The 144,179-nt window shown below is 41.2% G+C and overlaps 3 protein-coding genes and 1 long non-coding RNA gene across 7 annotated transcripts in view; 2 read left to right on the top strand and 2 right to left on the bottom strand.

Annotated features, from left to right (window-relative positions):
* The first annotated feature begins 6,700 nt into the window (after window positions 1-6,700).
* On the top strand, window positions 6,701-9,280 carry LOC117501408 (relaxin-3 receptor 1-like). The gene is made up of 2 exons (XM_034160289.1): window positions 6,701-6,984; window positions 7,940-9,280. Exon 2 carries the CDS (start codon window positions 8,040-8,042, stop codon window positions 9,237-9,239), a length of 1,200 nt encoding a protein of 399 aa, XP_034016180.1. The 5' UTR covers window positions 6,701-6,984; window positions 7,940-8,039; the 3' UTR covers window positions 9,240-9,280.
* A 9,085-nt stretch (window positions 9,281-18,365) lies between these two features.
* Window positions 18,366-42,674, top strand: LOC117501427. The gene is made up of 3 exons (XR_004558032.1): window positions 18,366-18,607; window positions 31,065-31,071; window positions 42,665-42,674. It is a non-coding gene; the product is annotated as an uncharacterized LOC117501427 (long non-coding RNA).
* On the bottom strand, window positions 20,292-117,818 carry LOC117501398 (ras/Rap GTPase-activating protein SynGAP-like). 4 transcript variants are annotated; one of them, XM_034160271.1, is made up of 20 exons: window positions 116,766-117,817; window positions 102,401-102,504; window positions 76,643-76,731; window positions 74,895-75,016; window positions 68,721-68,874; window positions 68,495-68,593; window positions 61,873-62,112; window positions 61,447-61,782; window positions 61,147-61,291; window positions 58,032-58,176; window positions 53,233-53,469; window positions 50,391-50,592; window positions 50,077-50,267; window positions 43,066-43,270; window positions 40,011-40,583; window positions 35,711-36,235; window positions 33,025-33,186; window positions 24,806-25,017; window positions 21,891-21,963; window positions 20,292-21,005 (listed from the first exon to the last, which is right to left on the bottom strand). In XM_034160271.1, the coding sequence occupies exons 2-20, from the start codon at window positions 102,498-102,500 to the stop codon at window positions 20,967-20,969; spliced, it is 3,849 nt and encodes a 1,282-aa protein (XP_034016162.1). In that variant the 5' UTR covers window positions 102,501-102,504; window positions 116,766-117,817; the 3' UTR covers window positions 20,292-20,966. The 4 variants fall into 4 exon arrangements, with proteins under 4 accessions (XP_034016162.1, XP_034016165.1, XP_034016166.1 ...); XM_034160274.1 differs by lacking the exon at window positions 102,401-102,504; XM_034160272.1 differs by lacking the exon at window positions 21,891-21,963 and having other exon boundaries at window positions 20,356-21,005; window positions 116,766-117,818.
* Window positions 117,819-137,490: 19,672 nt separating this feature from the next.
* The window catches only part of vps72a (vacuolar protein sorting 72 homolog a), a 16,655-nt gene continuing 9,966 nt past the window's right edge, over window positions 137,491-144,179 (bottom strand). Inside the window, exons 3-6 of the mRNA XM_034160292.1 lie at window positions 143,155-143,275; window positions 142,742-142,918; window positions 141,162-141,306; window positions 137,491-137,960 (exon numbers count right to left, since the gene is read on the bottom strand). Coding sequence (XP_034016183.1) covers window positions 137,570-137,960; window positions 141,162-141,306; window positions 142,742-142,918; window positions 143,155-143,275 — 834 coding nt within the window. The 3' untranslated portion in view covers window positions 137,491-137,569. The remainder of the gene's footprint in view (window positions 137,961-141,161; window positions 141,307-142,741; window positions 142,919-143,154; window positions 143,276-144,179) is intronic.

Consider the following 144,179-nt stretch of genomic DNA (forward strand, 5'->3'; position numbering starts at 1 on the left):
CGTCCGGTGCCCCAACCCGACCATACCACCAGCCTATCGGGAGGGGTGGAACTACCGAAATGGCGAACGGCAACAGATCGGCCCACCACTCCGACTGAGGTATGTTCCCGCTGCACCACACCCCGGTAACACCAATGATGAACGGTCAAAGGCTCACCGGGGCTGGAGAGGAACCGGGCCCTAACCAAACCCAAAAAAACGCCCCTGACAACCCCCCCCCTAGGTGCAGAGGTCTTCTGAGAAACGCTCAGCATGACCAACCTGCACCACCCCACAACCCAAAAGACAAACGGTCTCAGAGCAATGTGAGGTTGGGGTTAGGGAAGCAGGGAAATAAAAAACAACAAAACAACCCAATCCTCAAACAGAAAATGCCTAAGTCCAAATAATGAAAACAAACGATTACCTGAGTCCAGCCGAGCTCCGAACTGCCAGTCGTTCACTCCACCAGAACCACCTCTAAATCCCCAAACAATTTATAACCCCTTACAAAAAAAAACAAAAATAGCCCAATTTTTTTTTTTTTTTTGTGTCTATTATTATGCCTGTCCAAGAACACCTGGAGATATCCTTAAAGGATCCTAACAATGGAGAGTTATTACTCCACCACGCAGTGACGCAAGCTAAGACGTCACCTCGGAGCAGAAGCTTCGACGTTTCCCGCATAAGGCTCCGAATGACCAATAATTGGTTCGGAAGCTGACTCTCTGGGAGACGGAATTATCTGCACCGGTATCGATGGTGCCGCAGCTGGAGCAGCAGGAAGCGGAACGGCTTGCGCTGCAAGCTCCGTAATGCGGGCACCTGTTTGTTTACTTAGGTTTGCGAGATACTGTAATTGCTCCCATATTTTCTCCAAGTATTCTTGAACTCTTTCGGCAAATGGAACCGCTTCTGCCGCTGGATCCATTTTGGAATGGCCGGGAACTACTGTTATGTGCAGACGCGGGTTGAGGAGCGGACCTGCGTCTGACTGAACCCAGCGCTAAATAACCAGAAAGCGGTTCCAAAAACAAAACAATTTTATTTTTCTCCCGTGCAATAATTGGTGTACAACATAAACGTGCGTTTTCTGGCCGAGTGAAGGACGGCGCGCTCTCCAGCGCCCAAAAGGATCGAAGCCTCGGCGCTTCTGGACTCAGATTCACCGCCAAACACCCCCCAGGTGGACACGACAAACTGACTCTGTGAAGGATGGAAAAGGTTAGGTAAGTCAACAGAGCTACAGCAAATATCTTTCAGAGGCACACACTATCAGCAACACATTCAGGTCTGAATTTAAGCTTTATGTAAATGAGCAGCTTCTCACAACAGGTGGAGGATCATCAGTCCGTACGCCACGTCAGTGAGAAGCAAACTGCACAATTCTCATCAATGTTCAAATATACTGCGTAACAAAATGCCAAATTACTATTAATGATCATTCAGACAATAATCACCTCTGATGTGTGCTGACAGCATGTGTCCCTCACCCGTCCTCCTTCACAGGCACGATGTGTCAAACCCTGGCGCGGTCCTCAGCGTCTCACAAACGAACGTCACAAGGTCGAGTTCCCGGCAATTCTGCTTGAACCACTCATGGCTTAAATGCAGAACGCCATCTCATTATCTGCTTCAGCTGAAAGTCTTTAAGTTTACACGTGAGCATCATCCACAGGTGCAGCTAATAAGGCTGATGAGGGTGAAGGACTCTTCTGCCAGCACCTTCTCCACAGACAAAAAAAACAGTTTGCATACCACCTGGAGAGCAAAGAAAAGAAAACACCAAAATGTCCAGCCAAACCCCCCAACACACAACACTTGCAGCAGAAAAACAGCAAATAATAAAGCTTAAAGTTGTATAAGGTTTTGATTTTATTTAGGTAACAAGAGCAATCAAAGATTTCTGACGTCCGCCAATCCGGATCCGGATCACCTTCAAAATTTAGTAGAGTCTTCCATCCCCTAATATCTATCTGCAGTGCAAATTTGGTGAGAATCCATGAAGCAGTTTTGAAGTAATCTTTCAAAGCCTATATAAACTGAAACCTTGATCCAGAATCTGGATTCGGATCCGAATCAATTCCAAAATTTAATGGAGTCTTCCATGGCCTAATATGTATCCGTGGCAAGAATTTGGTGAGAATCTGTGAAGTAGTTTTGACGTAATCCCCCAAAGCCTATATAAAGTGAAACTGGATCCAGAATCCGGAGCCACATCCACCACCATCACCATCCATTACCTCCAAAATTTAATGGATTGTTCCATGGTCTAATATGTATCTGTGTTGAAAATTTTGTCAAAATCCTTGGAGTATTTTTGACATAATCCTGCTAACAGTAATACTTCAAAGCCCATATAAAGTGAAACTTGATCCAGAATCTGGATCCAGATCTAGACCACCTCCACAATGTAATGGGCTCTTCCACGGTTTAATATGTATCCGTGGTGCAAATTTCGTCAAAATCTGTGCAGTACTTTTGATGTAATCCTGCTAACAGACAGACAAATAAACACTGATGATTTTATTACGTCCTTGGTGGACGTAATAACAGGTGCATTCATCAAAGGCATATCACCATAATTTAATAAAAGTATTTTAAAAAATTGCTAAAGTCAAGTGTTTCCTTGACTGAGGAGGAAAACAAGATTTATTCAACCAAACTTAATTTATGTTTCATTTTGGAAGGTTTAAACAACATATTCTAATAGATAATTATAATTTGATCAGAATACTTTGAATTGTATTCTGTTACTGAATACAAATTAGATTGACAATTTTGTTCTCAGATCTCAGTACTTTCCGATTACTTCAAAATCAATTAATAAAATAATATGCATTGTACTTAACATGCACATAACCACAAATATTCTCTTTTTCCCTCTTAGTTTCATAGTAAATTATAATTTAAAATCCAAAAAACAATACCTCAGCACATCTCTTTCAGTAGCACTGATCACAGTTATGGTTGAAGCACATTGTGCGCGTGCATCAACATGGCGGTACCGCACAGTTTCATCATTAGCAAAATAACCCTCTGAGCAGTGATATTAATGTTACTTACAATATATATATATATGTGTGTGTGTGTTTAAATATCTCACACCTCTTACCCTGGTGAACTGTCAACCTGCCAGCTGCATGTTGCTATGATCAGAAATGATGGTCCACACCTCCTAGGGTCACTGGAAGGTCCCGTCTTCTAATGGTGGCAGTAGACAAACATTCCGCAATGGTCACATCTGGTCAATATTTCGTGGCATTTTTGATGCGGAAATTCATGGCAGCAAAATCGTCTTCCCATCACATAAAACTGATCACTGTTTGGATTTGTCATCAGCTTCTAATTCATTCTGTGATGGCTGCACAAAATTGAAACTGGGGGGGGGGGGGTTATGGTTAGGGTGGGGTTAGGAAAGAGTAAGATTAGGTTATGGTTAAGGTTAGGGTCGGGGTAGGAGTAGGGTTAGGAATAGTGAGTTTAAAAAAAAAAAGTCACGAAAATTTGACTCATTTCGTCACGGGAGCACGAAAAAAAACGTGATTGGGCTGTATTATCATAAAATTGTCTGTTTTTGTCAAAGCAATTTATACAGATTGCACTGAGTGTTTCCGATCTTGTTGTGCAGGGTTCTGTAACTCAAAATGATGGTGATATTGTCCGGAATCAAAAGCTGATTTTTCAAGTGTAATCAAGTAATACTTGTCAATGTAATTGTAATCTGATTCAATGTAATCTCGTGCGATTTCTAGTTACTAATATAATCTATCATGCATTGTAATCTTATTATTTAATACCAATTACATGTAATCCTTATTCCAAAATAGATGAGATTCATTTTTCCCCTCAAAATTCAACACACAACACCCCATAATGACAATGTGAAAAAAGGTTTTTGCAAATTTATTAAAAAAAAAAAAAACTGAGGTAATGCATTTATGTAAGTATTCACAGCTTTTGCCATAAAGCTTACAATTTAACTCAGGTGCATCCTGTTTCCACTGATCATCCTTGCAATGTTTCTACAGTTTAATTGGAGTTCACCTGGGGCTAATTCAGTTGATTGGACATGATTTGGGAAAAACACACACCTGTCTACATATAAGGTCTCACAGTTGACAGTGCATGTCAGAGCACAAACCAACCATGAAGTCAAAGGAATTGTCTGTAGACCTCTGAGACAGGATTGTCTCAAGGCACAAATCTGGGGAAGGGTACAGAAACATTTCTGCTGCTTTGAATGTTCCATTGAGCACAGTGGCCTCCATCATTCACAAATGGAAGATGTTCAGCTCCACCAGGACTCTTCCTAGAGGTGGCCATCTGTCTAAACTGAGTATTCATGGAGGAAGGGCCTTAGTCAGGGAGATGACCAAGAACCCAGTGGCCACTCTGTCAGAGCTCCAGCATTCCTTTGTGGAGAAAGGAGAACCTTCCAGAAGGACAACCATCTCTGCAGTAACCCACCAACCTGGTCTGATGAGACCAAAGATTTAAGTCTTTGGCATGAATGCCAAGTGTCATCTTTGGAGGAAACTAGGCACCATCCCTACAGTGAAGCATGGTGGTGGCAGAATCATGCTGTGGGGATGTTTTTCAGCAGCAGGAACTGGGAGACTAGTCAGGATGGAGGGGAAAGATGAATGCAGCAATGTACGAGGTCTGTCCAAAAAGTATTGTACCTTTTTATTTTTTTCAAAAACCATATGGTTTTGAATCACGTGTGATTGCATCAGCCAAGCTTGAACCTTCGTGCGCATGCGTGAGTTTTTCACGCCTGTCGGTTGCATCATTCGCCTGTGAGCAGGCTTTGAGTGAGCAGTGGTCCACCCCTCTCGTCGGATTTTTATTGCGAATAAATGTCTGAACGATTTGGAGCTTTGCTGCATCAAATTGTTCCAGAAACTGTGAGAGACCTCCAGGTGGACATCATTCGGAAAATTTAGATGGCTTTCAGCGATGATTTTATGGGGATTACACAGATTAAGGAGTGCTCCAGACGGTTTAAAGACCGCCCACAGCGTCTGAGAGCGCGGCGCACTCCAAGCGCCGATCGACAAGCTCAGACCCCGCTCAAACAACCAGATCATTTCCAACGTGAAGGCTTTGTTGATCCGGGATGTCGTCTAACTTTCACAAAAAAGGCAGAAGGCGTGGACATCAGCACTTTTTCGGCACATTCTACTGTTACAGGAGTTTTTTTCATGGAAAGAGAAGTGGAGGATTGCGCCACCATGCCGCTCATGGCACGGGACAAAACCACCTCCGTGTTGGTCTCACAGGACGGCTTTCAGATGGTTCAGACTGCTTCCGGTTGCTTTTCAGTCGTGTGAGTATCCGAGAAATTGTGCATGAGCTGGACATGCCCCAACATGTCCTGTGAGGCTTCATCACAGCGTTGCTTTGCGCCATTCGGCTCTGCCACGATGCGCGGAGTTCCTCCGCTCCTCTTTCCATGACAAAAACTCCTGTAACAGTGGAATGTGCCGTTCATTTCTAAACGGGATGCTGTCTTGATCCGGTATGTCGTCTGACTAGCACAGGAATTGCGGAAGACGTGGACATCAGTACTTTTTCGGCACATTGAGACAGCCAGAACCCAGACCTGAATCCGATTGAACATCTCTGGAGACATCTGAAAATGACTGTGCACCAACGCTCCCCATCCAACCTGATGGAGGTTGAGAGGTGCTGCAAAGAGGAATGGGCAAAACTAGCCAAAGATAGGTGCACCAAGCTTATGGCATCATATTCAAGAGGACTTGAGGCTGTAATTGCTGCCAAAGGTGCATCAACAGAGTATTGCGCAAAGGGTGTGAATACTTATGTACAAGTGATTTCTCAGTTTTTATTTTGAAAAAAAAAACATTAAATGTTATAATTATGCGGTGTTGTGAGTAGAATTCTGTGGAATAAGGCTGTAACATAACAAAATGTGGAAAAAGTGAATACTTTCTTGATGCACTTTATATGTTGTGACAATTTCACTTTTAATTTTTAATCCATTGGACAGTTGAGATCTTACAATGATTAGATATTAACATTATCATTTGAAAGTCACTTGAACATGGATTTGTCAGAATTCAGCACCAATTTGAGTCAAGTGAAATGGAACTGAAGAACAACAAAAGCAAGAATGGTAGATAAGTGTCATCTGCACAAAAATAGAATGCAGAATTTCTTAAATTACCACAAAGATTATTTACACGTACAGAAAACAGCAGGGTCCAGATTTTCCAATTTAGAAAGTAGTCTTTTGAATAGTGAATAATACCAAGCTCAGATGTGGCTTTAAAATCACAAAAGGTATTCAAACAATTATTCTTGGCCAGGCTAGGCTGAAATTTTGCCAAATCCTCTAAAAGCAAGAGAACAGTTAATTTTTTAAGTTTTGTGCTGACACAGATTAATTATTCGAAATCCTTTATGTTCTGTAGTTGGAAAATAGAGGAGAAGGAGGAAAATGGAGTAAATAATAAAATAGGCTAAATTCATGAGAACTTGGGTAAAACACTTTTGGAGACCTCAAAGAGGATTTGCAATCCCATTTTGTCTTTTGAAAGGATAAGAAGATCAGGCACCTTTTGGTCTCCACATTCATACAAACAGCAAAATATTGATGACATCCAAGTTGTAGTTGTAGTTATAATCCACTCCAAGATTTCACTCCTCCTGGGATAGATGGCAATGTTACAATGGTATAAAAATCCTGTTTACACCACACTTAAACAGGAAGTCAGACCCAAACTGTGTCAGCATTCCAGCTTCAAGAGTTTAACAAGGTCCATAGTCCAAATAGTCCTCCAGAATCAACAAAAATGTAAGACGTCTTCACATCATCCAACTACACACAATGAATGGATTCTTTTTCTTTAATTTTTTTGTCTTCAACTGCAAAACCAATGTTGAATGGGGTTATACAAACATCTCGTAAAATCTGACTAGTATTTTCAGAAACAACGAAGCCTAGTTGGACAACGCTCGAAGGGGACATATAAACAGGTAAAGACATGCTGCTGCCATCTTAGAGTTCTATACCTGGAACCATTTATCAGCCAAACTTGGTTTGAAGATCAATTATACAACTTATTCTACTGCACATTTTCCAATTTATAAAATACCAAAATAACTTTAAAAAACATATTTCCAAAAACCTCTAAAACTTGACAGTACTTTAGAATAAAGTATTAATAAACAGATCTTACCTGCAAAAATGAACAACAGAATAAGTGAATTATGACAAAAAAAATCTTTTCATGTGTATTAGACACATTTGATCAGTCTGTGATTATCATTTAAATCAATTAGATACTTTAAGGAAATAATTATGTAAGCTGAAAATCTCATTTGTTTGATAATGTGTATCAAAAATTCCAAACATTCAAATTAAAATGAGTGGCATAATAAAAATTAAGACAATTACAGTACAGCAGCTTCGTTACCATCACCACTGTCTGAAAGTGTAATTTTATAACAACATCCAGATAAAATTTTGTGTGTTGATCATCTGTCGATCATATGTGTGATTACCGGCTCTGACAACATTGATTATTCCACTCCGTTTCTTGGAAATTACGTGAAAACATGTCAAGTATTTCTGTTGACAATCAAAGATACAAATCAACAGATGGGGGTGGAAATATAACATCCTCAGCAGACGTAACAAACAATTGGTCATTGTAGTTGCGGGAAAGTAAATTCTTCAAAATTCTTTAAATGATCTTTTTTCTGCTTCACAATGGACAATTTTCTCTACCATTTCATATTGAGATACATTTCCTGCCAGAGAAATTTCAAATTTAGTTTGATTCCCTGACATCTGAATTGGATTATTTTACTTGGTGGGTAACACTTAAGCATAATTTGTTTATCTGACAAGGCTCAAAGGTCTAATCTAATTATTTCCTCATAAAGTGCAGCGCCTATTATGTAATAATAATTTCCTCCTCCCTTACAGATGTCTGTCATCTACTAAAACAGACAAACAGATCTTCAGAATCTGCATAAAGAGGAGCATCAGAAGCTAGTTGGACACCAGAGTCTTCAGTGGAGTCTAAATGTCAAAAATGGACTTCAAGAGACTTGAGTTGTTCAACAATATCTTGCAAAGCTGCATTGAAGACCCATCCTGTAATAACTCACAGTTAATTTACAATACAAGCCTCAACGGGCTGCATCTCCCTGGTGACGGCTCAGCCTGGCTGCGAACAGTCATCTCTGTGGTTTACTTCATTGTTGCCATTGCTGGAATGTTGGGAAACCTGCTGGTGATGTTCCTGCTGTATTCCACTCACACCATCACTACCGGCACCATCAATTTCTTTGTATTCAACTTAGCTTTGGCTCACCTGCTTTTCTCCCTGGCCTTGCCATTTTGGGCTGTAGAAATCGCACTGGACTACAGCTGGCCCTTCAGTTTGGCCACATGTAAGGCAGTGTCATTACTCACTGGCCTAAATGTTTATGCTAGCTGTTTTTTCCTCACAGCGATGAGTCTGACCAGGTACTACTACGTGGCAAATGCCCTCAAACCGAACAGTACCGCGTGCAGTAGATCTTGTGTTTCTCCAGTGGCCACAGCATTTATCTGGACCGGAGCACTTATAGTTACAGTGCCTCGAGCTGTATTTGCAGATCTTAGCCAAGTGGGCAGCGGTAACGACACAGCATGTCTGCTCCGTTTCCCAGATGGTACAGCCTGGCTTGGAATAAACCAACTCGTGCGAGTGTTGCTGGGGTTCCTGCTTCCCTACAGCATTATCGTCCTGTCTTACTTGCTCCTGGTCCGCTTTCTTTGTCGACATAACCTGAAGGGCAGTAACTCTCGGCGAAAGGCCAATATTTCCAAGTCTGTTGCGGTGGTTGTGCTTTCATTCTGTGCCTGTTGGTTCCCATACAATGTTCTCACCCTTTGGAGCGTCCTGATCCAACTTGACATCGTTGAAATTAGTCCTTCTTTCTATTTGGCTCAAACATATTTTTTCCCTTTGGCCAATTGTTTGGCATTCACGAGCAGTTGCCTCAACCCTGTCATCTACTGCCTTGTTCGAAAAGAATACCGTGCGGCGCTCCATAATGTGGTCTTCAAATCAAGTCTGGCTATCATGTCCAAAATCTCCCTCTATGGAAGATATTCTGATGAGGTACCGAGACAAGATGGACAAATAACTATTCCACTCAACACCATTAACAGCCAGACGGTTGAAACTGAAATGAGGGGATATGCAATACTGTCTACCCTCCCAGGACGAGTTTAAAACCTATAAAAAGCAGTGGTGGGCACAGTTCAGCTAATTAGCGAAGCTAACTTTTTAGCGTGAAAAACTGTTAGTAGACCATTTATCTTGCACTAAATTTAGTTCTGCTTACTTTAAGTTAGCTAGCATTTTTGTCACTAAAGTTAAAACAGCCAAAAACATTTGTAAACCCTAAAATCACATTTTTGTCTTGTTGGAGCTTATAACTGACACATCAAGTGAAGGCAAAAAGCATCACCTCCTGAAGGAGCAGGAGACAAGCTAATAACAGTACAGTAAATGCATTAAAGTACTGTATCTTCTACGTGTATTTTCATTTCTTAACATTTCTTACTCGTTTAATGAACTGTACACTGAATGAAAACTACTCATTTAATTTATTAATTTAATTATTGATGTACATCTTGATAATCATGTGATCTTGGCATGCTAAACATTTGTACATATTGGCGTTACCACATATTAAATTTTTCAGCACTTTTTTGAGGTTTGAGGCAAAAAAAAAAAAAAAAAGCCAAAGCTAAATTCATGTAATAAAAGCAGTTAACAATAACATGAGCTAAATGTTTTAGCAGTTTCAGTTAAGTATTACCACATAACTGTTAGATAATATTTGTGCTAATTCCTTATTTTATGTTAGAAGATCAAGTATTTGCCTTTGTTGTTTGATTGTAAGTCTCTGAGATCTGGTTTAAAGTTTAAACATTTCACTTCCATAATGCATGTGCAAGTTTCAGATACAGGGAGGGCTCCCCCCATTTATGAGAGTCAATAACATTAGAATTGTGAGACTAAACCACACCCACTGTAACGCCCACGGTGTATAAAAGTGTTGCGCAAGCTATGTTCATGGTCCCTGCACAAGATGGACGTTGTCTGTGGGAGCCCTGGTCGGGTTTCAATGTGACTTTCAATAAATTCAAAATGAGAAATATAACGTTTTGGTTCTTGGAAAGGGGCAGAATTTTAAATAAATAGCCAGGAGAAATTACATAACCTTTAAGTGAGCAGATTACTGCTATGAGAGCTAACGTTTAGGTTAGCTGTGACCACCACTGCTAAATGTTACATGTCGATTTTAGCTTTACGCAAGAAAAGCTGGGTTTTGTTGGAATTGTATAATATACAGATGTGGAGTGAAGGTGTATGTCACAACTTTTTGGAGTTTTTTTGGTTTGGAGCCTTTTTGTCTTTGCAAACATAGCTTACTAATCCACTATAAATCAAGTTCAGTATTTTCACTTTGCACAAGGCCTTCGTCCTGTCCTCCTTTTATATAACGGGAAATACCATACCGTTAGTGTGACTTGTATAAAACTGTTACAAACATTTATAATTGTGATCTGGAAGAGCGAATCTTATTGTTGTCAGTCAGGATAATAGTTGTCTGTCAGGTGTGTGTTTTGCCTTTTTATGTGACTACACAACAATAAATTGCTCTTAACCTGCATTTCCTCATTGTGGTTCTATTTCTGGGCTTCCCTTAGTCTTATTACAAACTTTGCCCCACTTTGTTCTGCTGATGTAGTTTCACTTTTTTGCAAAAAATATTTTTATTTTGTACCATGTCATAAAAACAATACAAAAATGCACAAAAATGTTTGCATTCTGGAACTTATATCTTGGCATCCTGCTTCACTTTGATGCATTAAATGAAAGATTTGAGCTACAAGTTGGAGGAAGGAACATTCTATTGACCTGAGCAATGTAACTGTATTTGCACAAATATTAAAGGATTAATTCACTTTTTTTTTTGTTTCCTCAGACAGACTCAAAAGTGTCTGTTTTAAAGATGCATAAAATACTCATCTGCTGCTCAGTCAGTGGTTGTTGTTGACCACTAGGTGGAACAGTTGTTCAGCTCTGACAGCAGACCAAAGTGACATAAATTCTCCCCACTTCATCATTTTCCCTTCTCCAGCACACTCAAATAAAATTTTTGGATTGGATCTAATCTGCTTCAGTTGGAATTCAATACTAAGTTTACTTATGTACTCTCACTTATAGGATCCTATAAAAAAATATATGTGGTGGTGAGGAAAAGTTAGCACAACTAAATACATAGAGAATGTTGGCTTAGTGCAAGTGTGTATAGCTTTTGGGGAGGGTGACTGGTGAAACTGAAGGTGTGATGTGTACTGTGTGCCCATGTGATTCACATTAATTTTCTTCCTGCGGGCAGCGTGTCAAGCAGGTGGCTGCCTGCATCCTTCTGGCATCGTGTAGATCTCTGATGGAGAGCAGCTGATATGCCACTAACCGCTCAGCACTCCAATAACAGGCAGTGCTCTGATCCTGAAATAAGAGCATGTGGACATAGTGGTGAGTGATGTGAATGAATTTCAATTTTTCAATTTTATTTTCATTTATATAACACCAAATCACAACAGAGTTGCATCAAGGTGCTTCACACAAGTAAGGTCTAACCTTACTTGTGTGAAGTGCAGCAGTGGTAAGGAAAAACTCCCTCTGAGGAAGAAACTTCAAGCAGACCAGACTCAAAGGGGTGACCCTCTGCTTGGGTCATGCTACAGACATAAATTACAGAACAATTCACAAAATGAATATACAGGAAATGATGTTGATGAACAGAACAGGAGGGTCCTGAAGAAAATGAAGAATGAAAAGATAAAGCTTTGAAATGGCCCAGGAGGAGCACAGTGAGACCAAAACTGTCCACACTGCTGAGGCCAACATATCTTCAAGTCAACAAACTAGAGACATTAACGATGTGTAGCATTTACCGTAAAGGGCCTCCTGTACAGTCATGTGACTGTGTTAACAGGGCAAACCATATACTAAAGATGACAGACTTCTTAAACAATCTGTTAGTACATTTAACTGCACAGCAAACCATATTGTCTCAGATATTTGCATTAAAAACTCTACAAGGCACTAGTGGCTTGCTTGGGACTCATCCTGCTTTAAAGAAGCACCTCATCTGCATTCAACTTGTAGTGACTTGGTGCCGATCCATGTCACCACATTAAAATAGGCTAAGGTAAGACACTAACTTTCTCATCAGATATTTTTTTTAAGTCTTACTGTATCTTTACTGTATCTTTACTGTTGTGATCTTCATGGACATGATGTGATATGTAATATTTCACCAACAAGCATGACAAATATTCTTTGTTTTTTATTTGGATGTAACAGTACCATCACTATAATTTGTCAAAATGTTGCAAAATGATATGTAATGTTAACCATACTCTGGATCTTTACTTGTCAAATTTCAAAAGTATTGGTCCACATTGCAGAAATTAACAGGTCTAATCTTTGGTACAAAAACATTAAATCTTAAGCGCTGCCAATGCATATCGAAATAATCATTATCCAAATTCAAAATATAGTGGTAATAAATATTTACAACCATGGGATTTTACACATTTTAATGTCTTCATACCATTTGTTGTAAAAAGTAATTCAAACTTTTCTATATTAAAATTATCCTCTTTAAACTCAAACTGAAAACAAATCTTGACAGTTTGATATAAATAAAGCAAAAATATCAAAGTCAAAATGATGGGTTGCACAAGTAATGACACCCTTTAATATAGTAACACCAGTAAATCATCACTTTTACAGCCAGTTTTCTTCAGACAAGTCAGGAGATGGATACATGAACATTTCCAAGTCACTGAATATGTCTTGGTCTTCATTTGCATCAGTCATTAAGAAGTACAAACAGTATGATACTCTATGGTATATCTGTCTGGGGTAGGCTGTTCTCAAAAACTGGGTGACTGTGCAAGAAAACACGAGGGAAGCCACCATTTGTTGTACTGCATCACCCGTCATATCATTATGGTGGAGTGACACAAAGAAGGCCTTTCCTACAAGAAAACAGATCAGATCTAGAATCAAGTCTTGCATGTGCCTTCTAGTTGAACTTCCTTGTCTATTGTATGCCATAATGTTGTGTAACTGGTGGTGTAAAATACATAACTTGCAGTGCTCCTAGTTTCTCCAGTTGCAGCCAGTGAAGAATTTAACTCTTGTTTTTGACACTTTTATTGAATTTATATCAAGTTATAGAGATTTGTTTTCAGTTTGAGTCTCAAGAGCATCATTTTAGAAATTTTAATCCAGAGAAGAATTGATTGCTTACATACACCCTGTTCCTTGAAATGGTATAACAACGTCAAAATGTGTAAAAGCCCATGGGTGTGAATTCCATTTATGCAGACACTGTATCATGTCTTCACAAATTTATTGGCATATTTTTATTAGACTGTTGGCACTTTTCTCTGTACAGATTGTAATTGTAATAATTGTAAAAATGTAATAATTGTAAAAATGTTTGAAGTCAAGATGGATGACCTTTACCTTCACCCTTTTTAAAATATTATTTACAACATATGTATTTATTTAACTTCATGTAAAATTTGTGAATATTATTTTTAAATTGCTTAAAATAAAAGCTCTTAAGTTAGGATTTAATAATTTATTGAAATTACTGAAAGAAAAAAAAAGTCACCTGGAAAAAAATGAATACATTCCCCGTGTTCAAACATAACAAATCATATCAAGTATACTTACACCAATATTAATAAATACAAGCGCAGTCATACCTACAATAATTACCAATATAAATAAAACGATGTACATTAAACATCCACTACCAAATATCAGGGGACCTGTAGGTATGGCTTATCCAAGGGGCATGGCTTATTTAAAAAAAAAAAGGTCAAGTAAAATACGGTTTTACATCCATTAGGCCTAATTCAAGTCAGAAATCCCACCGAGCTAAAATGTGACACAGTAGATCAATTGTGCAGAAGTATAGCTGCCAAGAAAAAAAACTCATTCTGAAATTCTATACATCCATTTTAGAAACATAAATATGATTGATGTTACATACCCTTATTCAAAATATACATTATTCTTGGGTTCAGAGTTTATTACACCATTTAAAATTCCAAGGTTTAGTAAATATAAAGCACTTTTGCAATAGTAACTTTGATTATATTCTGTATTGTTCTTCTTTCATTGCAGTTACTATTCATCCTGTCTTCCACTGTTGGTAAAAATAAGAATACCAGATGAGGTATGAATGCAGCAAATCCTGCAGATGAGATGAGGGCCAGAAACCAACACAAAATATAGCAGAGCAGCTGCCTCAGCTCAGACCCTTACTGTATTTCATTTAACAATACATAAATAGTTTCCATATGTTAGGGCATTAAAAATATCAAAAGTATGCAATAGCAACATCTCTGGTAAGACCTGAGAGTCTAATAGCTGGAATGTGACCCCTGTTATCCCATATTTAAAAGAACACTTTTAAACCAAACAAACTAACAAATAGGATGAATCTTAAAAAGGCCTTCATGGGGGTAAAGGATATATTAAATAAACCAACTTTGCATATGTTGTAAACAAAATTATACCCTTTTATTGATATTGTCTGTTTTCCTTAAATGAATGGAGGTTTTTACATGGAAATGCAAAAAAGAATTCTCCCCAAATTAGGGATCCTTTTTTTTTTAAAGCTACAGTGTGTAGGATTTAGTGTCATCTAGTGGTGAGGCTGCACACTGTATTGTGCTGTCACTGGCCATGATATTATTTCCCTTCACGTTGTCGCTTCTTTAGTCACAGGGATTCATGGTCCCTTGCCTTTTCACGTAATAAGCAATATGTATGAGCCTCCATTTTACAAAAACGAGGGTTCTCAACCCGCACAGGGAACCAACAACTGATTAAAGAAGGAGATACTAGTCTATCAACATGGCAGCCTCCATGTAGATACACTCAACAAAAATATAAACGCAACACTGTTGGTTTTGCTCCCGTTTTCTATGAGATGAACTCAAAGATCTAAAACTTTTTCCATATACACAATATCACCATTTCCCTCAAATATTGTTCACAAACCAGTCTAAATCTGTGATAGTGAGCACTTCTCCTTTGCTGAGATAATCCATCCCACCTCACAGGTGTGCCATACCAAGATGCTGATTAGACACCATGATTAGTGCACAGGTGTGCCTTAGACTGCCCACAATAAAAGGCCACTCTGAAAGGTGCAGTTTTGTTTTATTGGGGGGGATACCAGTCAGTATCTGGTGTGACCACCATTTGCCTCATGCAGTGCAACACATCTCCTTCGCATAGAGTTGATCAGGTTGTCAATTGTGGCCTGTGGAATGTTGGTCCACTCCTCTTCAATGGCTGTGCTAAGTTGCTGGATATTGGCAGGAACTGGTACACGCTGTCATATACGTCGGTCCAGAGCATCCCAAACATGCTCAATGGGTGACATGTCCGGTGAGTGTGCCGGCCATGCACGAACTGGGACATTTTCAGCTTCCAAGAATTGTGTACAGATCCTTGCAACATGGGGCCGTGCATTATCCTGCTGCAACATGAGATGATGTTCTTGGATGTATGGCACAACAATGGGCCTCAGGATCTCGTCACGGTATCTCTGTGCATTCAAAATGCCATCAATAAAATGCACCTGTGTTCTTCGTCCATAACAGACACCTGCCCATACTATAACCCCACCGCCACCATGGGCCACTCGATCCACAACATTGACATCAGAAAACCGCTCACCCACACGACGCCACACACGCTGTCTGCCATCTGCCCTGGACAGCGTGAACCGGGATTCATCAGTGAAGAGAACACCTCTCCAACGTGCCAAACGCCAGCGAATGTGAGCATTTGCCCACTCAAGTCGGTTACGACGACGAACTGGAGTCAGGTCGAGACCCCGATGAGGACGATGAGCATGCAGATGAACTTCCCTGAGACGGTTTCTGACAGTTTGTGCAGAAATTCTTTGGTTATGCAAACCGATTGTTTCAGCAGCTGTCCGAGTGGCTGGTCTCAGATGATCTTGGAGGTGAACATGCTGGATGTGGAGGTCCTGGGCTGGTGTGGTTACACGTGGTCTGCAGTTGTGAGGCTGGTTGGATGTACTGCCAAATTCTCTGAAACGCCTTTGGAGACGGCTTATGGTAGAGAAATGAACATTCAATACACAAGCAACAGCTCTGGTTGACATTCCTGCTGTCAGCATGCCAATTGCACACTCCCTCAAATCTTGCGACATCTGTGGCATTGTGCTGTGTGATAAAACTGCACTTTTCAGAGTGGCCTTTTATTGTGGGCAGTCTAAGGCACACCTGTGCACTAATCATGGTGTCTAATCAGCATCTTGATATGGTACACCTGTGAGGTGGGATGGATTATCTCAGCAAAGGAGAAGTGCTCACTATCACAGATTTAGACTGGTTTGTGAAAAATATTTGAGGGAAATGGTGATATTGTGTATGTGGAAAAAGTTTTAGATCTTTGAGTTCATCTCATACAAAATGGGAGCAAAACCAAAAGTGCCGCATTTATATTTTTGTTGAGTGTATGAAGGGCTCATTCTAAGGTCATGAAAACACATTGATTTATTGTTGTAGGTAATTAAACTCTAATGAACATATGGTTATGAATGTTATATCCAATTTATGCTAATAAACACTGCTAAATCCTACACACTGTAGCTTTATATGACATAACAAAAAGGGGCGGAACACATTATCTGAGAGGTAGCACACTGTACTGCAGAATATGGTGATGTTAAAAGTAAATGTTTTCCATTTTGTGTGGGTATATTTACACTGAAAAAAGAGAGTAGTTGAACCAACTTAAAGTGTTACGATTGGTAAAACCTGAATTAATTAAGTTGTATGAACTTAAGTTTGTAGATAAAAATCTAAGTTGTATGAACTTAGGTTTGTAAGTTAAATAGCCATTGAACTTACAACCTTAAGTTCAAACAACTTAATTCATTAAGGTTTTACTAATTGTAAAGCTTGTTTAAGTTGGTTCTTTTATCAGTGTATTTGGGATCTCTTCAAATCAACAACCAAAAAAAAACACCAACAAAAAAACTGTCAGATTCTGGATTGTTGCTTCTGATGCACTGAAAAAAGTACAGTATGATAGCTAAAAAAAACTGCTTTCTAATCAAACAAATGAATATGTAATTCAAAAAGACAACTTAAAACTGCAACCCAGTACTGTTGAGAGCACCACAGCTATTTTGGTTCCACAGCATGGGTGAGAGATTTGAACAGATTCGCTTTGTAGTTTCTCCTTGGAACAACATTGTGCCATCTTCCTAAACATGTTCAGTTCTGATCCACTCACACCAGAGCACTACACCTTCTGGATTGCAGCATTAAGAATTTATCATATAAGAATGAGTTTATCACAAATTCAACATGCCTGAAGGCCTATCATTGAAGTGATTACAGTTTACATAAAAGAATAGATATACATGAAGCTATTTTATACTTTTCTGGTAACATAAACATATAACTTTGTATAATTATCTGGAAATAAAATGTCTTTTTAAAGGCAAAAGGTTAAGATAAATTATATCAACCATGAAATCTGTACTATAAATGATTTTGAATAACATACAGTTAACCAACACACTGCTTATTAGTTCATCACTTGACTACAAAAAAAGGAAAAAAAAAAACATTTAATATACAAAGTTTACAAGTTTTTCATATTGGCATTGATATTTTGGGCTTTGTGGCACAGACTGTAAGGCAGTCAGATCTGATGCACATATAATGCATGTCCCTGCTCCAAAACCCTGTTTACTTATGCTGTTTTCACCACTATGCTTTTTTAAAATCTACTACTGTCCATTTCTCCCAATATCATCACATTGTATAATGTAAAAAGACTAAATTCCACTATTCTGGAAATAACATATTTAAAAAAAAAAAAAAAAAAAAGAATCAGCAGGTTGTTTGCATTTTTTTAAATGCCTTAAGAAAGCAGAAAGAAATGATTTTCATTGTCTTCTAATACAATAAATATCTGACAGCAAACTGACTTACTCCTCCTCGCATTTAAAAAGCACATGCAAAACTGTTGCACATCTATGCTTCAGAAACAAACACAACAGATGAGTAATTCACTACTTGCTATAATAATAACCCTTTCCCCAGTAGTACATAAGATTTGTAATCATATTCATGAAGGAAATTTAAAGAGCATTTTTCATTTCAATGTTAGAAAGTGCCGTACAACAAAGCTGATGTTAAAAAATTGCAGTGGTGGAGCGATGGGAACTCTCTGTTCTCTGACGAGATCCTGATTTTAAGATGTACGATCCATGTGAATGAGCATTAATAGACAGGAGCTGCAGCCTTGTTGCCATGATCAAAACCACCGTGACCATAGGTCATTATTTTAAAGTCTCACAAAGCCTTATCTCTGTGGAAATCCTTTAAATGTCATTTCTAAAATGCCGTGACTGCCCATCTGACAAGTAGGCATGTCGTACAGTACTGCATGACTACAGTTGGACCTACTTGGCCCATCCTTTTTTTAAAACTTCTGTGGTGTTGCTTTCCAGCATTACCTTCAGCTAATGCAGATGATAGAATTATGGGTAATCCTATAATGCAGAGGCTTTTTGACATGTATTATCACCAGCTCAAAAGCGTGGTATTTTAGCTTCATGTTGAGAGTTGTGTTTACCACTGCGGTTATGTGGCCGCGGTGGCGCTCAGCAGAAGATGACACAATTTTCCCTTGGAGACATGAAAATGGACCTGATTAGAACTGGGTGTAGCACAGGGACAGTGCAAGTAGAACAGATTGGAAACTCAATGGGAGCAGCAAGATCGAGTTGTTTGGACATGTGCAGAGGAGGAAGATGTCCTATAGAGGTCCTAAGGCCTGTTGATGCCGGTGCTTATCTCCGGATTCTGCGGCATGAAGCAGATAAGAGTCAACAACTCTCCCTGGACAGGATGGCAGTTCAATGCAGGTTACTTCTCCAGCCTAAGAGGGTACTGACACAATACAAATTAAATGTCTTGTTCAAGGACACAGACAGGAAACTTGAGCAGGATTTGAACCTAGGTCTACATATTGGCAGGCCAACTTCTTGTCTTCTGAGCTACCTGCTCTACAGGAAAGCCAAAGAGGAAACTTTTGGATGAGCTGACGGAGGACATGCAGGTCATTGTTATGATTCAGGAAGATGCAGGACACTGACGATTAGATGTGGAGAGAAGCTGAAAGAAGCAGAACTGTTTGTGCACCTTCTCAATGTACCCAGCTCATCCTATAGTGGGAATCCCATGGTGCTCATCCACCGCATATGGTATCTGCTAGACTTGTCTCTACCTGCCTTTTTCAGTTTTCCATTGGCCAAACCTGGTACTTGGTTCTGTTTTTGGTATCACCACCATCACTGACTTGAGGTGATACCAACAGATGACGTGAAGATGCTGGAGATTACTGATTGGTCACAGAAAAGCGTCACTATTACTGTCACCATTGTGCCAGACGGGAGACAAACCTGCCATTGTTAAAATATGGATGGGCAAGTAGTGCTGTCTTTATTGCAGTATAACGCAAAGGCTAAAGTATTGACTGATTCGTCTTGAATTCTTCTCATTGTGTCACGTTGGCGATGAGATGACATCACTGCAGTGTCATGAAGCATCACTGTGATGAATTAGGGGTATCACAGACGGCAGTGGAAAAGGAAGCACCTGGTATTAAAAAACGAGTAGAGTTGAATAAAGTCAAGTTGAGATAAACTGGCACCATCCTGCGGAGAAACGACTTCTCCTCAGGACATCCTGTGCCATACAAATGTAAATGTGGCCGATAGCTATCCAAGGCTCCTCAGAAAATCGCGGTTAGGGTAGAGTTGGGGCAGCAGTCACCTACTCGTGGAATGCATGAGACATGCTAGGAAAGGCACGCGCATTCTGTGTTGGTGGTTCCCAAACTTGGCATCTATCTGGCGGACTGGCAGTCACAGCCTTCCTAAAAACGATTTGTTGCCCAGCGTTAAGGGCAGTTTATCGCACCAGCAGGGACTGGTACTGGTGTGGTTTGGGTTCCAATTCTGTTTTTTCCTGGTGGATTCATTTCAGTCTCTAGTTTGCCATTTATTGTTTATTATTTGTAAAACACTTTGTATCACTGAAATGAAATGTGACATACAGAGTTTATCATTATGACTACTATTACTAAATCGTGAGATCCTATAATAAGATTGTTGAGATCATTCCCATTTTTAATCACACTTAAGATTTGGTATTTATAATAGTTCTATACACTTCAGTTTTGGCTTTACACTGTCAAAGGTGGAGATCCTATAACCTGCGATGCTTCCAATGTCGTTCTAAGCAGTTGTTACTTTGACAGGATTTGTTTGGCAATTATTCAGTTGTCGATGGCTGTGCTGTGAAAAGATGCTAAAATCATGAGAATCAAATGATTTGACAACACACTCGTTGCTCGTCACAGGCTTCACTGTGCTGGATTTTGTACTTGTAAACACTTTTTTCTGTTGCCTGAAACCGCTACTAGCGAAATGCAATTGTGCCATTTGTCACAGAGGAAAATCACGAATCCATCTTCATGCTGGCTGCTTTCTCTCTTCTTAAACTCGTTAGGTGTAGTATTGCCATTGTTGTGGCACTGGCTTGTGGAGTTTTAGTCAACGTGTGCAGAGGAGGCGCCGCGTACGTTGCTCCTCATGCTCAACTGATTGTCAAGTTCCAATTCAGGTAAAGATTGAATCTGTGCAAAAGTGTTTTTTTAAGAATGTTGACGAGAAGCTTGCAGTAGTCCAAGCGGAGCTTCTCTTCATGGGCTTTTGTTGAGGGATCAGAGTCAGTCTTCTTACACTGAAATGACCATCAGGAACTCTGGTCACGTGGCACGTTGTAGTCAGGATCCTGGGAGGCCGCCGTAGCCCTGGCTGATCGACTGAAGGCACAGAAAACGCATGACATTAGTACAAATCTCATTTTACTACTTCACTGCTTTACTATCGTAATTCATGCTCGCACTTAATTACGCGGACTCTCCTGCTATGAATGAGAGAATGTCTGAACGCTCCCTTAATGAGGCTCCAAGTGCTGCAACATTAATATCAAGAGAGTTTCTATCTCGTAACGTTTCGCTGCTTTGAGCCAAAAAGGACAGCTTGCAATACGAATCCTTCTTTACCGAACTCCAAATTGGAGCACTTCTGTCCTTCTCACTCATTTGTTTTGAAAGTCTGGAATAGAATAATTGCTGTTGCAAAAAAAAAAAAAATCTAAAGTGGAACCTACAGAGGGGTTTTTTGTGTGTGTGTGTTTGCACTTGATAATGAAAATAGCTTCGAACTGCAGCTGACAGTGAATTTCAAAGATTGCAAATGTTTATCCTAGAGTTATTTTCGTATAAATGTGGCACGTATGCAACCCCTCTGCCTGCGTCACAGTCTAGCCCACGTACAGTATTCACAGCAGGGCCTTAAAGAATGAATGTGATGCTGCTGATGAGTCATGGTCAAGGATTCGCACTGTGAATAAGTTCTATTTTGCGGTCCAGAATGTCACTGTTAAACACGTCATCCAACTTTATCTACTCTACTTTTAGGACCAGTACAGTGTTTTCATTCTCCTATGCATTGTGTGCAGGAAAATGTGACTCAGTTTCAGATGTGACATAAATGTGCTTTCTCAAGGTGGGAATTAGTGTGTGACAGTTGGGACCCCCCCAATGCAGTGACTTTGCCCAATTTGGTAAGAAGGATGCAAGCTTTTTTAGGACATGACTGCTTTTCGCAAAGGGATAATAAAAGATGTAGACACAGGCACAAACCTGGTCTGTGAGGATTCGAGGCTTAATATCAGGAATGGCACCCCCTCTCAGCTCATCTTCCACAGCCATGAGTCTGACAACAGGGAAATAGAAACAAACATACCGGTTTACAGAAATAGAATTATGGAGCCGGCGTGCTTCAGATTTCCTTGAAGTATGTGGCCATATGATGATATTAAGGTCTTCTACAGATTTCGAGCTCCATTCAACTCGGAGCTGTTCCGAGCTGAGTGAACCTTCAGATGTATTCTTATTTAGTAATTCAGATGTGTGTTCGGCGTGGGTGAGGTTTGGGCCATAGAGAAAGACTGAAGACTAGAGAGCTGACTCATCGTGTGAGTATGTGCCACCAAGGAGGCTGCGTCGCCATCATTGATTGGGGCTGCTTGTCAATGAGGCAAAGAAATGAATGCAGCATTGAAGATTCAGCTGGTTTTCTTACCTGTTTGAGGTTGTATGACTTTATTTATCTTGCTCGATGGTGTGTGAGCTTCTATGCTGCTGTGGAAATGCCTGAAAATCTGAGTGATGGTCATTTTAACTGAAGAATAGCTGGTGGGGAAAAGAAAATATCTCTTTCTGCAAGTGAGAATTTGAAATTTTATTTTTGTTTTGGTTTTTTTTTACAAAGGAAAGATAAATTGCAGCAATATGACCAGCAACATTGCTGATCATGTTATCTTGTAATGCATGAATGTAAACACACCAGCATGCTGCAAAACTAATGAGTTTGTATTTGTTTCGATCTTCCACATTTTGCTGGGATACTGAATATCCACCTCTTGATCCACTTTTAAGCTGACACATGCATGACACATCCATGGATTTAAAAATTGTCGCATGCACAGACTGACTTTTAAACATTACATTATTGTGGCTCACCGACTCCTGTTAAGCTTATACTGTGTACAGTGCCGTTAAGGACTCAAGCTCAAAGCTAAGGTAAGAAAACCTACAATTTTAACACATTTGTACTATTAATCTATGTGTTTTCATAATTTCATGAAGATAAATTTGTGAATTGCTTCATTGTTGAGTAACTACTTTGTACTGGAGCACTTCCAGTCCTATTCAGTGACACTTGTGATACATACTCTGTACAGGGAGTTAGCACTGTAGTTCATCTATCTTTCTCTATGGTTTGTAATGATTTTGGCGAAGACAATATGGCAACTTCAGGAATGCAAACTCCTTTGAACACTAACTGACCACAGTCTTCCTGCTTTGCTGGGCAAAATAACCCAGTTTTATCTTATTTGAAAACTTCACACACACACACACACACACACACATTCTATTCTACCTGTATTAATGGTAAATGTCAACCAGGTGGAGCTATTGCTCCATTTCATGAACCTTGAGCACAGGGCTGCTGTGGGACACAATAATGAACCTGTTGCTTATAGCTGTAGATATATAAATTATTTTGTTTCTTTTCTTTCTTTTTTTTTACAACCCTGGTCATATTACACATGGTTAGCAACCAAGTGTCTGGATGTTCTACTCACCTTTGATGACAGCTTTTTGTTGGAGATGTTTTTACTTTTAAAAAATTGTGCACATGAATGGGTCCAGCAGGCTCAGGAGTTAGAAAAATCCACTGTCCACTCAAATTAGCAAGTAAATGATACTGGAAATGTCCTGCATTATTGTTGCCACACTCCTGTTACAACAACATCTGGAGAAGGCAATTTATCAATTTATATCAACACTATGTTAGGGGTGGGTGATCAAATTTTTAATTCAATTACAATTTTGATCTCAAAATAACAAGGAACCTAAAACAATTTATTTTGCCTTATTTCATTTAGAAATGTGATCACTCCAAGCGACAACCTCCAGTGTGTGCCAGGTATAGATGGCCATTCCTAACAGCAGCCTCTACTAGGCTAGCTGTTTTGGACTTAACCGTGTTTGTCCTTGCTATTCACTTCATTTAAAATGTCTAAGATGTTATGAGTTGCAGTTAATTGTACAAAAGGTCCACCTTAGAAGTTGGTGCTCCAGTATATCCACTAAGTAAAATTTTAATATTATTTAATTTGCATTTTAGCGCATTAGCCTTTACTAATATCACCAGAAGTATATGTTTTAAGTAATCATAAGGACATAGCAAGTGTTTTGGCTGCGCCCCAGTAGGTAGGGGTCAGGGGACAGGATACAGATCCACAGTGGACCTGGGCACTTTCTGACACAACTCCAGTTTGACATGGAGAAACATGCTCACTGATCCTGGTGTTCCCATCCGGTCTCCACGCCAAGTACTAATCGATCAGGACATACTCTGTTTGGGGATCAGGTGTACTCAGAGCAGCATGGTAGCAAGAACATTTTAAAAAGTACACTACTCAGTTTATTTTTGGGGTCCACTACGGGTGCCCCATTGACATCTGTGTAATACCTTTTTTCAGAATTTTTTTTTGAAAATGGTAATTTCTATCACACCGAACAGTTGAGAAAGGTGAGTAGAACACTCACACCCCTGATTGCTTACAAGGTTTTACTGTGACTAAGATTATTTTTAAAAAAGTGAACTTATCCTTTAAATAAGCTGAACATAACTTTAGGAACGTTTCATTTCAGAGGATGGCTGAACTGTCTTGAGAACACATGCCAAGTCTGGCCACCACGTTCCCAGCCCGTCCTGTGCAATGTTTCCCAGCAGTGGGCCAAAATTTAGAAGACGTTCAAGCTAGAGGAACCATCAACACGTCTAGAGTCGAGTGTGACGTGTGTATGCAGAGCTATACACGTTTTTACAAATGACAAAATTCAGATTTCATTGAAAAGGAGTTTTTCCACTAATCAGTTGCCACTAATTCACTAATTAGCTCGAGTGGATAAGTTAAACTGCTTCAAAGTAACAGCGGCAGCCTCCCTGCAGCCGCTTCCATTTCTGCTCCAGCACTAATCACCTGTTGATGATGCCTTTGATTTGAGAGTCCTTCTCCATTTGCTGCTGCTTCAGGCGGCGCTCGCTGTCTTCCAGCCGGCTCTGATACTGCAGCAAAATCTTGTTTGTCTGCTGCTCCTGCGAGAGAAGCCTCTGCTCGTATTCCTCAAGCTTACGGTGTGACATCTTCAGCCGCTCCTTCAAGGAATGGATTTCTTCTTCGTACTCTCTCACCTGAGAGACGAGCAGAACAAAAGGGGCTTCAGCTGTGGGAGCGACGTGCTCTTTCATGCATTTCTATTTTTAATCAGCGTGGACACATTTCTGTAGGACACACTGCTTTGCACTCAGTGGATATAGTGAAATCCAGGCAGCAGAAACTACTCAACTCCACTCTGAGTGCAGTTAGAGCAAAGTTTGGCATTTTTCGACCTGGGTTTTATTTTTAGAAGTTGTGGGTTTGTCTTTTCGCTCAGGACAAAGATGAATTTAATCAGCACAGTATTGATTTACAACGCAAACACTGTCACAGGCTAAGCAGCGCTATAATGTAATTGGTCGACTGCAAACTGAAAACACTCGGAGTAAACCACTTCACTGTCACCACTGAACTGGTGAAAATGTCATTTCATCTCTGGAGGTAAATGTGTATGTTTACACCCAATAAATATAAAGAAAGTTTTTCAAATAATCAGTTGTACAGTTAGATGCTTACCTTAGACAAGCTCCAATTTTTTTGTTTGTTTTGTTTTTAAAGAAGGCTCAATTAAACACACACACACACATCTCTATATATATATCTATATATATATATATATATATCTATATATATAGATATATATATATCCCTACAGAGTTAAACATGTGCATGTTTTAGCTCAATACATGTAAAGAAACATTTTCAAATAATAATCAGTTGTACAATTAGCTGCTTCCCTTAGGCAAGTTATAATTTTTGTTTTGTTTTGAAAGAAGGCTCAATTTTACAAATAAAAAAAATTATATCCCTATGGAGGTAAACATGCAGGTATTCCACAAGACATGTAAAGAAATGTTTTCAAATAACCAGTTGTACAGTTAGCCACTTGCGTTAGACAAGTTATATATATATATATATATATATATAATTATTTTTATTTATTTTTTTAAGAAAAAAATCTTGCGGAGCATTTGAAGTGCAGAATTGGTACGTTTGAAGATGCAGTTAAAATTATATGCACATTATGAGGCATCTTCTTCTTTGTCTTTCGGCTGTTCCTGTTAGGGGTCGCCACAGCAGATCCATCTCACCCTGTCCTCTGTATCTTCCTCTGTCACACCAACCACCTGCATGTCCTCTCTCAGCACATCCATGAACCTCCTCTTTGGTCTCCCTCTTCTCCTCCTGCCTGGTGGCTCCATCCTCAGCATCCTTCTCCCTATATACCCTGGGTCCCTCCTCTGCACATGTCCAAACCATCTCAATCTCGCCTCTCTGACTTTGTCTCCAAACCATCCCACCTGAGCTGTCCCTCTGATATGTTCATTCCTAATCTTGTCCATTCTTGTCACTCCCAAAGAGAATCTCAACATCTTCAGCTCTGCCACCTCCAGCTCTGCCTCCTGTCTTTTTGTTAGTGCCACTGTCTCTAAACCATACAACATAGCTGGTCTCACTACTGTTTTGTAAACTTTCCCCTTCACTCTTGCTGATATTCTTTGGTCACAAATCACTCCTGCCACCTTTCTCCACCCACTCCACCCTGCCTGCACTCTCTTCTTCACCTCTCTACCACACTCTCCATTACTTTGAACAGTTGACCCCAAATATTTAAACTCATCTACTTTCACCACTTCTACTCCTTGTAACTGCACTATTCCACTGGGCTCCCTCTCATTCACACACATGTACTCAGTCTTGCTTCTACTGACTTTCATTCCCCTTCTCTCCAAAGCATATCTCCACTTCTCCAGACTAGACTCAACTTGCTCTCTACTCTCACTACAGATCACAATGTCATCTGCAAACATCATAGTCCATGGGGACTCCTGTCTGATCTCATCTGTCAACCTGTCCATCACCACTGCAAACACGAAAGGACTCAGAGCTGACCCTTGGTGTAATCCCACCTCCACCTTGAATGAGTCTGTCATTCCGACTGCGCATCTCACCACTATCACACTATTTTTGTACATGTCCTGCACTACCCTAACATACTTCTCTGCCACTCCAGACTTCCTCATACAATACCACAACTCTTCTCTTGGCACCCTATCATAAGCTTTTTCTAAGTCCACAAACACACAATGTAACTCTTTCTGTCCTTCTCTGTACTTTTCCAACAGTATTCTCAGAGCAAACATTGCATCTGTAGTGCTCTTTCTCGGCATGAAACCATATTGCTGCTTACAGATCTTCACCTGTTTTCTAAGCCTAGCTTCTACTACTCTTTCCCATAACTTCATGCTGTGGCTGATCAGCTTTATGCCTCTGTAGTTACTGCAGCTCTGCACATCACCCTTGTTCTTGAAAATAGGAACCAGCACACTTCGTCTCCACTCCTCAGGCATCCTCTCACTTTCCAAGATTTTATTAAACAATCTGGTTAGAAACTCTACTGCCATCTCTCCTAGACATTTCCATGCCTCCATTGGAATGTCATCTGGACCAACTGCCTTTCCACTCTTCATCCTCTTCATAGCACCCCTCACTTCTTCCTTGCTAATCTCGTTTACTTCAATGCAAAAAAATAAAAATTAAGCAGTAAGGTTCACACAATATTAAACCAAATTTTAGCTCTGTATTTATTAAATCAGTGACAGTTTAACCAGTCACAGTTAAAAAATAATAACTTTTTGTTAGTTTTTTTTATGCATATGTGTTTTCTATGCATATGGGTTTGCCAGTTTAAAATACCACTAAATTAGCATTAATTTCCTTAAAATCAACTATCGGCTCAGTGAAAGGAGTGAAAACAAATTCGATTTTTATTTATTTATTTATTGCACCACTAAGAACAGTGTCAGAATGGACATTGGATACTGGTTTTTGAACAGGAATAAATCCTCATAATATGTATATGTCACAGACATGAACGAACAAAGCTCTTCAGCATCTCACCATGTCATTTAGATCCTTCAGACATTTTTTGAGCAAATGCTTCAAGGGAGCATTAACATGGCTAAAACCTTTCAGCTTTTGGGGAGCAGCGCGTACGTGTGTGTGAGAGACACAGCGCTCCAGTCCTGTATTTGCCATCCAGACTTTTTGACATCGGGCAGTCTGAAGCGCCTTTCATGGCCATCTGACAGCAGTCTGTGTCGTCTAAATGGTTGTCTACATGCACTTTGGATGCCATTGTGCAGGTGTGGACGAGGTAATTTGGATGCGACACGGCTGATCACGCCTCTTTTCCTCCCGACTGCGTCGGATTATGGCAATATTTGCCATGTCAGGCATGGTTCCTGCACATTCTTGCTGTGTGCGACAGGGGCTTAAATTAATATTCAAAGTTTTCAGCTAGTTGACAGTAGGGCTGTACAATATGGCCAAATTATCATATTTCAATATTGTCATGTCAATATGATATACGATATGACTATGATTTCACACAAAGTGCAGCAACAGTGAAAATTAAACATTCTTAAACAAAACAGTAATAATACCACACTCATTTTGCACTCATCATAAGGTTAGGATACTGTGCCCTCCAAAAGTATTGGAACACTTGGAATTTCATACATTTGAATTTGTTTATGCCATTTCAAATACAAAAAATATAAAGAATAAAAATTTCTAAAATTATCTTCCTCAAACTCAAACTGAAAGAAAATCTCTAAAACTTAATAATAATAATAATAATAATAATAAATAATCAGTTTTATTGCCAGTTTTCTTCAGACAAGTCAGGAGATGGAAACATGAACATTTCCAAGTCACTGAATATGTCTTGGACTTTATTTACATCAATTATGAAGAAATAAAAAAGTTTATTTCACCGAAACATCAAATCTTGGCTTGGATCTTAGATGTACTTTCTGGCACATTGTAGCTGAACTATCGGGTCTTTTTAGAAAATCCTCCTCTACAGCTGGATTTTATATTTTCAATTAATTTATATCAAGTTGTAAAGATTTGCTTTTAGTTCGAGTTTAAGGAGGATAACTTTAGATTTATTTATCTAAAGCTGGGTCGTTGGTGTGTCACTCAGACAGTAAACTTAAGAGGTTATTTAAAATAAGTCCTTCAGAGAGCAAAATTAAGAGGTTACACAGGTTTTACACAGAACAGAGGAGGAGTAAATTACCTGTATTTCTGTCAGCCTGAGCGTCTTCATGTTAAAGACATGGATGACCTCTAATTTCCTGCTTTTAAACTCAGATAAAACTGAAGTTATTGTACTTGGCCCCACAAATCTTAGAAACATGGTGTCTAACCAGGTTCTTACTCTGGATGGCATTACCCTGACCTCTAGTAATACTGTGAGAAATCTTGGAGTCATTTTTGATCAGGATATGTCATTCAAAGCACATATTAAACAAATATGTATGACTGCTTTTTTGCATTTACGCAATATCTCTAAAATTAGAAAGGTCTTGTCTCAGAGTGATGCTGAAAACTAATTCATGCATTTATTTCCTCTAGGCTGGACTATTGTAATTCATTATTATCAAGTTGTCCTAAAAGTTCCCTAAAAAGCCTTCAGTTAATTCAAAATGCTGCAGCTAGAGTACTAACGGGGACTAGAAGGAGAGAGCATATCTCACCCATATTGGCCTCTCTTCATTGGCTTCCTGTTAATTCTAGAATAGAATTTAAAATTCTTCTTCTTACTTATAAGGTTTTGAATAATCAGGTCCCATCTTATCTTAGGGACCTCGTAGTACCATATCACCCCAATAGAGTGCTTCGCTCTCAGACTGCAGGCTTACTTGTAGTTCCTAGGGTTTGTAAGAGTAGAATGGGAGGCAGAGCCTTCAGCTTTCAGGCTCCTCTCCTGTGGAACCAGCTCCCAATTCGGATCAGGGAGACAGACACCCTCTCTACTTTTAAGATTAGGCTTAAAACTTTCCTTTTTGCTAAAGCTTATAGTTAGGGCTGGATCAGGTGACCCTGAACCATCCCTTAGTTATGCTGCTATAGACGTAGACTGCTGGGGGGTTCCCATGATGCACTGAGTGTTTCTTTCTCTTTTTGCTCTGTATGCACCACTCTGCATTTAATCATTAGTGATTGATCTCTGCTCCCCTCCACAGCATGTCTTTTTCCTGGTTCTCTCCCTCAGCCCCAACCAGTCCCAGCAGAAGACTGCCCCTCCCTGAGCCTGGTTCTGCTGGAGGTTTCTTCCTGTTAAAAGGGAGTTTTTCCTTCCCACTGTAGCCAAGTGCTTGCTCACAGGGGGTCGTTTTGACCGTTGGGGTTTTACATAATTATTGTATGGCCTTGCCTTACAATATAAAGCGCCTTGGGGCAACTGTTTGTTGTGATTTGGCGCTATATAAAAAATTGATTGATTGATTGATTGATATCTCATGAATCTGCCTGCTCATTTAATATCACAGAAACACGTATGTATAAGGAAACCCGAACTACAGGAGAAATGCTGCTTTTAACAACCTGGACCTCATTTCTGGCATAAAATATGGTCGTTTACTCACCGATATAACTTTGGTGTCATTTGGAGTCTGCGGTTCAGACGACATTTTCAGTTTAAAATCTTATTCAAACATTTTTCTTCTTCTACTAGGTGGATTAGAACTTCTTGTGGTGGTACACAACACCACCCACTGTACAGGAGAGACCTAGCAGTCAGTATGGGTCACCGATTTCAAAATGCAGCTCTTTTCAACCAGACGTGCGGGGCCGTGACATATCAATCATCTATGTCCAACAGTGTTGCCAGTAACTTTGAAAAAGTAATCCAATTACTGATTACTCCTTCAAAAATTAACTTAGAGTTGCTTACTGCTTTTAACAACCTGGACCCCATTTCTGGCATAAAATATGGTCCTTTACTCACCATTATAACTTTGGTGTCATTATTAGTCCATGGTTCAGATGACATGTTCAGTTTGAAATGAGTCAAACATTTTTCTTCTTCTACTAAGGTGTATTAGAATGTTTTGTGGTACACAGCACCAACTACTGTACAGGATGGGCCTAGCAGTCAATATGTGTCACCGATTTCAAAATGCAGCTCTTTTTTTTTGCATGTGCCGTGACATGTCAGTAATCTGTGTCCAATCAGATTTCAGGGTTAGGGTTAGGTTAGGTTCCATGGGGTGACTGGTGTTGTGACGAGGCACTGTGTAAATAAATGGAACTGAATAAATACAGTGAAGGACTTAAACTGAATAGATACAGTGAAGGACTTTAAGCTAACCCTAACCCAATCAGATTTCAGGGGAGTCCAGCACAACCTTGGCCTCCGCTCTGGCTCCACCCATGTCAGGAAGTGTTCAACATTTGACATTTTCTGTTTCACTGTGGACTCAAAATGTGTCACTTCCTGCTTCAGTGTGAACTTGCCACTGAGTTCCAGCGAGATTCCAGTAGATCTCATCTGTCAATCCATGAAGTATTTAACATTTGACATTTCCTGTTTTACTGTGGACTCAAAATTTGGCACTTCCTCTTTGGGACTCCCTGCACCATGGGCCAGCTTCATATCGCTGCGCGTCGCTTCGCTCGTATAAAGATGCCTTGCGCTGCATTGCCTTTCAGTATGAGTAATGTCATATTTTTGACAAGTCAATGCACAGACACATGTACGAGGTCTATTAGAAAAGTATCCAACCTTATTATTTTTTCAAAAACCATATGGATTTGAATCACGTGTGATTACATCAGACATGCTTGAACCCTCGTGGGCATGCGTGAGTTTTTTCACGCCTGTCGGTTACGTCATTCGCCTGTGGGCAGTCTTTGAGTGAGGAGTCGTCCACCCGCTCGTCGATTTTTTTCATTGTTTAGGAATGGCTCAGAGACTGTTGCTTTGTTTGATAAAATTTTTTTCAAAACTGTAAGGCACAACTGAGTGGACACCATTCAATAAATTCAGCTGGTTTTCGGTAAAAATTTTAATGGCTGATGAGAGGATTTGGTCTGGTAGTGTCGCTTTAAGGACGGTCCACGGCGCCTGACGGCGATCTGCGCTTCGAGGCGGCAGCGTCTCGCCGTTTCAAGTTGAAAACTTCCACATTTCAGGCTCTGTTGACGCAGTAAGTCGTCAGAGAACAGAGAACTTTCAGAAGAAGTCGGCATGAGGAGTTTATTCGGACATTCCATTGTTAACGGTCATTTTGTAATGAAAGAACGTGCGGGCAGAGTCGCATGTCGGGCTGGACCCGACCGCGGGGGGTCGCGGCAGGAAAAACACCTCCGTTGGAAATCTTAACGGGCAAGTTGGAACATGCCCAAGCTGTTAAACAATTTCTCAGTTACTCACTTGTTGAAAGCCATTAAAAGCCGCCTAAATTCTACAAATGGTTTTCAACACGGTGGTGTTTTTCCTGTCGCGGCGCACACAGATTTGCCAAGTCGTCACGGAAACGACTCGGCGAATTTGCGCGTACGTCTTTCATTAAAAAAATGTCCTTAAACAGTGGAATGTCCGCATAAATTCCTCATGCCGGCCTCTTCTGAATCTTCTCTGTTCTCTCACGATGTCCTGGGTGAATTAAGCCTTAAATTAGGATGTTTTAAGCTCGAAACAGGCCGACGACAGCGCCTGGAAGCGCTGCAGGACGTCCCGCTCCGTGGGAAGTCCTTACACGACAGAAACACCCATAATCTCTCATCAGCCGTTAAACTTTTCACAGAAAACCATCTTAATTTCTCGAATAGTGTCCACTCGGATATTCCTCACAGGTCCAGAAAAAATTCTGATAAAGCAACGCGCGCCGTCTGGAGCAGCGTGTGAAACAAAGGAATTCAGCCGAGAGGGCGGGACCACATCTCACTCAAGGCCTGCCCACAGGGAAATGACGTCACCGACACGCGTGAAAAAACTCACGCATGCGCACGAGGGTTCAAGCATGATTGGTGTAATCGCATGTCATTCAAATCCATATAGTTAAAAAAAAAAAATAAAAGGGTCGGTTTATTATCTAAGAGACCTCGTACACACAAAAACATTCCAGCATTTATACCTGAAACTGTTCACAAGTCGGCTTCAATCCCTGCCGGCCAAAAATTTACTACTTGAACCCGTTGAGGCATGAGTGCACTTATTAGAGGTGGAAATGAGAACATGGGCTCACCCTCTCCAGCCGTGATTCATCCATGCTCTTAGAGTACTCTTTCAGCTGGCCCTCACGGTCCGGCCGCAGGCTCTCGATGTCAGCAGAGAGATGCGGCATGTTGGAAACCCAAGCTACCGTCCGTTCATTGAGGGCAGTAGTGTTTAACGTTGACTGAGAACCCTACAAAAATAACACCACTATGTTAGATTTTCATCTCATTATTTGTGTTAAGAACAAACCAATCATTGTGGTTCTGGTCTTACTGTACATTTGTCAGACTCGGCGTCTAACATGAATTTCATTGGAATTTTAAGTGAATTTTTCAAGCACTGTCATGGAAGCATAGGTTCCATGGGGTGACTGGTGTTGGGATGAGGCACTGTGTCAATAAATGGAACTGAATAGATTGAAGGACTTGGAACTGAATACATTGAAGGACTTTAAAATGTAAAGCCTTCCTTGAAGTGACGACATTAAGACGTGAGAGAGCTGCATTTCAGTCCAGAGGCTTTGCTTGGTTGTAATCTGGATTTCAGCACCATATAAAGTTCTGATTGGGCTCATTTTTTCCATTTTTGTTCCATTTTGTTCTGCAGCAGCTGAGGAAGTTCAACCTGCCAAAAACAATGATGGTGAACTACTACATTGCCAATATTGAGTCCATCCTCTGCTCTTCCATCACCGTCTGGTACACTGCTGTCACTGCTAAGGACAGGAGCAGACTGCAACTTATCATCCATGCAACACAGACGGTGATCAACTGCAGTCTGCCATCCCTACAGGACCTGTACGGATGGCAGACCTGCAGGAGGCGAGCAAGAAAGATAGTGGCCGATCCCTCAGGACAAAAACCTCAAGACACGAAAACAGCTTCTTTCCCTCTGGAGCTAGACTAATAAATAATGCCAGAGACCCCCACTGAAGCTGGGGGTCTCCTCCCCACCCCCACTACCATAAATACAGTTTGGTCACCCCTACACTCAACGGTACTGTACATCTGTACTCCGATCACCTGATTTTGCACAGTCCCATTCCATTACATTATATTTATTTAAAAGTAACTATAGTTTTGCCTGTTTGACTCTTTTAATTCTTACAGAAGTGTTTTCGTTTCTTATTGTTTATGCACCAATAACACCAGATCAAAATCCTTGTATGTGCAAACTTACTTAGCAAGAGACTTGATTTTGATTGTGATAACAAGTTTGGTATTTTGTTAAGAAATGCTCAACAGAAACCCATGCCAGTATCACGTACAAGCCACTGGGCCTGCATATGGGCCATTCTTGTTTAAAGCAGTGATGGACACAGTTCCGCTAATCTGCTAACTGCTAATTAGTGAAGCTAACATTTTTGTTAGCAGATTAGCTTTTCAGCTAACTTTGAAAACAATCAGCGGACCAATTAGCTTCCGCTAAATTTAGTTCCACTAACTTTCAGTACACTAACATTTTTTATTTATTTATTTATTTTGCTGGCATAGTGAGAACGGTCTAAAACATTTGTAAATCCTAAAATCATACACGTTAGTTGCTGTCTGTTGTGTCTTGCAACAGTCACACCACTGTGAGCAGCTCAGCCCTCCCCCAGGAGAAGAGCACAGGGTAGCTGCTGCAAAGAACAGTCATTTACTTTTCACACACAACAACACAGAAGGTGGCAGAAGACATCAAACACAAAGCACTTTTCACTCATCATCACAACATAACTCTTCACCAAACTAACTACACTACTTGAACTATAAAAACACAACAAATCTATAACACTAACAACACTGCTAAACCAACATGTTCTACAATAACAATAATAAAAAAACAAACCCCAAACTCCCATAATGCATTGCAGCAGCTCACCCATGTTGCGTTCAGTGCGACTGGTAAAATCTACACCTCATGTGTTGAGTTGAGCTTCCCCACTTAAGAAAACCCACGGAAGTTTTGTCTTTACATAAAAATACAGCAATAAGTGTCTTTTCATTTAAAAAAGTAAAGTTGTGCATGTGCATGCTCTTTTTAAAGCAGACACACTGTTTATTGCTTTTTAGCATTTTAGCATTATAAAAGGTAACTTTTCAGTTAGCGGATTAGCGGTTACAAAAAACTAACTTTTCGGTTAGCTGTACCCACGACTGGTTTTAAGGAGCTGACAAAGAACAGATATCAGTTATTATTATCACTTTATCGGGGCGTTACTAGGCCGGTATCGTAGATTTACATCGACGCTACCTGGCTATACCCGCCCGCTGTGCGTAAACAAATGATGTATAGCATGCAGCCCAAGAACTGTCTGCAGAGGAAAACAAAAACTGTCTGCAGAGGAAAAGATAAAAAGGCGAGAAGTGTTTGTTGGTCCCAATATGGATATTCTGGATGATTTTTCTCATGAAGCAGCCAAAGCAGCCAGCTTGATGAGGAGGCACCGCCAAATGTGGAGAGCAGCGCGCGCCAGCCGACACGACAAAAGTTAAAGTGAGCCAACTTTTTATGTACGCGTTACGTATTATGTATCTCAGTAAAAAGTGATAATAATGCAAATAACATGCTGTTGTCATGCGGTATGCATTTTCTGAGTCCCTCCGTCAATGCCGTCGCCAGCAATGACAGATATTCTAATATCTGTCATTTTGGGTGACTGGGCGTGAATGTCGGGCCTCTGAAAATGCATACCGCCCTCCCAAAGCATGTTATTGTATTATTATTCTGACCTGTTTATTGACGACCGGCTTGAGCAGATGCTGCTGTGGAGGCTGCAGCTGTGACGACTGAGGCTTCTTGGTGCTTTTTGTTGGTGTGTCAGTGGACTCCTCTCCAGATGCTGGCGGGGCCTGGTTCTCTCTGGTGGAGCTCGTCTGGTACGGGAGCCCAGGAGCTGGACTGTCTGTAGCAGATGGCTGTGTCTCCTGCTGCTGCATCTGCTGTTGATGATGCTGTTGTTGTTGTTGTTGTTGTTGTGATGGTGGTTGTTGCTGAGCTTGTCGCTGTTTTGGCTGACTGCCACTGAAGTTTGTGTCAGAGGACTCCAGGAGGATGTTTCGGCTCTGGGGGCGGACCTTTGGGGGTGTGGCCGTGGCGTTAATGGACCGCTGAGACTTGAGGTGTTGTGGTGGTGCAATGGATGACTGGCGGACAGCGTGAACAGTGGTAGGGGGCGTGGCCAAAGAGGCGGGAGTGCCCGTCCCGGTGGCCGTCTGAGAATTGACACCCATCATGTGCTGCTGCTGCAGAGACTCCTGGGAGAGGAAAACAAGGTCACCCAACATCAAGAGAATGAAGCCAATGAATGGATGCAGAAAAAAAAAAAAACATTTTGTTCTGCGCTGTCAAGGTGACTTTCCACCAGAGTATGAACAGATAGTGAGACACACAGAGGTACTGTACTGAAAAGGCTCTGCATTAATAATCAGTAGTGTTTGTTCCATCAAAGCCCACGCAACAGGACAGCAATAGCTCAGGAAATCATGACATCACACAGTACTGTCATTTTCCAGAGGCGTATTATAGTAAACCTCAGTGTGACAGAACAGCAGCTGTGAAATACACCATCAAATTAAAGCCAAGCCGCTGCACAACAAAACATACGTTAACCCAAGATAATAATGTGCATCACGCCGGTTCTCCAACAATTCCAGGGTTTAGCTGAAGAGTCTGAGGATCCAAGTATTTCCAATAATAGTGTACATGTACAAGTAGTATCAGTATATAACAAGGACACAGTCTGACAAGATCTCAGTCCACCAAGACAGGAATATTTTATCAGCCTTAACTATTTTACTTAAATCCAAGCTGCACAGCTGAAACACGACTGAATCCTTCCAGCGTGACGGCAATGAAGATCCAGCAGACAGTGATGACCATTTGTTACTGAGGCGTCGCTAATGACGGATTCCTGTTCATACAGACTCTGCAATAATGTTCAAAACACATTTCCAAATACTCTACAATAGTGTTTTGAGCTAATGTCAGTCATTTGGAGAACTGACAAAAACATTTGGCACTATCCTCACATTCTGTCTGTTTTCTTAAATTCCAGTTTTAGTTTCCCACTTAGCTTTAAATGCACCAGATCGTTTGGGTTAGAATATACGAAAATAGGCCAAAACATTTTGACTTTTTCAAATCTGAACATGAGTAACCACATAATTCGTGGATGGGTCTGTGCCATTTAACATCTGCAGATCCATCAGTAAAAAATTCTGTGGTTGTATTATTTGTTCAAAGACTGCCAAAATAAACAGAGAACAGGTTGTAATTTTTCTCGCCATTGTTTCAAAACACCCATTTCCACTGTTTTGAGGCACACGTCTGCGTGAAAACTGACACAACCGGGATTCCTATGTTTGGTCCACAGAAACTACACCGACTAGCCTATTGACTGTAGATGGGTTTTTTTTGGGGGGGGGGGGGGGGGGGGGGTTGGCTGCATGAGTTCAGACATTGGACTGGTGTTATGTCAAAAAAGCATTTATTATATATTCCAGACTACACTTTGGTTTTTTTGTTTGTTTGTTTTTGTTTTTTGTTTTTTTTTTTCATTTATTGATTGGGTGATTGATTTCTTTTTTTGTTTGTTTTGTTTTGTTTGAGAGGCCCAGCAACTTATATTCTGAAGCAACCTTTCTATGAAAAAAATACTGCATTATCATCTATGGCCACAAAATGGCAATGTCTGCAATCTACTCCCATATACTGAATGACGTACCATGATTCATACTCTGGCAGAACAACAAGAAGAAGAAATGAAAGAAAAAATGTTTTGTCTTACAGAAGAAGTAAATTTAATAAATCATGCTCTGAAACTGAAAGACCACACTCTGGAATAAAAAGAGGGAGTATAACTTTTATATTACCACTTTAATTAATACTTGTTTGGAATTTGCAAAACAAGAGCAGCAATGGTAAATCAGCTTACTATCTTTTACAAACTGTTTTTGCATTATAAATAAATAATGCACTAAGCTTTCAAGTGTTTAATTACAGTGAGGAAAATAAGTATGTGAACACCCTGCAGTTTTGCAAGTTCTCCCACTTAGAAATCATGGAGGGGTCTGAAATTTTCATCTTAGGTGCATGTCCACTGTGAGAGACATAATCTAAAAAAAAAAATCCGGAATTCACAATGTATGATTTTTTTTTTTTTTAGTAATTTATTTGTATGTTACTGCTGCAAATAAGCATTTGAAAACCTACAAACCAGCAAGAATTCTGTCTCTCACAGACCTGTTAATTTTCCTTTAAGAAGCCCTCTTATTCTGCACTCTTTACCTGTATTAACTGCACCTGTTTGAACTTGTTACCTGTATAAAAGACACCTGTTCACACAATCAATCACACTCCAAATTGTCCACCATAGCCAAGACCAAAGAGCTGTCTAAGGACACCAGGGACAAAACTGTAGACCTGCACAAGGCTGGGATGGACTACAGGACAACAGGCAAGCAGCTTGGTAGAAGACAACAACTGTTATAATAATTTATTAGAAAGTGGAAGAAACACAAGATGACTGTCAATCTCCCTCAGGCTGGGATTCCATGCAAGATCTCACTTTGTGGTTTAAGGACGATTCTGAGAAAGCTCAGAACTACACAGGAGGACCTGGTCGATGACCTGAAGAGAGCTGGGACCACAGTCACAAACATTACATTAGTAACACATGATGCTGTCATTGTTTAAAATCCTGCAGGGCAACAAGGTCCCCCTGCTCAAGCCAGCACATGTCCAGGCCTGTATGAAGTTCACCAGTGACCATCTGGATCATCCAGAGGAGGCATAGGAGAAGGTCATGTGGTCAGATGAGACCAGAATAGAGCTTTTTGGAATCAACTCCACTTACCATATTTAGAGGATGAGAACAACCCCAAGAAAACCATCCCAACCATGAAGCACGGGGGTGGAAACATCATACTCTGGGGGTGCTCTTCTGCAAAGGGGACAGGACGACTGCACCGTATTGAAGGGAGGATGGATGGGGTCATGTATTGTGAGATTTTGTCAAACAACCTCCTTCCCTCAGTAAGAGCATTGAAGATGGGTCATGGCTGGGTCTTCCAGCATGACAATGACCCCAAACACACAGCCAGGGCAACTAAGGAGGGGCTCCTTAAGAAGCAAGGTACTGGAGTGGCCTGGCCAGTCTCCAGACCTGAACTCAATAGAAAATCTTTGGAGGGACCTTAAACTCCAAACCTGAAAGATCTAGAGAAGATCTGTATGGAGGAGTGGACCAAAATTCCTGCTGCAGTGTGTGCAAACCTGGTGAAAAACTACAGGAAACGTTTGACCTCTGTAATTGCAAACAAAGGCTACTGTACCAAATATTAACACTGATTTTCACAGGTGTTGAAATACGTATTTGCAGCAGTAACATACAAATAAATTATTTTAAAAAAATCATACATTGTGATTTCCTGATTTTTTTTTTTTTTTTTTAGATTATGTCTCTCACAGTGGACATGCACCTAAGATGAAAATTTCAGATCCCTCCATGATTTCTAAGTGGGAGAACTTGCAAAATTGCAGGGTGTTCAAATACTTATTTTCCTCACTATACATTGCACATTTACCTCAGCTATGATCATCTGTTCAGTGGCCACAAGAAGCAGTTAACGCACATACTGGCCTCATACAATAACATTAATTAGCTCGTTAGCTTCTGCTCGCTAATGTAATTTTTGTAATTATAAATAAACAATGCTGTGATTAAATCCATTTTCTTCTTGTTCCATGAAGTGGTAGCACCACATTTCAAAAATAAATGCAACTTATTGATTGGTGTGACTTATATCTGGTTTTTCCTCTTCATGGTGCAATTTATAGTCTGGAAACTTTGGTAATTGGCCACCTGATTAATCAAGCTACCACTAGTGCTAGCAATGGTGTAACCAGACTAGGGCTAAAAAAAAAAAAGTAAACTCATCCACTGTAAGTGACTTCTGTCTCTCTGACCTCTCGTCAGTGTACATGAATTATACTGTTGCTTATTGTCACATCTCCCTGACCGTAACTTACCTGCACCTGCAGTGACAGCTGGTGCCAGGCGTAGTCGTTGCTGTGATTCTGTCGGGTGAAGTCATCACTGTAACTGTGTGAATGGACAATGCTGGGCTGCACCAGACTGCTCTGTGACCGCAGGGCCGACAGGTCCTCACTGCGGGAGAAAGCGCTGTTGCCAAATGCAGCCGGGTAGTCAGGGTGGCCGTTCTCCTGCTCCGGTGATAGCAACATAGGAGGAGGCTGAGACTGAGCCGGGGAGTTCTGAGTGGCCAGATGGAATAGTGGGTTCTGGAAAGACAAGGGCACGTGCATGGCCGCCGCTGCCTGCTGCTGCTGTTGAGAGATGGATTCGGTGGGCCCTCCTATGTGTCCCATCTGGCTCAGCCTCAAACCGGAGCCCGCCGAGCCAGCAGGAATGTGCCCTCCCATACGCAGAGGACCGCCAAGGTTTCCAAAGCTGTGGCCCAGACCAGCGATGGATGCTTGAGAGGAGGCGAGCATTTCTCCAACAGAGTTTAGGTTGGAAATACTGTTCATACGGGAGTCCTGAAGGTCCATCATGGACACACTTTTATTCACACTGTGGACCTGTGAGACACCAAACAAAACCAAAATGACTGGATTTTGGAAAAAGAAAAAAAAAACACAAACTACAAAAAAGAGTTACACAATAAAAATGTTGCGTGAAAGTTCATTGTCATGTTTGCGGCATTGAAATAACATCAATTTCACTCCAAGGGGTATAAATGAAGACATACATTTAAAGTTTAAGTTTAACAAATAAATTGTCCTTGGCAGAGGCAATAATGCACTTAAAAATCAAAATGTCTTCATCTTCACTGGAAATCCGGTTGCTGTATAAAAACATTTAGCCAGCTGGAAACCGCGCGATCGTGGACAGTTCAGTGGTGCTGAACCGTCATTACCGCCGGAACGCAGTGACATACAATTGAGAGTGCGCTCTTCTTCCTCTTCATCAATATAACAACCAAGAAGGTGCCAATAATTTAGTACGAGTTCACTTGTAAAAATGCAGCTTGGTTTTTGGAAAATGAAATATATTAAAACTTATTCCACATCAAAAAAATGGTTTCAAACGCTACAAAAATGAGAAAATGAGATTGATAAATTTTTTACAAAAATCTCACGAGCTCTTGTCCATAAAATTGTAAAAGCTCAGTCATATCACATTCACATAAAGTGTTAGATCATTGTATAGAGTGTATATGTCAGCTGCAGGTCATTGTTTAATATTCTGCACCAGTTATTCCCTATGTGTGGGCAGTGGCCCCCTGGTGGGCAGTGAAGATACTGAGGGTGGACTGTGAGAGGTCATTAAAAAAAATTAACATATAATCTTTGTTTCATTTTTATAACAGTTTAAAATTACCCAGACGTGTATTATTATTTTTAAATGTAATCAGGATATAATAATACAAATGATGCATTTTATTCATAGGTGTCTTTCTAAGCACTGAAGGACACTGCACAAAACAATAAAACAACAACATAGTATAAAGAAAATTTGAAATAATAAAGCCATGGGGTTTAAATTATACAAATTTAACACAATTTTCATATGGAAATACTTCATCTACTCATTTGTGTAGTTTGTAGCTGATTTTCAGCACAATAATTCTGCAGAAAGAAATCATACATGTACAAGGTCTGTGAGAAAAGTAACAGACCTTATTATTTTTTTCAAAAACTATATGGATTTGAATCACGTGTGACTACATCAGACATGCTTGAACCCTCGTGGGCATGCGAGAGTTTTTTCACGCCTGTCGGTTACGTCATTTGCCTGTGGGCAGTCTTTGAGTGAGGAGTCGCCCACCCTCTCGTTGATTTTTTTTTTTTTCATTGTTTAGGAATGGCTCAGAGACTGCTGCTTTGTTTGATAAAATTTTTTTCAAAAACTGTAAGGCACAACTGAGTGGACACCATTCGAGAAATTCAGCTGGTTTTCGGGGAAAATTTTAACGGCTGATGAGAGATTTTGGTCTGTTAGTGTCGCTTTAAGGATGGCCCATGGCGCCTGACGGCAATCTGCGCTCCGAGGCGGCGTCGTCTCGCTGTTTCAAGCTGAAAACTTCCTAATTTCAGGCTCTGTGGACCCAAGACGTGAGATAACAGAGAACTTTCAGAAGAATTTGGGATCAGGAGTTTATCCAGACATTCCACTGTTAAAGGAGATTTTGTAATGAAAGAAGGGGCGGGCAGATTCACATGTCGGGCCAGACCCGACCGCGGGGGGTCGCCACAGGAAAAACACCTCCGTTGGAAACCTTAAGGGACAACTTGGAACATGCCCAGCTGTTAAACAATTTCTCAGATACTCACTTGTTGAAAGCCATCAAAAGCCGCCTGAATTTTACAAATGGTTTTCAACACAGAGGTGTTTTTCCTGTGGCGGCGCGAACAGATTTGGGGCGTCGTCACGGACCCGACTCGGCAAATTCGTCCGCACGTTCTTTCATTACAAAATCTCCTTTAACAGTGGAATGTCCGGGTAAACTCCTGATGCCGACCTCTTCTGACACTTCTGTTCTCTGACGACGACCTGGGTGAACAGAGCCTTAAATTAGGATGTTTTCAGCTTGAAACAGCCAAACAGACACTACCTCCAACCGCGCCGCACCGATCCGCTTTGTGGGCTGTCCTTAAAGTGAAAGAAACTCCACAATCTCTCATCAGCCGTTAAACTTTTCACAGAAAACCAGCTGAATTTCTCGAATAGTGTCCACACGGATATCCCTCACAGGTCCTGAAAAAATTTGATAAAGCAACGCGTGCCGTCTCCCTGCAGCTTCTCAGACAAAGAGATTCCGACGGGGAGTCCACACCTCACTCAAAGCCTGCCCACAGGCGAATGACATCACCGTCAGGCATAACAAAACTCACGCATGCGCACGAGGGTTCAAGCTTGTGTGACGTAAAAACATATTAATCAAATCCATTTATTTTTTGAAAAAAATAAAAAGGACCGCTTTTTTTTTAATCACAGACCTCATATGTCCATACACTGACTTGAACACTTCTTGTAATACACATCAAGCAAAATACCGACCTTTGGATCGGGCTCAGTGATGTCTGAGCTGCTTGTGCAGTAAGCCGGGCTGGACCGAGCCAGAGGTGGGCGAGTCACATAGAATACTTCTCTTGATGAACGAAGGTCCCGTTCGGCGTGACGCCTCATGTTCAGATTAGATGAGAGGGATTCCACAGCAGATACTCCAGTCGTCGGGGACGGCAGGCGAGAAATATCTATTGAACTGCAGACACACAACCAAAACACATGGTTAATATGTGTGTGTGCATGTGTGTGTGTCTCGATCGATAGAAAATTTATGTTGTGCCTCACTGATCAACCAGGCTGATGAAGTCCAATCTGGACACAGCTCGTAAAAGTCTGATGATACTAAAAACTATTCCTATAGCAATCGTACTGAAGCCTCTGGTATTTTATTCCTGATATACACTTCCCTATAATAAAGAAATCTTTTTAAAAAATCATATGTCAAGGAATTGTAACAGCTTGCAGACTGCTCCCCCTGAGTAAATTTCGCCATAGTATTAAACATGAACCTGTTATTACAACCCCTGGCAAAAATTATGGAATCACCGGTCTCGGAGGATGTTCATTCAGTTGTTTAATTTTGGAGAAAAAAAGCAGATCAGACATGACACAAAACTAAAGTCATTTCAAATGGAAACTTTCTGGCTTTAAGAAACACTAAGAAATCAGGAAAAAAAATTGTGGCAGTCAGTAACGGTTACTTTTTTAGACCAAGCAGAGGGAAAAAATATGGAATCACTCAATTCTGAGGAAAAAATTATGGAATCCGGCACATTCCACCGTTACAGGAGTTTTTTTTTCATGGAAAGAAAAGCGTAGTGACGCGCCACGGAGCCGTTCATTACGCGGGACAAAACCACCTCGGTGTTGGTCTCTCAGGACAGCTTTCAGGTGGATTTCAGACGGATTCCGGTTGCTTTCAAGTCGTGTGAATATCCGAGTGTGATTGTGCATGAGCTGGACATGCCAGAACATGTCCCGTGAGGCTTCATCACGGCGTTGCTTTGCGCCGAGCGGCTGCACCGCGACGCGCGGAACTCCTCCGCACGTCTGTCTTAATGTGCTGGAAAAAGTGCTGATGTCCACGTCTTTTCACAATTCCTGTGCTAGTCAGATGACATACCGGATCAAGACAGCGTCCAGTTTAAAAATGAACGGCACATTTCACTGTTACAGGAGTTTTTGTCATAGAAAGAGAAGCTGCTCCACCGCGCGTAGTGGTGCAGCCGCTCGGCACAAAGCAATGCCATGATGAAGCCTCACGGGACAAGTTCTGCCATGTCCAGTTCATGCACAATCAGATATTCACACAACTGGAAAGCAACCGGAATCCGTCTGAAATCCACCTGAATGCTGTCCTGAGAGACCAACACTGAGGTGGTTTTGTCCCGCGTAATGAACGGAGCTGTGGCGCGTCCCTCTGCTTTTCTTTCCATGAAAAAATCTCCTGTAACGGTGGAAGGTGCTGGAAAAAGTGCTGATGTCCACATCTTCTGCCTTTTTGTGAAAGTCAGACGAGGTCCCAGATCAACAAAGCTTTCACATTGGAAATGATCTGGTTGTTCCAGCGGGGTCTGAGCCTGTCGATTGGCGCTGGGTTGTGGGCCTTCCTTAAAGCAGCAGTAACACCCCATAATCTGTTTAATCCCCATAAAATTGTCCCTGAAAGCCATATTAATTTTTCGAACGGTGTCCACCTGGAGGTCTCTCACAGTTTCTGGAAAAAAATTGATGCAGCAAAGCTCCAAGTCGTTCAGATATTTATTCGCAATAAAAAATAGATGAGAGGGGTGGACCACACCTCACTCAAAGCCTGCTCACAGACAAATGACGCAACCGACAGGCATGAAAAAACTCACGCATGCGCACGAGGGTTCAAGCTTGTCTGACGCAATCACACGTGATTCAAATCCATATGGTTTCTTAAAAAAATAATAAGGATGGATACTTTTCTAACAGACCTCATATTGCTTTAAGTTTTCTGTCTTGACGCTTTGATGTCTTCCTTGGTCTACCAGTATGTTTGCCTTTAACAACCTTCCCATGTTGTTTGTATTTGGTCCAGAGTGTAGACACAGCTGACTGTGAACAACCAACATCTTTTGCAACATTGCATGATGATTTACCCTCTTTTAAGAGTTTGATAATCCTCTCCTTTGTTTCATTTGACATCTCGTGTTGGAGCCGTGATTCATGTCAGCCCACTTGGTGCAACAGCTCTCCAAGGTGTGATCACTCCTTTTTAGATGCAGACTAACGAGCAGATCTGATTTGATGCAGGTGTTAGTTTTGGGGATGAAAATTTACAGGGTGATTCCATAATTTATTCCTCAGAATTGAGTGATTCCATATTTTTTCCCTCTGCTTGGTCTAAAAAAGTAACCGTAACCGTAACATTTCATATTTCAATAGGGGCCAGCTATTTTATTTTTTTCCAAAAGTAAATGTTTCCAACTTATTCTTTGCTGGAGCCAAGCCTGCCAATTGTTCTGTTTGTTACAAAGATCCCCCAACATCTGAGGATGGGAAGGCAAGCTGTATTAAATTTATGTTTGCTTGTGTCATTACTTCCATCAAGAAGGGTATGTCATTTGTTTGTTAGATGATAAACAGAATATCTCCAATGGACATGAATGGATTTCTTGAACTTTGGTGTGGAAGATGGCACTGGGTCATGGAAGACTTGGTAGGTCCCACCTTTGATAATTTATCCTGACTCTTTTGATCCTGGAATCAAGAATCTTTGACCCAAGTTCCTTTGATCCTGTAATCAGGATCTAAGCTCAAAGATCAGGATCAAAGGCCAGGAATCAAGAGCAACATAAAAATAAGTGGCCTGTGATAACAAACGCACACAAACACTGTAATAAAAACATAACCTCCTTGATGGAGGTTAATTCAATTCAGGGACGAGGGGCCTCAGTTATAAAACAGTGCATTGGATTCTTATTCAAAGTGAAAATTGGCATACAAGGGTGATTCTTTAACTACGGGCACTATTGGCCTTGTAAATGTAATTTCCACCACACCATTGCCTTACAATATAAAGCACCTTGGGGCAACTGTTTGTTGTGATTTGGCGCTATATACATGTGCTCTGATATCACTGTTTATCTCCATAGAAACTACCCAAACAATCTTTCATACAAACTGTTTAAAGGGACATTACAGTGTTGTGGTGGAAATTATGGCAATAGTGTGGGACAACTACATTTTGTTTAAAAAAAATCACAACAGTTGTATGACATTGAATACCCCAATTATGTTTTGATTATTTTACTGATATTTTAGTCAGAGATATTTTAAAACATTACGTTTTTTACCATTCATTTTTATCATTGAAGATCAAAAGTCTGGGTGTGGGACAAGCACAAAATGGCAATATTTGCATATAATGATGCTGAAAAAAGGTGAAAAAGTCATCATAGACTACTAGAACAAATTTCTTAAAACACTTTCATTGTAAAGATAACTATAAAAGTGTGAAATTTCCCCTTTTCTGTTTTTCATACAATATGATCAAAGGACATAATAAGTGCCCGTAGTCTAAGAATCACCCATAAACAAAAGCCACAAAAGCTGGAGTTTTAAACCTAACCAGACCCCTCCTAGCGAGAGGCTGACTGCTATAGGCTGGTGACTAAACAATAGCTCTAATTAGCACCTATTGTGCTCTAGTAAGCACCCTCCTAATGACAGGGCAGCTGTCCCTCCTAATGATGGGACGGAAGCCTCTCCTGATGGCTCCCTTGACGACTCTCCTGATGACGTGAATGACTCATTACCATGAACAAAAGACTGAAACTGCTTTGACCTGAGTACCCCATTGTAAACGGGACAAAGCGTGTCTCAGACCCCCTCCCTGGTTAAGGCTGGGTTTCAACTGTTTCACATAGAATGCCTCCTTGACCCCTCTCTCAAACCATTTCTTCTCTCTGGCTAAGATTTTAACTTCCTTGTCCTCAAACGTGTGGTTAGTGTCTTTCAGGTGGAGATGAACTGCAGACTGAGGTCCATTTGCACCCTCTCTGCGGTGCTGGTATAGCCTTTTGTGTAAAGGTTACTTAGGCTCACCTATGTAGTGTTCATTACAGTTTTCCTGACATCTGATAGAATACACTACATTGCTCTGTTTGTAACTAGAGATCCTGTCCTTAGGATGAACTAATTTCTGTCTCAAGGTGTTAACCGGTTTAAAGTAAACTGGGATTTTGTGCTTTCTGAAGTTTTTCCCCTACTCCTGCTAAATAAGGGAGAGACACCCCTCTTCTTCTTGTCTCCGTCTCCTGTCTGTCTAGTCTCTTTGTTTTCTGGGACTTCTGCACTTTGTCCAGGGACCATCGTGGGTACCCACATACTGTGAGGGCTTTCCGTACAAGTTGTTGTTCTTTAGCCCTTCCCTCTGCAGTTGTGGGCACCTGTAGGGCTCTGTGTTGAAGAGTCCTGATCACCCTGAGCTTGTGTTCATGGGGGTGGTTTGAGCCAAAGAGCAGGTATTGGTCAGTGTGAGTGAGTTTTCTGTAAACCCCTGTCTGGAGCTGCCCGTTCTCTCCAATCGTAAAGGAAAATGTCACCAGACAGCAGGTAAACTGTTGAACCTTGATGGTGGTATATACTCATTGAGTTCCCTTTTGTTTTCTATAATAATTATCAAATGTTTGTGTGTGTTGGCCGGACAACTTCACCAACAAGGGCAGTAAAATGCAGGATGCAACTCAAGGCTGAATGCCATCGATGGATCCATTCCAATTATCTTTAATCCGGATTTTCTATTTGGTAATGCTCATACGTTTCCCCTTTTTTCCATCTTAGCTGGAACAACATTCAACCAGCTCCCCTGTGATGACAATAGAAGATAGCTGGAATGGACTGAAACAGTGCAAAGAGGTTTGTGTTAAGAGTGTCTGGAGGAACAGATGGTGTTGGCAACTAATTATTGATCAAACACTTAATGTTTAAGAGGTACAATAGTGTTCAATTAATGGCTTCTTCTGGACCTTCATGGGAATATGCCTGTGTAATACCGTGAACTACATTCTGACCTGTTGTGCATAGTCTTTAATGCCTTATGTCTTTATGTGCAAGAGGTGCACATTTACAATTATAATTGTTGACATTGTCTTAACAGAATTAAAAGCGTAGCCTAAGCATTTTTGCAAATGCAAAACTACCGCAGCAATAAGGAGGGCAGGTTTTTGTTTTCTGGGTTTTTTTTTTTTTTTTATACTGTGCGTTAGAGCAGGGAATTGTTTTCGCTGCTATGTGTGTCTGTGGGCAAGACAACTGAAAAAATGGTTGTACAGATTTCCTTCAAATGGAGTGGGAATATTAGCTGGATAGATATCTAGATGTGATTAGCATTTGGAGTAGTTCAGTCAAAGGTCAAGGAAATCCTGGTACAAAAAACACCTTTTATGAATATCTTAACCAAACCAAGATGGATTATGATGGACCCCCAGTTGCCATTGTACAGTCCTTCCGCCACCTGGGGATTACCATCATCCGGGACCTCAAGTGGGAGCTGAATGTTAGCTCTCTCACCAAGAGAGCACAACAGAGGATGTACTTTCTGTGGCAGCTAAGGAAGTTCAAACTGCCAAAAACAATGATGGTGAACTTCTACACTGCCATCATTGAATCCATCATCTGCTCTTCCATAACCATCTGATACGCTGCTGTCACTGCTAAGGACCAGAGCAGACTGCAGCATATCATCCACGCAGCAGAGAAGGTGATCGACTGCAATCTGCCATCCCTACAGGACCTGTACACTTCCAGGGCCCTCAGGTGAGCAAGGAAGATAGTGGCCGATCCCTCTCACCCAAACTTCTTGTTACCCTCCCCGCTGGCAGACAACTGAGGTCCATGAAGTCATACAGTCAAAAACACCATTACAGACACACCAGCTGCTTTATTAGGTACACCTGTTCAATTACTTATTAACACAAATAGCTAATCAGCCAATCACATGGCAGCAACTCTATGCATTTAGGCATCTAGATGTGATGAAGACTACTTCCTAAAGTTCAAACTGATCACTAGAATGGGTAAGAAAGGGGATTTTAAGTGACTTTGAATGTGTCATGGTTGTTGATGTCAGACAGGCTGGTCGGAGTATTACAGAAACTGTTGATCTACTGGGATTTTCACATACAACCATCTCTAGGGTTTACAGAGAATGGTCTGAAAACCAGAAGATATCCAGTTAGTGACAGTTGTGTGCACGAAAATGTCTTCTTGATGTCAGAGGTAAGAGGAGAATGGACAGATTGGTGGAATGGGTGAAAGCGTGACGCTGTAATGTCAATATGGCCCAACATCTCTCAGGAATGTTTACAACACCTTGTTGAATCTATGCCACAAAGAATTAAGGCAGTTATGAAAACAAAAGGGGATCCAACTAGCAAGGTATACTTAATAAAGTGGCTGGTGAGTGTATATTACTTGTATATTTAATTCATGGCAGGATATGCATCAGCACTCTGATGACTTTCATTTAAGGGTTCAACAGTTAAATTTCTGTTACTGTGTTCATATTTGACTTGCATATATGATGTAATCTGCAATGTCAAAACCAGCAGTAGCCCTTGAGCTTCATTCATTTGATAATTTATTCAAAGATATATAGCACTTCAACAGCCAGACACTGTAGAGTATGGCAAAAATCTTCAGGGGTTTTGTTTTTTTTCAATTTCAATTTATTTTAATTTATATAACACCAAATCACAACAGAGTTGCCTCAAGGCGCTTCACACAAGTAAGGTCTAACCTTACTAACCTCCAGAGCAACAGTGGTAAGGAAAATCTCCCTCTGAGGAAGAAACCTCAAGCAGAGCAGACTCAAAGGGGTGACCCTCTGCTTGGGTTAAAGGATAAAAAACCATTAGGATGATGTGTCTTGGTGCAGAGATCACACTTCGTGGACACAACCATTTTCATGTGTGGAAAAATGATTATTAAAAACAGAGAGAATGAAGGAAACACACCACCATAAGCAGATACCTGTTTAAGTCACGCATCATAAGGCTTTGGAAGTCAGAAGACATGAGACGATTGAAAGAGGGCCGGGAGAAAAGACTGTCCTTTGGTCGGTCAGGCTGGTGGTTTGCAGGCATGTGGAGCTGAGGGTTCCTTAAAGCCACGCTGATGTCATTCAGCAGCCGTGGCAGGGGTCCAAGTTTGAGAATTGCATCCTATATCATGGACAGAATTGAAAATAATACAAATCATCTTGTGAAATGAATTTATCCAAAGGATCATAAATGAAGACTATTAAAATTAGATTTACCAGGAACCCACTATGTTGTTGCACCTACCTTACTGAGCTGACCCATCACTTCCCATAATAAACTGTGCAGCATGGACAGTTCTCTGCCCAAGTCGATGTAGCCCTCAAACCCTCCAGCATTTCCTCCAGTGTCCATGTTTGAAATCTCATAGAGAAACTGCTGCATGGAGCCCCACTCCATCTCCAAGAACTCATTCATAAAATACATGAACTCCTCCTTTGGGCCAAACCTGTACAGTTTATGCACAAAGACACAAAAAAGTAGAAATGTTTCAATGACAAGTCTTCAAAACGACTTGATAATTGTCATAATGTTAGCTGTAAATGTATTTTAAGTAATTTAATTGGCATTTTTATGCAAATATACTTTTTAAAATCACAACAAAATATATACAATGAGAACGATCCCAGATTTCTGAGGTCTGCCAATCCAGATCCAGATCACCTCCAAAATGCAGTGGAGTCTTCCATGGCCTGATATCTATCTGTGGTGCAAATTTGGTGAGAATCTGTGAAGTAGTTTGACGTAATCAAAGCCTATATAAAGGATGCTTTCCTGGCCAGATCGCTCTTGGAAATTAGATTTTTAATCTCAATGATGCCTATCTGGTAAAATAAAGAATTTGATTGATTGATATAGTGAAACCTTGATCCCGGATCCAGAACCAGATCACCTCCAAAATTTAATGGAATATTCCATGGCCTAATACCTATCTGTGATGAAAATCTCTAGGGCTGAAACGATTAGTCAAGTAATTTGAATAATTCGATTACAAAAAAGTTCTCCCACTTAGAAATCATGGAGGGGTCTGAAATTTTCATCTTAGGTGCATGTCCACTGTGAGAGACATAATCTAAAAAAAAAATCCGGAAATCACAATGTATGATTTTTTTTTAATAATTTATTTGTATGTTACTGCTGCAAATAAGTATTTCAACACCTGTGAAAATCAATGTTAATATTTGGTACAGTAGCCTTTGTTTGCAATTACAGAGGTCAAACGTTTCCTGTAGTTTTTCACCAGGTTTGCACACACTGCAGCAGGGATTTTGGTCCACTCCTCCATACAGATCTTCTCCAAATCCTTCAGGTTTGTAGTTTCAGCTCCTTCCAAAGATTTTTCTATTGAGTTCAGGTCTGGAGACTGGCCAGGCCACTCCAGGACCTTGAAATGCTTCTTACGGAGCCCCTCCTTAGTTGCCCTGGCTGTGTGTTTGGGGTCATTGTCATGCTGGAAGACCCAGCCATGACCCATCTTCAATGCTCTTACTGAAGGAAGGAGGTTGTTTGCCAAAATCTCGCAATACATGTCCCCATCCATCCTCCCTTCAATACGGTGCAGTCGTCCTGTCCCCTTTGCAGAAGAGCACCCCCAGAGTATGATGTTTCCACCCCCATGCTTCACAGTTGGGATGGTTTTCTTGGGGTTGTTCTCATCCTCTAAACATGGTAAGTGGAGCTGATTCCAAAAAGCTCTACTCTGGTCTTATCTGACCACATGACCTTCTCCCATGCCTCCTCTGGATCATCCAGATGGTCACTGGTGAACTTCAAACGGGCCTGGACATGTGCTGGCTTGAGCAGGGGGACCTTACTGCCCTGCAGGATTTTAAACCATGACAGCATCATGTGTTATTAATGTAATCTTTGTGACTGTGGTCCCAGCTCTCTTCAGGTTCTGAGCTTTCTCAGAATCATCCTTACCCCACAAAGTGAGATCTTGCATGGAATCCCAGACCGAGGGAGACTGACAGTCATCTTGTGTTTCTTCCACTTTCTAATAAATAATCATAACAGTTGTTGTCTTCTTCCAAGCTGCTTGCCTGTTGTCCTGTTTTCCATCCCAGTCTTGTGCAGGTCTACAGTTTTGTCCCTGGTGTCCTTAGACAGCTCTTTGGTCTTGGTTATGGTGGACAGGTTGGAGTGTGACTGAGTGTGTGAACAGGTGTCTTTTATACAGGTAACAAGTTCAAACAGGTGCAGTTAATACAGGTAAAGAGTGCAGAATAAGAGGGCTTCTTAAAGAAAAATTAACAGGTCTGTGTGAGCCAGAATTCTTGCTGGTTGGTAGGTGTTCAAATACTTATTTGCAGCAGTAACATACAAATAAATTATTTAAAAAAAATCATACATTGTGATTTCCTGATTTTTTTTTTTTTTTTTTTTTAGATTATGTCTCTCACAGTGGACATGCATCTAAGATGAAAATTTCAGACCCCTCCATGATTTTTTAGTGGGAGAACTTGCAAAATCGCAGGGTGTTCAAATACTGATTTTCTTCACTGTAAATAAACGGCAGTGATTTTATTACGTCCTTGGCAGATGTAACAATTACATTTAAAAGTAACCTTTGTAGCCATTTCATATCTGATGATGATGATGTTTGAAAACATTTTTTAAAAAATGGTTAAATGTGACATTTTGTGCATCCACCAAAGTCACTTATAGCTACCCTAATGTTACATGAGATGAACATTCACCTTCACAAAGGAGGTGATGATATGATATGAAGACATCATCTTGAGCTCCGAAAATCACTGATTGACATTTTTCACCTTTTGGGTGAAGGTCCGGGGAGGGTAGAAACATATCTTTGCAGAGTGGAATATTGGCCTTGCAAGAAATTGTCGTTCCCCGAGTCCCCAGGAACCCTTCTAGTTCTTTTTACATCACACTGTCCGTCAAGGGCACACAAAAAACTCACAGCTGCAATAGTGGCAGCTCTCTCTGTGTGTAACAGCTTATTCTGCAGGTCTCTATTTTCACGCTTGCCATCACAATCACGCCACCAGGCGCAACTAAAAATCTAAAAATAAACCAAATGTAAAGTTGTCGCTTGAGTGAAAGGAAGGTGATGACGGAGACTCACTTGCTGAAGCTGGCCAGGTTCTGCATCACCTTGGCTATGAGCGTGAGTGTGCGTGAGGTGCGCTCGGCTGGATACTCCTGCATTAGGCTGAACAGGGACGGCGACATGATGGCGGGACACATGAAGCGAAGAAAGAGGGAGGAGCTGATGAGACTGTCGGCGAGATCTTCTCTTCCCCGCTCAGCACATCTGGCTCTCCACGAGGCAAAAACTTCCTTCAGCTCTCGGGGGAATATGCTGAAAGAGGAAATGAATTTTCATGTCAAAATGAAGGGGAAGTCAAAATTCCGCAGGGTCAGGAGAACAACATAGATGGAGAAATACCCAACCAAATTCCATCAGTGCTGCCACGGTTACTTTGACAAGTTACTTTACACAGTTACTTTATTAGCAGCTGCTGACTAACTATTAGTTACTTTTCTGAGAAGCCAATCTTAAAAGTAACCAAGTTAGATTACTAGCTACCTTATTTGTTACATTCAGCAGCTGCTAATGTAATGTAACTGTACAACCCCTGGCAAAAATTATGGAATTACCGGCCTCGGAGGATGTTCATTCAGTTGTTTAATTTTGTAGAAAAAAAGCAGATCACAGACATGACACAAAACTAAAGTCATTTCAAATGGCAACTTTCTGGCTTTAAGAAACACTATAAGAAATCAAGAAAAAAAGATTGTGGCAGTCAGTAACGGTTACTTTTTTAGACCAAGCAGAGGAAAAAAATATGGAATCACTCAATTCTGAGGAAAAAATTATGGAATCACCCTGTAAATTTTCATCCCCCAAATTAACACCTGCATCAAATCAGATCTGCTCATTGACATTGACCCTATGTGTCTTTTTGCAAGGAATGTTTTTGCAGTTTTTGCTCTATGGCAAGATGCATTATCATCTTGAAAAATGATTTCATCATCCCCAAACATCCTTTCAATTGTCCAAAATATCAACATAAACTTGTGCATTTATTGATGATGTAATGATCTCCCCAGTGCCTTTACCTGACATGCAGCCCCATATCATCAATGACTGTGGAAATTTACATGTTCTCTTCAGGCAGTCATCTTTATAAATCTCATTGAAACGGCACCAAACAAAAGTTCCAGCATCATCACCTTGCCCAATGCAGATTCGAGATTCATCACTGAATATGACTTTCATCCAGTCATCCACAGTCCATGATTGCTTTTCCTTAGCCCATTGTAACCTTGTTTTTTTCTGTTTAGGTGTTAATGATGGCTTTTGTTTAGTTTTTCTGTATGTAAATCCCTTTTCCTTTAGGCGGTTTCTTACAGTTCGGTCACAGACGTTGACTCCAGTTTCCTCCCATTCGTTCCTCCTTTGTTTTGTTGTACATTTTTCGATTTTTGAGACATATTGCTTTAAGTTTTCTGTCTTGACGCTTTGATGTCTTCCTTGGTCTACCAGTATGTTTGCCTTTAACAACCTTCCCATGTTGTTTGTATTTGGTCCAGAGTTTAGACACAGCTGACTGTGAACAACCAACATCTTTTGCAACATTGCGTGATGATTTACTCTCTTTTAAGAGTTTGATAATTCTCTCCTTTCAATTGATTTCTCTCGTGTTGGAGCCATGATTCATGTCAGTCCACTTGGTGCAACAGCTCTCCAAGCTGTGTTCACTCCTTTTTAGATGCAGACTAACGAGCAGATTTGATATGATGCAGGTGTTAGTTTTGGGGATGAAAATTTACAGGGTGATTTCATAATTTTTTCCTCAGAATTGAGTGATTCCATATTTTTTTCCTCTGCTTGGTCTAAAAACGTAACCGTTACTGACTGCCACAATCTTTTTTTCTTGATTTCTTATAGTGTTTCTTAAAGCCAGAAAGTTGCCATTTGAAATGACTTTAGTTTTGTGTCATGTCTGTGATCTGCTTTTTTCTACAAAATTAAACAACTGAATGAACATCCTCCGAGGCCGGTGATTCCATAATTTTTGCCAGGGGTTGTATAAAGTAACTAGGAATCTAACTTGGTTATTTTTAAGATTGAGTACTCAGAAAAGTAACTATTGGTTACTTTGCTGATTAGTTCCTCTGCTGATTACTCAGTCTTAAGAGTAACCAAGTTGGATTACTACACTCAACAAAAATATAAACGCAACAGTTCTGGTTTTGCTCCCATTTTGTATGAGATGAACTCAAAGATCTAAAACTTTTTCCACATACACAATATCACCATTTCCCTCAAATATTGTTCACAAACCAGTCTAAATCTGTGATAGTGAGCACTTCTCCTTTGCTGAGATAATCCATCCCACCTCACAGGTGTGCAATATCAAGATGCTGATTAGACACTATGATTAGTGCACAGGTGTGTCTTAGACTGTCCACAATAAAAGGCCACTCTGAAAGGTGCAGTTTTATCACACAGCACAATGCCACAGATGTCGCAAGATTTGAGGGAGTGTGCAATTGGCATGCTGACAGCAGGAATGTCAACCAGAGCTGTTGCTTGTGTATTGAATGTTCATTTCTCTACCATAAGCCGTCTCCAAAGGCGTTTCGGAGAATTTGGCAGTACATCCAACCAGCCTCACAACCGCAGACCACGTGTAACCACACCAGCCCAGGACCTCCACATCCAGCATGTTCACCTCCAAGATCATCTGAGACCAGCCTGTCGGACAGCTGCTGAAACAATCGGTTTGCATAACCAAAGAATTTCTGCACAAACTGTCAGAAACCGTCTCAGGGAAGCTCATCTGCATGCTCATCGTCTTCATCGGGGTCTCGACCTGACTCCAGTTCGTCGTCGTAACCGACTTGAGTGGGCAAATGCTCACATTCGCTGGCGTTTGGCACGTTGGAGAGGTGTTCTCTTCACGGATGAATCCTGGTTCACACTGTTCAGGGCAGATGGCAGACAGCGTGTGTGGCGTCATGTGGTTGAGCGGTTTTCTGATGTCAATGTTGTGGATCGAGTGGCCCATGGTGGCGGTGGGGTTATGGTATGGGCAGGCGTCTGTTATGTACGAATAACAGGTGCATTTTATTGATGGCATTTTGAATGCACAGAGATACCGTGACGAGATCCTGAGGCCCATTGTTGTGCCATACATCCAAGAACATCACCTCATGTTGCAGCAGGATAATGCACGGCCCCATGTTGCAAGGATCTGTACACAATTCTTGGAACCTGAAAATGTCCCAGTTCTTGCATGGCCGGCATACTCACCGGACATGTCACCCATTGAGCATGTTTGGGATGCTCTGGACCGACGTATACGACAACGTGTACCAGTTCCTGCCAATATCCAGCAACTTCGCACAGCCATTGAAGAGGAGTGGACCAACATTCCACAGGCCACAATTGACAACCTGATCAACTCTATGCGAAGGAGATGTGTTGCACTGCATGAGGCAAATGGTGGTCACACCAGATACTGACTGGTATCCCCCCCCAATAAAACAAAACTGCACCTTTCAGAGTGGCCTTTTATTGTGGGCAGTCTAAGGCACACCTGTGCACTAATCATGGTGTCTAATCAGCATCTTGATATGGCACACCTGTGAGGTGGGATGGATTATCTCAGCAAAGGAGAAGTGCTCACTATCACAGATTTAGACTGGTTTGTGAACAATATTTGAGGGAAATGGTGATATTGTGTATGTGGAAAAAGTTTTAGATCTTTGAGTTAATTTCATACAAAATGGGAGCAAAACCAAAAGTGTTACGTTTATATTTTTGTTGAGTGTAGTTACCTTATTTGTTACATTCAGCAGCTGCTAAAGAAGTAACTGTGTAATGTAACTAATAAAGTAAATGGTAATCTAACTTGGGTATTCTTAAGATTGAGTAATCTTAAGAATACCCAAATTAGATTACGAGTTACCTTATTTGTTACAGTCAGCAGCTGCTAATGAAGTAACTGTATAATGTAACTGTATAAAGTAACGAATAATCAAACTTGGTTATTTTTAAGATTGAGTATTCAGAAAAGTAATTATTAGTTACTTTGCTGATTAGTTACTTTGCTGATTACTCAATCTTATAAGTAACCAAGTTAGGTTACTCGTTACCTTATTTGTTACAGTCAGCAGCTGCTAATGAAGGAACTGGATAATATAACTGTATAAAGTAACTAATAAAGTATCTAGTAATCTACCTTGGTTATTTTTAAGACAGAGTACTCAGAAAAGTAACTAATAGGTATTTTGCTGATTAGTTCCTCTGCTGATTACTCAATCTTACAAGTAACCAAGTTAGATTACTAGTTACCTTATTTGTTACATTCAGCAGCTGCTGATGAAGTAACTGTATAACGTAACTGTATAAAGTAACTAATCAAGTAACTAGTAATCTAACTTGGTCATTTTTAAGACAGTACTCAGAAAAGTAACTATTAGGTAATTTGCTGCTAGTTATTTTTTCTGATTTCTCAATCTTAAGAGTAACCAAGATAGATTACTAGTTACGTTATTTGTTACATTCAGCAGCTTCTAATGAAGTAACTGTATAATGTCACTGTACAAAGTAACTAAAATGTAACTAATAAAGTAACATTTTTTAAAGTAACTGTGGCTACACTGTTTTTTCAAACTTTTCAAAGTGCACTTGTGGATTTTTTTTGGAGCAAAACAATTTCCATATTCCAATTCCATAACTTTTACGGGGTCGCAGGCAAGCATTTTTTTTACGTGGACCCCTGGTGGTCAAACATCACAGCTGCCAAAGAAGAAAGTCCCAAATTTCAAATGCAGAAGCTGATGCATCTTCTCCAGACATATTCCATAAGGATAACCATTTTCTGAAAAGTACAAAGGGGAAGAACTAACCAAAGAGAGTTAATAATCTTGCAGAGCAACAGCTCACAGCACATGCGAAGGTTTGCTTGATGGTCAGCGAGGACTGATGGTGGAACACGCATGGGGTCTACCTCGCAGTTCTCCTCAGACTCGTATAAGGCGCGAATGAAGTCACCTGTGAATCAGACGCAAAAATGTTCAGCTGTAAATGATGCCCAGGATAATTATGCCAAGATTGCAAATCTTGGACTATTATAACCACTCATGTCTGACTTTTTAGAACAAGATCTCAGCACCTCTTCAATAACTTCTTTTCATATTGGGTGTGATTATATGACCAAACCCTGGCCAACCATTAAAAAAAAAGCACAAACCTCTGCCAACACTACTTTCCAATTACACCAATTTTTACCTTGGAAAAAACTTTCAAGGTAAAATTCCTGTTAGAAGTGGCTTTTCATAAGCTACAATATAATACAAGACATAGATCCAAAGGGCTTTTCAATGTTAAAATCAAATATCCGCTAAATCTGCAGTAAGGATCAGATGAGGATCAAACTTAGTCTATTTATTGAGAGCGCCAGTTTACACCTCATTGTCACAAATTACAGTGATTGGGGCACTTCTGATTGAGATATAATGCAAAATGTACACCAAATGGGATTTTCAATATTAAATTCAAACATCCACAAAATCCACAATCCAGATCAGATCTGGATCAAACTTTGTCAGGTGATAGTGAGTGCCAGTCTGCACCTCACTTTCAAATATGAGAGTGATTTCAGCACATTTGATTAAGATATCATGTAAAATATACATTAAATTGGGTTTTCAATGTTAAATTTAAATGGCCACAAAATCTGTAATCTGGATCAGATCTGGATCAAACTTTGTCAGTTGATAAAGGATATAATCCTACATAACGCTGCTTTTTGACAGTGGAATGAATTTTTGAAAAGTCATTCGATGTTAAAGGTAGGGATTTTTTTCCAATTTTCTAAGATTTTTTTCTGACTTTGACATTTTCAATTCAATTCAGTTTATTTCATTTATTATATAGTGCCAAATCACAACAAAGATGCCTCAAGGCACTTCACATTTGTCCTTTGACCTTGAAAACTGAATCAGTTGTTGCCTATCAGGACATGAATCTTCAGTAAAAAATTTCATAATGATACGAGCGAAGCACCACGCAGCAGCGTGAAGCTCGCTCTTGGTACAGGGAGTCCCAAACAGGAAGTGCCAAATTTTGAGTCCACAGTGAAACAGGAAATGTCAAATGTCAAACACTTCCTGGATCGACACTTCCTGGATTGACAGACGAGATCCCATGGAATGTCATGGGAACTCAGTGGCAAGTTCACACTGAAACAGGAAGTGCCAAATTTTGAGTCCACAGTGAAACAGGAAATGTCAAATGTTAAACACTTCCTGGCATGGGTGGAGCTAGAGTGGAAGGCAGGTTTACACTGGACTCCCCTGAAATCTGATTGGATACAGGTGACTGACATGTCACGGCACTGCACGTCTGGTTGAAACAAGCTGCATTTGGAAATCAGTGAGTCACATTGACTGCTAAGTTCCTCCTGTACAGTAGTTGATGCTGTCTACCACAAAAAGTTCTAATGCACCTTAGTAGAGGAAGAAAAATGTTTGCCTCAGATTTGAACTGAACACATCATTTGAATCATGGTCTAATAATGACACCAAAGTTATATTGGTGAGTAAATGACCATATTTTATTCCAGAAATAAGGTCCAGGTTGTTAAAAGAGGCATTTCTCCTTTAATTCTGGTTGTTTTATATATGAGTGTCTCCAGTGATTTTTAAACAAACAGGCAGCTGTTGATTAAATAACCTCTTAATTTTGCTGTCTGAAGGACTTAAATAACCTCTTAATTTTGCTCTCTGAGTGACACCAAGATGATGCATTTCACTTAAAAATACACATGCCACAGAGTGTTTCTCAACTGTACTCAAAAGTATCGGAACACTTGGCATTTCACACATTTTAATTTGTTTATGCCATTTCAAATACAAATAAATAAATCTAAAGTTATCTTCCTTAAAATCAAACTAAAAGCAAATGTCTACAACTTGATAGAAATTAATTAAAAATATAAAATCCAGCTGAAGTGGTGTAGAGGAGGATTTTCTTAAAAAGGACTCAATAGTTCAGCTACAATGTGACAGAAATACATTTGAGATGAAAGCCTAGATTTGATGTTTTGGTGAAAGAAACTTTTGTATTTCTTCATAATTGATGAAAATAAAGTCCAAGACATATTCAGTGGCTTGGAAATGTTCATGTTTCCATCCCCTGACTTGTGTGAAGAAAACTGGCAAAAAAAAAAAAAAAAACCTGATTATTATATACAGGTATTATCAAGTTTTAGAGATTTGTTTTCAGTTTGAGTTTGAGGAAGATAATTTTAAAAAAATTTTATTTTTTGTACTTCTTGTATTTGAAATGGCATAAACAAATTAAAATGTGTGAAATACCAAGTGCTCCAATACTTTTGGAGGGCTCAGTATCCTAACCTTATGAAATGAGTGTGGTATTATTGTTGTTTTGTTTAAGAATTTGGCAGGGGGATTAAGGGCTATAATTAGGGGTCTGTGGGGCAGAGCCCCCCCCCCCAGAAGCTGAAAGGCAAAAAAGAGGTGGGGAGTCTGGGTGGGGGAGCTGAGAGGTTTTAGCCATGCTAATGCTCCCCTGAAGCATTTACTCAAAAAAAATCTGAAGGACCTAAATGACATGATGAGATGCTGAAAAGCTTTGCTCATTCATGTCTGCGATATATACATATTATATGGAAAATTGTGGGCTCCAGGCCGGTCACAAACAAACAGTCAGACAAACAGGGGCGAAAACCTATGAATTGAATTGTCATAAATCCCTGAGACAAAAAAAAAAAAATCTTTTAAAAGAATTTAAAATATCTTCTTGCATGAAGTCCAAGGTCTAAACCCTGACATTTTGTCAGAGAACATTGATTTTAATGACACATCAAAACAGTCATTGCAGGGAAATGTGGCATTTCACATCTTGATGAAATAATGTGCAGAAAGAAGTGGGAGGTAGAAATGGTAAATTGCATGCACACGCTCACACACACAAGCACACACACTCATCCATTTTTACCTATAGCATCCTTGAGGTATCTGTGACCTATCAGTTTGAGGTACTCTTCCACAGCTTTTGTAGCCAGGGTGTTCTCTCGAAAAATCAAATGCTCACGGTCCATGAATCGATCCACTTCACACATTGCCATGTCCGACAGAAATTCCTGAGAAGAAATTACATGTTCATTTCAGACAATACCCAGTTTATACTACATGCATCAAGAAGTATGTTCAGATTCCAGGCAACGTGATTGTACTGACCGGTTAGAGATGTCAAAAAGAATTTCTTTTGGCAACAACAAACAATAACTCAGCTTACCTTCGTTTTTCCTGTGCTTTGAAGAATGTGGACCAAGGCAAAAGCCACTTCCTCTTTGCTTTTGACACTTAACAGCGGCTCCAGAACCGCACACAGCGTTCGGTAGTTGTTGGTAATGTACTCTGCGAACTCTTTGTACAGCTCCATTGGGAGGATGTTCATTGTCTGGTAGCGAGATTTGACCCGAAGTGAGGCGTTGATAACTTTTGTGCTTCCGACACCTCCGCTTTTTGCCAAAACGCTGGACTGTATCACCGGGTACCACTGCTCGACAAACTGTCGTCCTGTGATACTGGAGATGGGAATGCTAACCAGGCCGAGGTATGTGCTTTTCTCCTGTATTACAACAGAAACAGTAAAATGATACCACGGGAAATCAGATATTGACTCAATCGTGACTCATGTCGGTCCATCAAACACGTGTACCTTGCGTCTCTTTTTGTCAGTTTCCTTGTAGAGGTGCAGGCGAAGGCTACGAATGGTAGGCAGATTGTTAAACTCAAAGTGCTCGCCCCAGAAGACAGTGTCCGTTCGGGGCTTGCTGGTGGTGCGTGCATACAGCATGTCATCCAGACAAAGCTCGCAATAGTAACGCTTCTTTGCCGGAAGGTCTCGAGCTTCAATGATCCACAACTTGAGCACATTTTCTACCCTTCTGCTGTTATCCTGAAAGAGCAACAATAACTTCTATTACTGCATTATAATAGTCCATATTTCAAAATAGATTCAAGATACTGCATCCAAAGATGTTAGTCTTGGTCATACACTGTATCTGTTGTTTAAACCAAACAAACAAAAAATATAATATATAGTGCATGTACTTATGCCACTTCAACTAGAAGGGATTAGCACAAAACCATAAGAATAAATTAGCAGAACAAAGGGTCAAAGGAGTTCTGAAAACCATTCAAGTTGCACTTGGGGACTCTAAACCTTCCCTCTGAGGTGGAACTCTGGATCAAGGGCATGGATGGGGTCATGGGTGAGCAATTCTGGATTTCAGCTGCACTCAAAAAACTAAGGGCCCTGTCCCACTGGCGTTTAGGAGGATTTGCGTATGGATTGCGCACAAAAATGGCCCATATTCGCCAAACATCCGCAATATCCGTGTAACACGCCTGTATAAGTCGGCCGTCATCCGAACACGCCCGTGATCATCCGCAGAGGCACGTATGTCCACAGCCAGGATTTTGAGCTGTTCAAAAATCTGGATGCGGATAACATCCGCCTTACATACTCCATATATACTCAATTCATACACAATACACACTCACTCTATGCCAGTGATTCTCAACCGGGGTGCCGTGATCGATCATCAGGGGTGCCGTGGGCAATTATCAAATATCACCATTATCGGGTGAATGTGCTGTAATAGTGTGGCAGATGATGTAATGCTCTTTTATTCAAGTAGATGGCAGCAAAGTGCGCAGTAGCGCTGAGCCGTGTGCCGACAAGGAGGCGTGATCGCCATTTTAATTCCGGGCAAGTTAGTGATTTGTGTGCACAGAAGTTCACTTAGTTTCATCAAGAAACAGGTGGAATATGCCGGAAAGCTGCGCATGTTGGCAAAGTCACAAACAGAGGAACAAGGGAGACAATATTTCCTTCCATAAGTAAGTGGTTTTGGTTATTGTTGTCACTTTGTCCGTGATATTTGGATGATAAACAGCTGTATGTCTCCTGCCGTACCTGTGTCGCCCGATGACACGGATCATTAATTTCACTTATGTCTAGTTGATATTTTCCTCTGCCAGACCAATGTCTAGTTAAAATTCTTGTCGTTAGTGACTAAAAATTGTTCGACAAGACTGGGGAGTTTTTTTTTTATTTGCACCTTAAAATAATGAGATTATAGTGACCCGCGCTGTGCTGCCACACACACAGAGATGTGCACACACACCGCTGACTTCATGAATGAAACTCGGTCAATAAAGGATAATTGTGTAAAAATATATATAAATGTATTGTAATGATTTTAGCAGCCATGTTGAACACAGCAGCAGCTCAGCCGAGCAGCGCAGCTTATCAGCGCAGATCTGTGTAACTTTCAACACTAATATTTGTGAATGTGTGTGTGTGTGTGTCAGAGTAAGTTTAATACTTTCCTGACATAATTTAATGTAATTTAATTTTACTGGCTCGATATCCAGGACAAAATGGCATTTTAACACGTATTTTGCGAGCATTTTTCTGAGTGTGTTCAGTGGCGAATCTCTTGAAAATGCATTAACATCCGGGTACTTAATCAATATTTTGCCCGGTTAGGAAACAGTGGGGCAACTGTTTGTTGTGATTTGGCGCTATATAAGAAAAAAGTTGATTGATTGATTGATTAGGAGGCATCATGTCGCTGTCCATGAAGGGAAGTTTTAGTTTAGTGTGCAGCAATGGGACTGCGCTCTCTAGTTCTTATATACAGCTCCATGACTATAGTATACTATATTACGTCATATCTGTACCGCACGTGTTGCTAACATGCTAACGCACCGTGTAGAGACAGTCGAGTTAGTGCTGCGTGACACGTGACACATGACAGTGGTGTGCCGCAGGATTTTGTAAATATAAAAAGGGTGCCGCGGCTCAAAAAAGGTTGAAAATCACTGCTCTATGCGCTGCATATCTGCCATTAACCGCTGATATCTGCAACTGACAGGGATTTGCGGCTTGGCAGCGGGCCGGGACAGTGTGTAAAACAGATATATATCGTGCCTATCATGTCCACATCACAAACTAAAATATGTTATAGCGAATGCATACAAATTGGCCACGAATAAAGTGTTTTTATTACATCTGCTTTGCAGCTGATTTGCAGACAATCTGTGAATGCATAACAAACACGTCATGTAAATCCAAAGTATTATATGTGGCAGAAAGTGACATACCTGCCAGTCAGTGCCGGTCCAGCTGTGTAAATCCACAAAGACGTAGCTGCTGCAATCCAGGACTTTTATTTAACACCAACAAAAGGAAGAGTTGCTGTTTAGCCACAACTCACGCTGAAGTCTGTTTTCTGTGACACTCTCAAAAAAAAAAAAAAAAACACCTTCTCACACCCAAGCAGCTTCCCCCCTCCCACTACCCAAACTCCTGAACAGTTAACCCTCGCATGACAAAATAAACATTGACTCTGATCAACTTGTCCAAGTCCAGCAAATGCTCCAGAGGCTGTATTGTTGTGTGACTAGTGATGCTGAAACGAGCGAGTGCGCCTCTTTTGTGACTGCAATGCAGATGCCGTGCATGCGCAACACGTGCGCGATGCAGTCATAATACACCCGTAATACTGCCATGATAATCTCAATGTGTCAGATCAGTTTCCTCACTACATGCATTATATAACCGTGATTGTTCATCATATATTCGCTATATATTATTAATATATCCCGAATTCATACTGGGACATTGTCATTTTTGTCCATTTTTGTTGCGGACGACAACACCCATACTGTGTATACTCAATCCATGCACAATTAATCTTCTCCCCAGTGGGACAGGGCCCTAATGCATTGGATGAAATCAATTCAATTATGTGCAGGATTTACATCTAATAAATATGTGTAGCCCCAACTCAAATAATTTAATTTAATTCAATTGGGACTACATATATTTATTAGATGGAAATCCTGCCCATAACTGAACTGAGTTCATCCAATGAGTCATTCGTTTGAGTGATATGTTCAAAAAACTGACTCATTGGATTGGAGTCCACCTAATAAATATATGTAGTCCCAACTAAATTATATTACATTAACTTACATGGATGTGTGTTATTTGAGTTGGGGCTACATATATTCATTAGATGGAAATCCTGCACATAATTGAATCGAGTTCATCCAAAGAGCCATTTTTTGAGTGTGTACACCAAAGCGAAATCAGGGTGTAACACCATTATGAAGAATGCACTCAATTTAATTGAATTTCAATTTGTTATAATTATATAGGGCAAAATCACAAAAACGCTGCCTCAAGGCGCTTCACGTGATTAAGGTCTAACCTTCCCAAGCCTCCTGAGCAAGCACACAGGCCACAGGGGTAAGGAAAAACTCTCTCTGGTCATAATAAGGAAGAAACCTCAAGCAAACTTTGGGCTGATCGTGTTTTTGTGGGAGCTGGCCCCAGACTGTGGAACAAATTACCTCCTGATTTACGCACTATTTCTGACCTAGCACTTTTTAAATCAAAGCTCCAGACTTTTTTTTTATTTAAACTGGCTTTTAATAGCTAGTGGTGCTGTGACATGTTTTGTTTTTATGTGCTTTTTTTAAACATTATTAAATGTCTGTTTTATTTTTGTGAATTCTCAACCTTTGATTTTACTGTAAAGCACTTTGGACAACATCTGGTGGCTGTCAAGGGCTACAGAAATAAATGTTGATTGGTTGATTGAAACTGATGAGGGACTAGTTCAGGGTGTTGTGTGTGGGCCGCCAGAAGAGGAGGTACTGCTGGCCCACCACCAGAGGGCGCCCTGCCTGAAGTGCGGGCTTCAGGCACGAGAGGGCGCTGCCGCCATGGACACAGCCGGGGGTGACAGCTGTCACTCATTACCTCTTGACAGCTGTCACCCATCTACTCAACGTCCTCTCACTCCATAAAGACCAGACGTCATCTCCACCTCGTTGCCGAGATATCATACTTCATTGGAGGTAATATCCTCAGCCATTTGTGATTGCAATATTTGTATATTGTGAGTGTTTGCAGGAGTACTGGTACCTCCGTCGGTGAAAGCTGAGAGAGCGTTGAAGGCACTCTTTTCCCCTGAGGAATCTACAGTACTCAGCAGTTATTGAGTGAGAGGTGGAGGTGGCATTCCCACCGCTGTTGTTACTGGGTGTACACACACCCACACTTGACTGTCTTTGTTCTCGCCAGCAGTACCAGATCCGACAGTCGGGGACGGTGATCACCTGGGAATTCGGGACTTGGCGGCTCCAGTATTCACCAGGCTCTGTGGCGGCGGAAATCGCGTGGTTCCGGCTCTTCTCAGGACAGACGTCTTCTATCCTCGAGCCTGCCCACACGTCACCTTTGTGGATTGACTGTAATTATATTCTGAGATTGTCTGTATGTTCATTGTGCACATTTCACAACATTAAATTGTTACCTTTTGGCTCATCTACTGGCCGTTCATTTGCGCCCCCTGTTGTGGGTCCGTGTCACTACACTTTCACAACACAGGGTCTATAACCACTTTCAGCTGCTTCACTATAAGCTTTATTCACTTCATTACAACCTGAGTTCAGGAACCTGGTCTAAAAATCATCGTTCTCCAGTGGACATGGTTTCTTAGCAACAGGTATAATAATAATTGGCTGTTTTTCCACTGTACTGATACAATATGGAGACCTAATGACCACTGAGCGCAGGGCACCAGGCAGAAACACAGACCAGAAGCAGGGATACTGGTTGGGCCTGTGGCTTTGGTCATATTTATTTGCTACAAACTCAGACAGGTCTAAGGTCCATCAATCAATCAATCAATCCGATCATCATCATCATCCTGAGCCATACTGTCCAGCACTAAGTCACGTTCAGTAGAGAAATCAGGCATGAAACAGTTTGTAAAAGAAATTCTGTGACTTTGCTTTGACCAATTCATCCATTGCATGTAGAGATTCCTTTGTTGATTTCATATTAACAGTTATTTTCATAAAACTCTAGCTTTGTTTTTAGTATACTTTTCCTTTGCAGTTTTCAGTCTTTGTTTCAAATTCATTTGTGTAGCTCTTAATTGTATGTGGTTATTGGTCTTAAAGTGTAGGTGACACGTAATGCCATGTTTAAGACTAAAATTAAACAACAGTTTGAAATTTATCCTTTCCTGGTGTGCAGTTCTTGAAGAGATAAATATTCAGATTTTGAACTGCGCACCACTAAAAAACCAGGAACTTCCCAGCGTGCCGACATTGGACAAGAAGGAGGAGGAAGTGGCGTCAGGTCCGGAACCGTTATCTTAATTTTCCCATTCATTTATGGATTCATTTATGAATTTTTACAGGCTACTGACATACCTGTTTCCATCAAGTGGATCAGGTTGGAGCTGCACCATGTTTTCTGTGTCAGAATAGTTATTCTTACTGGCAGAATCTTTTTCGATTGGCACGTGGAAACAGTTATATCGACGAGCGCGCATGCAGACTGTAATGCGGATTCTCCACCCCACACAGAGGCAGAGCTAACTATTTTCAATTTATTTTATTTGATTTTGTTGTTTTTGCATCATGGGAATTTCGTTGCGTACAGACTGAAATGTTAGGAGCACATGAGACACTGTAAGTCATTTAACTTGAAGCGCAAAGCGGCTCACGGTGGAACAAGAGGATCCATTCACAGGAGAGACTCGAACCATCAGCTGCAGACGCAATGAACAGATTACACCTGCAGCGGACCGTGTTGGTCGCGGATCAGTACAGCAGAGACTTGAACCATCATGGACTTTTCTTCTGCCAGGACAACAAATTAAATTATTTTCCTTTTTCATCAAAATGAAGATGATCTCACTGAAACGGACAGGTAAGACTATATTATTTTCTCCTTGTGCGAATTGTTTTAATTTTTAATAACGTGTTACGCTATTCAAGAAGGAAACACTATTTATTTTAAAAATAGCTGATATTTTCAGTCCCTCATGACATTTTTCAGATTTGAATGTACCTTTTTCTCAGAAAAAAAAAGCATAAAAACCTGTCATTGATACAGAAGCAGCGCCGCTTCCTCTGCTCTTCCACCACAGCTGACCTCTCTCAGAGTGGATGAATCAGAAACCCTATATGTCAACAAGTGAGTCAGGGATCTCTGAGTGCAGCTTTGTTTCAGTAAAAAGGATAAATCAGGACTCACGATCCAGTCCCTTCTCAGACATCGTAACTAATCCATCTTATTCCTGAGTGACTTCACATTACCCCGAATTATCAAAGGATCGGCACGGGGATTAGCTCTTCTGACAGACACCCGTTCTCCATGTTTTCCGCCATCGTGCAGCCTCAAAGCATTTAAATATTCCGGTTGGGATCCTGTGACAAGATAACAGGTCACCACATGTATTTACCTTGTTTGGTTTAACAGCTCGCTGCAGATTTTCAATCCACTTGTCTCTCTCAGAAGCTGAACGGCAGGCGAAACATTTGGTCCCTGAATTGGTGGTCACCTACAAACACACATGTACACAAGCACTGGCTGTCAGCAAAATGCAAATGAAATATTCAGAAAGTCACGAGAGGCGGTTTAGATCGACAGTGAGAGAATAAAACAACACTTCCTGAGACCAAACACACCTCAAAGCAGTATTCTTGTCCTAAAATGCTGGAATGGACAGGTTTGATGATGGCATCTTCATCCAAAACTAGGTCCAAAGCTTCTGCAGCACTGCTCGGAGAAAGCAGGGACTCATGGGAGTGGGATTCTTTGAAGCTTTGCATCAAGCGTGTTCTAGCAGGAGGAGACAGAGAGATTTATTTGCTTCAGCTGCTTGAAATGTTTTAACTCTGCTTGGTTAAACAATGATCTTCATATAATAAAAGTCAGTCACTGCAGCTGAGAAATCCTTCTGCTGCTTGGTGAAGCTACAGCCGCTCCTCTTAATTTCACTGTCGGTTTCTGAGATCTGAGCCTTTTATGGTGATTTTTTATCAAAAAGCCAGTGAAGACTCATAGGTTTGGTCTGTACATGCATTTAAAATATGCATTTAGAAACGTAGCGTCACTGATGGGAAGCAAACAACTGTGGTGCAAATCAGTTCAGCACATGGTGCGCATAAAGACTGCAGAGCGCTTATAAAAAATGCAAGGAGGATTAGTGCCAATCATAGGTTGACCTTTATACGAGGGCAGCTCTGTCAAGGCAGAGTAAACAGATGTAGAGGCACCACCAGGTCCTGGGTTCAGCTTTATATTTCAGCCAAAGCTGCAGGACACACAGAGCGAAGGTGCACCTAGAAATAAAACTGCAGGCTGAAATTTCAGTTTGGTATAAAACTTAAAAGGTGTAGTCCCTTTTGATTTTTTGTAACCATTTTGTATGCGACAAAAAGGCTTTTCTTCTACACCCCTATAATTTTGTTACTGAGTATTCAGATAAAGTATTCACAGTCGTATTTTTCCAGTGTGATTAAAATTTGCCTCCTCTGGAAACAATTTAGAATTTTGACCCATGTGGGTTAAAATATGGCGATGAGATGCCATGACATGCAGCTGTGGTGGTGTCATAGATGACATGGGGGCTTTTCAATCAATGAAATATATATATATATATATATATATATAAATCATCTTTTGATTGACTACGGGATGGGATCTCTACATCAATACAAACAAAAATTTGACAATTTTGTGATAAATTAAGTGGAATGTGCCTTTAAACACAAAGGATAAGTCACAACCTTTGATCCTGCACCTCTTCGAATGTGAACAAACGAGGTTCTAAGCAGCAGCCCCGCCGGAAGAGCTGCTAGTTATGCAGGAAATGACGAACACTAATTTAACACCAGGCTGAATGTATTCCAGAGATGTCGTTCATCATTGAGCTTGCAGATTTCATGAGAATGAAAAATGCTTTGTTAGATCAACTTGGCAGCAGAGACAGAGCAGCTGCGTTGGAACGCTGGAGAAGGCATTTGGCCGACGAGGATTTTTTAGCAAAGTCAACTTAACACTAGCGAGTGATTTAAGCGCGTGCGGGCAGAACTTAAAGCAGGCTGTGACGACAGCTGTCTGAGGCCCAGAGTGGCCGTGGGTGAGGGGGAAACGCACGACTCCACAGCACCACTGAGCTCCACTGAAGCTGCCTGCCTGCTCCACAGTTTTACCATCTGAGCAGGCGTTGTGCATCAGCGCCCACCCTGCCTCACAGCAATAAGTATTTTTACATCGCCTACAAACTGACACATTCCACATCTCTGAGCGTCAGACAAACACACCTGGCCTGGAAACGTCCATCTCACTTCCCCCTGTGGCTTTGAGAAAATGCAACATCAGCATCACATTCTCACTTTTTGCATCTTTACATTCCCCATGTGTGCATCCTGACAGGATTTTGTAAGGAAGGCATAAAATTTTGATCACAACGCAGGTTTGATTCCTTCAGGATGTGACCTCACAGTAGAATACATACAAAGCAAAAGCTGTCCGCACAGAATCTGTGACCTATCGTGTCTTGATCATTGACTGTATATGGTCTTGATGTGATCTGCTGACAGAAATCCTGGGTTAAAGGGTAGATCACTTTGTTCTTTCTTTTTCTTCTTTTGTTACAACCTTAATTATGTTAAAACATTAAGGGTGCATAGCCACTGAGCTTTTTAAGATTTAGGTCAGTTATTCTTTGGCACCACTATAATTTTATTTATTAGCCTTTAAATAAGGGATTCATATAAATCGCACCGGAGTATAAGTTGTGGGATCTCCCAACTTGTAAAACTTATGATTTATACTCCAGAAAATATCCAAGGTTCCTTATAATGTTAATTAAGAAATCATTTCATCTGAAACAACAGGTAAGTTGATTTTCATCAGGAAACTGCTGTGTATAAATTAGCAGTTCTGTGACACATTTCTACACTGGAGTCTTCTGTGTTTTGGCCTGATGGCTCGTTTCTGTTGGACAGCGCGAAGCTACATCACAGCGAACAGCGGCAAAAGTTGGATTGGACTGAACTTTGACCACAGCAGCTTGGCGACAAGTGGCAATGCATGCTCCCAGCGGAGCGTCCGTTTTTGACGTGATGCTTCACACCGCGTCAAAAATGTGAAGCGTCTTGTTGAAAATAATGGTTTTAAGAGCAACCCACGATGTGTCGAATGCCCTCAATGCTTGCAGTGTGAAAGGCCCTTTAGGGAGTGTAGAAAATGGATGGATAATACAATTCCATAAGAGGTTTCTAGCATTATTTCATTGTTATTTTGAGCATATGGTGGATTTTTGTAATTCCCTGAATGTTTGTCCATATTTGCGCTCTGTCATTCTTTGGAAAACTAATTTTAGGAAAATGGGATTAGTAGCATACAAAAGCAATGGGTCAAGTCTAGAATCTGGATTTGCAGCTGTTTTAATGTGCCTAAGGTTGCAAAAAAGAGAACTAATCTTTTAGATTATTGTCAATTCTTTTATAAATATAAATACTTTTACATACATACATACATACATATATATATATATATATATATATATATATACACACACACATCTCAGCTAAAGGGGAAGACTGGAATTTTTCAACCTGTGTTCTACTCTTAGCCAAGCTAAAAAAAATCCTCTCAATTAAATAAACCACTTCTTGTCACTGTAGTTTGCCCCGTACCATAACATTATATAGCCAGTTAGACTGAAACACTGTTTGCATTCTAAATCAATACTGCATCAATTAAATTCATTTTTGTCCCGAGGGAAAAGACAGATCCCACAACATCTATAAATAAAACCCAAGTTGAAAAATGCTGAATGTACACTTTCCAATCAGCTAATGTCGATGAGGTTGTGCAATCACTCGACTTTCTGCTAACATCTCACTGACAGGACACGTCGTTTTAGTGTCGCCACTGTTTATAGTGAAAAGAATATCGTCTGTCAGAATGGAAGCACCGTGGAAGCGTTTCAGCACACACTGCCTATCAGGGCTTCAACAATAAAACGTCCTCAATCCAGCAACACTTTGCTTTTGTCAAACGGGTTGAGAAGCTTCAGTCTGAGTGGAAAATGTGAGGCGGACACCTCAGAGCGCTGACGTCAGTGTCACAAATCTCAGACCAAAATGTTGCACTTTTCCTTTGGTTTGTTTGACCTCTATGTAAATCAAAGCATGCAAACAAAAGCCACGTTTATGTGGCACGCTTTACAACCCCAATTCCAATAAAGTTGGGACGTTGTGTAAAATGTGAATAAAAACAGAATACAATGATTTGCAAATCCTTTTAAACCTATATTCAATTGAATACACCACAAAGACAAGATATTTAAAGTTCAAACTGATAAATTTTATTGTTTTTGTGTGCAAATATTTGTTCATTTTGAAATGGATGCCTGCAACACTTTTCAAAAAAAGCTGGACAATGGTATGTTTACCACTGTGTTACATCACTTTTCCTTCTTCTAACAACACTCAATAAGCGTTTGGGAACTGAGGACACTAATTGTTGAAGCTTTGTAGGTGGAATTCTTTCCTATTCTTGCTTGATGTACGACTTCAGTTGTTCAACAGTCCGGGGTCTCCGTTGGTGTATTTTAAGCTTCATAATGCGCCACACATTTTCAATGGGCGACAGGTCTGGACTGCAGGCAGGCCGGTCTAGTACCCGCACTCTTTTAGCCACACTGTTGTAACACGTGCAGAATGTGGCTTGGCATTGTTTTGCTGAAATAAGCAGGGACGTCCCTGAAAAAGACGTTGCTTGGATGGCAGCATGTGTTGCTCCAAAACCTGGATGTACCTTTCAGCATTGATGGTGCCATCACAGATGTGTAAGTTGCCCATGCCATGGGCACTAACACACCCCCATACCATCACAGATGCTGGCTTCTGAACTTTGCACTGGTAACAATCTGGCTGGTCTTTTTCCTCTTTTGTCCGGAGGACACGATGTCCATGATTTCCAAAAACAAGTTGAAATGTGGACTCATCAGACCACAGCACACTTTTCCACTTTGCATCTATTCATTTCAAATGAGCTCAGGCCCAGAGAAGGTGGCGATGTTTCTGGATGTTGTTGATGTATGGCTTTCACTTTGCATGGTAGAGTTTTAACTTGCACTTGTAGATGTAGCGACGAACTGTGTTAACTGACAATGGTTTTCTGAAGTGTTCCTGAACCCTACGCGGTAAGATCGTTTACACAATGATGTTGGTTTTTAATGCAGTGCCACCTGAGGGATTGAAGGTCAAGGGCATTCAATGTTGGTTTTCGGCCTTGCTGCTTAACGTGTAGAAAGTTCTCCAGATTCTCTGAATATTCTGATTATATTATGGACTGTAGATGATGGAGTCCCTAAATTCCTTGCAATTAAATGTTGAGAAACATTGTTCTTAAACTGCTGGACTATTTTTTTCATGCAGTTGTTCACAAAGTGGTGATCCTCACCCCATCTTGTGAACGGCTGAAACTTTTGGGGATGCTCCTTTTTATACCCAATCATGACACTCATCTGTTTCAAATTAACCTGTTCACCTGTGGAATGTTCCAAACAGGTGTTCTTTGAGCATTCATCCACTTTCCCAGTCTGTTGTTACCACTGTCCCAGCTTTTTTGAAACATGTTGCAGGCATCCATTTCAAAATGAGCAAATATTTGCACAAAAACAACAAAGTTTATCAGTTTGAACATTAAATATCTTGTCTTTGTGGTGTATTCAATTGAATACAGGTTGAAGAGGATTTGCAAATCATTGTATTCTGTTTTTATTTACTTTTACACAACGTCCCAGTTTCTTTGGAATTGGGGTTGTACATGATTGCTGCAACTTCAGTCGTCTGCTCCACTGAGGCGCTCAGATCAGAGCTGTTGTTAGCAGTGACTGCTTTACTGCAGATGTTTCTTGTTTTATTTTTAATGTGACACCATATTATAGTAGAGTACATACAGTAAGACAGCGAGTACCAGGACCCTAAAGACTTGGATCTTTGTTCTCCTGCTAAGATATCGGCATCACCAAACATCTCTATCAAACCACCTTATGACTTTGGCTTGTATCTCACTGACACGCGACTGGTGGAGAGGAGGCGGAGACATAAAATCACACAAAAACAGCCAAAAAGGTGATAACTCTCTCATGTGGAATCTCACTGAATTGGTGGAGGATGCACCAGCCGGGACATTCGCCTAGACTTGATCATATTATAGATAGGTGCAAAACTGATCTCTATAAATAGTTCACTTAAAACTTTATATATCTCTAAATGTTCTTGCAAACTCTGCAGATTTGTGGTCAGACATTTTGCCTTTTGGTTCTCTGTATTAAATCTGACTGAATCCTATCTTCTCAGGCAGTTGACGTCTGCTTGTTTGGTCCACACCAGAGTTCAAATGCATGTTCACACCTTCACAAACGAACTGCATTATCTGAACAAACAGGCCACATCCGATTGAAACTGATCTACTAGGCTAGGTGAGAAATCACCGGAATGTCTACAGCCACGCAAGCTAACCGGAGGGACAGTAGTTCCCACACCGTGCCAAAGGAGTGAATTGATGGATGGAAATGGCGAGACAAAGTTATGAGGTAGACTATAAAACATTTCATTCAGAGCGTGACGCCAGACAAAAGAACCTGTTGCTTCCCAAGAGCTCAACCAAACAGTGAACTATGACTTTACCACTGTTCTGTAATTAAACAAACACATTTAATGCCATCTGAAGATTAGCACTCTAATATAACTCATCATCTCAGACAAGACTAAACGTCTGACTGCGACAAACTTGGATCTCGTGAGAGCAAATTAGGAATGATAAAGGTCACTTACCTCTCTTGGTCGGCACTACGAAACCGGGGTAAAATCATTTGTTTAAAGCTGCTAGTTCGATCTAATTTCGGTTGACTTTTGGCCCTCTTGATGGAACCCTTCAACCTTCGATTAAGGAAACTCTGAAGCATGAACAAGAGAAGACAAAATCAAAAAGGGAAACCAACCAGTCATATGGAGTAAATATTTATTTGTGTAGATACTGAACTAAATAGACAAACTACACCTAACCAGTGGTGGGAACAGCAAACGAAAAAGTTAGCTTTGATAACTGCGAATCAGCTAACTGAAAAGTTATTTTTCATAACGTTAAACCAATAAACCACCAAAAAATTTATTGGAAGCTACAGCTAACGATAACTTTCAGCATTGTTTCCGGTACACTGTCAGCTATGAACAAGTGATTTTGAACATCGCCAGCACTTCTGATAGAATCAAAGGTAATCACAAACCCAAACACACAGCCAACAACTCAGCGCTTCTGTATTTGTGTGCATTGCCCACTGCTGTAAGGAAGCGTCATTTACCTTGTCAGCATACAGTGGTCCAGCCATGAGGCAGACATCTTGAAAAAGAAAGCAGGTTTGACTAATGGTTTTGATAAATAAATCAAGTTAATCCGGATAGAATAACTACATTAATGCCAACTCTTAAAATGTACAAAGTGAAAATATAACACATATCTGTTAATTTTAAAATAATGCACTAATTCTGAAGATTTGAACATTAACACACAGATGCCCAAAGGGATTATGGGTAAACTGAGCCTTCGCTCATACTGATTGGTTGACTAATTCATTCTATGTAAAAACCAACACAAGTTAATGTAACGTGTGTGTGTTGGTGTTTACAAATAAATGTGCTTTTGTAAACTATGTCATTTTTTTCATTTGTTAAAAAAAGGCATTTGCAAAACCAAAAGTCTGTTAAGTTGTGATTCAGGTCAACAACCATGTGATATAACCGTGCACCAGTAGATGGGAGTGTTCTATGCATTTTGACCCTGGTTATATCACACGGTTGTTGACCTGAATGTGTGTTAATGTTAAAATCTTCAGAATTAGTGCATTATTTTAAAATTAACAGATATGTGTTATATTTTCACTTTGTACATTTTAAGAGTTGACATTAATGTAGTTATTCTATCTGGATTAATTTGATTTCTAAATCAAAACCATAAGTCAAATCTTTTCAAGATGTCTGCCTCACGGCTAGACTGCTGTATGCTGTCAAGGGTAATGACTTTTGGGGTTTTTTGTGGTAGTCTGGGGGCCAGGTCCCTTCTGCTGGGGTAGAGTTGAGCTCAGCTCCTCTCAGCTGTCTCACTGCTGCAAAATACATAGCAGACAGGAGCCAACGGGGTTTCTAAATGTTTTTCACCGTTACTAACTATGTAAAAAAAAATTAGCGGTCTAAAAGTTATGACAACTAATTTTATCAGAAGCTAATTGATTTGCTGATGGTTTTTGAAGTTAGCTGAAAAGCTAATGTGCTAACAAAAAAGTTAGCTTTGCTAATTAGCAGTTCACGGATTAGCAGAACTGTGCCCACCACTGCACCTAACCAGGGTCTGCAGTGACAAATGAAAATGTTTCTAGAATGAAAAAGTGTTTGTCATCTGATGTGATGTGAATTTTTGGTGCAACATCAGCAAAATTTGAACCAAAAAAAAAAGGTAGAGGCTATTTACAATTCCGAACATGATCCAGGAAATCCAGTCAACCCTCGTGTTTGCCGTTCGTACTCACGGGCTGTCTGAAGGGTTGTGGCGTGGTGTTGGGAGGCGTTTCCATGCTTGACTGTCTTACAGAGGCAAAACTTGCCCTGCGAGAGTGGTCTGTGAGACAAAACATGGAAAAACAAGGAAAAGTCTGATTATGTTGCAACTGTTACTGTTTGCAAAGTGCAAACCTCCACAAACAGAGAGTGGATCCTGACAGTTTTTGATGAATATGTAAATCCTGGAAATGATCTGGTTTAGTTCAAAATTTCAAATGATTAATTAAGTAATTTCAATTAGTTTGTTGTAGCATCACCCACAAGAGAAATGCCGTCATCTTTTGCTTACTGATATCTGAACTGCTTTCAAATTATCACTACAATTGTACAATGTGCTGATGACCTATGATGACTTACAACAAACAGCCACACCCAGAAAATGTAGAAAATCTTTAAAAGAAAATACAATCTGAACTACAAGCGGAAAAAAAAATTGTCAATGTCAATGTCCTGTTAGAAGTGGCTTTTCATGAGCTAAATTAGATGTGATCAAATGTCAGGAGTATGTACGAGGTCTGTCCGTAAAGTATAGGTCCTTTTTATTTTTTTCAAAAACTATATGGATTTCTTTCATATGTTTTTACGTCAGACAGACATGCTTGAACCCTCGTGCGCATGCGTGAGTTTTTCCACGCCTGTCGGTGACGTCATTCGCCTGTGAGCACTCCTTGTGGGAGGAGTCGTCCAGCCCCTCGTCGGAATTCCTTTGTCTGAGAAGTTGCTGAGAGACTGGCGCTTTGTTTGATCAAAATTTTTTCTAAACCTGTGAGACACATCGAAGTGGACACGGTTCGAAAAATTAAGCTGGTCTTCAGTGAAAATTTTAACAGCTGATGAGAGATTTTGAGGTGATTCTGTCGCTTTAAGGACTTTTCACGGTGCGAGACGTCGCGCAGCGCTCTCAGGCGGCGTCATCAGCCTGTTTCAAGCTTAAAACCTCCACATTTCAGGCTCTGTTGATCCAGGACGTCGTGAGAGAACAGAGAAGTTTCAGAAGAAGTCGGTTTCAGCATTTTATCAGGATATTCCACTGTTAAAGGAGATTTTTTTTAATGAAAGACGTGCGGGCGGATTGCAGCGTCGGCTCGCAGCCGCCGCGACGCTCCGTCACAGGAAAAACACCTCCGTTGGAAGCCTTGAGGACAAGTTGGAACATGTCCAGCTGATAAACAATTTCTCATATACTCACTCCACTGAAAGCCATCAAAAGCTAACTGGATTTTAACAAATGGTTATCAACACGGAGGTGTTTTTCCTGTGCCGCCGCACCGCGTCGGCTGCGTCCCGACGCGCGGACCTGTCCGCACGTCTTTCATTAAAAAAATCTCCTTTAACAGTGGAATATCCGGATAAAATGCTGAAACCGACTTCTTCTGAAACTTCTCTGTTCTCTCACGACGTCCTGGATCAATAGAGCCTGAAATGTGGAGGTTTTAAGCTTGAAACAGGCTGATGACGCTGCCTGAGAGCGCTGAGCGACGTCTCGCACCGTGAAAAGTCCTTAAAGCGACAGAATCACCTCAAAATCTCTCATCAGCTGTTAAAATTTTCACTGAAAACCAGCTTAATTTTTCGAACCATGTCCACTTCGATGTGTCTCACAGGTGTAGAAAAAATTTTGATCAAACAAAGCGCCAGTCTCTCAGCAACTTCTCAGACAAAGGAATTCCGACGAGGGGCTGGACGACTCCTCCCACAAGGAGTGCTCACAGGCGAATGACGTCACCGACAGGCATGGAAAAACTCACGCATGCGCACGAGGGTGCAAGCATGTCTGACGTAAAAACATATGAATGAAATCCATATAGTTTTTGAAAAAAAAAAAAAGGACCTATACTTTACGGACAGACCTCGTATTTAGTTCATGCACTTGAATCAAAGGTTTTTTTGTGCAACTTTTTCAGTGTCTGAATTCTTTTTCAGATATTTTTCAGAGAACATTGGTTATCTCTGCTGTACACAATTTGTCATTGTTTTTTGGCACTTGGTTTCCAACTGATAACTGGAATATTAAGAAACAGGTATAAAATTAGAACCTCCATCCAATTTTGGTGGTGTAGGTATATAAATCCATAACAGAAAAATGAGAGTGAATGAGGCACGTTTGACTGAGATATCAAGCAAAATGTACACCAAAGGCTTTTCAATATTAAATTCAAATGTCCACAAACTCCACAATCCAGATAGTGAGTGCCAGTCTGCACCTCACTTTCTAAAATGAAAGTGACTGGGGCATGTTTGATTAAGATATAATGCAAAATATACATTGAATGGGGTTTTTGATGTTAAATTCAAATGGCCACAAATGCTGTAATCTGGATCAGATCCGGATCAGACTTTGTCAGTCGATAAGGGCCCCTTCACATATAGTGCGAATTTGGTTGAATTACAGCGAAACAAGACGAAACAGCTCAAATTAGCGCACCACAAAACATCGCGCCGACAGGCAGGCGTGCACGATCCTGGTGCAACGGTTTGTGCATGCAACAGTGTCTTTCGAGCAGGAACACAGTGCGAGGTGCTGCATCTGCTCGCACTGTTGGACATGCTTCACCACATCGCGCTGCTGATGTGGACAAAAATAAGCAGCCCAGTCTCACGTTTTTTTTTTTTGTTTTGTTTTTTTCGTGCTCCTGTGACGAAATGAGTCAAATCTTCAAGACAGAGTTTTTTTTTTAACTCACTATTACTATCCTTACTCCTACCCCCGACCTTAACCTTAACCATAACCTAATCTTACTCCTTCCCCCCACCCTAACCATAACCACCCCGACCCCCCCCCCCCCCCCCACTTCACTTTTAATTTCATGCAGCCATCACGGAATGAATTAGAATGAATTCGTGCTGCCGTGACGAATATGAGGTGCTTTTCATCACAATATCATGAACCAATAGATTAATGTATATTTTGTGCTGCTGAATCATGACTTGCCGTGAGATTGGATTCAAATAAAATAAAAAACCAGCTGTATAATTAGTGGATATCACTGGGTTGATATAAATAATACATAAAAAGGGACACAATACAGAACCCCGCAGTTAAATACCCCTGTTTAAATAAAAAGAAAAAAATGCCACTCACAGGATTTGAACCCACATGCTCTGATTACCAGCTGGAAACTTTACCACTGCACCACAATCAATGTCTCATAACAGAAGTGTGAAATGGTTAAAATCAATAAGCAGATAAGCGTATTTTCTAAAAAAAAAGAAAAAAAGCGCTGTGATAACTGACCAAACAGCATTTGCTATGGTGTATTTCTGCTGATATGTGACTGAGAGTGTATTTGTTATATTGTTGGTCTGTCATATGGTCCTGCGATGCGCCGCTCACTGTCCTGTCAGACAGACGTAACGTTCAGATCGTCTGCTGCATGTCCACATGAACTGACAGTCCAGTCCACCTGGAACAGCCTGTCAATGTGCGCGCTTTCCAGCCCGTCGCAGAAGCAATATATGTTTTTATGTATTTTGATGTGAGGACAGCAAGCACACACACGCACGTGTTGGTCAAAACACGCGTGTTCTACAGCTCTGATGTCCAAGACCAGAGATGTCAACAGCTGCCATGCCCCCGTCCATTCAGCGCACAGACCAAGGTGTTACTCTGTGATCAGATGAGAGGTGCCTCACCTACCGGGGCACGCAAACCACATGCATGCACATGTTGGGGGGGCATGACACACCCACACATGTGTTGTGGGAGGAGCCAACACTCTGGAACGTCACATGTGCACTCGGCAACTCCACAGTGGTGGGGCACTTAGACAAATTTCACATCCAGCTCAACAGTGATTGTCTGCAGACTGTTTTGATGATGACAGTACGAATGGCTACATATTTTCTAAGTGCCAAACGAGCGGTGTTAGATGTTCGTGTGTCAGCTGGAATTTGGCCCACACCTGCCACCAGAGGGATCGATGAGCTCGCACAGCGCACACTCTGTCTTTCAGCCGCTGGTGTGCACAGATAGTTGTAGCAACAGGTGTACAAGGCATTTGATGCAGCTACGAATTTACACATTTTGCACACGATTCTTGCTTCATGCTCACTTCGTGTGCACTTCAACCAAATTCGCACTATGTGTGAAGGAGCCCTAAAGGATACCATCCTATATAATGTTCTCAAATACAAAAGAGGTTTGATTTTTTTTGACAGATTTATGGATTTTCTGAAACCATTCAATGTAAGGGATTATAGGGATTTTTCCATTTTTCCAAGATTTTTTCCTGACTTTGACCTATGACCTTGAAAATTGAATCAGTTCTATCAGGACATGAATCTTTGGTAAACATTTCATAACAATATATGAGAAATTGTGGGCTCCAGGCTGTTCACAAACACACAAACAAACAAACAGTGGCAAAGGTAATAGTAATTAACTGATGGGTAAATTTTTTAACTAAATCAAGAATAACTTGCACAGAATTATTAAAATGGTGTCATCACATGTTGCTTCTTGACGGGGTTCCACAAAGGTGCAACTTTTAATCATAATGTGGGAACTCAGGTCAGGCTTGTAAATGTTATTATTACATATTTATTAGGGGAAAAACTTTAAATTGACCATAGCTGTGTGTGCAGGTGTGAATGCATTTGTCTGTATGTATGTGGTCCTGTGATAGACTGGTATCCTGTCCAGGGTGTACCATTTACTCAGGTTTTTCATTATTATTATTAATTATTATTATTATTATTATTATGCAAGTAGAATTTTTCCACCTTTGCTGAATGAACAGGTGGGTGTGGCCACAAACAGCAGCAGCTGTTGAGATCTCTGGACCCGCAAGTCACAGCTGGAGAACACATATCATGTTTGAAGGACATGATCTTACAACTCTACGCTGTGAGACATGTGCATGTGCTTGCTGTCCTCACGTGGAAATACATAAAAACGTATATCACCTTTGTGATGAACTGGAGCGGCCGCTCAGCGCGCACACCGGCAGGCTGTTCCATGTGAAAAAGGCCATCTAATCACATGACCACTCAGCTGGCGATCTGAATGTCACATCACCCACGTGAGCTATGGTCCATATGATGCGGTGTCTCTCCTTCAGGGCACAGCTCACTGGACATGTGCGCCACTCGCGGGATACCCCAGCACCAGCAGATGTGGACATGATAAGCGCCCACTGCTTCATTCATGTCATTTCATGACTTGACGTCTGTGACCATGGGTCATCTACAGAGGAACAGAAGGTTCATACTTGTCTTATCCACTCAGTAAGAGGGATTCAATAAATTGCGGTGTTTTTATGGTGTGTGTGTTTTTTTTTCTCCACAGCAGCGGTACGATGTGGTGCCACACATTCCAGTTGTTCACACTGTGTTTGTGCACATGCACGAGCGTGCAGGAAACCATCGCCTCTGTATCGTGTACGCATGTCCGACCGTGCATCCCTCCCGACAGCAGGTGGAATGTTTCGCACTTCCCCATTTCGTTTTTTTTTTTTTTTTTGCAGATTTTCATCCAGTTTCTGCTTCTTTTGCCCAACGTTGTGCTATGTGTGAAGGGGCCCTTACTTTCTTCAAACTGTCAGACCATAAATGTGTTTTTTTTCCAACACCGCTGGGCTGTTTTGGATGTAATTACCCTCAAATCTCAGCTGACAGTTTGCAAGATCATAGTAATTATTTGATTTCAACTAAAATATTCTGCGATCAGCAAATAAAAAATGTGTTAACATCTAAAGATATACAGTTTAATCTGACCTTTACTTAAGAGACGGCAGCTGTTCCAGTCAAATGTAGATTTGAATACCGGCGATGTTAATTATGTTGTTGTATCTTAAGAAGCAGGACTGTAATAAAGTTGTTAACTGTCATGTAAAATTCCAGGATACTTTCGGTGATGCAGACAGGCTCTATAAATCAGCTTAGCCAGTACTTTGTTGGTGCTTTAATTGACTTTCAACAGAGAAACCTTGATGAAAATCCTGACAAAAACAAACACTCGACACAAGCAGCCTACAAACACAAAAAAGATGATACAGTTTTGAAGGCCAGAGAGTGACAGTTTTCATCAGCAGCGTGAACACCTGAAAGAAAATTGCATGCACTCATTATTTTTTATACTGCACTTTAGAAAGCAGACGGTTCTTCTCAGCAGCTATTTTAAAAATTTGTATCAATCATCTTCACAGTGGTGCAAAAACTGACATCAACACTGAAGCTACTGAAGAGAAAGATGTGGTAAACTGGGGCGGCACCTTCTCTGATGGAAAGAGAGCCACTGTGATAAGATGGTCTGGTCTGATACTGTGAGACTGTAAAGAGTTAACAACCTTAAAGCAGCAGAATGACACTGAACATATAAAACAAACAAATTCACAGCAATAACAATCAGAGATGTCTGCCAAGGGCTGACGAGGACTCAAAACAACAGATATGTGATTCACATCGTGACATGGACTTTACCTGGACCCGGATTCCACAACACAGCGCAGTAGTTGCATACTGATCCAGAATGGTCCGACTGATCCAGAGGTTGCAATCTGATATTTAATTCTAAAAGTTGTCTTCATGATCTTGGTTTTACATCGTGAAATCGTATCCATGAAGTAGTTTTGACGTAATCCTTAAAAGTGTACAAAGTGAAATCCTGATCTAGAATCCAGATCCAGATCACCTCCAAAATTTAATGGAGTCTTCCATGGGCTAACACCAATGTGTGGTGACAATTTGATGAAAATCTGTTAAGTAGTTTTGACATAATCCTCAAAATCCAACAGAGTGAAGTGTACAAATTGGAATCCTGATCCAGATCACCTCCAAAATTTAATGGAGTTTTTCATGGCCTAATATCAATCTGTGGGGAAAATTTCATCAAAATCCGTGCAGTAGTTTTGATGTAATCCTGTAGGACGAAATGTAAAACATATCTGGAACCTATGAGGCCTTGGTGGAGGTACAGTAAGTGCTGTTTGTGTGCCTTCTGGTTTTAAAGGAGGTAAATCCTTCCTTATTGAGTTTATTCAGGGTTTGTAAACAGAACAACATTGGTAGAAGTGAAGTGCATATACAGTGCCATCCAAAAGTATTGGAACACTTGGTTTTTCACACATTTGAATTTGTTTATGCCATTTCAAATACAAAAAATAAAAATTTCTAAAATTATCTTTCTTAAATTCAAACTGAAAGCAAATCGCTACAGCTTGATATAAATAAATTAAAAATATAAAAGCCAAGATGATGGGTTGCATAAGTAATGGGCCCCTTTGGTATAATACCTGTAAATAATTAGCTTTATTGCCAGTTTTCTTCAGACAAGTCAGGGGATGGATACATGAACATTACCAAGTCAATGAATATGTCTTGGACTTTATTTACATCAGTTATGAAGAAATACAAACAGTATGACACTCTATGGTAAATCTGTGTGGCGTAGACAGTTCTCAAAAACTGAATGACTGTGCAAGAAGGAGAAGAGTGAGGAAAGCCACCAAGACACCCAGACAACCCAGAAGAAGTTACAGGCTTCTCTGGCTGTGATTGGAGAAATTGTGCATGTTTTGCATTTTGTATCCCCAGTTATACAGCTTCATGATGAAGTGGTATAGAGGAGAGTTTTATTAAAAAGAAGACCTGAAAGTTCATGTTCTGGTGAAAGAAAATCCTCTTCTAGACCACTTCATCATCAAATTAAAATGTATAAAATACTAAGTGTTCCAATATTTTTGGAGGGCACTGTAAAATGTAAAAAGGAGTGCTCTTTATGTCAACATCTTAGTATTTTTCTTTAGGATGCCTTTGTAATCACAATAAACCATCATCATCTGTCCCTGACAGTTTATATGCCTGAGCTAAAATATAACAGATATCGCCAACAGACTGAAAAACTCCTTTGTCCCTCAGGTCATCAGACTGCACAACTCCTCCCTCTGGGGGAGGAGGAGTAACGGGAAGACAGAGGACAGGAATGAGAATTCGAGGAACCATAGTAGCCAGTAAACCAGTATTGCTCAGTATGTCTGGTATTTATATTGTGTATCTGTATTTATATCCATATTTGCAAAATGTTTTTCTTTTTTCACTTTTGATTCCCTGTGTGCTGCTATTCAGTAGTACTTTGCAATAGTAAGTGTATTTAATTATCCATTTAGAACCATTTCCCTCTTTTGCCCTAAGAGATGAGACCCCATCATCTTCTGATTTTCTTGCTCCAAAAACCTGTAAATAGGTGACTCTCTGGGTCTTATTCTGAATGCAGGATAATTGTTTGGTATCCATGGAAGCATCTCTGAGGGTTTCTACTTGAACAGCAAAAGTTATTGGCACACACACACACACACACACACACACACACACACACACACACACACACACACACACACACACACACACACACACACACAACAGCAATATAAAGATGGTAAACAGTGAAGTACTTCGCAGCACTGCATTTCTGGAAACACGTGTGAACCCATTGGAGCAACAGCCCGCCCACTGGGAAAAATGTACCGACTAAAGGAAGCGTTTCGGTTTGGACTGTCTCTCCTGCGGGCCTGAGCAATGATGCGCACAAACTCCGGTGACTGCATGACCCTGCAGAGGAATATTTAGAACATTTCAGTGATTAACGTCGCTGTGATTAACAGTCACCCGCAAGACGTGTGGTTTAAAGCAATCATGACATGTTACATGTTAGAGCACACCGACGGATGTGTTCAGATGGGCGATTGCGAATGTAAATTGCTGTCAGGACGGAGTGTGTAGGCGGCAACAGCCTCTAGCTAACTGTGATAGAGAGCGAGAGGAAGACTGTGAGTGGGAGCAGGAGAAGGAGACCAAACCTTTAGCATCCATCTCTCTATTAATACCTACTTAGAAACTCGAATAAACCCAACAGATTCACAGGACGAGCATTTTTCTATTAAAGAATATGAAGAATGTTTGGCAGTGTTGAAAATCACAGTTTAAAACTGAGATCAAATGCAAAGCTCATGTTTTCACACTGAGATAAGAATGTTTTTGTTTCCTACGGAGCAGCGCAGCACAGCTTCCCGATTCCCTGTGTTGAGGATGAAAGCGGCGCTTCCTAAAAATATCGGCTGAGATTCATTCTGACAGTGTACAGTCAGAATGGGGGGTGTCATCGCCCAATTTATCCACAGTGATTCCAGCAACACATCGCATACACAAAATCTCATTAACTCTGGTCTGGATCATCTGACAACAAGGGGCCTCTGGTGACTCACCGCCAGGCCTGCCGGTGTCGCACTCACATCACATGGTAGTCTCTGTAATTGCCGGACTGTTCACATCAACGACCGACTGGCAATTTACTATTTTTCACACAGCTCCAATAAGATAATTTGATATATCAAAGGAGCATAACTACATTCTAATTACAGAACCTCTGACAAGGAGGTTATGTTTCCACCCACGTCTATTGAGTCATTGCTCCAAAAGTAATTACAGATTTTCACAAACCTTAGTGAAACGATTAAGCTTGGTCCGGAAGCACATTTGGGGTTGAATTTGGACAAGTGCAGGGTTTTCTTTTAAAGATTACTATCTTTTTGAAATATTGCCAAACCCTACATTGATTCAATTTCAATTCAATTTATTTAATTTATATAGCACCAAATCACAACAAGGTTGCCTCAAGGTGCTTCACACAAGTAAGGTCTAACCTTCCCAACCCGTAGAGTAAGCACACGGGCAACAGTGATGATTTGAAGAACAAACCTCAAGCAGACCAGACTCAAAAGGGTGACCCTTTGCTTGGGCCATGCTACCTGCCTGTTCACTGACATTTCTTCTGTGCACAAAAAAAAAACCCTTATTTCTCTCAAATTTTGCTCACAAATTTGTTAAAATTCATGTTACTGAGCAGGTACTATACTATGGTGTTACTATACAGCATGGTTATTGCATAGATGCACCTTCGCCTGCTCACAAGAAAACATCACCCTAAAATGTGTAGTTTTATCAAAGTGCATGATGTCACATGTCACAGGTTTTGAAGGAGCATTGCAACTGGCATGCTGACTACAGGAATGTTCACCAGAGCTGTTGCCTGTGAACTGAATGTTTATTTCACTACCATAAGCTACAGGGTGTCAAAGTCCAACCCCTCCGCTCCGTGTCGTGATACCTGGATAACGCATCAAGTAGGGGATTACCTGTTAGGGTGACATATAGTGGGGACCCTGTGTGTTCTGTGGGCATTACGGTAACCATGAATGTCCAGTAGGAACCCTGAACACAACACAGCTAACTGGGCTCTGGTAAAACAAGAAGTCCCCAATGGCGGATCAGGCAGAGGAGGTGATGGATTGTCACCCAATGGCTGTGATGACAGATGAAGGCTGCAACAGGTCTTCAGACCTCAATCATCTGGGATTTCCCAGCCATCGGACCAGGTTAAGGATCTGTGAAGGGCCATGTGTCTGTTGGCGTGCAACGACATTCACAAATGCAACTCTAGATCAATGAAGATATCCCATTTGGGAATCCAACAAGAGACTATCTTCCTTGCCACCAAGGGTTTACCACGACAACGACCATAAGCCACCTCCAATGTAATTTCTGAGAATTTGGCAGTGCCTCCAAATGGCCTAACAATTGTAGATCATGTGGTTACACATGATGGACAGGTGGTCGTCATAATCAATCTTACTGGGCAAATGCTCCCCTTCAGTGGTGCCTGGGACTTTGGAGAAGTCGTCTCATCAAGGATTAATACCAGTTGACACTGTTCAGTACCTGGAAGATGGCAGACAGCATGTATGACATTGTGTGGGTGCAACCGGTTTGCTGATGTCAACAGAGTAACCCCTGGTTTTGGTGGGGTTATGGTCCAAGCAGGCATAAGCTATTGATAATGAACATAGTTACATTATAGTGACATTATTACCTCCGGCAACAAAGTTGGAGGAGGTTACATAAACAGGAGAGCTCATATTACCCCTGTCCTAAAGTCTCTCCATTGGCTCCCAGCTAAGTCTAGACTCATTTTCAAAATCTTGGTCCTGACGTTCCAAGCCCTTCATGATCAGGCTCCCAGATATATTAAAGATCTGATTCAGCCTTATACCTCTGCCCGTAGTCTCAGGTCTTCAGGCCAGAACCTGCTTATGGTTCCAAGGACCTGCTTTAAAACCCGAGGTGACAGATCTTTTAAAGCCACAGCCCCTCGTCTCTGGAACGAACTGCCACTTTCTCTGCATTCCCTGGAATGTGCTGAGACTTTTAAGAAGCATTTGAAGACTCTTCTCTTTAATAAGGCTTTTCAGAACTGACCGATTGTTAACCTTGTATTTTGTTTTATCTATGTTTTTATTATTTATTATTGCATTTTATCCTGTGAAGTGCTTTGTGACTTATGTCTGTGAAAGGCGCTATATAAATAAATTTACTTACTTACTTACTTACTTACTTACGTTATCGCCCATGGTCAAAGGTCAAAGTCAGGAGAAATCTTGGAAAACTAGAAAAATCCATATCTTTAGCATTGAATGAATTTCCAAAAATTCATAACTCCATCAAAAATGATCAAATTTCTTTCATATTTGAATAGTTAGGTTCTATTTTCAGATAGGTAGACCACCCAAGGCATTTTCTGTTAAAAGCAGACAATAGGCTGATTCTTATGTGTTTTGACCTGCTGAGTTCAAAAATTGCAGTTGGCATGCTGGATCTTTACTCTTTTACCTTCTAATTTGCATAAAGCAAAATGGCCGCTCATTTTGTCAAATTTCCCACAAGTTGACTTGTATTTGCATTTGAAACAGAAATAAAAGTTCTATTCTTATGTATTTTGACTTGCAAAATTCAAATATTAATGTTGGCATGTTGTATCTCTACTCCTTCACTGCCTAATTTGCATAAAACAAAATGGCCACCCAGTTTTTCACATTTTCCCAAAGTTTGCTTGTTTTTGCTCAGGAATGACAATGAAAACTCTTTTTGTGTTATTTGACTACTTTGTAACTTTGTGTTATTTGAACTACTGAGTTCATAGTTTCTTATTTGTAAGCTCTCTCCTTCATCCTTTATATGCACGAAACAACATGGCCACCTGCTGTTTTCATAATTTGTAGAAGCTTCTTCTACAAAATAAATTGATAACAAATCCAAATTTTCCCCATGCCTCTGGTGCACAATCAGGCCTACAAATGTATGTATTTGTCAATCTTACTTATACTGGCCTGTTGAAAAACGTCTCCTGTGGATTTAAAAATCACTATATCATTATATTCATTCCTTGATGGCATGTGAATGACTCGTGTATTTTTTCATCACAAATGCTGAACAATATAATGATAATACTATGGGAAAACCTATATAATTGGCTCAGTACAGCATAGATAATGTATACAGCTTCAACACCAGAGGGCTAATGCTTTTAACACCAGAGGGCAGGCCTCATTGTCCAGTGGCCAGGCACATGGTGCCACAGTGACTCAACAGCAGCAGCAGCAGCAGCAGCCACAGCATAGATGTGGTCAAACAAACTGCATTGTTCCCTGATATATTTGTGGAGTTCATCCTTTCACACTCATGTTAAGGAGACTCTGAGATACTTTGTTCATCTATATCTGTGCATGTTCATGTTCTAGTGTGCTGGTTTGTGTGGACAAGTTCCAATCTTGTGGTATTGGTTTTGTAGTATCATATACTATACTTAATAGCATTAGATTAAATTTGTGTTGTCTCTTAATATGCACTGTGTTAAGTTGCCAGTGTCCCTTGTCACAAGACTGATTTGCATATAATCTTGAAAGTGTTAGGTAGTAAGTTAATATAGTTGAATCTCTGTGTTCTCTCACAATTAGGTTTAGTTGCGTTCATCACTTCAGTTGTGGAGTGACTTCCTCTTGTTAGCACTTTCTCTTGTTGCATACTTCCGTGGTGATAAACACGTTGACTGTTCTCAGTACTTATTTAGGTAACAATCTCTGTTGTCTTGAATTGAAAAATGGAGGCCTTATGCAGCATGAAATGAGATTCTTCAGTGGATGGTGATGTCTGCATCATTTCAGTACTGCACGAAAGAAAATCTTGTTCAGGGTAGTGACAAAGGAAGGGCTATATTGCAGGATAGTGCAAGAGTCCGTCACAAGCTCAAAGATCTGGAGAACAAACACACAACTGAGAGGATATTGAATTCTTATGAGACGTCTCTAAAACGGCATAGATCCTGTTACAGTTGCTTCACCAACAAGACAAATTTTAGGAGACTAGGGAAAAGGTCAATGTCTCAAGACAACGAGGAACCCATTGCAGGTCCAGCTGTAAGACTCAGATGTGATTCCAGTATTTTCAAAAGGGCTCTTTGTATATTCTGCCAGGAGAAGGCTGACAAGACTCTGCACAATGTTGAGACCTTCAAGATGAATGAAAAGATACTGAAGCCTGCAGACTTTGATCTGCACATTGTTCTTGCTGGTTGTGGTGATCTCATGGCAGCAGAAGCAAAATATTAGAACAGTTTTACCCACATTTGACCTTTAGAGACATTCATATTTATCCAAGAAATGTGTTTCATTTCAAACTATCATTCTTTTTTACTTCATTTTGCTCATTTGCTTGCCTTGGTCAAATCAAAGATGACTTACTGTTGTATGGCTGGGGGTGCCTGGCGTGCCTGGCTGCCTTTTGTTTCTGTCTTTTGTTTTTCCTTCCAGGTGGCGCGCGTTTAGGACTGAGTGGCTGTGTGGCTGAGTCATCAGGACCTCACTCTGATCACCTGAGGCTGATCATGTGCAGCTCGTCAGGACTCACAGCTGTGGTGCATCTACACGGATTGGAGCATGGTGGCATTTAAGTCTGGAGTACACAGTGTGTATTTGCCAGAGACTCGACCTTGTGACCAGACGGGTGAGATCGTCGTCTCGAGAGCCATCTCATCATCAGTGGATGCAGAGACTGTACCAGGTTTGACACCATGGTCTGTGAAAGAGGAGGGGGTGAGGTCTCACGCTCGTCAGCACACTTCCTGAGGTACGTCAGGTTTTGTGACTAACATTTGTACAGTCAGTATATGTGGTGTCCCTCACACCTTATTGTATTGAGCTGTTATGTTAGTCGTTTAATCAGCTTCCACTGCAGTTTGAGTATGTGAACATGGTGTTCCATGCCTGCAGGGTGGGAAGCTGATTAGTAATTAAGCCAGGAAGTGTTTGCTGTTTATGTACACCTTTGAGCGGTCTCTCTGTGTGTGGAGTGTGGACTCACATGATGGTTTCTTCTTTCACAGACTCGGTTTGTCGCGGCCACCTGGGGGGTGTCGGCGGGGTCCTTGGGTCCGAACTGTTTCTGGCTCCGGACCATTAGTGCTGCTGGGAGCACACCGGCATTCCACCACGCCAGACCGCGCACTCATTTGTTGTATTTTTCCACATCACTGTTATGTAATTAAATTTAGTTATCCTTTGTACCGTGCTCTGCTTATTTCATACTGGGTCCTTCAAACGCTGGTCGGTTCTCCGGGCTGCATCCGACACATAACACTTACTTTTTTAATGGTAACAATACCAGGCAGTCACTAAATTATTATTATTAATATTTTTGATAATTATAGGGTGAAGGAGTAGGGATACAGCTTTCCAACAGCAATAATTGAACTCAGCTGTCAAAATACATAGTAATAGAAGTTTTATTTTCTCTTCTAATGCAAACACAAGCAGAGTTTTGAAAAGTTTAATTTTGTTTTATGCAAATTAGGGGTGAAGGGGTAAAGACACAGCTTACAAACAATATTTGAATTCAGCAGGTCAAAATACATAGAAAGGGGTGTTTAGTTTGCTTTTATAGTACATATACAACCAAAATTGTGGAAATTTTAAAATTTAATTGGCGGCCATTTTGCTTTATACAAATTAGGGGGTGAAGGGGTAAAGATACAGCATGCCAACAGCAATGTTTGAACTCGGCAGATCAGAATGCATAGGAATCAGTCAGTTCTCCGCTTTTAACAGAAAATGCCTTGGGCCCTTTATACAAGCTTCTTTTCTGAAAATGGGACCTTACCTTGAAAGTGTGATGTAGGACAGCATCCTTTATCGACTGACAAAGTTTGATTTGGATCAGATCCAGATTATAGATTTTGTGGCCATTTAATTTTAACATTGAAAATTGCACTTAATGTATATTTGACATCATATCTTAATCAAACATGCCCCAGTCACTGTCATATTTGAAAGTGAGGTGCAGACTGGCACTCACTATCGCCTGACAAAGTTTGATCCAGATCTGATCCAGATTGTAGATTTTTGGACATTTGTATCTAATAGTGAAAAGACCATTTGGTGTACATTTTGCATTATATCTCAATCAAAAGTGCCTCCATCACAGGAGTTTGACTTTGAATATTGTAGCGACCCTGCAAATATGTTCAGGTTGAAAATGTTATGAGATGTTCTGGGTTACTGACTGTTTGTAAATGCATTGTTGTATGTAGGGTAAAAGACAGGTATGTGATTGGACCAGATGGGGAGGGGCGGGCTAGAGAGAAGGAGTATAATGTGTTGGTGTGTACGTGCAGATTTTGGCCTCCATGAGTGTTGAGCTGTGTAGTAGCCGCTCGTGCAGAGACACCTGTATTGGCGTGATTGCGGCCGACAGTAACCATTAAGTTTCCATAAAGAGACGGTTGTTCACGTCTATCTCGTCCTTCCTTTCGTCACGTTGAGTTGGACGCGACATTGGTGTCAGAAGTAAAAGACCGGAGTTTCTGTTGTTTATCTCCGTTAGCCGCTCGTAGCTTGGACCGTCAAGATGGCCGAAAAGCGGGGCGAGACCGACCACCGATATGTGAAAGAGGAGGTGATGGACAGTCATTATGGAGGCGCTTCATGGTATATGTTGGACTCTGGGCCTGCTTCTGAGCACGTTGCTCACTTAAGACAGACCGCTAGGAAGCTAGCTGCTGATGCTGGGTTCAGCTCGGGTGTGAGGGACCACGCCAGCGCCACATTTCCAGCCGGCGACGTGCGGCCGAATGTAAACAAAGATGGCGGCGCCCTTCGGCTCGAAGTGAAAACGCCAAAGTACTCCGGTAAGGCGGACTGGGAGGCTTTCCATGCCCAATTTGAACTGTTAGCATGGGCTGCGGGCTGGTCTGAAGACATTAAAGCACTTCAACTTGCCCTTTGCCTTACCGAAGAGGCCCTAACGTGCTTGCTGCTGCTAAGCCCAGCTGAGAGAGACAATTATGGAGCTTTAGTGGGGGCCCTGAAGAGGCGTTTTGGACAGTGTAACCAACCCGGTGTCCTGCGTTCGGAGCTGGCAAGCAGGCAGAGACTGAATGGGGAGCCACTACGTGCTCTAGCCAATGACATTGAAACCTTAACTAGAAGGGCATATTCCCACATGTCTGCTGATGTGCAAAGTGAACTAGCCAGAGACCAGTTTATCCGAGCAATCACTCCCAGTGAGCTACGCATGCAAACACAGCTGGCACATCCACGCACTCTGCAGGAGGCGCTGGAGCTGGCCCTAGAGAGGGAGGCCGTGGGAGCAGCTGCAGAGAACATCCATGTCGGAGCTGGCCCTGTTGTGAGGAGTGTGATGCAGGAGACCCCAGGCCAAGAGAAACCGGCATGGGCTGCTGAGTTAACTGAACTGATTCGTGCGGTGTCGCTGCAGCCACCTCGCGGCGGTGCTCGTCCTCGGTCTCGCTGGGGTCCCCCTGTGTGCTGGCTGTGCGGTCAGGCTGGCCATATCAGCGTGCGGTGCCCCAGGCAAGTGGGGGGCCAGGGAAACGATCCGGGGTCTGTGTAAATGGGACGACACAGGCCCTTGCTCCTGTGTCCCACTTGCCTCTGGTGAACGGAGTCCAACCGATGGGTCGGGGGAGCGGGGCTCCACTCCCCCCAGACGCAGATGACATCGCAGAGTCTGCACACGTGGTGGGCTGGATGCACTCGGGGAATTTTTGCCATGTTCCCATTGCTCTGGCGGGTGCTCCATGTGTGGCGCTTGTTGACACGGGCTCTACTGCCACTTTGATGCGCCCTGATCTAGTTCCAGCTGAAACTTGTTTGGAATCCACTGTAGTAAAACTCCGGACAGTGACTGGTGAGCTGGCCCCTATGCTCGGTAGAGGGGTGGTCACTATTCGGGTGGGGAATATGTCTGTGAACTTTGAGGTGTGGGTTGCAGCTGTCCAAGATCCATGCATATTAGGACTGGACTTTCTCCGGGCTGCTCGCTGTGTGTTGGATCTGGGAAAGAACACACTGACATTTCCTGAGGGCCCCACAGTTGAAATGGTGCACCCAACACAGACCCCATGCCCTCACCCAGCAACCTCGAGAGCTGCAGAGGCTTTTGACCCCCCTTTTCATGTTACTTCCGCAACTACCTTGCCGACCGCATCCCAGTCCCCAACCCATGTGCTTCCCCCTGCCCCGGTCCAGCAACCTGTGGGGGGAGGGGTGGACAGACTGGCAGCAGTGAGGGAGATATGGGGCGGAACAGAGAGAACTTGGAACCCCAACAGCAGGAGGAGCTGTGGGAGTTACTGTGCGAGTTTAAAGACATTTTCGCACTGACAGAGGATGAAGTGGGCCTGACACACCTGGTGCAGCACGAAACTGACACTGGGGAAGCACGGCCAATCAAAACGCGCCCTCGCCGCCTCCCTCTCGCTCATCAGGCGGCTGCAGATAGTGCAATTTACGAGATGCTTAAGACTGGGATTATTGAGCCCTCTGACAGCCCCTGGGCCTCAGGGGTTGTGATGGTGAACAAGAAAAAGAGCCAAAAAATGCGATTTTGTGTGGACTATAGGCCTTTAAATAGCGTCACAAAAAAAGACTTGTACCCGCTGCCTCGCGTTGACGAGTCTCTGGACTTGGTGTCCGGCTCATCCTGGTTTTCGTCATTGGACTTACGCAGCGGGTACTGGCAGGTGCCTCTTAGCCCTGACGCTAAACCAAAGACTGCTTTCTGCACCGGTAGAGGGCTGTGGCAGTTTCGTGTCATCTGCTTCAGACTGTGCAACGCTCCAGCCACTTTTGAACGGCTGATGGAAAAGGTGCTGGCCGAAATCCCACAACAGGAATGTCTCGTATACTTGGATGACATACTTGTCCACGGGAGCTCCTTCAAGGCCGCTTTAATGTCCCTGCGCCAGGTTCTACAAAAAATAGCAGCAGCAGCAAGTCTAAAACTCCATCCTGACAAGTGCTGCTTTATGAGAAAAGAACTGGAGTTTTTGGGGCACAAGATTGGGGGAGAGGGCATAAGCACTATGGAAGAGAAAGTGCAAGTTGTAAAGAACTGGCCGACCCCCTCTAATCTGCGAGAGCTAAAGAGCTTCATTGGACTGGCATCCTACTACAGGCGGTTTGTGCGTGGCTGTTCTTGTATAGCTGCGCCCCTGTTTCATCTGCACCATAAGGACAGTGACTTTGCCTGGTCACCAGAGTGCGAACAGGCCTTCAGCTGCTTGAAGAAGGCCTTAACGGAATCTCCCATTCTCTCCCCTCCAGACCCCAACCGGCCATTCGTTTTGGACACAGACGCCAGCGATGTGGGAATGGGAGCAATGCTAAGCCAAGTGGGGCAAGAGGGAGAGAAAGTGGTGGCTTACTTTAGTAAGACTTTCAATAAAGCTGAACGGCGATATTGTGTCACACGCAGAGAGCTCCTTGCTATTGTGAGAGCTATAAGCCACTTCAAGTACTACCTCTGCAGCCTGCCCTTCACTGTGCGAACTGATCACGTAGCCCTCCAGTGGTTAATGTCCTTCAAAGAGCCAGAGGGGCAGATCGCACGCTGGCTGGAAGAACTGGCCCCGTATGTCTTCCAGGTGGAGCACAGAGCAGGAACTCGTCATACCAACGCAGACGCCATGTCCAGGCGTCCCTGTGCACCCGATGACTGCCGTCACTGTGAAAAAAGAGAGGCCCGGGAAACCGAGCTCCGCTTTGGGGAAGAGCAGGGCCCCACACAGCACGGTGATGTGCTGCTCTGCAGAGGGACACAGGTGGTTGACCTCCTGGAGTGGAGAGCACAACAAGAACAGGATCAGGACTTACAACCAGTGTTGCAGGGGGTGGAGTCAGGACAAAAACCACAGTGGGGTGAAATCACAGGTTGTTCTCTCGCCACTAAAGGACTGTTTGAAAAGTTTGGGGCTCTCCGGGTAAAGGACGGGGTGCTCCAGAGGGCCTGGAAAGAGCCAGTCACTGGGGAGGAGAGGTGGCAGGTAGTAGTCCCAAGGGCACTAAGAGAGTCAGTGCTAAAGGCCTGTCACGGATCTGCTGGAGCAGGTCACTATGGAGTCTCAAAAACTCTTCGCCGTCTCCGGCAGAGTTTCTACTGGGGCCAGCTCAAAAGGGATGTTGAGGACTTTTGCCGCCGGTGCGACCTTTGTACTGCTCACAAGGGTCCCCCAGACCAGTCCCGTGCCCAGCTGCAACAGCTGGCAGTAGGTGCCCCTATGGAAAGAGATGCAGTGGACATAATGGGCCCATTTCCCCGTACTGACAAGGGTAACCGCTATGTCCTAGTTGCTATGGACTATTTCACTAAATGGCCAGAGGCCTACGCCATACCAGATCAAGAGGCTGGGACTGTTGCTGATGCCATGGTTGAGGGCATGTTTTCCAAGTTTGGTGCAGCAGAGGTCATCCATAGTGACCAAGGACGAAACTTTAAGTCTGGTGTTTTCTCTGCTATGTGTGAGCGACTAGGCATGCAAAAGACTAGGACTACCCCACTACATCCTCAGAGTGATGGCCTAGTCGAGCGATTTAACAGGACACTTGCAAAACAGCTCGCCATACTCACTGCAGAGCACCAGCGTGACTGGGACATGCACCTCCCACTTGTCCTCATGGCTTACAGATCTGCTGTGCAGGACTCCACCCTATGCACACCTGGCCTTCTCATGTTGGGGTGAGAGCTACGGATACCAGCAGAAATTGTTTTCAGCAAACCCCCTGCCACACCAGCTGTTTCCCCAGGACCGGAGTACACAAGGAGGCTCCAGGACCGAATGGAGTCAGCCCATACTTTTGCTCGTGACCAGCTACAGAAAGCGGGCATCAGGCAGAAGAGAAACTATGACATTAGGGCCAAGGGAAAGGATTTCAGGGCTGGGGACCTGGGGTGTGTGTACAGCCTAAAAAGAAAGAAGGGACGATGCCCTAAGTTGGACTGTCATTGGGTGGGGCCCTGTGAAGTACTAGAAAAACTCAGTGAGGTGGTGTATAGAGTTCAGCTGCCCCCTAAGGGTAGACGGGTGGCCCTTCACAGGGACAGGTTGGCCCCGTACAGAGGTGATGCACGCCCCCAACTCTGCCCTGCTCCCTCAGGCCCTTCCCAAAGGAGCCGGGATGACACACCCCCAGATTCACCCACTGTTTTCCCTCCCAACTACCCGCAATCTTCCCCATCCCCGCACTCACCCCCCACCCACCAGCAGGTTCAACCCTTTATGTTCAATGCCACTAGGCCCCAGAGACAGAGAAAGCCCCCTAGTCACCTCAGAGACTTCCTATGTGATCCCTCAGGGCGAGGGGCTTAGTAAGGGGGGGCAATGTAGCGACCCTGCAAATATGTTCAGGTTGAAAATGTTATGAGATGTTCTGGATTACTGACTGTTTGTAAATGCATTGTCGTGTGTGGGGTAAAAGACAGGTATGTGATTGGACCAGATGGGGAGGGGCGGGCTAGAGAGCAGGAGTATAATGTGTTGGTGTGTACGTGCAGATTTTGGCCTCCGTGAGTGTTGAGCTGTGTAGTAGCTGCTCGTGCAGAGACACCTGTATTGGCGTGGTTGCGGCCGACAGTAACCATTAAGTTTCCATAAAGAGACGGTTGTTCACGTCTATCTCGTCCTTCCTTTCGTCACGTTGAGTTGGACGTGACAATATGTTTCCAAGGTAAAATTTGGAAACTAGTGTTGGCAGACGTCTGTACTCTACGAGAGCGGTGCTCTAGTACTTGAATACAAAGAGCTACTGTGATGAGATCCTGAGACGTGCTGTCATGTTGCAACATGATGATGCACAGCCTCATATGGCAAGGTCAATTCCAATCTGGGAGCATGCACTTGTGCTGCGAACCACTGCTTCCACCAGTGTGTCAGAGACGCACGAAGATGTATGGAATTCATGTTACACTGTGCTATACACAATTCCCAAAACCTAACAACATCCCACATGTTGCCTCGTCTGCATACTTCCCAGACATAAACACATATTGGGCAGGTTTGGGATGCTTTGGATCAAGGTGTTTGAGAACGTGTTCCAATTCCTGCCAATACTCAGGAACAACAATCAATCAATGATCACCGATCACCTGCAGGGCATGAGGTGGTCTGCATGGTATTTGATTGAGATAAACGATTTAGGGGCTTGATGGAATTATGCGCTCTAATGACCTCCCTTATAGTTTAGTGTAATTGGATGCGGACTAGTGTTCAGCAACAGGAAACTCATCAGCCAAATGAAGCCAAAATGTAATCAACCATGTAAATGGTGCCACATTAAGCCGCCACACTAATCATTTTAAAATGAAGAACCGCGTTTGATTGGTTACTGCTTTCAGAAAAGCTATTTAATTCTTCAGTCGCCACAACGCCACGTTGTCCCGCAGTCCTGCGTGTCACAGAATCCTAATCTTCATCACACCATCATGAACACTGCATCCACCACCAGCGGCACAGAGTCTCTTCCAAACAACACATTGCAAAAATAGGGTTTGGGTCATGTTTCACAAACTGAATGCCGATTTGTGGAACTTACTGGCAGTTCATGTGCTCGTCAAAGATGTAACCGGCTGCACAGCTGTCAAAACAGCGAGGACGCTGTAAGCGTGCAAAGTTAAGGCCGTTCATTACGAGGGAGCAGCCTAAACATTCAGTGACAGGAGCAAAATCTCACTGCATCGCTCGCATGGCTCTCCAACACGCTGTCAGCGTCGCTCCAGGGAGCTCTGACACTGCTTCAGCACCAGCGGCAACGTACACAATGAAGATAAAAGCAGACGTACAGGATAAAATGCCTGCATTTAGAAAGTCCACTGCTTCATTTAATAATGACCTCATGTACAGCAGCGCAAAATAAATACCAGAATCATTCAAATGCAAAATGAAGGTGTTTATAATTGTATTAAAACTGTTGTTTGACTTGGGTGGGGAGTGGGGGGGGGCTTGAAAAAGTTTAAGGAAATTATTGACCCTCACACCTACAAATTGCGCCTCTGCTTCAGAACATAGCAAAAGCTCAATTACTACATGGAAACTTCCATTTTAGTGTAATTATATAATTTGAGCCAAATCACTGCATGCAGATTTTTTTAACACACACACACACACATATATATATATATATATATATATATATATATATATATATATATATATATATATATATATATATATATATCACAGAGCTTCACTTTTTCCACCTTTTGTTATGTTACAGCCTTATTCCAAAATGGAGTAAATTATTTTTTTCCTTCAAACTTCAGCTCACAACACCCCATAATGACAACATGAAAAGGTTTTTTCATTCTTTTTTTTACTTTTGCAAATTTATGAAAAATATAAACTAAGAAATCACATGTACGTAAGTATTCACACACTTTGCTCTGTTGATGCTTTGCTCTGTTGATGCACCTTTGGCAGCAATTACAGCCTCAAGTCTTCTTAAATATGATGCTACAAGCTTGCACATCTATATTTGGGTGGTTTTGGCCATTCCTCTTTGCAGCACCTCTTAAGCTCCATCAGGATAGATGGAGAGCATCGGTGCACAGACATTTTCAGATCTCTCTGGAGATGTTCAATCGGATTCAGGTCTGGGTTCTGGATGGGCCACTCAAGAACATTCACAGAGTTGTCCTGAAGCCACTCCTTTTACATCTTGACTGTGTGCTTAGGGTCATTGTCCTGCTGAAAGATGAACCATCCCCCAGTCTGAGGTCAAGAGCACTCTGGAGCAGGTTTTCATCCAGGAAGTCTTTGTACATTTCTGCATTCATCTTTCTCTCAATTCTGACTAGTCTCCCAGTTCCTGCCGGTGAAAAACATCCCAAAAGCATGATGCTGCCACCACCATGCGTCACTGTAGGGATGGTATTGGCTTGGTGATGAGCAGTGCCTGGTTTCCTAAAATATGATGCCTGGCATTCACTCCAAAGAGTTCAATCTTTGTCTCATCAGACCAGAGAATTTTGTTTCTCATGGTCTGAGAGTCCTTCAGGTGCCTTTTGGTAAACTCCAGGCAGGCTGCTGTGTCCCTTTTGCTAAGGATTTGCTTCTGTCAGGCTACTCTACCATACAGGCCCGATTGGTGGACCATTGTGGCAAGTGATCATCGGGTTCTTGGTCACCTTCCTAACTAAGGTCCTTCTCCCCTGATTGCTCAGTTTAGACAGGCAGCCAGTCCTGGTGGAGCTGAACCTCTTCCATTTATGATGATGGAGGCCATTGTCCTCATTGGGACCTTCAAAGCAGCAGAAATGTTCCTGTGCCCTTCCCCAGATTTGTGCCTCGACACAATCCTGTCTCTGAGATCTACAGATAATTCCTTTGACTTCATGTTTGGTTTGTGCTCTGACATACACTGTCAACTGTCAGACCTTATACGTAGACAGGTGTGTGCCTTTCCAAATCATATCCAATCAACTGAATCTGCCCCCCAGGTGGACTCCAACTAAGCTGTAGAAACATCTCAAGGATGATCCCAAATGTGTGCTGAAACAGGATTCACATTAGTTGTTTCTGTTTTGTTGTTTGGTTGGTGGTTGATTGTTTGATATTGTTTGACATTGTTTGCCTTGTTATGGTCTTTGCCTTTCCCATATTCTGCTCTGCACCTTGTATTGTGAGAATTGTCTCTGGACATTCCCTGTGCTCGTCTAGTTGTTCCTGGTTCTTTGTTAGTTGTTCTCCCTGTTGTTATTTGGATCCCCAGTTATTCTCACAACCTGTCACACATTTTTCACTGGACTCAGCTAATAAACCACTGAATTATTATTTTATCCCTTGGAATTTTCATGTCTGCATATTTAGGTTCAACTTATACCACATATCGTATCAAGACAATGCAACTTCAAATCACACATATGTTGAACGAGAGAGAAGGAAGAAGTGTCTGCTTCAGCTACTTTCATACAAAATCGTTCCTGAGGGGTTGTGTGGACTTATGAGAATTTGTGAAACAAAATAAAATTTTACTTTACTTATTTAGAATATTTCTGTGCAGAAAATGTCTCTTTCAACCACACCTGTTCCTAATTCATCTATCCAGCATTCACTACTCAAACATCAGGCTTGTCTATGAAATATTCACTCACTCATTTTCTGAATGTGCTTATTCCTGTTAAACAAACTTGAACGTGTTTGTCTTCATTATATTCCCTTTTAATCTGGTGCATTACAAGAAGATAGTATCTATTGTTTTTGATTTAAAACATAAATGGGATGGCCCATTTATCTATCGATCTATCCATTTATTCTCTCACTGCATTTTAGAGGGTTCATGCCTCATCTTTTCAAAAGTCATGGAATTTAAGCAACAAAGAACGACTGATGCTGGCGACACCCAAACTTTTTAAGTCAAACACACCAATAATTCCAGGACCTGTACTCAACAAAATTCTCTAACAGTAAGTTGTTGGGGTCATACTAAGAAGCAATGACCAACAAAAGGAAGATAAACTGCATTTGACACTGTGCTGGGAGCTGCTCTGGTGCTATTTTTAGAAACAGCACTGTAATCAGGAGAATATCAAAGGCATTAAAGAGGCGGAGCCACAATGTTTGACAGCTGTTGTGGGTGGAGGGACCAAGGACCCGGGACAACCTTTGCGTGACGGAAACAAGAACATGACAAGTTGGATAAATGGGTCTAAAAATGTAAACAAGTTGTATGAACATGTTGTATGAGCAGAACATAACCAGAAAAAAAAAACGTGTGAATTTTTCTAACACAAAAGCACTAAAATGTGAGCCATCAGGAAAAACCATGGAAACAATTTGATGTTATTTTGTGTTTTCCAGCGTTCCCATCTCTCTCCTGCCTGTGTTAGCTCGCCAAAGGGAATGTGGCCTAGTTACCATAGGAACATGTTCACAGCTTGTGCACTACGCTCATCAATCCACCTTCAGTTTCACTAAAAGCGTTTACAAAATATACTAATCCTCTGCTCATAAAAGAGCAGGGTCAAATTAAATATGTGAAAAATTTAAATAATATCTTCGGGTACAAATTTTCTGTCCGGAGGTCAAAACAGGGTGACTTTCTTCTGGATATTCCCAAAGAGTGTAAACAGCTTCTTGTTTGTTTCCTCCCTAAATAGTTCAAAGCGCTGCTGAATGTTTGAATTAAAACCAAAGCACATGAAGCTAATTAATGTAATATTTCATCTGTGCTTTCATCTGGGAAAGCACAGAAGAAGATGTGGCGCATCAAAGCAGGAGTAAAATGGAAATAGAGCTATTAAACCAAGACGATGATGTCAAACATAAACTCCGCGAGTGTGGCAAAGCGGCTCAGGGATCGAGTGGTCAACATCATCAGCATACGTTTCTAAAACTTCAAAAAAAAAAAAAAGGCTGCGCTGTCAAAACCTCCATTAACCTTTAGTCGAAACAGTGTTGATGGATTTCAGAGAAAACACAAAACAGACAAAAACAGACAAAATGGTGACATCTATAAGGCCATTGACAGAAAACCGGAGAGGCAGCGGAGAAGAAGCAAACAGACTTTATCCAGAGGGGACGGGACGGGGCGGGATGAGGGGGGACTCACTTGAGATTAAATCTTCGGGTCCGCCGCAGCAAACCTCCGTTTGTCCAACCAACCCAAACTGAAACTGATGCGGCAGCCACGTCTTTGCAGATGTGTCCATGCAGCTACGGCACACACAGTGAAGTTTCATTTGTTTAGTTTCACTTTTGAAGCTCAGCGCACCAACAAAGGCGCACCATATTCACAAAAGGCTTCCAAATCTGAAAGCATCACAGCATCTGCATTTTCATGCAAAGTGCACATGTACACAGAAAAAAGAAAAAAAAAAAACACATTTCCTTACAGAACTTTAAACCAAAAAAGTGAAAAGACAGTATTTTACACGTTTGGTCACACATTTTCAAACGCTCATCATTGATGTGAAGGTTGTGACAATATGACCTGATCAGTTTCTGTCTGAGGCAAAATGTTTGTACAACACACATCTTTAAGGTGTAAAATAACAATTTTATATAGAGGTTTTAATTTATTTTGGGTTTTCTGAAATCAACAGTCAAAAAACATATACATAATGCCACTTAGAGCATTACTTCAGCAATGATGACGCTTTCCAAATGTCTTAACTTCTCAAGGTCTCAAAACATGCTGTTATTGAGCATAAGAAGGTTTTGGCAACATTGATTGGGTTGACCAATAAACAGGACAATGGGAAAGTCCAAAGGGTTTCTAAACAAATGCAGGTTCCAAGATCATCGCTTCAACTACTGCACATAAGTACAAGTTATTGAAAGGTGTAACCACCCTCAGCTGAGAAGAAATTAGTTTGGATAATCAAAGCCACCAAGACTCTGGTCAGCCCTTAAATAGAAGCTCCTGGGACACCAATGTCGCAGCCTGGCAAGTTTTACTTCACCAGAAACCAAGTAGCTGTCATCCAAGAAAGAGGACCCTGTACTACAGCAGATAACTGTAAGAATCGTTCAAGTCTGGTTACAAGCACCAAAATTTGACTGTGTATACCCTTTGGTACATATTGTAGAAAAATAACTTTAGCCTTTTGAATAAGTAGGGGTCAATTGAAGAATTGCACAGGGTCAAAATTAAAAAATGTTCCATTCATATTGAAAGTGATACTACATTATGTATCTGATGACAATGATTCCAAAAAGGTATAGTTTGGACTATCTATAACTGAATGCTCTGGAGTTATGGGGTAAAAACAGCAAGAATGGTGACAAAGGTCAGTTTCAGTTTGTACAGGGGTCAAAAGTTAAAGTTGCTCCAGTTTTGGTAAAGCGGTGCAAATTATTGGTTGAACTAATAGGATTAACAAATGAAATAGTTCTGACTGTGTTGAATGTTTGGTCTCGAAAGTAAAGGTCAAACAATGTCAACGTCCATTGGATTCTATGACATGTGACATATGTTACCCCGTAACATGATAACTAAGCATGACACGGTACAAACTATTCCTTTTTAAAAACTACTAACTCAACCAATAATTTGCATCATGTTTTACCCCAATTGGAGCAACTTTAACTTTTGACCCCTGTACAAACTGAAAGTGACCTTTGTTGCCATGCTTGCTGTTCTTACCCCATAACTCCAGAACATTCAGTCACAGATAGTCCAAACTATATCTTTTTGGAATCTTTGTGATCTTTCAAGCCTAACTAAAGTTAACAGCTTACCAAATGGGCAAACCTCCTGAAGGATCATCTTGTGCTCAGATAAAGACTGGGTTGTTGGTCAGACTGACCAGAGATGTATGTTTGGAAGAGTAAAAGTGAGGCAGTCAATCCCAAGAACACTGCACCATCTGTTAAGTACACTGGTGGTAGCATCAACCCCAAAGGCTGTTTAGATGCCAGTGGAAGGAATAATGAAGAATGCCGACAACCTTGAAGTCAAGCCATCATCTAAATAATTGGAAATTGGACATATTTGGGTGTTCCAACAGAACAGAACTCCAAACAAACATCAAAGCTGGTGGTGGAATGGATAAAACAAGCCAACATTAAGCTTTTAGAATGGCCTTCCCTTCCATCCATCCATTTTCTATATCTGCTTACTCTAATTAAGGGTCACAGGGGGAGTCGGAGCCTATCCCAGCAGTGACTGTGCATGAGGCGGTGTGCACCCTGGACAAAACACCAGTCTGTCGAAGAGCCACATGTAGACAGACAAACATATTCACACCCGCGCGCACAACTACTGTCAATTTAAAGTTACCAATCCACCTAAGATGCATGATTTTGGAAGTGGGAGGAAGCCAGAAGACCTGGAGAGAACCCACACAAACACAAGGAGAACATACAAACTCCACACAGAAAGGCCCCAGGTGGGAAGCGATCCCATGACTGATTTGCTGTGAGGCAACAGTGCTAACCACTAAGCCACCATGCTGGGAAAGGCCTTCCCAAAATACTAAAATGAGTCCTATCGAAAATATATGGACTGTGCCAAGAAAACAACCAGTTTTGTTTTACTCTTCCAGTTCTTCCAAGAAACATTGACAAATATCCAACAGGAATTCTGATGTTTACCACAAGCATCTGGTCAAAGACAAACTTGTTTAGGGGCATTCGACCAAATATTAGGTGGACTGTAAATGTATATTTTCAACCCTGTGTGTGTGTGTTATAAAAACTCATTTTTACAATTAAAAGAATGCTGCACACTCATTCTGCCTCAGAAAGAGACCACGTCATGACATTCACATCCACAGTGAGTGTATGTAAATTTCTGACCACAGCTGTACATAATTGTCAATAGATAAATTTGTTACCATCCTGGAAGGACAATCTGAACTACGTTTGTTCCCATTTTCTGAGCATTTCTCATGTCAAGAAATGTACCCGCGCCAATCCATGATGTTTGGTTACCATTAAAAAAGTGCATAAAATCAAACAATGAGATGTAAGTGCTGCTTATTTTGTTGACCAACAGCAGCGGTACAAACCGATTACAAGGATTCTAAAAAGTATCTGCTTGAACAGTCGTGTAACAGAAAATCAGTGAGCATTATGTTGAGAAAAACAACAAAAAATGATTTTTAAAATATCATGCATTCATCAGCTGGGCTCCTGGACAACAAATAAATGAAAATGTTAGAAATTAATGGCACAAAATGCAAAATAAACAATGTGTGAATCTTTTAGGACACAAGGGCTTGCTGACGAGAGTCTCTACGTCTTTTTTGAGAGAATATTCAAACAGACTGACAAAGCTTTTCTGTCCTTGGCGCCAAGAGAAAGCAGAGAAAAATGGCACACCAGCAACATAGTGATGACGGAAACTGTGCTGGAGAAGAATCGGCTCTTTGCCGGCTGTCAGGATGCTGGCTGACTGTGATGGACGAGCAACACATCCAGATTCTCAACAATTTAATTAAGACTGAAAAGGATTCAGAGGTCCATTACTCATGGCTTCCTATTTTAGTAAAGCTAGTGTTGATCCCCTGAATAGACACGGAGACAACCTGTGAGGGGCTGTGACTCAGAGTGAAACATCTTATCCTCAACGTCTGCAGTTCTGCATGTTTCTTTACAGGACAAGTTCATTTTTTTACAACTTCAGTCATGTTTTAACATGAGAGAAATCACATCTTAAAAAAAAAAAAATTGCTGTATAAGGAAATGGGGCAGTGGTGGGCACAGCTAACCAAAATGTTAGCTTTAATAACAGCTAATCCACTAACAGAAAAGTTAACTTTTCTAATGCTAAACCGCTAAAAAATAATTAGCGGAAGTTAGAGCTAACCGCTAACTTGAAATACTGACTCGGTACACTGTCGGCTACTGTTAAGCAGTGTTGCCACAGTTACTTTGAAAAAGTAATTCAATTACTGATTACTGATTACTCCTTGAAAAAGTAATTTAGTTACTTTATTGATTACTCAATTGTAAAAGTAACTAAATTAGATTACTAGTTACTTTTTTAGTTACTTTCCCCAGCTGCCGACAACAACCCTCTGCCACCTCAACATGACAATGATACCTGTTTGGCCAAAACTCACTTTATAGTCACCCTTTCTTGACTTCAATGAAAATAAAGACTTGTTTTATAAAAAGTAAAATAAAGACCTCTTTCTTGACCTCATATTTAACTGTTGACAGCACAGTAACAGTAAAACTTGCAATTTCTAACCTACATTGTTTATAAATGTAACTATTAAATTCTTTCTAACATTTTTCTAACATTTAAATTCTTTCTAAACATTTTACTTGTCGAAATTATTATTATTATAAGTAGTATTAGTAGCTGTAGTAAAAAAAAAGGCTTCAAAACTGGACCTTTAATCTAGGGGTGTTGTGGGGGGGCACATCCTTGCCCCACGCCCCCATTCCATCTGGATTCGCCCCTGCTTTGGCGTTTGAGCACAAAGAATGGATAAAGTTTATTTATGCAGAAAACAGGACCAGATTTACAGGTAAGAAAGTTTTATTGTGTTTTCACATCATGTGGTCCTCAGACAGAGAGTTTAGGTGCATTTGCGCGGAAAATAGTGTTAGTTGTTGATGCGTCGCAGAGGATCAGCTGTTTTTAACGAACAGATACGGAGCGGCTCAGCTCAGAATTCTAAATAAAGGAGGGGAAAAAAAGCATAAAAATGTCTTTGTAAAGCTCAGTGCAGGTGTGCTGTTGTCACCGCGTCGTAGCTGCTGTAGAAAACCGCGGCTGAAAAGCTCACAGCTCACTTAAAGTGGGCAGTTCAGTCAAACCCCGACCTCCTGCCCACGGACCAAGTTTAATGCTGCTATCGACCCACAATGCAAAAATAATAGTAACGCACAGTGACTTGGAGAAGTAACTTTAATCTGATTACTGATTTCGAAAGATTAACGCGTTAGATTACTCGTTACTAAAAAAAGTGGTTAGATTAGAGTAACGCGTTACTAAGTAACGCATTACCGGCATCACTGCTGATAAGCCAGTTTCGATTTTAAGTACTGCAGGGACTTCTGAGTAAACTCAAAGGCAATCACAAACCCAAAACAAACACACAATAAATAAATAAACCCAAACACTGTCATTGTTATCAAACTAAGACAGTTTATTTCTATATTAAATATTGTGGCAAGCTGTGTGGAAGAACAAGACAGAGCTTTACTCTTTATGCATCCAGCCAACTACTAAAAATAACTCATTTACTTTTCACACACAATAACGCGGATAGTGGCAAAAGACATCAAACGCAAGGCACTTTTCACTCATGGTCACAACGTAACTCTTCACCAAACTAACTACACTACTTGAACTATAAAAACACAACAAATCTATAACACTAACAACACTGATAAACCAACATGTTCTACAATAACAATAATATAAAAAAAAACAAGCCTGAACTCTCATTATGCATTGCAGCAGCAATCGACAGTGTGTACATGCAGATCTTTACATAAAAATACAGCAGTAAGTGTATTTTCACTTAAAAAAGTAAAGACAAAACTTACATGTCTTTTCTTTGATGGGGAAGCTCATGATGAGGTGTAGATTTTACCAGTCGTATTGAACGCAACATGGGTGAGCAGTTACAGAAGTTGCTGCAAAGCATTATGGGAGTTCGGGGTTTGGATTTTTTATTATTATTGTTATTGTAGTACATGTTGGTTTTGCAGTGTTGTTAGCATTTTAGATTTGTTGTGTTTTAATAGTTCAAGTAGTGTAGTTAATTTGGTGAAGAGTTATGTTGTGACCATGAGTGAAAAGTGCCTTGCGATTGATGCCTTCTGCCACCGTGTTTGTTGTTGTTATAAGTGACACTTCTTTGTGGTAGACGGCCTGCATGGCCCACGTCTGCTGGGGGAGAGCTGAGCTCTTCACAGTGGCCTGATTATTGCAGACACACAACAGACAAGAAGTAGCATGTATGATTTTTGGGTTTACAAATGTTTTTGGCTGTATTCACTATGCCAGCAAAAAAAAGTTAGCAGAACTACATTTAGCTGAAGCTAATTTGTCCACTGATGGTTTTCCATGTTAGCTGAAAAACTTATCTACTAATGAAAACGTTAGCTTCACTAATTAGTGATTAGTGAATTAGCGGAATTGTGTCCACCACTGGAAATAGGCATCAGTGAGGCACCTGAGATTAATCTAATAATCAAAATGTGCTTGTAGTGTGGATGTTTAACTTTAATGTGAGGTGGGTAAAAAAAAAAACACATCACATTAACCGTTATGAATTACAGCCATTTGTATATTCATTCTTTTCAGAGTTAAAATGTAATTGGACAGTCATCAGCCACTTTTTGCAGCCACTTTTCCTTAAACAGTTCAGTGAATGGACAGATTTCCAAGTCTTAGACTTCACTTAAATCAACCATTAAGAAATACGAACAGTCTGGAGTAGGTAGCTCTCATAAACTGCCCGTGGAAGGAGGAGACTACTGGAGGAACTGTGAATAAACAGTGCACAGAGCCACAATAATGTCATGTTTGACTATGTTTCTGTTTGGGTTTTGTATTTTCTTTGTATTCATGTTTGCGGTTTGTATCACTTTATGTATTTTTTGGTTTTTCATTACTTTGTGTTTTTCTTATTACATGCTCTTGTATCGGGGATTGGGTGGGTGTGTGTCTTTTCCCTTCTGTTTGCCACACCTCCTTCCTTATTGTTCTCACACACCTGTGTAGGGATGGGTATTGATCAGATTTTATCAATATCCATGCCATTATCGATTCCGCTAATCAATCTGATTCTGATTCCAACTGAAATCTATCTCTCCAACTTTACTAGGCAGAGAGCCACACAGCATTTGGAGCTGCACTGAAAAAAGAGAATGTTTGAACCAACTTAAAAAAGTGTTAAAATTTGTAAAAAAAAAAAAAAAAAAAAAGAATGAGTTAAGTTGTTTGAACTTAAGTTTGTAAGTTAGAGTTGATTTAACTTTCAAACTTAAGTTCAAACAACTTAATTCATTCAGGTTTTTACAAATTGTAACACTTTTTAAAGTTGGTTCAAACATTCTCTTTTTTCAGTGTGTGCAGTTAGTCCCACAAAACAGCGGATATTATTATTAGTAGTAGTAGTAGTAGTATAATTATTATTATTTCCTGTACATGACAGTAACTTCAGTTTACAAACCAGCAAAGTGAGTCCAGCTCACACCACACAACCATCACGTGCGCTGCCCCATGAAAATTTAATAAGGAACGAATAAAAACTCCGGTGAGAGAATGATTCTCCTTTCTTGCTCGCAACAAGACAAGAGTCCCAGTTCGTGACTTTAATCAGCACAAAGGTGAGTCATGATTGACATCTTTAAATGGCTTTGAGGGCAGTTAATGAAGAAATTACGGACCCGGTGCTTTAGAGCTTCTCTTCGCTGCTTCGCTGTGACCCGCTGCTTTGGTTTGCAGCTTCTCAGCGGGTCACAATCAGCATAGAGAAATTATAATTTTCCCAATACACACCCTCAAAAACAACGACTGCTCCGGCGTAATGTTAACTGAAGAACTGATAAGGGAAGCGTTAAGCAAAAAGGCTACTGATGCCGGTGGATCCGATCATTTCTCATCGATCCTTAACAGGAACTGGTTTTTGATATCCATCCCTACACCTTGTCTCATTTTCCATAATCACCACCTGTTCTTTAAACGCTCTGTTTTCCCTCCCGTCTTTGCCAGTTCGTTGTACCTCGTGTCTTCGCTACCAGCCTTTTCACAGTCCTTGTTTCTTGCTATTGCCACACTGAGTTTTCTGAACCTTTTGCCTGTTTTTGGCCTTGAGATAGATTTGGATACTGCTGCTGAATTTGACTTGCCTTTTTGTGTACCACCCTTTACCAGTTTACTCAGTAAATCCTTTTACTCATTCCATGCCTCTGTGTGAGTCTCACCTTTGTGTCTAGCTTTTTTTGGGTACAAGTTCCTGACACAATAACAAAAATGTGTGTCATTGTACAAGTACAGTCGGAACTGACTTTAACTTGTAAGATTACCCAAAGCAGAGTTGGAATAAACCAGTACTGTATATTACAAATCGCAGACTGGTTGCCAGTACTTTTTTAAGTAGGTTGTTGGCATTTCTTGTTATTTTGAGTGTGATGCATTTTTAAATCCTGGGATGGATGTCTTATTGAATCATGGATTAACTTCCTAGAAACCAATTTAAAAACAAGATGACTGACAAATAAAGTAATAATCAAAGATAAGTAGAGCATTGAGGACTTTGATTGCTGACCATGTTTTAATGTGCAGTAAAGTTTGTATTTTTTCCAATGATATTGGAAAAAATATATATATTATACAGCATTAAGACTACAACATGTGTTTTAATGTATGAAACAATAATTAACATTTTTTATTCAGTTTTGTGCCAATAGTACAATTCTCACAGGAATATCAAATATTTGCTTCATTACCTTCATAAAAGAGGTCATGTTTTAGCTATGGTTTGCAAAACTATAGAATAAACCAACTTTTCAAATATAAATCTTGGCATAAATATTGACCATTAAGAAAAAGAGAACATTAAAGTTTGAGGATAATTGTGATGCTGACAGAAATAGTCATCATTTTGCTTGGCGGAACATGTATGGAGTTCTGCTCCAGCTCTAATTGTTCAACTTTTTTTCATTTTAATAATTAAGCAATCAGCTGTTCATTGCATTTTCCATAATGCATAAGAACACAGATGCCAAGCAACATTCTGTATCAGCAGAGTGGAACGTTTCAACACCACAATCTTAATTAGAAGTTTTTAAAAAAATGATCTTGCACATTTAAGAAGTTTACAAACCTCAGTAGTTTCCATTACCAGTTACATAACTAAACAGTGGCCATGAAATAACTAACACAGACTAATGTAATTTTGTTGTAGCAGGAACAATTAATGAATTATGGTTATAAAAATTTATACACTCACCACAGTTTCCTCAGCCTAATCATGCATTTCATCAAAACTCACTGCTTACCAGTAATAATAATAATCAGAATTATTATTACTTTTATATGAACATAAAGCAGCTACATGAATTGTTTTCAGCACTAAGCCTCATTTCTTTTTCTTACTGCAGAAAAAACTGTGTAAAGTTACAGTTAATAACTCATCTCTTCATAGTAGAGAAGCTTGAATCTTCGACTGGACTGGGTTGCTTGACGCGAGGACGTTTCGCTTCAAATCGCAGAAGCTTCCTCAGCTAAAATTGTTGCTCTGGTGGTCTGACTTCTGTCTTGACTCTTGTAGAGAAGAATAATCAAGAAGTCACAAAAGCTGGAGTTTTAAACCTAACCAGACCCCTCCTACCGAGAGTCAGACTGCTATAGGCCAGTGACTAAACAATAGCTCTAATTAGCACCTATTAGCAATGTAGTGTATTCTATCAGATGTCAGGAAAACTGTAACGAACAATACATAGGTGAGACTAAGCAACCTTTACACAAAAGGCTATACCAGCACCGCAGAGAGGGCACCAGTGGACCTCAGTCTGCAGTTCATCTCGACCTTAAAGACACTAACCACACGTTTGAGGACAAGGAAGTTAAAATATTAGCCAGAGAGAAGAAATGGTTTGAGAGAGGGGTCAAGGAGGCATTCTATGTGAAACGTTTGAAGCCCAGCCTTAACTGGGGAGGGGGTCTGAGACACGCTTTATCCCCTGTTTACAATGGGGTACTCAGGTCAAAGCAGTTTCAGTCTTTTGTTCATGGTAATGAGTCATTCACGTCATCAGCAGAGTCATCAAGGGAGCCATCAGGAGAGGGTCCGTCCCATCATTAGAAGGGACAGCTGCCCTGTCATTAAGAGGGTGCTAACTAGAGCACAATAGGTGCTAATTAGAGCTATTGTTTAGTCACTGGCCTATAGCAGTCTGACTCTCAGTAGGAGGGGTCTGGTTAGGTTTAAAACTCCAGCTTTTGTAACTGAAGTCAGACCACCAGAGCAAGAATTTTAGCTGAGGAAGCTTCTGCGATTTGAAGCGAAACGTCCTCGCGTCAAGCAACCCAGTCCAGTCGAAGATTCAAGCTTCTCTACTATGGAAACCACCTGGACAACTGAGAGCCTACACAGAAACTCATCTCTTCCTGGACATTTTTCAAAATAAAAGCATCTTAACATGAAAGCAGCAAGAGAGTGTTACTGTAAAATGATGATGACATCACAGCAGGCCTTAGCAAGCTAATACTGCTGAGCTAATTTTTGTTTTTGCTAAAAATAAAACTTAAACTTGTTTGTGCACAGACTCTGTGCAATCAAAAATCCCTAAAATTAATTGACTAAAATGATAAACGTTTCCAGGCAAAAAACAAAAGTTGGTCTGTAATACTTTGTAAAAAGGTGCACATCCATCCAGCTTCCTACAAACTACATAAAAGCCTCCTTAAATTGTGTTATTAGTCTCATTGTTACCTGCCAAACAGCCTACACATTTCTAGGTGAAGAACGTTTCCAAAATAAACTGACAATATTATTCTTAAATATTACTTTGAACACGAGTAGACAGTGTGTATCACTGCCAGGGCTCTTTAATTAGCTGAATATCTCAGAAAAATTTAATTTTATGGTGTTTATGGGCATTTAGTAAGAGATTTAATTAAGTTTCAAGTCCCACAGCCAGGAATAAATGATCCTGGGTCCACTTCAAAAATCAGCTCATCCCTGACACAACAACCCAGTGAGCTCAGCTGACCGTCACACAAATATCTCTGCTCCGGTACCGTCAGCACAGGCAAAAACGCATAAAGGACAAATTGTATATGCAACAGATGATTTCAGAATATGAAAAATAAGGTTTCACTGTCAAATATCCTGAACACAGACCTAATTGTATTAGTGCTGACGCCCGACCACATACAAAATGTTTACAGAGTTCATACAGGCAAAAGTGCGTCGGTTCCTGAGATAACCTCCCTTTTTTTTACAACCCTAGTCATAGCAAAATATAGTAATCAATCATTTGCTTAAATTGTGATTTTTTTTTTAACTTATTGATCAATAAAAATTAGTTTAGGAACCATCAAAACCTGCAGTTCCTCAAATAGCCACATGAGGCAAGTCAATTCTCAATAAAATGCTAAGTTAAAATGTCCAACATTAAAGCAGAAATAAACATTTACAATCTGGTGCAAAAAAAAAAAAGATTTTGGTTTCTATAGCTCGTGGCCTTGTTCCTGACAACTACGGTAGGTGCACTTTCATATAACATCAATTTCATTTTTATCAAGCCATAAAGTTATGGATTATTATCAGTGCCGTTAAACTGAGTGACCACTAGTAGGTGTTGGAATTGGAACTGAAGCAGCTAGCCTGCTGCTAACTCTTTTTAAAAGCATTCTAACATAACCCATACTGATTGTGGCACTGTTACTGAGACTATATGCTGGTCATAGCTTTTCATACCAACACCCAAGCTACCAATTATAAAAACCATTGCCAAATCTGCAAAAATATGTGTTAATCACCTGAGCCCAAGTTACCTAGTTTGTTAGCCAGAGCTAGTTTGCTAACTTTGACAATACTGGACTTTTTTTGGGCTTCATTTGTGCCACCCAGGTCATGGGTTGGCTAGGACTCGGGCGTAGTCCGGCAATGCCAAGACAAAGACTTCTAGAGCTACCCCATTGGAGTTTCAAACCTGCTCTTAAAATATGAGTGAGGTCATGTATTGCTTGTTTATTTTTAGTCTATGGTCAAAATAAAGTGAAGTATTAATATTAGTAAAGTGTATTTCTAATCCAATTACATTTGTTCCGCAAATCGGAATGGTTAATCGTGTGAGATTTCCAACCATAAAACATCAGTTTGACAGCGGCAAAATATTTGACCGTTTCACATTTGATGTATTACCCCACGCCCTGACCGCTTTGCTACGCCGATGTCAATAATGATGCTGGAGCGACAACGCTATTGCTACAGTAAGCTTTGCTGACTGAATTACTTGCAGAAAAATAAATAGTGCAAATGATGGAATTGGATAACAATGGGAATAACCCCTTTGTGTCTGATGATTTGTGGACGTCAATGCTGGATTATGGTCACAAATTGAGAAAAATGACTATTTGTGACTGTATAATCCAGCAATAATGGTCGCAAATCAGCAGACACAACAGGGTTATTCCCTAATTATCTTAAAAACTAAGGTCAGCTTCGTTGGCACTGATGTCATGAAAGGTCTTGCACTGACCGTGCTGTCTTTCAAAATTTTTATTAGTAACACTAAACAGGCAATACAGCATACATAAAAAAAAAAAATCAGGTAATATTATGCCATATAATTCTTACCTCGGAATACTGTTTAATTTGGGGTCATTTTAGGATTTTATCTAATCTGGCATATGTAAACACTTGCATTTGTTACCTTACATTATGGTGGAGGTTTATTTTAGAAAAGTACATTTTCATCATCATGTTGCGACCGTAACAGGTACATATTTACACACATAAGTGGAAAAATGACAATGTTTTTAGATTGTTCACATATAAAGCAAACACTGGGATCAAGATTACCAAGCGACAAAGTGTTACAGGTGTTATTTTGTCCCACTCTTTGTGCAAACTCATTCAGTTGAGCAACAATTTGGGGTCATTGTTGGTGCATTTTTTATTTCAAAATTCTGAACATTCTTGTATATTGGGGACAGGGTTAGGGTTCAGGACTGCAGGTGGGCCCCTTCAAGATCCGTAATCCCTTCTTCCACAGCTGTGCCTTTGTAATATGTGCAGAATGTGGGTTTGTATCATCTTGTTGAAAAATGCATGGACATACCTGGAAAAGATGTCATCTTGAAGGCAGCATACATGTTGCACTAAAATCTGACTGTACTTATCTGCATTAATGCTGCCATCACAGAAGTGTAAATTATCTTTGCCAAGGGCACTGACACGACCCATACCTCAGCAGATCCTGGCTTTAGAATTTGTTGCTATTAACAGTCTGTATGGTCCTTTTTGTCTTTGGTCCAGACTACACAGTGTCCATCTCTTCCAAAAAAGATCTGGAATACTGACTCATCAAGCCATAGTACACATTTCCACTGTGTGATGGTCCATCCCAGATGCCTCTGAACCCAGAGAAGTTGACACCAATTCTGAACAAGGTTAGCATAAGTCAACTTTTTTTGCACAGTAAAGCTTTAAGTGCCATTTGTGACTAACTCCATATTATAGCACTCAACAAAGGTTTCCCAAAGTAATCTCTTACACATGTGGTTATATCAGCTATTGATGAATGACAGTTCTTGATGTTCACAGGTGTTCACTTTAGATTTGCATCCTTGCCCTTTACACACTGAAATTTAATCATTATTTCAATCATTTTCTTGCGCATTTGTTGACAAACTGGAGATCTGCCCATCTTTGCTCCTTAAAGCCTCTGACTTTCCTTGATGCTGCTTTTGTACCAAATCATGATTACAATCACCTTGTTTTTTAAAGCCTCATTACTAGCCCTAAATTACCCCAGTCACAACTTTTTTGGAATGTGTTGCAGGCCTTAAATGCAGGAATGGGTATATATTCACAAACTAAATGAGGTTGACTGCACAAAACTTGAAATATCTTGGTTCATACTGTCTGCAATAAAATAGAAGTCCTAATAAATGTCAGGATCACTGATGATTTTTTATTTGCATTTTCCATACCATCCCAACTTTTTCTGAGTACAGATTTTATTTCCTTTTCAGTAATTTCTGGAAAAATAATTTTCTCTCATACTACAACACAATTGTTAAAGGTGAGAAGAGTCCTTCAAGACTTGATGGCAACAATGTTTTAGAAAGTCTAAGGTAACTAAGAACTAAATGAATAATACAATAAAGTGAACTTGTCCTTTAAAGTTCTCCTGTGGCCAATCAACACACTGTTAATCCAGAGCTGCCCAATTTGGGGCCTGCAGGCCACATCAGGCATCCGCAATTGACTGTTTTCACCAATCAGTTCATAGGGATGAGCCAAAGTAGGCAGAGCATCATGGGAAATTGTCAATGTCATAAATCTGGAAGAGGATGATTCACTGCATTGCTGCATGTTTACTGTGTACAGAAAATGTTAACAACAGATGTGATTCCAGCAAATTTTTTGACAGTTGTCATTGTTTTTGATCAATTTTATGATTGTTTTTGTGAATTATCTTAATGTTATTCCTGATTCATTGCACAACTCATCTCTCCACCGTCTTTCAACCCAACGCTAATGTTGAAGTTGACACAGTTTCACAAGCGACCACTAGCGGTGCACTGTACCTTGAGAAGATCCCCTGTGACAAACCCCGGGCAAAAATACAGGATTCAAAATAATGTAGAAATCATTTTTGATTTAGAATTTTAACTTTCTATTTAATAGAGTACATTTTAATTGTATTATGTGTAATTCACACAACATGGTCGTATACTTTTGGCTCCTCATCCACGGCCCCTTTAAAGGAAAGAATTTGGCCGCCTCTGGTTTGGGCCAGACAGGAAAGCCAACACAACTTACCCAAATACTCTGGGCTTCCTGGAGATGAAATCTTGATTTAGTTACATTAGTGGCTTCCAGGACACCAACTGAGGCTCCACGTCCACTTGCTTTGTTTTTTTTTGTTTTTTTTTGGGGGGGGGGGGGGGTGATCAGTTTGCACAGACCTGAGCTTTAGGTTCCAAATAAAATGACGGTGTTGTCCTCGTTGTAAAACAGCTGTGTTATAATCATGAGGACAGTTTTTGTGTGTATGTGTGTGTTTCTGCAGCTCCTCTTGTCAGTGACCCACAATCCAAAGCGTCCACCGTCAACGTGCAGCTGTCTGTCACCGATCAGTCCATCACTGAAGCCACAGCCTGGCTGTCAGCAGCTCCCCACTGCTTCTCCTCCCTCTCCTCCTCCTCTGCTCCCCGTCCTCCTGCTCTCTCGCACCCCAGGAGCTGAGACGTGATGCCAATGCAGTTTCCTCGCTCCCTCCTCGGAGCGGCTTTTGTCATTTTAATCGTTTGTTCGGGGCACATGTGACTTCAAACGGCCCTCTGCGTCACTTCGGGGCAGCTTAATTAATGCCAAGTGCAGCTGGATCTCAGGCTGTGCGCTCAGATCTGCTCCTTTGCGCTCCCACCTGAGGACCTCTGCGCAATCATCACGCCGAAAGGAGATTTTTTTTTTTTTTTTTTTTTAAAGATGGTACCTGCTGCGCGCACCGGAACGTCCGAATGAACAGCGCAGTGGTTTCTCCAGCTCAGCGCATCCACAAAATGTGCACCAGATCCGTGCACAGTTGTTCCCTAAAACCTTGCAAAGCGTCCGCAGTTCGCCCTGTGCGGCAGAACGACGGTTCCGTTTAATCCACACACACAGAAGCAGGCGTGAAATCCCACGGATGGTGTCCTTTGCGCTCCCGCAGTCAGTCCGTCACGCCTAGTTTTGACTTAACGGAAGTGCGTAAAAAATAATAAATAAATAAGACGCTCGGTAACCGGAGAAGTCTCCCCGGAGGGCGGAGATAGCGCGTAAAAGCAGATAAGAGTCTGGAAAGCAGCGCCTCGAAAGGCAGGTAGGTTCGACATGCGCCGTGCAGCGCGCGGATGGAAACGCGCGCCTCCCGCTGCGCCCGAAAATTACGGTGGAAATGAGAGTGAAGAGATCAAGTTCACATCTTCAGTCGGATACCGCCTACTTAAAAAATAAAAAAATTAAGCCTCTTTTAAGTGGACACGTTAACATAGTGGATTCAAAGTAGCGGCTCGAGGGCCGCATGCGGACCAACTGAGAATTTAAAGGTTCCTCACCAAATATATCAAATCTGGCCCACAATTTTAAACAATGTTTGTCCCCATGTTGGATTTAACAATCTTATTAAAGTGGGCTTATTTGCATGTTGAATATTAAAGGACAAGTTTACTTTTAGCAATCAAGCCTCCAAGTGCTCTATTCACTTTATGACAACTGTGCCATATGAGAGAAATCGTGTTTTCCAAAAACTGCTGAATGGGAAATAAATAGGGCAACTGCAGTAGAACTCTAAATTAACTCCAGGTTCTGAACCCTAAAATTGCATAGTGTGGTTATAAACACATTCTTGCATTTTATTACGTAGAACATATATTGCTGGTCAAGTCAAGTCTGGGAGCATGCACTGGATCTGCCTTTGACGCATCCACAATACCAAGGAACTGCTTTGGGTCCTGCATGGCAACCATCCAGGCAGACAACCAGTCCCACATCTATTAAATAATCTGTGTGCCACAGCCAGGTGAAAAGTGGGTGTGCTCTTGGCCTTCTCCAGCTACTAGGGTCTTCAACACTGGATCATGCACAGAGAAACGGATCGCTTGGGCAAAATGTTGGCACTGACGAGCCCTCACAGTGTGAGTGATACTCCTCATCTTAGTCTCTTAGTAACCGCTCGTTTGATACAAAGTCATCCCAGCGGTAGTCAAGAATCACTCGAGGACACCTAGTATCAAAGATATCCAGTCATCGCCTTAGGTCACTGGTTAGTGTACAAGTCTCACAACCATACAGCAAGACGGGCACAACCAAGACCCTAAAGACTTGGGCCTTCGTTCACCTATAAATATATTGGCATCACCAAACACCATATTGCTGAAGGCATTACTAAATTTATATAGGGAAGCGTTTCACCATGTGCCACATCCACAGTGAAGAAACTACCAGGAACTAGGATCTAAACCTAGTTTTTTTTAGGTTAGGGTTCTAAAGCTGGTGTAGGGTTGATATCAGGAGAAATACCATTTTAGAACAAGTAGGTCTAAGTGTAGTGGCTGCACTCTGCATTGTGTTGTTATGACTCCGCCCATTCGCTCCCCTTGGGATGCGAACTCACGATCGGCATGGGAGTCGGACTCTAACCAGAAGGCTAAAACCCAGGGCTCTGGCCTTGTGACCAGAGAATCCTTTTTGAGCTGTTGGGAGTGAGGTTTACTAACTACATCTGCACAGCAACACCTGCTGGCCTCCGTTACATAAGCTAACCTTATTCAAACAACCTCTTCAGTTGTTATCGTACCATCACCATGCCAATGGGTGCAAAGTAGGTTTCTCACATTATTTCATTGCTATGTTGCTTTGGATTCCTTCCCAAACTCATTTTTCAAAATAAATAAATAAAAAATTCACACATACAAAGCAACCATTAAAGCTGAGTCCAGCAGTCTTCTTTCTGAACAACACTGTAATAAGATTTGCGTTGTACAAAATTGGATTGATCTATTAACCAGTAATAAAGATTTTCCGGAAATTGCAAGATTCCCACAATTAACGTTAAAGATGATTACATCAACATGGTGCACTTTTGACTGCTGAGGGACCATGCATAAGAAAGTGCTAGCCACAGTACATGCTAAATGATATGCAATTAGCATCACCATTAGCGTTACCATATACACTAAACTTACTGTGATTAACATTTTCTGAAAAATGTCCTGTTATTAGTCAAACAAACTGTGTCGGCTTAAGAATAGTCATAAATTGTGGTTCCCCCTAAATCCAGACATTTGTTGAAAACTTTCATTTGACTGTTATGACAGCTAGCTTGAACACTGATTTCTGACAACTGCCGTTTATGCTAAATGTTAAATTGCTACCGTAGATCGGTCTACAACTTGCGACGTATCATGTCTAATTCTGACATTAAATAAATGGCAGAATTAGACATGCCATAGGTGTTGGTGGTATAACCAACACCTATTAATCTGTAACAATAATAATAATTATTATTATTATTATGATCTTTATTATTATGAAGATCTCTGAGGGCCCTTCCACCCCTGCACAGTTGTACAATGGTTAGTCCAGGCGCACAGGCGACCCCCCCCACACACACACACACGCACACATCCCAAACTGGATCTGACAGATAGAGGACATGTTTAGTAGTGCTGAAACAACTAATCGATTTAATCGATTATTAAAATAGCTGTCAACTAATTTAGTCATCAATTAGTTGTTAAATAACTTTGTTTTACCGCAAATGTTTCGTTTCTTCCATATAAATCAACCATTTCTGCAGCGCGGCTTTGCTTTGAACCTTGAACCAATCGAAGCAGTGATTCGCAGATCGAAGCAGTGATTTGATCTGCAAATCACATTCCTGTGCATTTTAACAGACGGGAATGCACCAAATTGCATCATTTTTCTAGAAAGTGGTGCAATTTGGTCCCCCAGACCCCCCAACTCAATATTGCACCCCCAACTTTAAAAGGGTTCTGACTCCCAGGTGTGATCTAAGGTATACATGATTTAGACCTGGTTTGACTACACATTAGAAATTTGGTGTTTGCGTTAATAAAAAAGAACATAACAGTGGGGGGGGGGGGGGGGGGTGTCTTCAATATGGCTAGTACCTAGGGCCCAGAATTTGGTGCTACGCCCCTGAGTGGGGTTATTTGACACCATTGACTTTATATTGGAGTAGTTCTACAACCCCTGGCAATAATTATGGAATCACGGGCCTCGGAGGATGTTCATTCAGTTGTTTAATTTTGTAGAAAAAAAGCAGATCACAGACATGACACAAAACTAAAGTCATTTCAAATGGCAACTTTCTGGCTTTAAGAAACACTATAAGAAATCAGGAAAAATAATTGTGGCAGTCAGTAACGGTTACTTTTTTAGACCAAGCAGAGGGAAAAAAATATGGACTCACTCAATTCTGAGGAATAAATTATGGAATCACCCTGTACATTTTCATCCCCAAAACTAACACCTGCATCAAATCAGATCTGCTCGTTAGTCTGCATCTAAAAAGGAGTGATCACACCTTGGAGAGCTGTTGCACCAAGTGGACTGACATGAATCATGGCTCCAACATGAGAGATGTCAATTGAAACAAAGGAGAGGATTATCAAACTCTTAAAAGAGGGTAAATCATCACGCAATGTTGCAAAAGATGTTGGTTGTTCACAGTCAGCTGTGTCTAAACTCTGGACCAAATACAAACAATATGGGAAGGTTGTTAAAGGCAAACATACTGGTAGACCAAGGAAGACATCAAAGCTTCAAGACAGAAAACTTAAAGCAATATGTCTCAAAAATCGAAAATGCACAACAAAACAAATGAGGAACGAATGGGAGGAAACTGGAGTCAACGTCTGTGACCGAACTGTAAGAAACTGCCTAAAGGAAATGGGATTTACATACAGAAAAGCTAAACAAAAGCCATCATTAACACCTAAACAGAAAAAAAAACAAGGTTACTGTTATGTGTCGGACGCAGCCCGGAGAACCGACCAGCGTTTGAAGGACCCAGTATAAAATAAGCAGAGCACGGTACAAAGGATAACAGAGTTTAATGAACATAACAGTGCTGTGAAAAATATACAAACAAATAAGTGCGCGGTCTGGCGTGGTGGTAAACGGTGCGCTCCCAGCAGCGCTAACGGTCCGGAGCCAGAACCAGTTCGGACCCAAGGACCCCGCCGACACCCCCCAGGTGGCCGCGACAAACCGAGTCTGTGAATGAAGAAATCATCTTGTGAGTCCACACTCAACACACAGAGAGAACGCTCAAAGGTGTACAAACAGCAAACACTTCCTGGCTTAATTACTAATCAACTTCCCACCCTGCAGGTATGGAACATCCAGTTCACAAACTCACTGCAGTGGAAGCTGATTAAAAAGGACTAACATAACAGCTCAATATAACAAGGTGTGAGGGACACCACATATACTGACTGTATAAATGTTAGTCACAAAATCTAACGTACCTCAGGAAGTGTGCTGACGAGCGTGAGACCTCACCCTCTCCTCTTTCACAGACCATGCATCAAACCTGGACGTTCTCTGCATCCACTGATGATGAGATGGCTCTTGAGACGACGATCTCACCCGTCTGGTCACAAGGTCGAGTCTCTGGCAAATACACACTGTGTACTCCAGTCTTAAATGCCACCATGTTCCAATCCATGAAGATGCACCACAGCTGTGAGTCCTGACGAGCCGCAGGTGATCAGCCGCAGGTGATCAGGGTGAGGTCCTGATAAACTCAGCTACACAGCCACTCAGTCCCAAATGCAAGCCACCTGGAAGGAAAAACAAAAGACAGAAACAAAAAGGCAGCCAGGCCCCCCAGCCATACAACAGTTACAATGGGCTAAAGAAAAGCATTCGTGGACTGTGGATGACTGGATAAAAGTCATATTCAGTGATGAATCTCGAATCTGCATTGGGCAAGGTGATGATGCTGGTACTTTTGTTTGGTGCCGTTCCAATGAGATTTATAAAGATGACTGCCTGAAGAGAACATGTAAATTTCCACAGTCATTGATGATATGGGGCTGCATGTTAGGTAAAGGCACTGGGGAGATGGCTGTCATTACATCATCAATAAATGCACAAGTTTACGTTGATATTTTGGACACTTTTCTTATCCCATCAACTGAAAGGATGTTTGGGGATGATTAAATCATTTTTCAAGATGATAATGCATCTTGCCATAGAGCAAAAACTGTGAAAACATTCCTTGCAAAAAGATACATAGGGTCAATGTCATGGCCTGCAAATAGTCCGGATCTTAATCCAATTGAAAATCTTTGGTGGAAGTTGAACAAAATGGTCCATGACAAGGCTCCAACCTGCAAAGCTGATCTGGCAACAGCAATCAGAGAAAGTTGGAGCCAGATTGATGAAGAGTACTGTTTGTCACTCATTAAGTCCATGCCTCAGAGACTGCAAGCTGTTATAAAAGCCAGAGGTGGTGCAACAAAATACTAGTGATGTGTTGGAGCCTTCTTTTGTTTTTCATGATTCCATAATTTTTTCCTCAGAATTGAGTGATTCCATATTTTTTTCCCTCTGCTTGGTCTAAAAAAGTAACCGTTACTGACTGCCACAATTTTTTTTTTCTGATTTCTTATAGTGTTTCTTAAAGCCAGAAAGTTGCCATTTGAAATGACTTTAGTTTTGTGTCATGTCTGTGATCTGCTTTTTTTCTACAAAATTAAACAACTGAATGAACATCCTCCGAGGCCGGTGATTCCATAATTTTTGCCAGGGGTTGTATATAAATGGTTATTTTAGGGTTCTTCATATTTTTCTCTCTAATATATTTGTCGATCATCCTTTTCATCTTCACTCTGGGCATCAAGAATCAGTCACAATGCTTGTGCTGCTGTAAATTTTGCTATTCTTGGTCTGTTGACCATGTGTCCTTGCAAAACAGTAAAATATAATGATTAGAGTTGTCAAATTACGATACCATCTGAAGCTATAATGTTGACAATCTCATAGATCTTCCTGGGATCATAAGTGATCCTGCACAATTTGGAATATACTTGCCACACCGACTGGCCGATCCTTGCAAAATTCTATGAACAAATGCAGGACAAATAGCTTGACAAATTCGTAGTAGGAAAGTTTTTTCCCCGATTAAAATTAGGAAAATGATGCACATCAATAAATGATCTCATTTGGTCCCCACTATCAACTATGTCTACCTTCACCTTTTGTGTTTTATGTGCACAACTGTGCAATTCATCCTGTGCAGTAATTTTGTACCTTCTCCATACTTATCCTAACTATATTGTATTTTTCATGTAATGTGTTCACATTAGTATTTATTAACCCACCAGAAAACATAATATTCTTTAGTCACCTTTCTTTAATGTAAACATTTTTTTTTATTGACTACTGTAAGTGATTTTTCCCACTGTGGGATCAATAAAGTTTATCTTATCAGACGCTTGAGGGTTAAAGTTAAGTCTGTGTCTAATCTGGTCACTGTAAAATGTCCACGGTTGGACTGGTCCTAAAGGATTATTAAAATTGAAGTCAGTTGAAGATCATTTTATGTTCAGGTACAGCATACCGAAGGAGGATTAAGTTTCGTATATCCCCACTTAAGAAAGCCCAACCAGGTTAGGTTCTGTTTATTATAATTTTTATCGTGTCTTTATGTCACCGACGTGAGGCAGTAGACTGTGGGTGTAAAGTGGTGTGGAGATTGAACCGTGAGTGTGGATATAATCCTGTGTAATGTTATACTCCTTCAGCTGTCAGATTCAAAGCAATCACAATGAGTGGCCCCCCGCCCCCGAGCAATACTCCCATCTTCACTATGATCATTTAACTCATCAGTTATAACTCATCCTGCACTTGGAGAAAGAGAGAGTGGACTGCAGAGAATCAGAAGGTTTTCCAGCAGATATCAGCGACATTATTACATGTTTAACCTCACTCAGGTCACTCAGCGATGCGTGGAGATGGAAGAGAGGAAAAAATATATATAAAGTGGAAATAATAGGCCGACATCTTCAGTTTTTTCCACTATGAGCCATCCACACACACTCAGTCGTGCACACACATCTCCATGGAAACTGATAAAAGAATAGCTCGAGTGCTAAGATTGGCAAAAGAAGAACTTACATGGTGACCAAGAAACACATTTATAGAGGAGATAAATGTCCATGACATGATCATATTTTTCTCTCCTAGTCTATCAAACAATGCAGGTCACATTTTTAAACACCAGAGAATTCAGAGCAAAGCTGCTGATCAGCTCGCATGGATTAAAAAAGGACACACGTCTATATGGAATGACACCATCTTGTTTGGTACGACACCTATGGGAACGTGCACGTGTGCACACGAGATCCAGATGTCATGACTGGCGTTTGTGTGAAGTGTCTTTTGGTTTTCTTTATTTTGTTTCTGCCAATTTTCTGTCATTGTCATGTTTGCTTGGGGTTTGGTAGAGGGATCTTTCTTGTCTGCTGTCTTCTGTTTGGTGATGGGCATTTCCATGTGATCCTCTCTCCTGCTTGCCAGACCCCTTTCCAGATCCTTACACACACACCTGCCCTGCATTTCCTGCTAATCACTCCCTCTGTTTAAGTCACACCTTTCACCATGTCTGGTTGCAAGATTGTCTTAGGGCCCTGTCCCACTGGGGAGAGGATCAATTGCGCATGAACTGAGTACACAAATTACGGGCGTTCGTTGTCGTCCGCAACAAAAATGGCCAAAAATGACAAATGTCCCAGTATGAATTACAGATATATTAATAATATAGAGAGAATATATGATGAACAATCACAGTTATATAACGCATGTAGTGAGGAAACGGATCAGACGCATTGAGATTATCATGGCAGTATTACGGGTGTATTATGAATGCATCATGCACGTGTTGCGCGTGCACGGCATCTGCATTGCGGTCATAAAAGAAGTGCACTCGGGCCGTCAACATCACTATTCACACCAACAATACAGGCTCTGGAGCAATTGCTGGACTTGGACAAGTTGATCACAGAGTGTTGTCATGCGAGGGTTAACTGTTCATGAGTTTGGGGAGTGGGAAAGCCGCTGGGGTGTGAGACAGTGTATTTTTTTTGAGAGAGAGAGTCACAGAAAACAGACTTCAGCGTGAGTTGTGGCTAAACAGCAACTCTTCCTTTTGTTGGTGTTAAAGTCCTGGATTGCAGCAGCTACGTCTTTGTGGATTTACACAGCTGGACCGGCACTGACTGGCAGGTATGTCGCTTTCTGCCACATATAGTACTTTGGGTTTACGTGATTTTGTTTGTTATGCATTCACAGATTGTCTGCAAATCAGCTGCAAAGCAGATGTAATAAAAACACTTTATTCATGGCCAATCTGTATGCATTCACTACAACATATTTTAGTTTGTGATGTGGACATGATGGGCACGCAATATATCTGTTTTACACACTGTCCCAGTCCGCTGCCAAGCCGCAAATCCCCGTCAGTTGCGGATATCAGCGGTTAATGGCAGATATACAGCGCATAGAGTGAGTATGTATTGTGTATGAATTGAGTATATATGGAGTATGTAAGGCTGATATTATCCACATCCAGATTTTTGAACAGCTCAAAAATCCTGGCTGCGGACATGCATGCCTCTGCGGATGATCACGAGCGTGTTCGGATGACGGCCGACTCATACAGGCATGTTACATGGATACTGCGGATGTTTGGCGAATATGGGCCGATTTTGTGCGCAATCCATACGCAAATCCTCCTAAATGCCAGTGGGACAGGGCCCTTAAGCCAATTTTGAGCACTTATTCGTCTGAGCATTTCTGTCCGGTTTTTGCCTACCCGTGTTTGTGAAGTTGTCTCTGCTGAATGCTTTAGATCCTGTTGCTTATCTTGGCCTACCTACCTGTGTACCAAACCCTGCCTGAACTTTTATTAAACCCTGTTTTACAGACATCTGAATCCAGCATTTGTGTCCAGTCACACCGTTCCAATAAGCCTGACACCAGATCAGTTATTTAATGTGAATCATTTGATGCAGATTCAAAAACCACTGACTAGATGTTTCTCTATTTTTATTTCTGGATCAAATATTTTACATACCTGTGGGGTGGAGAGGCAAAAAAATTATGTAAATAAAAAAACCTGAATCTGGATTGAGATCCAGTGACACCTACAGTTTCCAAGTCAACTGGATTCAACTACATCGCCCTCTATAAAATGGGCACGCTTTTGATACTGGTGCAAAATACGCACCATTTTGCACCTAATTCTGGACCATCTTTAAGTGCATCTCAAAACCAGACAGATTCTCGATGGCGCCTTGCAGATACGGCGGGAATGCACTGAGCCAAAGGATGTGAGCAAACAACGAAGTAATGAAAGTTCGCCGTATGTTGCAGATAGCAGAACAGAGAGGGTGGGCAACAGATGAGGGGAGAGGACAACGGATGGAGTACAGCACAGCACACCACCTACACTCGTCTCCATGGCAACTACCACACTAGAACAAGTGATAATGCAGTTCCATCTCTTCTTATTCTGAAAACTGTTCATTTGGTAACATATGCACTATGCAGGATGTGGGAGACAAAGCTCGCAGTATATTTTCTATTTCTTGCAGAGGAGCATTTTATAAACATAAAACTGTAACTGTAATGTTTACCGGCTTTACATTTACAGACATGTTCATTTGCTATTAACACCGACAGAATCATCAACGATGCTTCAAGGGATATTTTTCCTTCACTAAACCAAGCGGTGCAGTGACGTTTGCAGGACTGAAATGCACAAAATCTCCCTTTTTCCTTCTTCTAGACATTTTCCATAACGTCTCAGATCTTTTGCACACTGGTTACATGGAACATTCCCTCTGAGCTCTGCAGCTCCCAATAATTTCTGGCATTGCTGTGGAAGAATGCGTCACAGTGTGCACCAACGTGTTGATGACACGATGTATACAACGTGCTAAATCTGATCGCTGTCTTAACAGTTAAAAAAAATAACAAGGTGGTGGAATTGAGACAATGATTGTTTGCTACCCCCACCGCTCCCCATTTTAGCAGCTCTTTCAGTCTTTGCTGGACTCTCATTTTGTTTTTGCCACACTGGTTAAAGTGTCACAGTTTGCTGTGGTACACCAACATTAGCGTAACTAAATCTGAACAAGTATAACTCCCTCGACTCAACTGATGTTTCTTTACTTGCGGCTCTTCAGTTTATGCTAATTTCTCTTCATTTTGCATTTTGGGGGCAAATAATTTACATCATTATGTGTATTATACAGTCTGTTGTTATTCTCTGGAGATTGGTGTTACATATTAAATCTACAAATTCTACAAAACATTACACTAGTCAACACAATTTTTCTTGCATGGAGTTTTTCAATGGATTTTGGCTAATCTGGAGACGCTGAATCCGAATCTGGTGTTAGTTTTTGGTAATCACATCATCATTTTGAGATATGAAACCATATTTCTCGTATCAGGCATTGAAGCAAAAGCTGCAGTCTCGCACACCTCTTCGGCACCATGAACAATATTACAGTTCTTGTTCATTTTGTAAACCTGGTTTAAAAACTATGCTTTTGAGGCTGCTTTTGTGCATGATTAGTGGCGCCAAACTCGTGAGTGAATGAGTAACTTGCGTTCTCCATCAATAAGGAACATGCAGCTTGCACGAAAACGTGATGTGATAAAGGAAATTTGAGCTCAGATTCGGATTCAGCACCCCAAAATTACCCTGAATCACTTCTCAAAGTCCATGCATGTATTTTTTTTTTTTTGTACCAGAGTTATACGACTATAATCAGCTCAAATTCAACCCGCACATTCAACGCACATTTAGCAATATACAGTATCATGCAAATTTTGACATAAAACACAAGTAATCACCAAGCAAAGATATTGCAAAAATAAAGAAAGCTCCGAAATATTAAAGTTTACAATGTGCTATAGACTAAAATATCTCATGTGACTACCCTTTACCTTTAAAACTGAAAAGTAGCTCATGTTTTACAACATTATGTGATCAATTCTTCATTGATTGGTTATTGTCCTGGTTGCTGTCTTTGTTAAGTCATGCGACTGTAAACCTACAAAGTCATTTTTTTAAAATTAATCTTAAAATGTATGTTACTTTGTATGACTACTGTTACATTGGTGAGTGCTGTAATTAATCATGAAACACAAATCCCATAGGGTAAAAAGGCATCGAAGATCTAAATGAACATTTTTCCAAACATTAAATTTCATACTGTAGCTACTAACATATATGTTATGTTGGCAACATATATAACTGTGACATAGCAGCAGCCCTGGTCCAATCACAGCCACAGAAGCGTACAGTCAGGTACTAAAGATCTGTACAAACTAGCACATCTTCATTGTTTCAGTTCAACACCATGGTGATGGCGCACAGTGGCAAAAATAACAAAAACCATGCCACTGTCTGCATACTTATGTTGCTAACTATCTTGGTGGCTTCCCTCACTAAACTCCTCTTTGCTCAGTTACTCAGTTTTTGAGAACCATTTACTCCAGACAGATTTACCATACAGTACCATACTGATTGAATTTCTTAAATTAAATCTCAGACATAGTTAGTAACTAGGAAATGTTCTCTACAGAAAAATGACTGTTACAGTAATGATCCGTCCATCCAGACCCGCTTACTCCAATTCATGGCCACGGGAGGGCTGGAGCCTATCCCAGCAGTCATAGGGCGTGAGGCGGGGTACACCCTGGACAGGACGCCAGTCTGTTGCAGGGCCACATACATACAAACATATTCACACCTGCACGCACACCTACGGACAATTTAAAGATCCAGTGCACCTAACCTGCATGTCTTTAGATGTGGGAGGAAGACACAAACACAGGGACAACATGCAAATGCCACACAGAAAGGCCACAGGTGGGAATCGAAACCACAACCTTCATGATGTGAGGCAACAGTGCTAACCACTAAGCCACCATACAGTAATATGTATGGATAATCAATATATTTAGTTGGTCTAATTACTTATTAGCTCTGTAGACTGAAGAATGGCTTTAATTCCTAAATGGTTAATGACGTATTTGTGAAACCTCTTGTGATGATTTACTGTAAATTTCTTAGCATTTTTGTCATTTTGGCTGTATTGCTTATTTCACCATCCATCCATTTTATTCCGCTTTATCCGGAGTCGTGTCGCGGGGGCAGCAGCTCAAGCAAAGCCACCCAGACCTCCCGATCCACACACACCTCCCCCAGCAACTCCGGGGGAACCCCAAGGCGTTCCCAAGCCAGCCGAGAGATGTAGTCCTTCCAGCGTGTCCTGGGTCTTCCCCGGGGCCCCCTCCCAATGGGACGTGCCCGGAACACATCTCCAGCGAGGCGTCCAGGGGGCATCCGGAAAAGATGCCTGAGCCACCTCAACTGACTCCTTTCGACATGGAGGAGCAGCGGCTCGACTCCGAGCTCCTCCCGAGTGACCGAGCTCCTCACCCTATCTCTAAGGGAGTGCCCAGCCACCCTGCGGAGGAAACTCATCTCGGCCGCTTGTACCCGCGATCTCGTTCTTTCAGTCATGAGCCAAATCTCATGACCATAGGTGAGGATCGGAACGTAGATCGATCGGTAAATCGAGAGCTTTGCCCCCCTACTCAGCTCTCTCTTCACCACGACGGTCCGATACAGCGACTGCATCACTGCAGACGCTGCACCGATCTGTCTATTGATCTCACGCTCCATCCGTCCCTCACTCGTGAACAAGACCCCGAGATACTTAAACTCCTTCACTTGAGGCAAGGACACTCCACCGACCTGAAGAGGGCAAAGCACCTTTTTCCGGTCGAGAACCATGGCCTCGGATTTGGAGGTGCTGATTTTCATCCCGGACGCCTCACACTCGGCTGCAAACCGCCCCAGTGCACGCTGAAGGTCCTGATTTGACGAAGCCAACAGAACCACATCGTCCGCAAACAGCAGAGACGAGATTCTGTGGTTCCCAAACCAGACCCCCTCTACACCCTGGCTGCGCCTAGAAATTCTGTCCATAAAAATAATGAACAGAACAGGTGACAAAGGGCAGCCCTGGCGGAGGCCAACGTGCACTGGAAACAGGTTTGACTTACTACCGGCAATGCGAACCAAGCTCCTGCTGCGGTCGTACAGGGACGGGATAGCCCTTAGCAAAGGACCCCGGACCCCGTACTCCCGGAGCACTCCCCACAGGGTACCCCAAGGAACATGGTCGAACGCCTTCTCCAGATCCACAAAACACATGTGGACTGGTTGGGCGAACTCCCATGAACCCTCGAGCACCCGATGGAGCGTGTAGAGCTGGTCCAGTGTCCTGCGACCAGGACAAAAACCACACTGCTCCTCCCGAATCCGAGGTTCGACCATCGGTCGAATTCTCCTCTCCAGTACTCTGGAATAGACCTTACCAGGGAGACTGAGGAGTGTGATCCCCCTATAGTTGGAACACACCCTCTGGTCCCCCTTCTTAAACAGAGGGACCACCACCCCGGTCTGCCAATCCAGAGACACTGTCCCCGATCGCCACGCGATGTTGAAGAGGCGTGTCAGCCAAGACAGTCCCACAGCATCCAGAGACTTAAGGTCCTCAGGACCGGCGGCCCGGTCCATGCTCACAGCCCCTGGCTGTTGGGACGTGGAATGTCACCTCACTGGGGGGGCAAGGAGCCTGAGCTTGTGCGGGAGGTTGAGAGATACCGACTAGAGATAGTCAGGCTCACCTCCATGCACAGCATGGGCTCTGGTACCCAACTCCTGGAGAGGGGCTGGACGCTTCATTTTTCTGGCGTTGCCCATGGGGACAGGCGGAGAGCTGGGGTTGCATTGCTTATTGCTCCCCAGCTCAGGCGCCATGTGTTGGAATTCACTCCGGTGAATGAGGGGGTCGCGTCCCTATGCCTTTGGGTCGGGGACAGGTCTCTCACCGTTGTCTCGGCCTATGGGCTGAGCGGCAGTGCAGAGTACCCGACCTTCCTGGAGTCCCTGGGAGGGGTACTAGATAGCGCTCCGACTGGGGACTCCATTGTTCTCCTGGGGGATTTCAACGCCCACGTGGGCGGCGACAGTGAGACCTGGAGGGGGGTGATCGGGAAGCACGGCCTCCCCGATCTGAACCCGAATGGTGTTCAGTTGTTGGACTTCTGTGCTAGTCACAGTTTGTCCATCACGAACACCATGTTCGAGCACAAGGGTGTCCATAAGTGCACGTGGCACCAGGACACCCTGAGCCGGAGGTCCATGATCGACTTTGTAGTCGTATCATCCGACCTTCGGCCACGTGTCTCGGACACTCGAGTAAAGAGAGGGGCAGAGCTGTCGACCGATCACCACCTGGTGGTGAGTTGGATACGCTGGGAGGGGAGGAAGCCGGTCAGACCTGGCAGGCCCAAACGTATCGTGAGGGTCTGCTGGGAACGACTGGTGGAACCCTCTGTCATGGAGGTCTTCAACTCCCACCTCCAGGAGAGCTTCTCCCAGATCCCAGGGGAGGTTGGAGACATGGAGTCCAAGTGGACCATGTTCTCCACCTCCACTGTTGATGCGGCCACTCGTAGCTGTGGTCGCAAGGTCTCTTATTTCACTATATGAAAATATTTTGTGGTCCAACAACTTTGGCCTTTTATTAAATATTCTTATGATGCAAAATTTGTTAATTTGCATTCGTGTACATATTTTAAAATCTGTCTTTAAAAATCAGGCGTGCCAGTAACATTGACAAGGACTGTATATGCCCTTCAAAAAGACCGTTCCTTTTAATAATTACTTTTACTTTTGATAATGAAATGCATTTTCAGAAAGCCAATTTGCTGTTACAAAAGTAGAATTTGAAAAGCAGAATGGAGTATTTTTATATTATATTTCTTATTTTACTCAGTTAAACAAGCTGAATACCAGTTCCACTGCTTCATGCACCAACACTCACTGCTACCAAATAAATAAATCACTTTGTTGCATTCAGTTACAGCAGTCTGAGGGAATTTTCAATTTGTCATGCTGAAGACTCATTTTCTGATGATCTGCCTCTCTGTGTTAATTGGATGAGCAGTCACAATTATTACAAAGTACAAACCGTCTATCACCGCCTGCTCAGCGCAAGATAAGAAAACTGCTCTTAACTTCACCAACGCTGCCTGCATGACTTCCTAAACAGCAGCATTGAATCAATGTTTTGCGTGTGTGTTTTGTTGATGGAGACAACCCACAATTTTTGATATTTCATTATAAATTTTCTACAGAAGATTCATATCCTGATACACAAGAACTTATTCAATTTTCAAGATCAAAGGTCAAAGTCAGGAAAAATCTTGGAAAACCCCCATCCTTTAACATTGAATGAATTTTCAAAAATTCATAACTGTCAAAAAGCATCAAATTCCTTTCGTATTTGAGAGCGTTATGTAGGATGGTATCCTTTATCGGCTGACAAAGTTTAAACCAGAAAAACCCCCATTTAATATTTTAGATTATATCTTAATCAAACATGCCCCAGTCGCTCTCATAGTTGAAACTGAGGTGCAGGCTGGCACCCTCAATGAATAGACTGTTTGATCCGGATCTGATCCGGATTGTGGATTTAGCGGATATTTGATTTTAATGTTGAAAAGCCCTTTTAATCTATATTTTGTATTATGTTTTAGCTTATGAAAAGTCACTTCTAACAGGACTTTGACCTTGAAAATCTTTGACAAGGTAAAAATTTGTGTAATTGGAAACTAGTGTTGGCGGAGGTTTGTGTGTGCTACAAGCACGGTGCTCTAGTTTCGATATTCAGTTGAGTTACCTGCTTTGTTGCAGGAACGCTGTCCCTGCTGCCGCAGTCTTTATGGTAATCTCACAATATTCATGTGTATGCATAATTATTGTCATTTGTTCATTATTTGATTGTTCCTCTTATTAAATAAGTAGCTCATGTCTAATCAGGCAGATTTTCTTCCATTAAAAAAAAAAAAAAAAAAAAAACAGAAAAAAGCTTTGATGATCCTGTGAGAGACGCGTTCAACCTAAGAAACATGCAAAACAGAATTCATCTTTGACGCTCAAACAAAAACCATCTACAGTTCAAACAAAAATTGTAAATCTTTAGCAGCGTGTTTACATATACCACAGAAAAGACAACACGGTTGATTGTTAATCTGCTCATCATCATTATGGCAGCATGAGAAGAAACATGCACAAGTGCACCATGATCTGATTTGCTGCAAACCATCTGCTGCACGCGAAACTGACAGGGTGGTGCGCACTGCAGGATTTATACCTGACACTCAGAAGGAATTCAAGGTCAGCTCCAGTCATCCTCCAACATGTTCACAACTGAAGGATGAATGTTTAAAAAAATGTCAAGGTGTCAAGGTGCACTGCAGTCAAAAGAAAACATTCCTTTCTTTTATATAAAATGGTACTTACCTTAGTAATGATTTAAAATATTAGGACAGCCATTCCCAAACACGACCCACTTTGAAATATTATATATATATATATATATATATATATATATATATATATATATATATATACACACACACACAAGCATGTATATCAGGGTTGTACAAAATTCAGAAATGAAATTAGATTGTTGAATTTCAATTTGACTTATGAACTCGAGTTGAATTCTGAAGTAGCAAACAGGATGTAGAAATGTGTATGTGTGTTAGTTAAACTTGGTCATATATAAAGGAAAAATTTAAATTCCATGGTTTTGTTGTATTACTTCTGATTACATTTTTAAAATAATGAAATATTTTGAGGTCATTTTAAACTTCAGAATAAAATTGGGGGTAGCACAGTGGCTTGGTGATTAGCACTGTTGTCACTTGGCACAAAGGTCATGGGATCGATTCCCACCTGTGGTCCTTGTTTGTGTGGGTTCCCCGGCTTCCTCCCACATACACAGACATGCAGGTTTGCTGGATTGGAAACTAACTTGTCCGTAGGTATGAATGTTTGTCTACGTGTGGCCATGCAGCAGGCTGGCATCCTGTCAAGGGTGTACCCTACCTCACACCCTGTGTTTGCTGGGATAGGCTCCTGCTAATCTCTTTACATTTATTTTTAATGACCTCTCATGGCCTACCTGCAGTACATCGATAGCACACCAGAGAGCGGTGGCCCATCTGCAGTCGAGTCCCTTTATTCAGAGTAGCGACATAACAAGTGGGGGGAAAAATGGTGCCATCTTGGGGCCAAAACGGCATTCGCTGTTAATTTGTCTGCATGTAAATCCAGCTATTTTATTTATTTATTCACTGAAAATGTCAGGTTCCTGTGCATTTGGATGCACAAATAAACACACAAGGGCTTCAAGATGCACAGATTCCCTTCAGCTCCAAACAGAAGAAAAATTTGGAAAAATAATTCAGCCGTGTGGGATGGAAGCAACTTCATCATCAAAGTTTTGAGAGGTAAATTTATTGTTCAGTCCCATGCACAATAAAACTCACCCAAACTGTCATTGTATAAACCGGATATTCACAGTCACCGGACATAAAAAGTCCAATGTTTTTGTATTGTTTTCCATGTAATAAACACCGTATATAACAGATTTTTCACTCACATCGGATAAAATGTCCTGTCTGATCGCAATGTACTTCCATTACAAACCTCGCACATGTGGGACCAGAGTCATTTCCATGATTAAAAGGCCAGCTGTCCCCCCCCCCACACCCCACACACACACACACACACACACACACACTGTGCTCAGACTCAGACCCACAGCCTGATGTGCACCTATTAAATCAGATACAACAAAAGGCTGTAATTTGACACTTTTCTGCTTCACTCCTTCTGCCATTATATTTTAATAGCATTTGCAGTGCACATGCTGATTACATTTCGGGATCACATACATTTGGCAGAAAAGTCCACAAATTACAGCACAGAGCCAGAAAAAGAGGAAGATGTTCATTATCATTAGCTTTGAATTGGAGGTGATGAATGTAGACAGAAAAGATTGTTGAGGATGAATTAGTCCAGAATAAAGCATAATCCAGTGATGGAGAACTTTAGAACTGTCACGCACGTCATTGCACAACACGGAGCTATAGAAGCATAAATCAGGCTTTAAATTGATTAAATAAAATCATAAATTGTATATTTGATAGCTAAACTATTTTAATATTTATTTTGAGCGTACATTTACCTGGATGTGTTGTTATATGTGGTTAACTGATAAAAAACTAAAAAACACTGAAAACATAAAAGGTTCATTCAGTCATTTAGCACAATTGGCCCCAAAATGGCGCCGTGTTCCCAGTTGATGCTACTCTCTCAATAAAGGGACACTAATCTGCAGTAGCATTGCAGCTCACATTTTGGGAGTAATCAAAGGAAATGATTAAAAACTTTAAAACTGCTAGAAATAAATATGACATCAATAACATCCTTCTAAGCGCTTTTAATATGAGCTTCATTAAAATTTGGCAGGTGTGAACAGATATTTTAGCTTAGATCAGCTGCAATTATAATAATGTAGACATGTGCCTTCTAGATAATCACATTGCTAACAACTGGTGGAAACAAATCCTAGCTTTACACCCTGTAATAATACTTTTAATTGTGTTTGTATGCGTTCAGAAGACGACAGTAGCGCAACACAAACGCCAACGTCTGCTTTTTTCTTGCCTTTCAATAGATAATCACATTGCTAACAATTGGTGTAAACAAATCCTAGCTTTACACCCTGTAATAATACTTTTAATTGTGTTTGTATGCGCTCAGAAGACGACAGTAGCACAACACAAACGCCAACGTCTGCTTTTTTTCTTGCTTTTCAAAGGTACAGATTAGGTTTTGGTGACAAACGCAGCCCATCATAAAGTGGATTCAGGGTAGATTTAAAAGTCCTGAAGGCCATTAGAAATCTAATCCAACCAATGGGGACAGGATGAGCCACTCTGCATGCTACGAACTGAGGTTCAAGGGGTATTTCTGTAACAAAAGTGGCACTAATGACTAAAGAATGATGCTTATAATTTGCCACAGTTCACAGCTTTTCTTGAAGTGTAACAGCGGCTCAAGTGTCTCATTTAAAGCACAGGATTTTTTTTTTTTTTTGTAAATCCCAATTTCAGACATTTATTTTTTCGTTTGAAAATTATGTAAACATCTGTTAATACCAAATAATGGTTATAAAAAAAAACAAAAAAAAAGACATTTAACAGAAAATAAAGCCATTACTGTATTTTTTGGAGTATAAGTCACACCTGTAAAAAAAAAAAAAAAATGCTTCTTGAAGAAGGAAAATCCATATATCAGTGCTGCAGGACAAGCTGCACCATTTTTTTTCTTAATCAGCTCTTTAATTTGGGATTTTTGTGCAATGTTGTAGAGTCCTTTTTTATTATTTGTGTTTATTCTTTGACTATTAGAGTTTACTTTGTTCAATGCTTTGATTACTGGAAAAGTCCTGTGTAGGCATTATAATTATTAATAATAACAAAAGTGTGACTTTTTTTATTGATTTATTTTGTATGTGTCACACTGAAGCGCCCTCCCATACTCAAAAAAAAAAAAAAAATCATTCTGGAAGATACAGTAGCTCCCAATGTGCAGCTATAGGCCAACTTCAATCCACTAAACCTTGATTTGTTATTCAGGGTTTCTCTCCAAAAAAAAAAAAAAAAAAAAAAAAAAAAAAAACCTTACGCACATCAAACATGGGAAACATACAATTTATGTCATACAAAAACATACTTTTCCCAGTGGCAAAGGTTGAAATAAAAACTTTCACTTTGAGGAAAAAAAAAAAAAAAAAACATTTGCCAACATTTGGCATGAAAATATTACCAAATATTACCTTCATGACTTTAACAACTAACATTACAGGCTGCTGAAATCACATCCCATAATGTTTCTGATGTTGCTTGTGTCATTTACTGGTACAGCAACATGTTGTGTAGGTAAGGATGAAAAAAGATGTCTGCATCTACTTTGGAAGTTGTTTGGCTTCCTGTGGTAGACAGCAGCTCGTTCAAGTTGCCTCATTTGATCAACAAAAGTAAAAGTAAAAAACAAAAACAAAAAAGAATCTCTTTCCTAAATTACTCATTAAACTAATCTATGTTGCCACCGTACTCTGCTTGACAACCATTTTCTGGCGAGCACCTTTAGATGTTGAGGCATCAAGTCCTGCCGCCCCACCTGATGTGTTTGGGAATCCATGAGCGGCAACATATTTACGGTACGCTTCTCGGATAATGCTGAAGGCTCGTGCATTTGCATATGGGATGTCTGTGACCGGGTCTCGGTACAGCGCGGCCTTGTGGGTCACAGGACAAATCTCCTGCACGGGTGTCTGAGGCGTCGACTGGGCGCTGCGGCGAAAAACGGTCTCAAAAGCCTCGTCGTCACTGAACGTTATAAAAGTTCGGGAACACAAACCTCCGGATGGCTGCTGGGAGGGCGTGGCTGCATTTGCTGCTGCAGTCTGAGGAAGATCCTGATCCAACCTGTGGGGAAGTGTGACAAAACAAAAAGGACACACGCTCCCATTCAGTTGAACTCGCTGCTGCATGTCTGCTTCGCTTTCTAGAAATGGGCTGGTGAGGTTTTGGCAGTAAGAAAACCTTATGCAAAAAATAAGTCTGAAGCATACAGGTTGTTTCACCATATAGCAAACTTAAATGAACACATTATTTCAGCATTAGTGCACACAATCACTTTCTCCTTCCTTTTCCCACTGCATAAGCAGAGTGTGTGTGCATGTCTGTCTCTCACGCCCTCTGCACATCCAGAATTGTTACTTCTCATGTACATTTTTACACTGATGATTAACGGAGTCATAGAGATAACCGCTGCAAGTTTACTGGGATTAAAAGCAAAGCGTCACGTGGCAGCACATCCATTGCTAGTAGCATACTTTGGAAAGAAGGAGAAGAAGATAACACGCACCCACACACACACCGACTTAAATCACTGCATGGTGGGCATAACTAATTTTCTACCAGCAGATTAAAGAAAAACGCAGATTCCCCCCGCCCCCCCGAGTAAAAATCTGAGTGCATCTTGTAAAAACAGCTTGCTGACTCTGTGGTGTGTTGCTGTGATTCTGAACCACTGCATGACAAAAAAATAATAAATCACACTGATGATAAGGCTCTGTCACACCTTGATGATTTAGCCTGCGTATGCCGACAATATTAAAAACACAGCCATATATCTAATAAATTAATGCAGCTGTCACACTGTTTACACCGAATGGTTCGGGTTGGTACTGCACGATGTGGTGCAGGTCAAAAACAGAGTAACATTATTTTATTTTATTATTTTTATTTTTTATCTTGGTGGACCATTTTCATTGTGTGCAGAATGCTGATGAGTCGACTGACTGTGGTAAACGCTGCCATGAATGAATGGAGTGCTGTGACTCTAAACTTTTAAAGCGCTGTTGATTTCTGATCAGGTCCACTGATCAGACCTGAATAATGAAACGCAGTGATGATTTAAATTTTTAAAAGTCCCAGTTGACCGCAATCAGGTGTGATTAGACCTGAATGAAGTGATCTGGTGATCTGTCGGTGTAATCACTGACAGATCACACAGACAGCGATGGCGCTTTAAAAGTTTAAAGAGACACAGCCCTTCATTCGGGTCTCATTATTCCTGATCAATCAGGTCGTCTGATGATCACACCGACAGTGACTGCGCTTGAATCACACGCGGGCATGTGTTGAAAATTTTCAGCATGCCCAAAATTTTTCAAGGAGCTCAGCGTCTTAGGACGTATATCACGGAGCTTCAACATGCTCTTAACTTATTAAAAACTTACCCTTAATTTATTAGACTTATGCCAGCGTTTTTTTAATACAGTTGGCATACACTGGCTAAATCGTCATGGTGTGACAGGGCCTGCAGATTGTTAATTAGCCATGATACCCGTCTCATTAACAAGGCAGAGTATGTATTTCACTAACTTCATGATTAGGTTAATTTCAAAATAGCAGTCTGAATTCAGCAAAGAGCCATGGGTGGTGTAATGTGTATCCTACCATTTCAGTCGCTCTTCAAAAGCATTTGTTCAATGTTCGGTGGCTTTCCTTTTCTAAGTGGTGGCTTTTTTTTTTTAATTTACCAAAGTATTGTCATTTTACTTGAGCCCTGACAAACAAATTTTAGCTTTAAAAAAAAAGAAAAAGAAAAAAAGAAGGAGCTGAACATTTCGGAGTTGCAGTTTAGGAAATGGTGGTGTTTTCAAATCATGGTATACAGCGGCACCAGTAATCAGCCCATGTCTACTTAAAGAGATTTATGCATAATAAAACAGCACAAAGGCTTCTCACCATGCTGATATGCACCCATGACAACTGGGAACAGCACACTGTATTTGCTGTTGCATTTAGATAAATACCCTACACTGGTTTGAAGATTTAGATAATGTGTTAACTAAAGGCCCCCTGACACTTGCACGACTTTGATCCGCACACTTGCATGCACTCTGCCGTGCACAAGAGTAAACTCATCTTAAAGTCATTGTAAACTGTGCGCAGCTTTGAGCAAGTGCGCAAAGAAAATTTTGAAATGTTCAAAATTTCCATCACGCATTAATTCCACAAACTTCACATGAACATTACGCAAACGATTCAAAAACACTGCGTGAGTGCGCATGATTGCGTCAGCGCACCGCATCACAGCACAGCTTGTCTGAATGATTATAACAAGATGTTAAATCTATCATAAACATACTTTAACAGCTGCACACAACAAGGAAATAACATGCAACTGTTTTACCAACCTATTACAATATAAACATGACAAATAATTAGCTTTTTAGACGGTTCCAAAGTCATTGTCCACCTTGTTCAGAGAGAGAAAAGCTGCAGCTGGAACAGCCCTCTGTGTTTCCAGAAGCGATTAAAGGCGTTTTCAAAAGCCAACTCGAGGAGAAAATGATTAATCCGCTAAGAAATAATTATTTTATATACGCAGCGTCCAGCACACAACATATGGCAGCCAGTGTAACAAAGCATGGCTTCCAGCTCAGAACACAGAGGCTGGGATCATCATGACGATGTGCATGCAAGTGCGTGGATCAAAGTCGTGCAAGCGTCAGGGCACCTTAAGTTGTGCAATTTTTCTGATTTTTCTGCCAATGGATGTCACCCTAGCACCAGTATTTCAAGAAAAAAACACCCCTTTTCCCTTTAGAACCACCCCCTTTCCTCCTCCCCCAACCACTACTCCTCTGCAATGAAAAGAAAAAAAAAAAAACAGCTGAAATGTTAACGGGTCTAACAGCACGGCATGTGGGAAAACCTAATTGTAGTCTGACCACATTCTTGGTCAGAGACATTTTGTGGGGAGGGGTAAGGGCTTCACCACGTGTGTGCATGGGACTCACGCGCATTAAATGTGTAAGTGCGGCAGGTATGGGTAAGTAACCAAGAAACAGAAAAGCTTGAATTATAATGCACACTGAGGGAATGCTGCTTCAGTCCCTGCACGATGCCATTAGGCAACAAAATATTTGCACACAAACTAAGTTGTTGGCTGCTATATTAACTTTTAAAATGCCATTTAGTGCAACTTTAAATAGAGGCCACTGCACTTCAAAACAACACTGCTTCCTCTAAAACCCACACACAAATGTAAAACACATGTAGCACATGGTCTACTTTCTATAGTACAAATAACCAGCGATTTACCATCCTTACCCTTCAACATCTACGTTTTCTTCTTTAAGAGCCGATTGGGACACAAGCGGCATCAGGACTGAATGGTAACGGATGGTTGGTCCTTCAAAACGTCGCTTCTTGTGGACTTGTTTCTTCTTGTCTGCTTCCAGACGTTCATAGTTCTCTAAAGTTACAAAGTAAAGAAAAGTAAACCACATTTAATGGTGGAAAATTATTTATGACCACGTTAATATGCACAAAGTAAAATCATCTCTATGAGTGTTTATGATTTAACATGTGACTACACTATGTGTCTGAGTACAGGTGGGCTCCACTCATTTACATATTTTGGCAACAGCTGTGCTGACTAAAAACAACAAAAACATACCACGTGTAACACAAGGATGAAGCCCTCTGAGCCTACAGTGCATCCACAAAGTATTCAGAGAACTTCACTTTTTACACAATTTGCTTTAAAATGGATGATATTCATTATTTTCCTCAATATTCTACACACTATACCCCATAATGATAATGTGAAAACGTTTTTGTGAGATTTTTGCAAATTTATTAAAAACTTAAAAAATGAAGAAATCACATGAACATAAGTATTCACAGCCTTTGCCATGAAGCTCAAAATTGAGCTCAGGTGTTTCCTGTTTCCACTGATCATCATTGGGATGTTTCTACAGCTTAACTGGAGTCCACCTGGTGTAAATTCAGTTGATTGGACATGATTTGGAAAGACACACACCTGTCTACATATAAGGTCCCACAGTTGACAGTGCATGTCAGAGCACAAACAGCATTCTCAATATGACCTGTGCATATGCATGAAGTCAAAGGAATTGTCTGTAGACCTCCAAGCAGGATTGTCTCAAGACACAGAAACATTTCTGCTGCTTTATAGGTCCCAATGAGAACAGTGGCCTCCATCATCTGTAAATGGAAGAAGTTCAGACTGACCAGGACTCTTCCTAGAGCTGGCTGCCTGTCTAAATTGAGCGATCGGGGGAGGAGGTCCTTTGTCAGGGAGGGGACCAAGAACCACTCTGTCAGAGCTCCAGCACTCCTCTGTGCAAAGAGGAGAACCTTCCCGAAGGACAACCATCTCTACAGCAATCCACCAATCAGGCCTGTACGGTAGAGTGGCCAGACAGAAGCCACTCCTTACTAAGACACATGGCAGACTGCCAAAGATAGGTGCACCAAGCTTGTGGCATCATATTCAAGAAGACTTGAGGCTGTAATTGCTGCCAAAGGTACATCAACAAAGTATTGAACAAAGAGTGATACGTACATGTGACTTCTTAGTTTTTTATTTTTAATAAGACTTTAAAAATAAAAATAAACGTTTTTCACATTGTCATTATGGCGTGTTGTGAGTAGAATTGAGGGAAAAATTAATTTACTTAATTTTAGAATAAGGCTGAAACATAACAAAATGTGGAAAAAGTGAAGCACTGTGAATACTTTCAGGATGCACCATACCCATCTCAGCTTTGATGGCAATTATTAAAAAATACAGTTAACATTTAATTTCCTGAAAGAACTGATACACAATGGCCAAAAACTTATTTAACAGTTGTAAGCTTTTTGAGCATGAAACATGTTTTCACCTAAAGACCGAATGTTGATCTCGGCTGTTAATTTGGCCTCAGCCAGCAGTTCTTCCTGAGTTAGAGGACGGTCACGGTGAGCTCCTCTCCTTCGCCGAGGGGCATCCTGGCGCTCTTGCAAGCGCAGGTTGGTTTTCCGAGTATGTTCGCTGGTGGACTGTCGAACGGATTTCCGAGCTGGAGGAAGTATGAATCATAACTCTCATATGAAAAGTATCTTCATGTATATTCATATAAGCTTTCCAAAGCCACTGGTTTAGGACGACTTCTCAAGCATTTATGCACCTGGTTCCGTTATTAAGCCATGTTCTAATGTTACTCGGTACGCCTCTCACGAAGATTTCTTAGACCATTTATACAATTATATCTGAAAGCATGCACATTTCAAGCAGTACACTATTTAGATGTCTTACTCTCTGCAAAATCATGGTATTCATGTAGAATCCTCCTTTTGAGCTCCACTCTGGTTTTCACAGTCTTCTTTAACTCCTCAGAAGGTCTCTTAGGTTTGGGCTTTGGAACTTTAATAGGTTCCTTGGATTAAACAAATACATTTTTAGAAATATATTTCACACAACAGTGACAAATCTGCAAAGTACACATTATGAAAGCAGTAGGGCCAGATACTATGCACATCTGCTTGTTAATGAGTGCAATCATCCAAATAGAGGTCTGAAATGTGCAGAGAAACTAAAAAAAAATATTCAAGTAAAGAAAGAATTTCAAATAATAAAATCCATTTATATGTTGCTCTTGAGACCGTCACCAAGGACATATAAGAATGTGCCACTTTATTACCTAACTTAAAATGTCTCTCAGGTATGAATGAAGGCTGATGAACATTTATATTATAACAGCCAGGTGTGGCCTCTGTGTGCATGCGGCTTTGATCACACAAACCAGGGAGAGCCGACACATGCTGTTTGGCATGCTTATGTATTTTTGGTCAAGGATGAATGCTGTGAACAGAACAGAAAGTTGATAGGACTAATATTTTTGGAGAAATTAGCCATTTTAGCTAGCCAGTAAACAATAAACATTGTGCTGCAATGCACTAGGGGAGTTTGGGTTTTGAGGTTTTAAATGTGGTTATTGTGGTTTATGTTAGTCTAACTATTGTTAGTGTTATTGATTTATTCTTTTTTGTAGTTCAATTAGTTTAGATGGTTTAGTTAAGTGTCATGTCGTTGTTACCATCAGTGAAAAGAGTATTGCTTTTGATGTCTTCCACGACCATCTCTGTTTGTGCATGTGTAAAAATTAAAAGCACCTGCTTGCAGCAGATTGCTGAAAAAACAAAAAGCTTTGCATGCAACTGGGGACAGCTGACATTTTCCGTTTGGTATACTAATGTATTCTGGGTCAAGAACGAACGCACCCAAAATGGAACGTTGATAGAATTAATATTTTTGGAGAAACTACAGATATTAGCTAACAT

Source organism: Thalassophryne amazonica, chromosome 20 (genome assembly GCF_902500255.1).
Source record: "Thalassophryne amazonica chromosome 20, fThaAma1.1, whole genome shotgun sequence".
In the NCBI taxonomy this organism is placed as follows: Eukaryota; Metazoa; Chordata; class Actinopteri; order Batrachoidiformes; family Batrachoididae; genus Thalassophryne; species Thalassophryne amazonica.

What these genes read in the sequence shown, in the direction of transcription:
- LOC117501408 (XM_034160289.1), top strand. Translation starts at nt 8,040, where the DNA reads ATGTCAAAAATGGACTTCAAGAGACTTGAGTTGTTCAACAATATCTTG.
- LOC117501398 (XM_034160271.1), bottom strand. Translation starts at nt 102,500, where the DNA reads ATGGACACATCTGCAAAGACGTGGCTGCCGCATCAGTTTCAGTTTGGG. An exon ending in CGTAGTGCCGACCAAGAGAG is followed by an intron (nt 68,875 to 74,894) that starts GTAAGTGACCTT and finishes TCCTCCTGCTAG; the next exon opens with AACACGCTTGATGCAAAGCT. An exon ending in AGCTGTCACTGCAGGTGCAG is followed by an intron (nt 36,236 to 40,010) that starts GTAAGTTACGGT and finishes TTCCTCTCCCAG; the next exon opens with GAGTCTCTGCAGCAGCAGCA.